We start from the raw sequence: 121896 nt of genomic DNA on the forward strand, positions 1-121896 counted from the left end.
AAAACGAGTTTACATACCACATTGACGGATATTTGTTTTGATTTTACTTTCTCAAAAAAAACGAAACATCTTAATTTTGCTTCATTTTGTGTATTTGTACTGGAAAACAAGACTGAAAAAATACTGATGAAAATATTTTGTTTTTGTTTTGTTTTTGTTGTTGTTGTTGTTTTGCAGTGCAGGCAACATTTAATGCCATGATGACTTTAGACTTTATAAATTTCTATTCATTTTTTTTTTTTCAACACTAAGACCGTTTAAGGCTTTAATTTGTGGAACTAAGTATTTAGTATTTTGCATATATGCTGAATGGGGTAAACAATTCAAGAGTAAACAACAAATCTCAAATTTACAATCTAATTTAAACTTGAAAATAAAGTTTTAGGACTTCGAGGAGAAAAAAGGGGGAAAAAAATATTCTCTACTATTTGAAAAAAAAGATGAACGAAAGAATGATATGAAAGTATCAGAAGAATTGTATTAAATTAGAAAAATGACAGCATTTTCACTGGTGGTCTCAGATATTTGAACCGTCTGTATCTTGTAAGCCAGATTTGTCAGATGTAACCAAGGCATCACATACAAGGGAGTTTATCATGAACAGCACACAAGCATGACATGACCAGTGGAAGTGATTTAAAGTGAGCGGTCAGCACCCTGAAGAGGTGTGTGAAAAGTCAAGACACTTCCTGCTGCGTCCTTTACAAACAGGAAGTTTAAATCCTGGGAGCAGACAGTGTCTGAGACACATACCGAGGTACTTGCGTTTGGAGAAATATTTTTACAGGATTAACCCAGGCCACGGGTTTTAGGGTCCATGAAAGTTGAAGAAAACATCTCGAAGGCTAGAGGTGAACTGCCATGTGTTGATGCTGCAAAAGTATTTTTTGTTGTGTAGTTTCTCAGTTATATAATGATCCACCGAGACAAATTTCTTCTCGTTCTTTCTTTTCCTTTTTTTCCCCGTCGAGGCTCCATAACTCAAATACCTCCATCAAACCTTACATGTTTTTCGGTGGATGTAATTTCAGCCACTTAAGGGTCATTAAAAAGAGATCATATTAAATATCTGCGGTTAAGAGGCGTACTGAGGGAGGATAGAGACAGAAATAATGAGGAGATTTGTTTGTCAGTCAAATTCTGACGAGCTCAATCCCTCTAGCTGTCTGAGGGTGAACGGAGGGTCTTTTTCTTGTGCAAATCTACCGATGAAATGTTGACAAAACAGACAATTTTGTGTAATTTTCTTGGTGGCACTCTTTCAGCGAGCCGGTCACTCAGAACCCCCTCATTTGGCGTAGCACCATGCCGTGACCTTTGACATGTATCTGGTCCCGGACTTCTTCTTCTTCTTTTGCGATCCGGTGAAGGGACGTAACAGTTGTGCCTTTCAGGTCAGGTGGACACGGCCTTGGAGTTTAAGGCTGAAGGGCTATAAAGGATCTCTTTGTGTGTCTTTCCCCTGCAGAGCATGAGCAGAGGGATAAGAAATGTGGTTAATGGCTCAGGAGTGGGCTAATCATCGGTTGCCATTACTGCTCCAATATCAGCAGGGATGACAGACTTATCAATGACAAAGGGCCCAGGTGAAGACCCAGACCGGCCCCTTCAGTTTTGATCTCTGGTCCGCAAAGCAGGAGCTTTCATTCGAGCTAAGCACCAGTCAGTATACTTCTCTCGCTCTTACTCTTTCTGTCTCCTTCTTTCCCTCTTTTCTCTCCACTTGTGCCAGGAATCACTCATCCGCTCTCCCCCCGTTCAGGCCCCCACGTTGTGTTCTCTCAAGACTCAGCCATTATATCCACAATTTGGCTTAATTTCTTAGGCAACTGCAATGTGATAATGCACCTCTGTGGAGAGGATATAAAATCTCATGATTGTTCTTTTCATTTAACCTTTTTTGTTCCTTGTACATTGTGTAGAGCACAAAAAAAAAGAAAAACAAAAGCAAAAATGATTGCTCTGGCTTTTACTTCATCAATGAAAAGATTGTTCTTTTAAAAATAATGATAGAGAAGATTACGTTTGTTTTATTTGAAAACTTGCCTTTAAACAGTACATAGTGTTAAGAATACACAATAAAATATAAAATATAAATTTGTAAAATATAAACAAAAATAGTTATATACTGGGTAAAATTTAAATGCTGTATTTTTTTACAATATATTTTGGACATTAATATATTTAGACTGAAAATATTTGAGGAACTAAAGCTACGTGTTAGTAATTAGTTATTTTTGTACATTTTCAAATGCATTTAACATAAATCTGAAAATATATATTTTTCTAAATCTTACAATAAGGTGTGTGTGTGTGTGTGTGTGTGTGTGTGTGTGTATATATATATATATATATATATATATATATATATATACACACACACACACACACACCATTATTTAGAAAACAAATGTTTAGCTTTCTATAGTGTACACACACACACACACACACACACACACATATATATAGAGTGTCAGATATGTGTGTGTGTGTATATATATATATCAGGTGCTGGTGGAATTTCACAGCTCTCTTTTGAATATTAATTAATAGTGGGTATTATCCTAATTCAGCTCTGCACAAGTTGTTTGGGGTTGCTCTGTTAACTTTTAAGATGTTTTTACAAATTTGGGTGTGAATAATTTCAATTTCTTCTTTTTCCCATTTAGCGAAATCTTGGGTTTTTAGAGGTCCCCATATCTCACTGCCATATAGTGCAATTGGTTCGATTATTGCTTTTAGGATTTTTAGCCAGGTTTGAATTGGAATTTCATACTGAATTGTATTTTTGATCACGTAGAAGACTCTCAGTGCCTTTGCTTTCAGTGCATTCACAGCCAGATTAAAGTTTCTTGTTGAGCTGATTTTTAGTCCCAGATAGGTGTATTCATGGGTGTGTTGGAGGACCTGGTTTCCTGCTCTGAATGTGTATTTATTTTCCTTACACCTGGGTCTCTTTTGAAAAATCATTATTTTTGTTTTTGTTAGATTCATTTTAAGAGCCCATGTTTGACTAAATGTCTCTATGACGTTTTTGTTTTTGTTAGATTCATTTTAAGAGCCCATGTTTGACTAAATGTCTCTATGACGTCGAGGAGCTGTTGTAGTCCCTCTTTTGTTTTTGACAGAATGACTAGATCATCTGCATTATCTATCTATATATATATATATATATATATGTATGTATAAAATGTAAAAATCTGGTATTAAGGTATTCAATAGGAAAAAGAATACTTTGTGAAGTCGACTGAATACAAACTGTGACAGTCTAATGGTTATGTTTATCTACTATCGTCGCCTTTTGCAAATGTTATTAAACGCAAAAGCCAAATAACTCTGATCACCTACTGGGTGCCAAATGAGAGTGCTTTATTTCTTAAATTCAATCACCACAGTGTTTCTGTGTGGGAAACCTCACATCAATATGCTTCAGGCATATATTGCATGATTATCATCTGTCATTAGAGCTCGCTATATTTGGGTGCAGAAGTGGTGATTAGGTGTAAAATTATCAAGAGAACAGACAATGAACTACAGATGGGAGTTTGAGCAGGCCGATCATTACACACATATGTATAACTGCCTATGAGAATATAATTTGCTTCTATGGACTAAGTGTGATATGAAATTAATGTTTCAGGATTACATCATGTCAGTTTTAAACTTTTATTGTGCTTCTCATAGCCTTTATAAAATACTAGCTAACTCTGAATAATTCGTCTTTTGCTCATATTAATAAAAGTACTGTGGCTTGCAAGTGACTGAGGATGTTGGTTTGTGGGATTGCAAGCAGCTTTATGAACACACTGAAATGTGTCCAGGGAGGAAGTTTGAAACCAAGAAAATTGAGTTTTCCAGCTAAATAAACAGTTCTTTTTAGCACAAAAACACTCTGAGAAAATGATTTGAGAAACAGATATGTTTTGCTTTTTCAAATAACAAAATTGCATTCAGCAACCCTACGCACAAAGGATGTGAAAACATTTTTAAAAGCAGTAAATGTGTGAATTACACTGACAAAACACGTGAGATATGAACACGCTCAACAATCTGCTCGCCATATAGTATGTTTCAATCCCCAGCTTTGCCAAATAGTAACCTTAGAGGAATAAGTCCCGCACACACACACATGCACATGCACACCTGGACAACCCGAGCCTTTCACCGGCAGTCGTGGTGAGGAGCAGGTACTGACAGACTCAAACACCTGCTATTGGAAAGTATGTTCTCCCTCAGTGATCCTGGGTTTTACAGGACTGGGAGGCTATTGTTCTGTCCCGGTGCTGACAGCCAAGGTATTTCTGGACTCCTGGAGCACATACAAAAAAACAATGGCCAATTCATGTAAGTTAGTAGCCTATAGGAAAAATAGCTTTACTATTTCAACTCACTTTCCTGCTTTGAACATAGCGCGTTACTAAAATGTTGATAGTATAAGACAAACCAGCGTCTTAATTTGTATTAGAAAATGTCTGAATTCCTTCAGTATAATATCTTTATCTGAGGGTCAAGCTTGGCTTTTGAAGAAATCTAAAGATCAGTTAACACCCTGCAGTGACATTCACCTGTGACACAGCACTGGCGGGCCAAGAATGCAGTGCACCTGTAAACCTGAGGTACTCTGATCTCGATCGGAAGCTATCAACGGCAGACCATCAATCATCACGGGACTTTTTGATCTACCATTGGCAAGGTTATGTATAAAATCGTATTTTTGTGTGTTTTGAAGGAGCAAAGTATAGATTTTTGATGTATAAATCACATTAGTAATGACAAACATCTCTTGGTTGATTTATTGATTGATACAATCAATAGTTTCATCAGTGAAAATAAATACAGTTGTATACTCATTCAAAATGTCTTATGTTCACCAAGGCTGCTTTCATTTGATCAAAAATACTGTAAAATGACAAAACGGAAATATTATTATTATTTAAAATAATTCTTTTCGGTTTTATTATATTTTAAAATGTAATTTATTCCTGTGATGGCAAAGCTGAATTTGCAGCATCACCACTCCAGTCTTCAGTGTCACATGATCCTTCAGAAATCATTCTAATATGCTGATTTGCTGCTCAAGAAATATCTCTTATTATTCACAATGTTGAAAAAAAGTTGCAATGGAATAAAAGGAAATTTACTAGCAATTTTCACTGAGAAATTTGTAGTAAATTTCACAAACAGTTACAACATGAAACATGTAACACTGAATTAAACAAGTTTTTTTTTAGTAAAAACAAATGAAATGGTATTTTTTTTTGTTTTTTTTACAACTTTATTATTATTATTATATTATAATTAATATTTTTGTGTAAACTGTGATATATTTACAATAGATAGTTCAAAAGAACACCTTTTATGTGAAGTAGAAATCTTTTGTAACATTAGAAATGTCTTTACTGTCACTTTTGATTAATACAATGTATCCTTACTGAGTAAAATTACTTTCATTCAAAGCCTCCAAACTTTTAAACAATAGTGTTTTTCGAATCAAATAATATCGACTAGGCATTTTAATCACATACTTAATTTGGTGTTTTTGATCCCTGACATGCAGACTTGGGAAAGTCTATAAAATAATCATCCAGCTAGGCCTGTCTTAAGCAGGAGGGGAATTTGCAAAGTCACCTGGACTACATATCGCCGCAAGGCACTTCTGAGCTCCAGGGCCACCCCGATCAGGTCCCCAGCTCTGATCCCCTACGCCGACCCTGCTCAAAATCATCCCCATTAGTTTACTGCAGAGGAATTCTCGGTCAAGTGAATTGTGCGGTGACTAACAAAGCCCTATTTCAAGGAAGATTACAACTTCAACAGGAAACCTTTTGATGAGCGAGACTGTTTGAAAATGTTATCAGTATCACCATCACCCCTTGGGGTCAACAAAACCATTTATAATCACCCCATACCTGTGGCTATGTATTTTCTGTGTTTGTGTGTATGTGAGTGTGTGTGTGGTTCTTTAATGGGGGAGGGGGTTGCATGGGAGAAAAAAATGGGCGAATTATCTTACTGTCAGAGAATAGAAGAGAGACTTGTTTAACATGGGCCACGCTCAAGAGCACGTGCGATGACAAAGCGATTTTGCTCCTTACACCCACCTGCACTCAGATTAGGTCAGATATTAGTTTCTGAGGCCAAGCTGTCCCTCAAATACGATGATGAAAATAGCTCATTGTGGATAACATTCTTTCTCGGCTGAAGTGGAAAAAAGTGCAAAAAAAATCTAAACATAATACCTCATTATGCTGCAGTGGGAGGAACAATGGTGCTGTTTTAGAGACTTTAATTACTGAATGTTTTTAGTTAACTATATTATATTTTTATTGAAATTACCACCAGTCATTTTTAGACATCTGAGGGCCAAAATGATTTACGTCGGCCTGTCTATTTAGTGCAAAAACTACAATATTTTGAAGCACCAGAAAAAGACAAATAAGGCATGTGATTGGTTGCAGTATATGAAATGGTATATGTAAATTTTTTATCAGGTAATAATGTTTGGATTATAGAATGCACCAAATGTGCTCAAAGGCATCCTGTATTTGTAGTTTAAATATTTACTTCCCGCAAATAAACACATAAATGAACACATCTGTGGAATTTCAAACAGATCTCTTTGCATACAATGGTTCATTTCCAAATATATCCTTCTAAATGTAGCCCTTGAGACTATGTAAATGAATGATGTAAATGAATCAAAGCATGACATGACTATGAAATGATAAAGTTTAGTAAATGGATACAGATAAAAGTTTGTTTTTATTCTTATAGAATGGTCATATGTAATGTTAATGTTAGTAAATTATTGTAAAAGAGTACCAGATTAACTCTTAAAAATAAAGGTTCTTTAGTGGTCCTTTCCAGAACCTTCACACAGAAAAAAAGGGGTTTAAAATTGTACCTTTTGGGGTATGTACACTTAAAAGGACATATTTTAACTTTTTTACCTCATAGGTACATATTAGTACCTTAGAGTAGTAATACGTACCCATAAGTTACTAATATGTACCTATTAGAGGTAAAAAAAAAAAAAAGGTACAAATATGTCCTTTTAAGGGTACTGCTCCAGCGACAAGCTGTTGTACCCCAAAAGGTACCATTTTAAACCCCTTTTTTTCAGCAAAGAATCATTATGCTGTGCAGAGCTTTTGAGTTGGCTCTATGACTGAAAAAGGTAACGTCACATATTCTTCATAGGCTATCATTGTATTGGTTTTCTGGCTTCAGTACAGAGCACATGAGAATAAAAACTTACCAAAAGTTTTTCTAACTTTGCTTCCAGCTGTCTTGTAGACTGACATAAATTTAGATGTTACAGTGCTGCAGAACAGCATATTCCAATATAGCAAATAATCTAGCCTATGTAATACATTATTTCTGTTATTTATAGAGATGATTATATAACATAATATATATAGAGTAGCCTTTATAATTTCGGTTGTTGTTTACTGAACAAAGCGAACAGACGTCTTCTCTTTTAGGCTACTTGTTAAATTAGTCTATGGCGCCCTCTGCTGTTGGATATAGTAAAACAGCTCGAAACTGGCCAGCTGAAGGATGCACTTGGGTTATTACGATCTCGTTCCGAGTTTGATGATAACACTTTGTTTAAATACGAGTTTAGATTTTTTTAAATTCAAAAAGCAGATGAAGCAGGTCAATTTTTCTCCCACATGCTATATGTGTTTTATCTAAAATACAGTATTGAATTAATATGTTATATTGTTTGAATTTTTTCTCTAAAAGGCACCAAAAATTAAAAAAATAAAATAAATAAATTGTTAGCTCCTGTTAAAGTATTCTGAAATCAATACATCTATTTCTCTTCTAATCTTTAATGCAGTTGTATTAATTTAATTATACTTTTGTTGTTTTGTTTTGTTTTATTGTTGTTCTTTTATAAGTTCATAATTATTGTATTTATAAAATAAAAAATGAACAATATTTATATTATAATAAATAATTATAATTAACACAATACTGTTTGTATTGTTATGGTTATGTATATGTTTGTTATCATGATTTTTTTTTATTTTATAATATAATTATTATATATATATATATATATATATATATATATATAAAATACAAATAATAATAACTATTATAAATATTATTTATAATTATTTTATTAGTAAATAGAAATTATGGACGGTCCTTTAATGATTTATAAACCGGCCTCAAAATCCGGTTTAGTAGGTATTCACGGAAGTGAATTCTGGATACCCTTCACTGAAATGATTGCAACAAAGCTAACATCCTTAAACATACACTGCTTGACCCTTGTACCGAAAAGTGGAAGGGAAGGGGGTAATTCCTTACCACTGATCTGTATAGCATCTACCGAGCGATTTCGCTGACAGCGCGTCCCCTGGAGACAGCACGCGTCCACTTCCGGTTGGGCAGAGAGCTGGAAAAATAGCAACGGCTGAGGAGCACAGCTGGGGAATGAGGAGGCCAGGCTGGAGCTAAAGCAAGTCACTGTGCAGAGGAATGGGCGACGTTTGATCGGAGAAGGTGAGGTGTGGTATTTTTAATTGCGCTTTATGTTCGCTCAGACGTCGTGTTTGTTGTTTTTGGCGCGGTTATACCGGACGCTTCTAAGTACATGTCGCTAACCGGCTAACTTGTTAGCATTCCGTGACAGCTTTGGTGCGAGCTAGCCTGGCAGCAAAGGTAATGAGGGGGAGTTCTCATGTAGCGCTGGGCAGAGTACTTCTCCGAGCGAAACTGTCATGATCTGACCATTTTACACCGTTCTTCAGCTCTTCAACGTAGCTTACGTGTTTATTATCAACTCCGATGCAGTCAGTGTTAGCTGCCAACCTCCACATTCCCCTAAATCACAAGCAAGTGGGCCACTTCCCACCCTCCTATTTGTGTTTAGACAAGTAACGTACAACTTTTGATTACAACCGGATACGTGAGGCAAAAGTATCTTACATTAACTTAGTAACTTACCTTAAGGTATTTAAATATCGGAAGTTTAAGTCATTGGCTCTGTCATAAATCCAATGAGCTGCCTACCTAGATAGCTTTTCTGTACATTATGAAGTCGTTTGATGGTGCCTGTTATGCCTAAAGGGTTTATGCACTAGGTTTTAAGACTCAATCAGAGTTAATTGAGCTGTTACTGATTTATTTGACAGGGTGGTAATGATTTGTTTAAAGTTAAAGTGAAACTAGATTGAATTAGCTTAGTAACTTGATCGTTACGATTAATGTATTCAATTTATAACGTGTTTAAGAGAATGACTTTGTCACAGGCAGCCCAGTTTTAGTTCACCCAAAAATGAAAATGAAAGTGTTAGTGTTCCTAACTTTCTGCCTGTCATTTTTGGGTGAATTGTCCCTTTAACTTCCATAATATGTGTGACTGTCCACAAATCTTGCAGTGTCTATACCACAAAACTTTTATTGGCAATTTAGCATGCAGGGAAAGTAAAATGTGAGTGTTGTGCAAGAATGAGAAAATAATTTTTAATCACTTTCAAAAGTTGTTCATGTACCATACTGATTTCTTTTGCTGTGAATGTGTTTTGTTTTTTACATTTTTTAGAATTGAATTGTTTGACAATGTTTTGCCTGTTTGTATTGTATGTGATTATATTGTCTCTATTATAATCCTTGAAATGAAATCATGCTTCACACAATAGAAATGTAACTGAGGTTTAAAGTCTAAAGTGTTAAAGACAGGGCAGATAGGGTTATAAACGCAAATGATAGTTCACGTGTAAAACAATTATCTGTAAGTTATTAAATGGTTCTTTTCTTTAGCTTTCCATGTTTGCTCTAGTTTCCGAAGTACTGGTTTAAGTGTGATACATTGCTTGCGTTTTTCTTAATTTGTTAGTCATTTTGGATAAGAGTGGCTGCTTATTGGCTAACTGTAATTGACAAGTGCAGGTTAGTAGATTAAATGTGTCACAGCAGTTCAAAAGAATAATAGAGTGCAACAATCAGGTTCTGAAAGTAAAAATCTCATTCATTCTTTACATAAGGCAATTGATTTTGAACAATAACCTTTAAAGACAGACCTGCTTCGCGCTACAAGGTTGTTGCAGCCATCAGCCCACGTTATTTCAACTAGCTTAGTAAATCGCACCCGCACCCACTCCAATGAAGCACAGCATATTATGTAGTCAGTCTGCTTATGTTCTCAAATTACTAAAATATTTGTATGCGTAATATGCCAGTTTTTTGCAATAAAATTAAAAGCATATGGTTTCTATATTATTAACATCTATAACTCAATAGTTCTGTACGTTTCCATCAATTCAATTGTGCCATTTGCAATGCTTCGTGGGATTGCAATTCTTTCCGATAAATACACCGTTATGACCTTTTGACTTTTACTGATTTTTCAGATACTTTTTTTGCTTCAAATTCTAGTTTGTAATGCTGTGATTCACCTCATTGCTAATTGGCTTGGTTCATTGCTTACAACTTTTTAAAAACCTATGGGAAAAATGTATGATAAATATACTATTTGAACCAACAGCGCAGTATGGGTGGGCACAGTTGCCTTCTATAAGAGGGATATCTGTGTGAAACTTAAGAACATTCTGTTTTTTTTTCTTTTTTAAACTTAGTTTCTATAGAAACCTCTGGTATATGTTCAAGGTGATTGTGTACCTGAAATATGTCTTCTTGAGCAATAGCCTGAAATTGAAAGTAAAGATATATTTGTATTTGCTCATCAGGAAGTTAAAAGTGTCTTCACTGTGGATTTCCCCACTTCCTTGTATTTTTAAAAGGCGTATTTCGCTCACTAATCCTATAGGTGCGTTTATGGCATCTCTGGAGGCATAAAGGCCCCTCCTAACCACTCGGAATGTTTCCCAAGCAGGCTTGTCTGAACAGACGGAGCCAAACCAATTAAGCAGTGTGCATGAGGCATTATTGCTCTGCACTCGGTAAACCTTTCATTTTTCTGGCTGTGGCTGCTTCTCTTCAGTATAAGCTGTTTAAAGGGTTTTGGTTTGCAAGTCCTTCTGTTATGGCAGATTTATAGCATGTAGGGAAAAAAAGACTCTTACACAAGACATCACCTCCGCTGCGTCAGCTTTTGTTAGCTGCTTCTGAATCGAATGACTTCTGCTGTGAGTATAATACTTGAATGTTTTGGGAATGTTGAAGAGCAGTTTGTCCCTAAAGCTTGCGGTTCAGTGGGCTTTGGCAGTGTGTTCCTTGTCTCTTGGCCAGCTTCAATGGGGATCGACTTGGAAAAGAAGAAAGGATGCCTTTGACCTGCGCACCCGAAGCAAAACAGAATGACTTGGTGGTATTTTTATCCACTCTGATTATGCCTGTTAGATATGCAAAGCCTGGCTGATTTCCCTTGCCAGTTCCTTTATAGCGATTCTTAATTATCCTTTCGAATTTGTGCAGCAGTTTCCCTTTGATGTAGCTTTTCTTTTCTTGCCATCAGAATGGCTGGACTCGTAGATGGCAATGGGAGGAGGCACAAAACAGGCCTGGACTATGTTCCTAATTCACATTGGCCTTTTTATGATCTTTCTCCTGTCACGATCGGGAGCAATATGTTAGTGTTTTAACTGAAGATTCCTTTGGTGTAACCTCATGCCTGGGACCAAGGATGTTACCCAGAGCTGCTGACCCATTTTTTGGTAGCCGTTCGAGCTAGCTACTGCTGTGTTTTTGAGTTATAGCCGATATTATCATGATAGATATGCTCTATCTTTGTTTTCTTGAGTCACAAAAAATGCATTTACTAAATAAACAGACAACTTTTATTTAGACCCCATCTTGCCAGTGATAAATTAACGCTTTAATTACACAGACAGCGGCAGTTTAGGCTGTTTTCACTTTAAGACCTCATGTGCGTATATTAGAATATATGGACACAATGTTTTTGAGAATACTTGCTGCTACTTCTAACAAAGTGTTGCTGAGATAAACCACACTGCTCGGCGTACTCGGTGTTCTCATGGTAGTTCTTGAAAACAGTTCCGCACAAAGTTTGCAAAGCACTCCTCGCCATTTTTCCGCCCTCTCACGGCCTTTTGGGTTCCTCCTGCCAGACTTTGCATGTTAAGCATTTTTGGCAGTACTGGACTAGGTTTTATTTTGCAGAATAGGCTAAAAGCTGCTTATCTTGAAGCAGGCCTTCTGCAGTGTTCATATGACAGTTTTCAGTCTTAACGGCTTGTTCAGTGAACCGGTAAAAGAAGTTTTCCCGGTTAGCCTTGACTTTTTTATTTTTCCTGTTGTTTAGAGATTCTGGGCAGTGTGTTTGTATGTGTGGTTTTTATTGTGCCTGTGATTGACTGGATCTGATTGCTAATATTTGGGATCCAAAAGGGACTATAATACAAATTTTACCGTAATGAATTTAGTGAAGGATAATTTAGATTATCCTAAGAAAAATTAATTAGGCTGAGATGGTGTTTATCTAATTTCATCTGGCCTGGCATGTAATACAAATGCATGTAAAATTGCAGTTTTAGAAGAAACAAACATGCTGATCCACGAGTTAAGAGATTCAATAAGTAACTTATGATTAGACATGAAGATGTGTCATGCAGTGAACCAAGGCAACTCAATCACTTCAACTGGAACAGCTCTGTTGATGCCAAAAAATTAGCCTTTGACATGCACATTGACTGTTGCCAAATCTCTTATATCACTGTTGACGCTGTTGCATTATCTCATTGAGAAATTGCTAACCTTTATCAGAATCTTTTCACCAATCCACCGTATAAATATGCTCCTTGGTCTGTTACTTATGCAACCCATAGAATGAAGAAGTAGTTTCATGATTTTATTATTTTTAATGATCAAGAGTTAAAATCCCCCTCAACTCTCCCCTCGGGACACAAGTCTGTGTGCGAAACCTGTGATTGCATCTCGCTGGAGTGCTGCCAGGATACTTGCCCCGTTGGGTCCACCAGATCAACTGCGTATACATTCTCTGGCAACCTGTATAACTTGAGTTTAGCTTGGTTCGCATAGCAGTGGTGCAACGCCTTTCTGACATGACACATGTGAACATGGACATGTGAACATAAAGGACATAACAGGAATTACACGTTTCACACAACTTTCCACGTTTGTTTTTTTTTTCACACCAATTCTGTTTTCGATTTCATTCATAATCTATTTCTTTTAGATGTGCAAGAATACTAGTGGGTTGCTTTGCCAGACAACTAGTTGACAAATCTGTCTGAATTCTTCATTTAACTGGTGCAATTCTACTGATTTCAGGCTCCCCTGACCGTTTCTTATGTAAGACATGATATTGACAATAGGAGTGGAATGTATATATTGTATAACATGTAGGTACAATACCATTTAAAAGCTGTATGATTTTTTTTTTATAAAGAAATTAATAGTTTATTCAGCAAGAATGCATTAAAGTGACCTTGAAGACATTGTGTGTTGTTAGTATAGGCTTGTATATCAAAGAATTGCTGTTCAAGTAAACCTGAAAAAGTCAAATATAAAATATTATGCAGCACAGCAGGTTTCAACCTTGACAATAATAAGAAATGTTTCTGGAGCACCTTGTATTAATACTTGATTATCATGATATATTTATGCTTGACTGACTGAGAGTGTACTTTCATATATTTAAAAAGATGTGCCATTTTAGATAGATAGATACAGCTCTAGTAGTACATACAGCTGTATAACCAGATACACAGTCAGGTATCGGATCAGTACACGGTATCGGCCGATACCCTGAGCCTAGGTATCGGGAAGGGAAAAAGGGTATCGGAACATCTCTACTTTTTATGTACATATGTGTATACAAGAAAAATGAAGTTGAAATTGTTTCTCTTTCTCTGGAGTGTTTCTATGATTCCTGCCCTCTTTTTGTTTCTCTTGACCATGGCAAAGAGACAACATATGGGTAGTGAGACGGGTGTCCCTGCAAGCTCTGCCAATTGGAGAAAGTGTTTACACTCCCAAATTGCTGACTGAGACTCACGCTGAATCACTAGAGAGTGAGAAGAGAAGGCTTCAGAGTAGGCATAGGATGACCTAGAGAGGAGATTGTAAAGAGGAAGATAAGAAGAACAGCCTTTCCTTCACGGGATTTTTTTAAATGCAGCTTTTATTATGTGCTGTGCTGTTCAACATATTACTTGCAATTTAAGTGGCTGCAATAGTACTTTTATGCTCTTAATGATGGATCACTCTTTCTCCCACATCGTTTTTGGTCATGTGCCAATTTGATATAATGATGTCTCTGAACAACACACCCATGAGAATCTAAGATCTTATTGGTTCTATGACGATTTTGTTCTAGATGTCACTTTTGCTTGAGAGCACAATGAATTATGAAACAGGATTTTTTTTTTAGGTGTGTTTGAAGACCAGTCATGGCTATAGGCTGTTTTTGTCGTTTAAAGAGGTGATGTCTGTTGAGTTTTTAAAGTGCTTTGGCTTCAGTGTACGCAGCACACAAAGGATTGGGTTAAAGTGTGCATTAGATGCTTCACTAAAACTTGCACTTTAGAGCCAAAGTGAACTGGCCATATGTTCACAGTGTCTTATTACAGAATGTTCTGGTAATTCAAAACATTTATCCCACTGAGATCCAAACAAACCCATGCCAACAGATACACTTCCATTCAATAGTTTGGAGTCAGTCGTTACGGGCAGTAAAGATATGTATAATGTAACACAAGATTCATATTAGAGCAATAGATTGTTGTTTTGAAATGTCTGTTTATCAAAGAATTTCCCTCAAAAAAATAAGCAGCACAACATTGATTATAAGAAATATTATCTGAACACCAAAATGTCATATTAGAATAATTGAAGGGTCATATCACACTGTAAACTGGAGTAATGGCTGCTGAAAATTCAGCTTTGCCATCACAGGAAGAAATTCAGTTTCAAAACGCATTCAAATAGAAATCAGTTTTATAAAAAGTGTTTTACAACACTACCTGATTTGACTTTTATAAATGCAGTGTTTCTAAGCATAAGAGACTTCTTTCAAAAAAAAAAAAAAAAAGGTAACAATTTAAGGTGTCCTTGTTACACGTTACATGTACTTACTATATAATAATAAATTAATAATAACCCTTAGCAAAAACCCTAATCTTAACCCTAACCATATATTAAGTACATGTAGTTAATTAATATTACTCAGTACTTGTATAATTATACTTATACAAGTAAACCAAAACATTTGAATGGTTCATGTATGTAAATGAATGTAATTTGCAAAATGAATGTTCCTTGATTTGAAGAATAATGCACTAGTTAACGAATACCTTCAGTGAGTAAATGGAACTTTTTTTTTTTTTTTTTTTTTCATGTGGATGTTACATTTGTGTAGAACAGCAGCATGTTTACTCTCATGTGTAAAAGGACTGGGGAAGTGTGGTCAGACAGTAAGCAGGCTGACGCCAATGTACCAAAACATATTTTGTTTGTTGATAGGGTTAAAGTGTAGATTCGTACTATACTGTGAAATTGAAACTCTGATTATTACTAGAGTTTCATGCACCAGTTTTTTTTCCCCTCTCTAATGCTGGGCTCAGACTTCAGGAGTTTTAAAATCCTAACCAATTATGAAATCTGGTTGCAGCACACACATAAGGAAAATCTTCACAAATTTTCTTCCCTCAAATCTTAAACATGCACACACTGCAAAATTTTGAAAATCATGGCACATCACAAACTACAAAATGTTAATAGGATTAGAGGAAGCGCCGCATGTGATTTCATGTAGCAGATTGTCATTGACGTTTCAACAGCTAATGTTTGCATATGTTAGCCAGTGTGGCTTTCTGCACTCACCCGGTACAGTCAAAACTGAGGCGATTTCACCCCAGTGCTTCTCTTTGTCCTTGCGATTGTTCTTAATCATAGCCGTGATCATCCCGATTTAAAATCCTAAATATCAAACATGTTTGATATGATCGGGGTGGCCCCGATTTGTGAGCAGATCAGGAGGTGCAAGAATCGATCTGCAAACACCTCACATTACCATATAATGGACCGAACACTGGAACCGACTGATGTCCTCGACAAGATTTTCTCTCTGATTCTTGGGAGGGGAAAATCGGGAAAAATAGGCCTAAAACTCCTGTAGTGTGAGCCCAGTTTAAGAGTGTATAATTCTGTAGATTTCAACAAATGTGGGGGAAAAAAACAGCAATTTCCACCTGTGCTTACATACTTTACCTTTCATTTAGAGTACCTTTAATACCTCACACATTTTTATTTTTTTTCAGGTTCTCTACAAACCAGGAGAGACGTCAGTGAGTCATGGAGGACTGTGGTAGCCTCATAGAGTTCGATGTACCGGAGTTCAGCAATACTGTCCTGAACCAGCTCAATGAGCTCCGTCTCCAGGGCAAGCTGTGTGACATTATTGTGCACATTCAGGGCCAGCCATTCCGAGCCCACAAGGCCGTCTTGGCCGCCAGTTCGCCATACTTCCGCGACCATTCAGCACTAGGCACGATGAGTGGCCTCTCCATCTCTGTAATCAAGAGCCCTGAGGTGTTTGAGCAGCTGCTAGCCTTCTGCTACACTGGCCGAATGTCATTGCGCCTACGTGATGTCATCAGCTTCCTCACGGCTGCCAGCTTCCTCCAAATGCAAGCTGTGATTGACAAATGCACACAGATTCTTGAGGGTATTCATTCTAAGATCAGCGTCCCTGTGCCTGCTGGGATCGATCCAGATAACGATTGCACCACCTCAAGGGCTGGACACAACGGTGTGAAAGACGGAGGTATCTTTATAAACCCCACTCAGATTTCGCCGCCCTACTATTCTCGTCAGAATCATTGCGTGGAGGGGCGAAGCTCAGGTAAGGGGGTGGCAGAAGAGGGTCAGTCAGACCGAGGGAGTAGCGACGGTATATCCGAGCAGGAGGTGTCCATGGAGGTCGAGTCCGAACAAGTAGACCTCATCGGCAAGGATGGACAGGTAACCGATGTCCATATCAAGCTGGAGAAAACGGACCGGCCCAGCTACTCCGATAGCTCGTCAGCCGGTGATGATGGCTACCACACAGAGCTGGTGGATGGTGAACAGGTGTTGGCTGTCAGTGTGGGATCATACGGGCCTGTCCTTTCCTCTGCCGGATACACTTACTCTGCTCTACCTTCCTCCTGTTTCGTCAGCCTGAGTTCCTCTAGCCCATCTCGCTCCTTGCTCAGCAGCGTCCGGGGTGGCCGTGCCCGACCGAAATGTCCCGTGCCTCTTCCAGCCGATCTGCTAACTCAGCTCAAGCCTGGTGCTGACGAAGGAGATCCACCTGCGACGGCAACTACCTTCGAGAACGACGTAAGGGAGCGGAGTTTCCGCGGACAGTGGTACCCCTACAACGAACGCCTCATCTGCATATACTGCGGCAAGTCCTTCAACCAAAAGGGCAGCCTGGACCGTCACATGCGTCTGCACATGGGCATCACGCCCTTCGTCTGCAAGTTCTGCGGCAAGAAGTACACCCGCAAAGACCAGCTGGAGTACCACATCCGCGGTCACACGGACAACAAACCCTTCCACTGCCAGATCTGTGGCAAATGCTTTCCCTTCCAAGGCACACTCAACCAGCATTTGCGCAAGAAGCACATGATCTCTAGCACAGAAGTTAACAATCACACTGACTTGCTGGAAGAGGCACCAGATGGCCAGAGAGCGGAGCAAGAGGATGCCTCCGAGGGCGAAGCAGCCTGTGGAGCAGCTTATTCTGATGATTTGTCAACGAAAACCCCCAGCGAAGAAAGTGGCAAGTGTAGTCCAGAAGAAACCCCTGCATCCAAACCCCTGCGTGGATACTAAGAATAAAGTTTTCCGTTTATTTGCTTATTTGTCCTCCTTATCTAATAAGGAAGCATAAAGGGTTACTCTTTTCGCGATGATGCCCAGCTGTTTTTAAAGAACGACAAGAAATAACCTGCCTTGTGCATTTTCTACTCGTCCATTTTTTTGGAAGTTCTACACAGGACAAAGATCGAGAGAAAGTTTTTAAGGAGTTTTTCAAAGGGAAGGAGTCCTATAATCGGGGAATGAAATAATCGGGGAGGAGGTCTCTGTAATCAAGGCCTCCTAAGAGTTTTATCACATTTTTTATATATCTATATATATATATATTTCCATGTTTTTCAACATATTTACAGAGTAATATAGGCATGTTGCAATAATGAATAATGTGAAAGCTCAGATGAGATGCTTGTCATATCACGCTTTTACCTGACCTGTTTTTGCACATGTGGCCTGTAGTAGGTCACTCACTCAAGAGGAATGGTTTATCTGCCAGTGCAAGGCTCTTTTTGTGACACATCCATTCAATACCTCATTATACAACCTCAACATATACTCATAATGGACAGTATTTGTAGCTTGTCGTCAACTCCAGCCAGGTTTTACCTCATAGCAAAGAACCTGAACGGAGGGAAAAAGCTTCTCTCAGTAAAGTCACATTTGTTTTGTTTTCATAGGGTTTGAATGAATGCTTCTGTGAAACCCCTGAACAAAACATCTCCACTCTATCAAGGCTTGATACTTCAGTGAAATATTCATTAGTGATTGTATGAATTCTGGATTAATCTTCAGTTTTCTTTAGCAACCATGTTGTGTGTATCTGTGAGAATATTGCTAGTACAAGGTGTACCTGTGGTGTATTTTCAGGATCCAGGATCTTCCTTTTTCTTTTTTTTTTTCACCAATTAGTGCTAGAGTAGCAGCAGTCAACAATATTAATCAGTTAAGGAATGTTTCGTGCCAAGTTTCTTTTTCTTTCTTTCTTTCTTTCTTTCTCTTTCTTTCTTTCTTTCTTTCTTTCTTTCTTTCTTTCTTTCTTTCTTTCTTTCTTTCTTTCTTTCTTTCTTTCTTTCTTTCCTAAAAATCTAGGTTTTAATTCAGAAAAGCAGTGTTTTTATGATTCAAGTTTTTCCAAACACCAGTGGGGAGGGTGTGCCTTTAAAATGAAAGTTTAAATTATGTATTAATATATTTGTAGATGCGTTTCTAAAACTGGTGCGGGAGTCATGCAAGTTATGAAAATTGTCTTAGGGCCATCCCGCCATAGGAAGAAGGGGGAAAAACCTCTTGGTGAAATATTTATAGCATTAATGTACACACTCGATCAGTGTTTAAAATTTCAAACAGCTCTTCTTGTGTTCAGCTGGCTCGAAAGAAATTTAGTTTTTTCAATACTTGATGTGGAACAGACAGCTGTGAGAAGAAGCTCTCTTTGGCTTCTCACACTTGTGCATCTCTCGATGTACAGACCAAAACGTATGGTTTCTCAATGCAGAAATGTATAATTGAAGAAGATTGACTTACTGCCAGTGTGCTTTTGTTAATGTTAAATTTTATGGAGGTGTATTGTTTAGGCTGGAGGTACAGTGTAGGGTTTCATACTACAATAGAGCAGTAATAAGATAAACCTGCAGTGTCAGTACCACTGTTGTGGACACTTTTATACATTTAGTATTGTGAAAGGAGAGCCCTGGATCCCTATTATCTCCACAATATCTCTTCCCATCCATTTGCATTATGTAACTGGTGCAAAACGTCATACCTCACTTTTTTTTTTTTTTTTTGTCTTTTCTTGACCTGTGATTGAATAAGGTTCCTTATTGTCTCACATGCCAATTGTAGATACATTTTGTTATTTCTTATCACCACACTGTCTTATTTGATTCATTCTAACGAATAATATAAGCGGCTACATAAGATGCAAAACAAGTATTCATATTTTATAGTCCTCACTACAGTCGAGCATCTGCCTCCCTGCCTGTCTGCAGTATAGTTGATTTATAGTTCTTGATGCTCAGACAGATTAAAACATGCCTCGCTTTTACAAGATTCAAGTGCTTTCAAGTTTGTCTGACATACCGTTTGTATATTTACTTTACCACACCCTCCATAAGTTAACTTTAATAACCATTAGCCAAGGATAGTTAGTGTAGCGTTCCCTTTTGTTTAGAAACTGTGGTATTATCCTTCCAAGACAACTCCTTAAATCTGTGAAGCGCATCCAGTATCACGCCTTGGACAAAACTTGTTTCTGAAAGTACAATAAGTTAAAATACACAGTGACTTACATTATGGTGCTGTTTTCGTTTTAAGTTTGTGTACTTTTCTTTTGTGGTGTTCACTCGTATAACTTTTTTTTTTTTTTTTTTTTAAATCTGCATTTATTCACTGTTTCAGTTAAAGTATTTTGAGATTTCAAATTGAACTTCAGGACTTCTGCCCTTTCTCTCTCTTTCTTTAACTTCAGTTTAACTCAAAGTGTAAGTTTTAGAATGCTGAACTATATTTGTGCCATTAAAATCTCTTCATGTGCTTGTTTTACTGGCAGATGAGTGAGAATGAACCTTATACTTTTATTTTTTACCGGCTCTTGAGCTTTGAATGAGTTCGTGGCCGTTTTAAACAATAAGCCAATGTGATAACTACAGTTATCAAGAGCCAGAACTCTGAATGCAGAACACCTTGTACTACTGACAGCATGTTTGGTGTCGTTCTGTGACATGAGATGCCATGTATGCCATTTGAAACATTGTAAGCCTGACTGCTTTGTTTTCCCTGAACATGTTTAGATTTGCTCTGTTCCTTTCTCGTAATGTTCCCGTTCATCTTAGATAATGTGAACGTGACTTTGGCCACTAACCAAAGAGCAAACCAAAAATTGTAAAGGGTTTATGTAGTATGTTGCACAGCGGACGAAAGAGAGACCAAAAGCAAACCCTGGAACAAATGAATCTGTTTTAGAGGTGTCAGTAGATCTTCACCGTCTCATTTCCCAGCCTCATGATGGCTCTAACACCTGTTGGGATTTTATAGCATAGGCTGTCATTTATTTCACACATTGGTGTTAGGTTTTGTTGAGATAATGTTTTACGATGAATGAAGCTGTAAGCTTTAGTATTTGATGAACAGATTTTGGATGTTGTTCTGTGGTCTTTAATGATTGATGGTACAAACAGATTTTTTTGTCAAGGAAGTTGAACCGGTGCCTTGATGTGAAACATAGTCTTCACTACTGTTTGAGGTCAGTCAAGATTTAATTTATTTAAATTTTTTTGAAAGAAATTTATATTTTTATTCATAAATAATGCATTCAATTAATCAAAAGTGATACTAAAGACATTTATAATGTTATAAAAGATTTGTATTTCAAATAAATGTTCTATTCATCAAAGAAAAATATGGTTTCCATAAAAATACTGAGCAGCAAATCAGCGTATTAGAATGATTTCTGGAGTAATGGCTGCTGAAAATTCAGCTTTGCCATCACAGAAATAAATTACATTTTAAAATATTTATTTGAAATTATAATAATATTTCACAATATTACTGTTTTGCTGTGAGACTTTTTAAAACATTTAAAAATCTTACTGACCCCAAACTTTTGAATTGAAGTGTATGTGAATCACTTACACCGCAGGTTTGTTTTTTGTTTGTTTAGTTTTTTTGTGTTGCCATGCAAGATTATGGGAATTAGATGAGGGGTTCCTTCAAAGAAGGCAGAAATGTTTGTTATTTTTGGATGTATCAATGTATCAGCCTGGTCATTTGTAAAAAAAAAATATATTGAACTAATGGTAATATGCAAAAGCAATATGCCTGTTAGATCATAACTGAGACATGCAGTAAGGGTATCATTCTGTATCATTCTTTTTGTTTCTATGGGGAAACATCCTATTTGTAGGTGATTGATATGCATTGAAGCGACAGATTTTCACGTCAGAATCAGTATGCAGATTCAACAGAAAGTAAATATACTGAAATAATGGGACAATCAAACAGCTTCATGATGCGGAAGCTTCCTCTTAAAAATAAGTTAAAAAAAGTTAGTTGATTTATGCTTGGCTATAATCTCATCAGAATGATGACGCTTTCAGGTTAGCAGATCGCTGTATTATGTATATTGTTTGGTCTGGGGGGAAATATGCATGCCGGCCCACTTATTGTTCAAGTAGAATTGCATGGTGCCCTCCACGTTGTAATACGAAACTACAGATTACTTTTTGTTTTTGTCTTAAAACTTGAAAGTGATTTTCATTTATAGCTATCTCTCTTATGTGATATTTCACCTGGCATGCACTTAATGATTTTTTTTTTAATATATATATAAATAATGTATTCCATAAGGGATTAATTGACCATGTAATGCTCCCAACGTATGGGACTCATAAAGCCTCAAATATTTTATCGCTTGGGATGTGTTTCCCCCTTTAATGGTGCTTTACGACTGGTCAGGTTTCTTTTTGGGTTTTATAATGTATAAGCAAAAAGATGTTTTCGGTGATATGGGGTTAACATACACTTGTAAATGATTTAATGAACTGTACTAATAGAGTCATACTCCACCAACTGACCTAGATACTCATGGTCCATATTCACTCGCTTTGTTCACATAAAACCAGTTCAGTTTGTGCCATGCACAATAATCAAAAAAGAAGTGTTTACAGGGAAGGCTGTTGGACTACTTTTTGATTGTGCAGCTCGTCCTTTTTAACTGTTGAAAACTGTTGACTTACTTCAGGTAGTTTATGAACACTGAGCTAAACCTAGAGATACTGAAGAAAATAAAATCTTGAAGTCTTCCATTGGTTCTCCACTTCCAACATGTCTCCACTGTGTAATATGCAAAAGCAATAACCTTTTTAAGAGCCTTTTTTGTCTTTCTTTCTTTGGAGTCTGTCTGCCTCTCAGATTACAGGATTGTGTCTCAAAATGAATGCATTCAGGATGTCAGGGAGCTGAGGTCATTTATGGCAAGGAGAGGATTTTTTTCTCATGTTTTAAGATATACTTTTATGTGAAAACTTGGGACAGGTTGAGCAAATATGCTCCTATAGAGTGGCTTCTTGTTTTTGTGGTCACCACAGTCCATATTCTGTTTGTACTTCATCGACCTGCCACCTCGGTGTCACTGGTGAAAAGTTGCATCTTTTTTTTTTAATCTGTGTCAAATAAGAAAGGGATCTTTGAGAGATGTAACCTGCCACTATGGCTTGTGCTAAAGATCTTCTTTCTTCATGCTTCGAGATTGCAGATATAACAGGCCAATCAGAATTATTAAAAGAATAGTTTCATTATTAAAATTAAAATATGCTGAAAATGTACTAAGGCAATCCAAGATGTTACATATTTGAAGAAATTTTGAATTTTATCACTTGCTCAGCAATGAATGGAGTGAATGGGTGCCGTCAGAATAAGAGTTCGAACAGCTGATAAAAACATCACAGTTCACAAGTAATCCACATGATGCACAATGTTAATCGACTCCAATCGATTAACATCTTATGATGTGAAAAGCTGTGTGTTTGTAAGAAACAGCTGTTTTCATTTTAAATTGTTGCTTCTGGTCAAAATACCAGTCCATAATTCATAAGTCCATCATCTGTTGTCTTCTCACATCAAAATCCACTGACATTTGTTTATAACTTTTTTAGACTGTTTTGGTTTATAAAGGTTTTTTTTTTTTTTTTTTATCAGTACATATTTCTCTCCTGATTCAGACAAGACAACTTTTTCGCTGGAGAAAACAATGCTATGGATAGATGACTTGTATTTTAGTTGGAAGCTACGGTTTGAAGTTAAAAATATGCAGATTTTCACTTCAGAAGACATTGATTGATGGACTGGATTATTGTGTTTGTTTTTGGACTATCATTCTGACGGCACCCATTCATTGCAGAGGATCTACTTGGCGAGCAAATGGAGTAATGCTACATTTCTATAAATGTGTTCTGATAAAGTTAACTCCTCTACCTCTTGGATGGCCTGAGGTTGAGGACATTTTCATGAAAGTTTCATTTCTGGATGACTATTCCTTTAATGCAAGCTCTGTCAGACTCTTGTTCTCTCATGTATTCGGGACATTGCAAAAAGTAAAAAGTAGAACTCAGGGTTTACTAGTATTCAGAAAATGCCATTTTGGATGCGCAAGGATCTTTGTGCGTCCAAAACTAAGCTTGCACTTTTACTTCAGGTGGGGAAACAATTCCTCAGTCATTGGTTCCCAAAACAGTCTGCCTCATAGGTGTGGTAAGACGCACCTAAATATTTCCGTTCATGCTCTTCCCGAATGCATGGGAGTTTCACCACTGAGGAAAGCAGATCTTTAGGTCTTACCGTATAAGTAGCACTCTGTCCAACCTTCTGTCATTCACATATGTACAACCTCACAACCCAACTGTGAACCTCAGAACTCTACTGTTTTATACAACTATGAAGTACATGAAGCTAGCTGACGCCGATGCTGTAACAATTAACTCGCCATTTATGAATTTAATTTTATAGCATGAAATATAATATTATATTTATTCAAATTATATATTTTACTCATAATCATTCTGTGATGCTTTTTATTTTCGTTCTTAAAGCTTGTATATTGCTTTTTTATGATACAAAGAAATGTCAATAGATAAATGCATTTGTTTGTACAATAAAGATGCTGATTTGGCAAAATGTCTGGATACGTTTGCTTTACTCATTCACTCATTGAAATGTATATTTGTTTGTACATTAATGCGGATTTCCACTAGATGGAGCACATGTACAGCTAATGAATTACTGTCAATTAAAATAGCTGTATTGCAGCTACGGTTTACATTGTATAAGCCCTTGAGCAGGACCTATGTATATTCATTTGGAATACGCATCCTTATTTATATTTTTTAATTAATTTTTGGTTCAAAGTTTTCGTATTTTTTAATTATTGAAATAAAATGTATTTTGCTAATGAATAATGATAAAAACTACATTATAAATGACCCATCTAAATATATCAGTCAAAAAATGTATCATGATGCAACTGAAATTGGATCTAGATTTGGATGATGATTTGTCAGATGGACTACCAGCTGGTGGGACCAACGCTGACCTGGTGGACTTTGATCAAGCTGGTTAGAGCTGGAAAACCATTTTGGACCAGTAACCTATATAACCTATAAACTGATTTGACATGACTTTTCAAGCAGAGCCATAGACCTAAATCAAAGTCTGAACATGTGTCACTTTTTTATACAGAAGATGAAAAATCATCTATAATGATTTGCTTTACTTGAAAATAAATCAACTGTTCAAGTGAAAAGCAGTGCATTCTTGATCACATATAAAAATTAAACAAAATTTAAATATATTTACATTTAGGAGGGTTGTAGCATCACAAAACAAAGGATCATTATAGATTACGAAAATTATAACCATGAAAAAATAGGTTGCTTAAATAAATGACTGGATGAAATAAATTAGGCCTATATATATATATATATGTATATATATGTGTGTGTGTGTGTGTGTGTATAGCCAGTAAAATAAATTAACAAAAAACTAGGCCCTGCATAGACATATTTTAAAAATATATACATTTAATAAGAAAACAGAAAATGAATATATTAATTAAAATAATAAAAATATAATAATATCTGTGAACACTGAATTATACGCTTTTATCTGTACTAATACATAAACACAATACATGTCACTCTCTTCTAACAGGCCTAGCCCTAGACACAATAAATAATAATAGCAAAAATTGTTACAACTAAATATTTTTTTAAATAATAAAAAAAAATACCTCAGTTAATTCAAAAAACGAAAAATGAGCACTACATTTCTTCAAAAGGAACATCAAAATCAAACAAACCTGTTTCCCTGCACCCCTTTCCAAACACATTTCCAATGCTGCGTACACAAAACATGGAGACATATGCGCGCGACAGTATTGGCCTAATTAATGATTGGTCATTCAATTATGAGGGCGGAATCTGGCGTCCGCCCAGACGCCACGCGATTGGTCAAGTCATCTGTCCATTAAACGGAATGGGTACAACACTTCCTGATGTCGATGCCCAGCTGTTGGCAAATGACCCGCATCTCCAGCATCCGATAACATCGTCTCTACCCACAGCACTTTCTCATCATATCTGCCCAAAATACGCTGCTTGCGAAAACGACGTCTATGCGCGGAGCGGAATAACCGAAATAGGCGTAGATTGCCCAGTGGATAAGAGTGAATCCTTTCAAATTGGATTTTTAGTGTCCTTAAGGTCGTGCTGCAGTACAGCGACATAAGCTTAGCGTTGACTGGCGCGTGCATCTCAACGGCGAGGGACGAGTACAGTGGCATATTTTCATTGACAGGTGAGTTGAACTGTATCTGTACAGAGCATCAAGCGCAAATGAAAACAGCATGAGCAGGGATGGAGTTGCATCACAGGGGGTCGTCTGCCTCTACCCAGATGGGTACCACACTGTCAGTGTGATGCATGGCGCCATTCCATCTAAAACAGCGTGCATATGCAGGATGCTCTTTGTCAGATGTTATGATACAATTTTGCTGTAAAGATACTGTTCTATTTAATGTATTATGCAAACTGCAGGATGGAATAATAGATTTTTATGTGGTGGCTCATCAGTATTCAGAAATATGCTCTGATTGTTATACTTGCACTGTTGTATTATTAAAACAGCCATTACAAATATGAGAGAGAGGTTACATCTTTTTCAAAAGAGTGAGAATCTCAGCAATACCATAACTGACAGGGAGATGACAGACAGCTTAAAGCAATACCCCCGATGCTGTTCTGCATTGTGCTTCTGTTCATATCTATATGCTTATTTGTAGTTTAGAGAGCTTTTTTGTTTGGGGATTTCGGAAGGAACCAGCCTTCTGTGTTTGTTGTTATGGCCCGGAGAGACTACCTTGACTTTGGAAAGCACCTGTGTTTATGTGTTACATTACTTGTGGAAAGTGCTGGGAGTCCAAGGTACATATACGTCTATACGTTTATGTAAGTGTGTTACATTTAGGATAATGGGTAATTTGTCATGAGTGATTAGCATCAATATAGGCTCTTATTCTTAATATTAAATTTACATCCACAAAGTTGCATTTAAAACTGAAATTGATTTGCTAACTGGTTATTTGTTATTATATGGCAATGTTTGATGGAAGCTGCAGGGAAGGGCAATATATATATATATATATATATATATATATATATATATATTTCTGGGGTCTCAAAGTCCTGGATACATTACAGTAATATTAATACTTTTATATTTACTCTTTGCCAGCACCACAGATTAAATAATGTTCCCACACCTATAACAGTTTAACACATTTTTTTTTAGTTCATTTACTGATCCCAAAGCATACTGTGGCACATATGACTGTACCATGTATATTTTTAAAACAAAGACAAAGAGTCTTTTTATTAATCTTTTTTGAAGGTTAATAAAAGACGTGTCATTACACATTCCACAGCAGTGGTTCTCAACATCGTTGACCTGAGGGGCCCCCATTGTCCAACACAATATTTGAAGTTCCCCTATATATTTCCTCTGATATTTCTGCTGTAATTATGACAAAGTTGCTTGTTTTCAACCTTTTTTTTTAGATTTCTGAGAAGGTTTTTTTTTTCTCCGTAATTAAGTGAGATTATTTTAATTTAATGACAACAACAATAATAGTCATCCAGTGAAGAAACATCAAAATGTCAGTTTTTGTATCTTGTCTGTAAAACATGTTTTTAGTTTGCCCAAATTTTAATTTCATGAAACAACATTTGTTTTGTCAGGGCGGACTTTGAAGGATCTATTTTGTAAGATGGACACTTTTACAGTTTTTATCACAACACAAGTATATTTAAAGAATATTTTATAAAGTTGCTTATACAAAATTGCCCCCCCCCCCCAATAATGTTTTTTTTTTCTTCAATATTTGTATTTATTATAATTATATTTATTGTGTTATATTGTTGAATGTTGAATTTGTATCTGCCATGTAACAGCATGTAAAGCTGATTTGGACATAAATTTAAATACTGTACAACAACAACTGCGCCCCCCCTTGAAAATGTGCAATAGTGGGCACTGGCCTCATGGTTAGGAGCCTCTACAATACAGAAATGATTCTGTTTGTCAGTAGAACAAAGTAAACATCCAATTATTTATTCCAAGTTATACAAATAGTTGTAAATATAATTTATTAAATGATATTGATGTTCAAAGATACAGTTTGTCCTGTAGGTTTTTATGCACTTATGCTATAGCTAGTTTTATTATTAACATGTATAACTTAATTACATTTAATAGTACTACAAATCTGAAGTCAAATTTACTACTACAGAGCTTGCGGACCTGTTTTTTCTTTGCCTTTAATTTCTTTGGCATCTCTTATTGTAGTTAGTTCCCTCTCCTTTACTTATTGTTTACTTATTTAATAACATTGACAATGTTATCTTCTGATCATATGGTGGTGTGACTGTGTTGTGTAATTTACCAGTGAAGTTCATTTACTTTTAGTATATTTAACATAGTAGATGTCTTATCCTCCACATTATGTTTGTCAGTTGCTGTGCAGTGCTGCTGTATTCAGTGTTTAGTGTCGATGGCAAACTTTCAAGTGTGTGCCGGTCAGGGTGGAGAATCTGCTACATTATATTGTGTTGTTTTGTTGTGTGTTACGCCTCCGTGAAATCTGCTGTCTGCTGCAAGTGCTGATGACAAAATCTGTTATTGTTTCAGGAGCAACCTGTATTTTCTGTTTGTTTGAGACCTTAGAGTTCCTGGAGCCCGAATGGTAAAGTAGAGTATTAGCAATGACAAGGTCATGGGTTCAGTTCTCAGGGAACAACAGATATTGATAAAACATATAACCTGAATGCACTGTAAGTCACTTTAGATAAAAGCAGCTGTCATATGAAATAAATGTTGTACTGTTGAGATCTATATAGAAAAAGAGAGATGTACAATGCGGTGGGTTCTCTGTAGTCAAGGATAAGAAACATTGCCAATGTTGAACATGTCGGACATCCAATGTGGCAGATTGTTGCCTGCAGACTGCTAAGCCTCGTGTGTATAATATACAAAATATGAACACATTACTGCTCTCAGTTGCCATAGTAACTGTAGCTGTCTCAGCAGTGAGTGCTTCAGCTAAATGTGTATCTTAGATGAAATGGGGCAAAATCATACCTGTGAGTCTTTAGGGAACAAAATTGTTAGAAAAAAACATTGCAGATAATAAAACTACAATTGTTATTTCAGCTGTTTTGGGTAGTTTTAGTTTGGATGTCTTTTTCGTGACCTAATACGGAATAATGTGGTTGATTTAAAGTTTTTTGTGATTGATAAAGTTGATAACTTTTTATAGTGAGGTTATATATTAACTTTAGCTACTGCAATAAAAATGAATACTTCTGCATCATTTTTAATCCTGGTTAATATTAATTTCTGCATACTAATAAAATTTTAACATTAAAAAGTTATATAATAAAAGTGTATTTATAAACTACAGTAACATGTTGTATTATATTATATTATATGAACCTTTTCACATACTGTGATAAGTTTCCACATTTATTACTATTGAAAGTCTAGCATTTAAAAAAAAAAAAATATATATATATATATATATATATATATATATATATATATATATTATTGCTGTCTGGGTGTTTCTAACAACGTCTGAGGGAGTGACGTCACGTTTGACATCTTTCTTGCTTCTAACCACTGTAATCAGTCTCTCCATTTTTTTTTTGTCCTCCTTTTGATAGAAATGCTATCATGATTTTCTTTTTTTTTCTTTTTTTTTTTTTTTGGAACAAATGGAAACAAATATATTTTTTGTTGTAGCCAGAAGTTTACCCAAATGTTCTAAAGGGGGTCCATTGTATTATATCATATTATATTATATTATAATATATGACAATTAGATTAATTGGTACTCAAAAATGTTTTTATACCTAATTATTGTAAAGGGTTAACCATAAAGTTGTATACAAGTTATTATATGTCAGTTTGAGAAAAAAAAATTAAAAGAGAGATTTTTATTTTTGGCACTTAATTACAAAGTAAAAACAACACAGGGATTGTTGTGCTAGGCTTTGACAATCGTTTATAATTGTTCATTTGAGCTTGCCTTTGGTTTTAGGCCTAGTTCTTCACACAGCCGATCCATCTTTTCCAGCTCACTGCTTATGCTCAGCACATCAGCATTCATCATCAAAAATGCAGAAGCAGTTTTAGTGGGAACGCTGTAGTTTCTCTCCACCTCCAGTGAGAAGCCACCAGGCAGAGAGTACTTCACTGTGCTGGTCCTGGTCCAGCTGTCATACATCTGGATCCGGGCCAAGTTCAAGAAGTTCTTCATAGTCATACTCTTCATTTCAGTGTGGGTCAGAGGGAGCTGGAGACACTTTGAGAGATGCAGCATGATGGAGCATGGGTCACTCAGTTCTGTGTATATCAGAGATGTATCTAAGGATGTTCTCTGAACTTGGCTTTTGGACATGACCTTCTCAGGACACTCATTGCTAGATGTTTCTCCAAAGGCAGCACCTGTTTCCCATTTTTCTTCATGCGATGAGTTGAGTATTTTGCTTTTCTTTTCTTCAGAATGTCCAGCTTCCAGCTTTTTGGTGTTGTATGATTGAGCGTGATTAAGCTCTTGTTCTTCTGCCAGGATCAGTCCCCATTGGCCGTTATGCTGATTCAACCAGGTCTGCGTAGAAGCCAGTTGGAAGCTGTCAGTATCGTAGTAGTACTCTACGTCTAAGGTTTCCCCCACACAGCGGGCGCCCATATCCTTGAGGCGATGCTCTGTCTGCTCTCCCAGCTCATACTCCATCTTTACTGGAACCCGCATGCTGCCTTCAAACACTTTAGTGCTTTTATCCGCTCTCGTTGTATTTAGAAACATCTGTTTGATTTCAGAATTTGTGTTTTAGTTTTAAATATTCACTAGTACCAATCAGAATCTGACATTTTTAATTGCATTAAGGAATAATTAGAGAGAAATAAATAGAGCACATGAATTACATTTACTGTCTAAATTAATTTAAAACAGTCTAGCATTTGACCAACAACTCAGAAAAAGAGACGCCACCATTATTCTTTGCTCTAGTTATTTTAGTCTTATACTTATGTGACATTGAGGGGTAAAAAATTATATATTTGCACATTGCCCTGGGCAACTGACTGATGCTGAGAATGGGCTTTTTGGAAGCTTAAAGCTAATCTAATATAATAGGAATTGTACAATTTCAACTCAAGTTCAAGTAAGGTTTGTTTCATGATAATGACTGGCTGATTTACTGTACATTATGCCTTACCTGAAGCAAAATTTAAGCACATGTTCAAAACAAATCTAGTGTTAAATTCAGTGTTTATTGTATCAAGCGAGTTACCTTACCTGTAGGGCATTGTACCACCAATCAACAATCCAAAATGTTTTGCAGGTTACAGTTTGGCTGAAGTTTTCTTTTTTAGTTACTGTATGTTGTAGTTACAGTTTGTGTCTATGGTTACTATGGTACGATGCATTGGAACTTAACAGCACTTTTGAACTTTCTATTCATCTTACTGAAAAAAAATATATCACTGATCATTGTTTCTAATAGATTTTAATACAACACAATTGTTTTCAGCATTGATAATAAGAAATGTTTCATGAGAACCAAATCAGCATATTAGAATGATTTCTGAAGGATCATGTGACACCAAAGACTGGAGTAATGGCAGATTTGCTATCATAGCAATAAATTACATTTTAAAATGTTAATATATAAAACAGATACTCTAAATTGTAATAACATTTCACAATATTGCAAATAAATGCAGCCTTGGTGAGCTTCAAATGTTTCTTCCAGAAACTTGCAATTTGACCAACCGCAAACAGCTAGTACTTTTCTAAAGTAGTGGCATTAGGCATTCAAAAGCAAGCCATATAGGCAAATACAGCCAAATAAACAAATGCAGTCCTGCCTGTGGACAGCAAACATAAGTGCTAGCAGTATTGACTGAATTCTTCATACTCGATTACGCTAGTTAAATGCTGCTGCTCTCAGGTAAACAGTGAGTTTATCCATGCCTCTGGCTGGGATATTTAACTTTGAAACAGTATAGAATAACATTTCATCCATTTTAACAATTGTGTAATAAATCATGACCTCACAATTCTATTTGTCTATACACAGTTCATAATTTTTTCTATAGCTAATATACAGTGGGGCAAATAAGTATTTTATACACTGCCGATTTTTCAAGTTTTCCCACTTACAAAGAATGGAGAGATCTCTTATTTTCATCGTAGGTACACCTCAACTGTGAGAGACAGAATATAAATTTTAAAAAAAATCCAGAAAATCACATTGTATGATTTTTTAATAATTAACTTCCATTTTATTGCATGAAATAAGTATTTGATCACCTACCAACCAGCAAGAATTCTGTCTCTCACAGACCTGTTAGCTTGTCTTTAAGAAGCCCTCCTATCCTCCACTCATTACCTGTATTCATTGCACATGTTTGAACTTGTTACCTGTATAAAAGACACCTGTTCACACACTCAATCTATCAGACTCCAACCTCTCCACTATGGACAAGACCAAAGAGTTGTCTAAGGACACTAGGGACAAAACTGTAGACCTGCACAAGGCTGGGATGTGCTACAGGACAATAGGCAAACATCTTGGTGAGAAGGCAACAACTGTTGGCGCAATTATTAGAAAATGGAAGAAATTCAAGATGACTGTCAATCTCCCTCGGACTGGGGCTCCATGCAAGATCTCACCTCGTGGAGTATCAATGATCCTGAGAACGGTGAGGGATCAGCCTAGAACTACACGGGAGGACCTGCTCGATGACCTGAAGAGAGCTGGGACCACAGTCTCAACGGTTACCATTAGTTACACACTACACCGTCATGGATTAAAATCCTGCAGTGCGCGCAAGGTCCCCCTGCTCAAGCCAGCACATGTCCAGGCCCATCAAAGTTTGCCAAAAACCATCTGGATGATCCAGAGGAGGCATGGGAGAAGGTCATGTGGTCACATGAGACCAAAATAAAACTTTTTGGTATAAACTCCACTTGCCGTGTTTGGAGGAAGAAGGATGAGTACAATCCCAAGAACACCATCCCAACCATGAAGCATGGGGGTGGAAACATCATGCTTTGGGGGTGCATTTCTGCAAATGGGACAGGACGACTCCACTGTATTGAGGGGAGGATGGATGGGGCCATGTATCGCGAGATTTTGGGCAACAACCTCCTTCCCTCAGTAAGAGCATTGAAGATGGGTTGTGGCTGGATCTTCCAGCATTACAATGACCCCAAACACACAGCAAGGGCAACTAAGGAGTGGCTCCGTAAGAAGCGTTTCATGGTCCTGGAGTGGCCTAGCCAGTCTCCAGACCTGAACCCAATAGAAAATCTGTGGAGGGAGCTTAAACTCTGTGTTGCCCAGCGACAGCCCCAAAACCTGAAAGATCTGGAGAAGACCTGTATGGAGGAGTGGGCCAAAATCCCTGCTGCAGTGTGTGCAAACCTGGTCAAGAACTACAGGAAACGTCTGACCTCTGTAATTGTAAACAAAGGTTTCTGTACCAAATATTAAGTTCTATTTTTCTATTGTATCAAATACTTATTTCATGCAATAAAATTAAAATTATTTAAAAATCATACAATGTGATTTTCTGGATTTTATTTTTATATTCTGTCTCTCACAGTTGAGGTGTACCTACGATGAAAATTACAGATCTCTCCATTCTTTGTAAGTGGGAAAACTTGAAAAATCGGCAGTGTATAAAATACTTATTTGCCCCACTGTATATCTCATTGTGAAAATGGGGAAACCAACCTTGATGATCTGCCATTGATAAAGTTTGTGGTAGAGTCTCCTGCACAGCTACACCCTGATGAATGGTTTGTGTTTTAATCATAAAATCGCAGTTTATTGAGATCATAATGATCATAATGTCTATCTTCCTGTTATCTATCTTTCTCTTTCAGTATTACTAAAGAACCGCCACTTGGGATGGCCTTCAGCAACCCTACCATGCAGATATTAGCCATGTGAAAGATCTGGAAAAATGGGTATGCAAAAATCTGTAGTGTATTAACATATTGTTACTAGTTAGTTGTTGTACAAATAAATGTTTGCTAATGGGGCCATATAATGAAATACCATTTTGAAATTTGATGAACTATGTGAAGTTTTAAAATTCTAATTTATTTAGGTGGACATGACAAAGAAAAAACTTTATGACTGTTTTTCATGCGGGAACATTGACTAACATTATAAGCAGACCTTGGGGAAAATAAAATTAGAAAAATGTATGACATGACCACTTAGAAAAAAAATGCATTAGATAATGTAATATTACAGCTCATGTTTTTATTCGTGTTTGAGCTTCATTACATCCATATACAATATCAAACAGCACTAAATGGAAACTGCACTGCATAACATTAACTTTTTGCCATATTGTCTGTTTCTCATACACTTTTTTTTTATTTTTTTTTAGATACTATTATAGTTTTTATTAATATTTTAATTAGTTTTTATTTTTATATTTTCATTTGAAAGTTTTAGCAATTTTGTGTGTTTTGCCATTTTATTATTCTTTTTTTTTTAAATGCCTATGTAGTTTTTATTTTTTGTTTTAGTTTTATTTATTTTAGTACAGCAAGTAAAACATTAAATGCTGCTTTGGAAAGTAGCTGAAATACAATGTTTAAATTTGGTTTTATTTCAGTTAAAATTTATTTTATTTAAGCATGTTTTTATTTATTTTTTTATTTTTTTACACCGATAATAACCCTGGGGTGATGAGCCATACTTGGGAAATTGCAAAAAACCTAAGCTACATCTGCTAGTCTCCCATTGATTTAAACAGGCTATGATGTTAGCTTCTCCTGTTAATTTCAGAATACTGCTGGTCCTGTGCTTTTTTTTTTTTTTTTTGAGAAATAGTAATACATTTGAGTGCTTTATTTTAAAGGCATATTTGTTTAACATTGTAAACAATGTTTGAAAATGTTAGATGGCCATTTACTATCAAACTGAAAATCTGGATCCTAAAGAACCAGTGCTTTTGAAAGTAATAATCTGCAGTTATTCACTCTGTTACTCATGCACTTCAATTCTGGATTGAATTAGGCCAAACAGATTGAAATATTAAATTGAACAGTACATAGTAGAGATGCTCTGCAGGGTCTTTTCATGATATGGCTGTGATATGGATATGGCTCATTTGAACAAGAAATGGCTGGCTGGAAGAATGTAGGGCAAAAGCAGGAGTCATGTTGAGGGGAGAGATGCTGCATTTATAGTGAAGACCTCCCTCTCCTGGCAATATCATGCATTGCTCCTCAGAATGAGTAGATCCCAAGTACAGCAGCACAGTGTGTTAAACAATAATGATGATAAAAATACAATTTTATTTTTTAAGTCATAATTTCTATTTAATAGGCTTTTCTTTTTTTTGAATTTGCCAAAAACACCAATTTGGGCATAAAATAAGGTGTAATGTGTGTGCTTGTGTGTTCCAGGGATGGCTGAGAGGTCGTGTGTGGTGGTGAGCAGCTGAGGTCGGCTGTGATCTGGGTCTTCTCTTCTGACTGAGAGCATGTACAGGAGGAATGGACTCCCTGCCAGCGTCAGCATCACCTCCCGCCACACACAGGTACTAAAACGCATCCTATTTGTTCCCTAAAGAGTTCAACTCTGACCGTTATACCTGGCGACCAATTTTATACATAGCAGTGTATAAATATCTATAATATTTATCTAATATTTATATTTATCTTTTTTTTTTTTCGTTTTATTTATTTATTTTCTTTCCAGAATTGAGATGGGTAAATAAGGATAATCAGCTGAAGCAACAGCCCTGAACATTAAACTGTGCATAATGGATTATAAATGAGAGATTTATTGCAGCTGATTATTGTAGCCCCAGTGGTGCGTGTGATTGCTCAGAAGCTGATTGGTGTCGCTTTTGAGTCTGAACTGAATGTTGTGTACAGCATCCAAGTCAGATCACATGATATTGGCTTGCTGAGGGGAATCAGATCAGATCAGAGAAATAGCAGCTTGTTGGCCCATCAGTGCTGATCAGTTCAAACACACACTGGCAGGATGCTGCTCCAGTGGCACAGTGTTATGTCATTGACATACCGTGTGAACTTGAACTCACAGATAGTTCAGAAGATGTGATGCATTGTGTTTTGCAGTTAGAGGTTCAAAAATTCTTAACTAAGTTCATGAAGTCTATTTTTTTATTATTATTACTGTGTTGCCAGGTTCTAATTATTTATGGGATGAAAAGTTTTTTCAGCATTGATTGTTTAAATTTATAAAGCAAACTAAGGCCTATATTTTGTAAGAGGGGTTGGTCTGCACTGGGAAAGAAGACATACTAAAAGATCTTTCAACACTGTTTTCACATTGATGGTGTCCAAATGAAACTGCCAGTTAGGAGTTTAATTGCAGCAGCAATGCATATTTCCTCAGTTGTCTTAGTGGCGATTTAGTTTATTTGGAAATAATATGTGAGTTTATGGTTGGCTCAGTCTTATAGGCTCTGTATTTAACAATGATGACCTTCAGTTGATGCATTTTAAGTCAACACATTACTGTTGTGAAACCTCAGCAATAAAACACATGGAAGCATAGAAAAAGGCCAAAGAAATTGGGATATTGGCGCTCATGAATATTTATTTTATATATATGTAATATTTATATATAGGTGTAATATTCATTTCTTTAAAAACAAATAGTGATAATCTTATCTTACTGACTTCAAATTTTTGAACGGTAGTGTTCACATTGAATGGTAATAATCTGAAATGAGGGCATGAACGAATCTTCCAGCAATTAAGGGTGCACACAAAGCAGATAAGACCCTGAGAATATAAGAATGAGATTCTGCATCGGTACGGATATTACACGGGATGGAATGGGGGAACTTCAAAGGGGATCTGTCAGGATAATTTGCTGAGAAGAACCAGTTCTTTTCATAGTGACTGTATCTTTCCTTCTCTGGCCTTTATATGGCCTTTTTTTGTCTGGCTTTAATTACAATATGTGCTGGATTGGCATATTGCCTGTTAATAAAGTGATTTGGTTGCATTCTGATCCGTTTTTACCATCTGTGCTGAATAATCAAATGGAATGAAGTAATTCAAATGGACAATGGTAATTAAACTGATTAAATGTCCACAGGAAGAGTGCAACATGCCATGGGTCTTTGTCCATATGGATTTTATAGGTGTTTGAAATATCAACCCTGATATTTTGTTGAGTTTTTCTATCTCTTCCTCCTGTGTCTGCAGGACAGCAGTAGTTCAGAGTCCCTGGATGGACGGAGTTTGGACTCTGCCAAGAGCTTTGACGCGGTGGTGTTTGACATGCTCAAAGTGACACCCGAGGAGTTTGCTGTAAGTGTATAAATGCTCCAGAGACAAAATGTGACACTGCATTTATTTATTTTTTAAATTATGAGTGTGTTGATGCAAGTACAAATTTATGCAGTTGTGTAAATGAACACTAGTTGTGATGAAAGCCTTATAAGTTTTAGTTCGATTGACACATACAACAAATATTAAAGTATATATTAAATATTAAAATATTAAATATTAAAGATAAACATTTATAATATTAAATGTTTATCAGTTTATAGAAGCATAAACTTCAGTCTTTTTCTCACACAAAACTTGTACCTCTTCTGAATTCTCCTCTGAATTTTTAATTAAAAATCTAATTTAAAATCCATATACGAGATGGTTTGAGGTTTGTAACATTAGTTGATTATAGGACATTAATAATTTAACTTTATTAACGCCTCATCTGTATTGGAACACGTAAGTCATTTTTAGTGCCACTTGGCGCATGGTAACTGCAATGATTTAAATCTCTCTCTCTCTCTCTCTCTCTCTCTCTCTCTCTATATATATATATATATATATATATATATATATATATATATATATATATATATATATATATATATATATATATATATATATATATATATATATATATATATATATATATATATATATATATATATATATATATATATATATAAATTATAATACTTTCCACGTAAAGTGCCTCATTTAAATACGTTAATGTAATAGTTTGCCCAAAAATTGTCATTATTTACTTGTCCTCATATACTGAATTGAAAGCAAATGGTGGACACAGATGATAATGGTCTCCATCCAGTTTCATAAAACAGAAAAGAGCAGCTGGAACATTCTGCTAAACATCTCATTTTGTGTTCTATGCATGAAAGAACATCATACAGGTTTGGGATGACATGAGGTTGTCAAATGATGATTTTTGAGTGAACTGCCTTTTTGTTAAGCTTGAAATACTCCATTTAACACTGTAGCTTTTATTTTGCAGAGTCAGATCACTTTGATGGACGCTCCTGTATTCAAAGCGATACAGCCTGAGGTGAGACAGATATCCATGGCAACTATATACACATCCTCTGTTTTTATCAAGCCACACAGAAACCCACAGCTGTGGACTGATCTCATGTGCTCTCTGGTGCTACAGATTAGTGTGACGTGGCACTATAGCAGTGCATTAATGACACACACACACACAGACCACGGTACCCACAGCATCTAGCTCCACATTCTTCCATTACTTTAACCAAGCCTCTCCTCTGCTCTGAGTTACAGAGCCCTCAGTACTTTCCTTAATTAACATTTTATGTGAAGACGACAATGGAAAGGCACTCATAACAGATATGATAGATTTGGACAAGGATCAGTGAGAATTGCTGAGTTTTTCCACTGATAATGAAATCGGGTCTGCCAAGGCATTTTGCAGTTTATTGTAGGTTTTGTGTAGACCGTTTTCAGTGTGATAAATTTTCATTGACGTTTGCATTTGGCCATGTTAGCTGTTATCCAGATCTTGCACAAGTGTTTAGTTTTGATGTTATCTTGCCGTGAGATAAGGCAGGTTCAGGAACCTCTAAAGCAAAGAGAGAGGTACTATCAATATAATATGACGCTAATAATTAATATAAAAAATTTTAATCCATCCAGTTGAACTGATTTCATCACATGGTCAAAGACACATTAATCAAATGAAAAGAATACATAACATGAAAAATAGGTCAGTTTTGACTCCCATTTTAGGGTTAATATGAGTGTGGTGAGAGAAACATTTCAGTGTCCCCATTTTATCATGATGAAATATTAGCCAGGCTTCTTCCAGGTCTCTCCAGACATTCTACCCAGTGATGGCGTAATGCTTGAGCAGAGAATTGTTTGGCAGTCTGTTTGGCAATTACTCCTAACCAAGCTACTTTTCTTAACGCTTCACGTCTGGAATCGTTTGATTCCATTCATGGTGACCTTGGTGTGAATCGCTGGCTTTTTTCAAAGAGATGAGCAAATCAGTCTTTACTTTTTCAGGATTGTTTGAACTTTATCCAGAGGATATGTGAGCATAAATCAAGTGAGTGCCATTATGATGATGGCCATTGACCTACATCTTTGCGGTCCTTCGTTAACATGACTTCACCTCTGTGAGCTGTGTGCACTAATGAGTCTGTGTGGATTTGAGGTCACTTTCTCTTGGAATCACTTCTCACTGGTAGCCACAGACATTCTAGATAGGATTTGTTTAAAAAGGCCCTGGGCTTATTGCTATTTATTGATTTTCCGCGTGGCAGCATTAATAGTTTTTTAATACAGTAGTAATACAATTTGGATTTCCAAGTTTTAGCACTTGAATAAAGGAGAAAATGGGTCCTGAAAATTCATTATTTTATATATTTAATTATACACTACCATTTAAAAGTTTATAGAGAGTAAGACATTTTTTTGGAATAAATTATTCAACAGGGATGCATTAAATTTATTGAAAGGAGCAGTAAAGGAAATGTTACAGAAAATGTCATTTTAAGTAAATGTTGTTCTTTTGAACTTTCTATCCATAAAAGAATTTGTATCACAGTTTCTACAAAAATATTAAGCAGGACAATTGTTTTCAACACCAAATCAGCATATTAGAATGATTTCTGACACTAAAGACTGAAGTAAAAACTTGCTGAAAATTCAGATTTGCCATCACAGGAATAAATTACAGTTTAAAGAAAAGTTATTTTTAATTAAAATAATATTAATATAAGAAAAACAGTTTTAACTGTATTTTTAATCATATAAATGAAGCCTTGGTGAGCAAAAGATCAATATTTTTATAATAATGTCGATAGCTGGGTTTAAAGGTTGAGTTTGACAGATGCTGGTCAGTGGTAATAATATACTCGGAATATTCCAGTCTTCTTGGATGTCACAATAAAAAATAATAATAATTATGAGGGGAAATTATGCATTAACATGATTGAGTATGTAATACTGTTATTGCTCTTCTCCCGAAGCATCTAAATAAAAGGATATTCCCTTCGAACTGCAAAAAAGCAATGCAGTTAGGCCCTTGTGTAGGTGTTTGACATTCTAAAACATTAGTCCATGTGTGGATTGGGTGTAGGAAACAGCAGAGAAGTATTTTACTTCTTCCTCCCCTGGAGTCTCTTTAGTCACAGGCGAAAATAGTTTTTCTCTATAACTGACAGTGCTGTCATGTTTATCTGCTTGTACTCAAGGTGTTGCCAATGTTTTTATTGCTAAAAATGTCAGTTTTTGACTCTTTAATTGGTGTTGAGGGAAATTATCTGATTTGTGGAGCATGAACTTGTTTTATATCAAGATAAGTCTTCCATCCTTATTCCTTTAGACATGTTTGCATCTCAGCAGCTCTGCACACATAAATTGTTGAGCTGATTGATTTGATAAAAAGTAGCAAAACATCTACCATGGTATTCCTTCTCTGTAGAAGACTCGAGTGTGAAACACATGGAATTAATTTGCTGACAGCAGAAGTTCCCACTGGAAAAGGGCTAATTTTAAAAATGCTGAGTTTGACCACCTCAGCCACTAATTCAGAATTCGTTCATTGCACTCAGTCTTTCCAACCCTGACATATTTGACCACGAAAGTGGGCTTGTTTTTGTTGAGCCCTTTGCCTGTAAGTTTCACTGGCTTGTGGAAACACTAGTATAAATACATTTTTGCGTTTGACCACATGCACATACATTCATTCATCAATATTTCAGCTGCATGCTTCAGGGATTTTTGCGGATTCTAAAAGGAGATGTTCGTGGAGTTGACACGGGCAACTGGATTAATAGATTTCAGATGTACATTGGTTCTATAACAACCGCTAAATTGTTAATGCTGTGTGAGTAATGGGAGCAGACAGTGTCTCTTTGCATAAAGTGGTGTTTTGTACAGTTGTTTTTGGCTACAGACATTTCGCAGAAATTATATAGAGTCAGAATAAATAATAAAGTGTTAAAGTTTGTTGGCTTTTGTCTTTTGAGATAAAGAAGACTATAAAACTAGGCTTTCCTGTAGCTCAAATAGTAGAGCATGGCGCTAGCAACGCCAAGGTCATGGGTTTGATTCCCAGGGAAAGCAAAAGCTGATAAAATGTAAAAACTGTAACTTGAATTCAATGTAAGTCGCTTTGGATAAAAGCGTCTGCTAAATGCATAAATGTAAATGTAAAACGTACTGTAACTTTCGGAAGTCAAAACCAAAAATAATAGTGATATAAAACTAAGATGAAGCATATTGCTTAAACATTGTGCTGTTCTTGGCTGTGCATGCTGCTCTGGATGTATCCTTCTAAATTATGAAGTTTGATTTTAGAAAGGGCCCTGATCATTTCAGTCATATTTGATGAGTTAAGTAAAGAAAGGATGGGTTAAAAAGTATACTGCATGAGTGATGTTGTTAAAACATCTGCCTACATCTTTGCTGAATATAACTATTTTCTTTTAAAAAATAAAACCTTACTGGTTTTATAACACTATAGTGTATAACCAAACAAGTTCTCTTACTGTACATTATAGCTATGCTGTGTCCCTGATGACATGTGTGGCTTAAAGTGATGACTTGGCAAACAGACCTAAAATATTTTGCTAAGGTATGACTGAGCTGCTTATTCACATGGAAACTCCACTCCACTCAGTCCATGTGGAAACTGAAATTACTTTGAATGTTTCCATCTGCTTTTAGTCTGCACGATACTATAAAAGTGTTAGTATTCATAGCTCTGTGAACTTGAGGATGCTTAGAACCATATAAAGTCCCCATGCAAAGCTGTTCTGTCGATGAGATGAAAGCAACAGATATGTTGTTTGTTCTGTGCATACTTTTCTCCAATACAAGGATGATATATTTACACTACTATAGGTCAATAACAAATGCAGTATAGTAAAATTCAAGTGTTGTGGGTCTTTTATTTGACTTTCTATGCTCTTAGTTGGACAGTGTAGCTGTGGTCCGTTTATTGAATGAAGGCATGTGTAATAAAGAGCCATTCAATATGATTTCATTAATATCAGAGAACACTACTATTCAAAAGTTAAAGAAATTAGTACTATTATTTAGCAAATGCATTAATTGATCAAAAGTGACAGTAAAATATGAATGCTGTTTATATATATATTCATTATATACAAAAATATTTAGCAGCACTACTGTTTTCAATGTTAATAATAATAATAAGAAATGTTTCCTACACAGCAGATCAGCATATAATTAATAGGTTTCTGAAGGATCATGTGACACTGAAGACTGGAGTAATGATGCTGAAAATTCACAAGAATAAATCCCATTTTAACATACAGTAGTCAAAATTTGACGTGCATCAAAAGTTGTCCTAAAACCAAAATGTGTTGTCTTAGGACAACTTTGATTCTTTTTTTTTTTTTGATCCACTTAAAATGTTGATTACTGTATATTCAAATATATTTGTCATTTTAAATTCACAATATAACGGTTTTACTGTACTCTGTAAAAAATAAGTGTAATTTTAACTGTCAAATTTTGTAAAAACGCTACTGAAAGAAACTGTTAATATGTTAACAGTGAGTTCCTGTACTATATACAGGGAAAAACTGTAAAAGATTTAACCACACATTTCATGTAATTTTACAGTAAAATGCTGTTAATTGTACAGTTTTTAGAAGTAACATTAACAAATCAATGTTAATTTACAGTCAAAACTGTAAACTGATATTCCCAGAATTCCCTGCGTGACACTCCACATTTGAAAGTATTTTATTTTAAATAATAATGTTTTTTAATAGTCTTTTGTTATCAGTTATGTACATTTGGGCTTTGTTACATCATCTGTTGTTTAATGAGTTAAGTATCGTGTGTTACCATGATGGTGTTTTGTGTTTGCATGAATGACTCTGTGCACCTTCTATATATTAGTATATACTTCTGCTTGTGGCGAAGCTACTTGAGATAAGCTTTGATTCTTCATGTGGCTTTCTCTTTTACCAGCGGCATTATTATACAAATTTTAATAGCAGTGTGTGTTGTTGAGTTCAGTGGTTTACATTCAAATTTCCCTGTTTGTAAATTACAGTTTTATACTGTAAATTTTACAGTTTTGTTCTGTAAATGTGTTTACAGTTTTTCTGTATTTTCTACAAAATTATTCTGGCAACCACAGCTGCCAAAATTATTTTGTAAAAACTACGGAATTTTTTTTTACAGTGTATTTTTGGTCAAATAAATGCAGTCTTTGTGAAACTTTTTGCAAAAACACACAAAACCCCAAACTTTTGAAAGGTAGTGTAGATAAAATGCAAAAATTAGACTTAAGTATTCCACTTAAAAGTTGAATTGACTATTTGGTTGTTTAGGAGCTGGCGAGCTGTGGATGGAACAAGAAGGAGAAGCATAGCCTTTCACCCAACGTTGTGGCCTTCACACGGAGATTTAACCAGGTAAGCAATATTGTGCTGGTCAGTGTAGACAACAGGTACACTTTTTAAGATCATTTATTAATGTTTTATGCTGCTCCAGTGTTTATTGTTTGCTAAACTTAAAACTTGTCTTAAATTGACAGCTTGTGCCATGAGCTAAAGACCATCTTGCTACATGTGTAATTCTGGTATAAAGAATTTTTTATATTTTATTATTATTTATTTTTTATAATATAGATGATTAATATTGGTTATTTTACTTGTAGTTTCCTGATGCATTGGTAATTTCAGTTAGATCTCAGTTTTGTTTCCTTATATACTATAGCAGTTTAATAGACAGTTTCATAACTGGTATAGAGTGTCTTTTTTTTTTTTTTCAGGCTTTGAGACCTAGGTCCATTAGCGCCACCAGAAATAACTCGTATAATAGAGGTCAATGGATGTTATCATACTGAAAGAGGAACATTGACACTGTGTTTTAGTCTCATATACACAAGCAAATGCACTGCTAGTTTGACACATGGTCAGCTAGAAACCTCACTATATAGCTGATAAAGTAGATTTTATGTCAACTATTTTAGCCTGCCATTTAGGCTCTGTGTTTAACAGAAGTCCATTAGGTGTCCACTTATACAAGCTCAAATGGATGATGCATCTTGTTTCAAATCACATGAAATTTACAGTTTTTGGAGCACAAACAGGCGTCTCATATAGACACATCCATCATGCTGGTCCATTTAGATATTTTATACAACAGCTGCATTAACTCCTTTAGATAAATGAATACACTGCACTGAACACATCCAACAAAAATGGCTTTTTCTCCCTTTTTTCCAGACTAATGCCTGCCACTCTTCTTTTTCTACTTCAGTTTTTCAGTTTTTTTCTACTTCAGGGTCAATGAAGTAGTACTTACACATACAGAACTGATGTTTTACAACAGTGGATTATAAACTTTCAGACAAAGCACCACTTATGACAAATGAAAACATCCAAGTACCACCTAGTCAGAATAATGTTCCTTGAGTCCCTGCATCCTCTTTCTGCACACCAAACACACGTCCTTGCACACATTATAATGACCTGACCAATTCTTCAATTCACACAATTTTACTGTAAATGCACAACACTTTCTTTATCCCCATTTCTGAAAAAATATATTTAAATATCTGCTTACGAAGGTCAGTATGCAGTAGGAATGAATATGATTTTTTTTATTTAAATGGCATTTAATTTTGGCAGAGTTTAAATGTCTTTTGCATGTTGATTTAAGTGTTCATTTGAGGTCCGCAATTACACTTGCCATTTCGGGCTTTTTAAATGTCATCGTCAACAACCAGTTTCTTACATTTCCAGAGTGAAAAATAGAAAGATTCAGTTTTGCTGCTTAGGTTCATTTGACTGATGTTCTGGCACTTGTTTAAGACTGTAAATAAGAGAAAATGCTCTTCTGAAAAGTTTTTTTTTTTTTTTTTTTTTTTCATCGATTATTTCCAGTATTTTTACTGTGTAAAAATTTATTAAAGTCTTATAATGTGCAGCACTCACCAGTTCTCTAAATGAGTCAAAAGGTTGTTTTTTGTCATCACCGCAATATATATAACACACAGCCTTAAATTATATGCGTCCATATAGTTTTAAATTTTTTGAATCCTAACTTTAAATCTAAACTCTTATTCTGCAGAGAGAACCATGATAACAGTGCATTGTGGGACTCAATTCACTTACTATACTTTCTTCTCTTAGGTCAGTTTCTGGGCAGTGAGGGAGATTTTGACGGCTCAAACATTGAAAATCCGAGCAGAAATATTGGGCCACTTCATCAAAATTGCCAAGGTGAGACATTCTTTGGTTTTCACTGTTCCTTCAGCCAGTGCAGCTTGGTTCCTTGGTTAGTTATTTTTTCTTTGTCTGTGTTGCCATGGCAGCAGAAATATAAGTGACCCTATAACTTCAAGTTCAATCATTTATTATTATTTGTATTCACATCTGAATTGCATTTGGTATCCTAGTAATTGTCCTTGGCACTGGTGTTACCATAACTGATGGTGTTTTCAAGCAAGACAGGTTTTCATGGGCACTTTTAAGAATTTTCCTTTAACAATGGGCAATTTTAATGACGTTATACAAGTCTTGATGGATTAAAGCCTTCTGTTTTTAGTCAGTGAGAATGGGTAGAGACATTGCACAGAAATGGTGAGTGTTTATGGCATGCAATGAGGATGAGAGCATCATACAAATGGCTTCATCTGACTGTGATCCATGTCAGACTCTGTTTAAACAGCCTGCAATATATCAGTTTTTAAGCTTTAATTTTATACATTTAAAAATTTATATTATTATTTTTAAAATGATACTTCAAAATTTTTCCAAACAATCATGCAGTTATTTAGATGCTTTTCTTGTCGTTCGTGCCAGCAGTCACACACATACACACAGACACAGAGGCACAGGCTGCTGTGAATTCAATCAGTCTACATGCTCTCCTGAAACTCAGTGTACCATGACACAGGAAAACCCACTGAATGACTCCTTATGGTTGAACACTCACCCTGCACTACCTGCCAACCCTGAAAGAGCTGTGTACCCTGCTACCGGCAGACATGCCCCAGTAAGCCTGAGTGGGCTACGCTAACGGTTATGCTGATGGATAAAACAGATCAGCCAATGACTAAAAAACCAAAGCAGCATTGCTTTTTTTCTCATACTTTCCATAAAGGTGGTTGACACGTAATAGTTCACAGAGGTCAGCCTAGTGGAAAAGAAAAGAATGACAACAGCATGACATGACCAGACCAGAAAACACAGTGGAACAAACAAGTAAAGGCCTACATTGGTGTCTTACTTACATGAGGAGTGCAACTAATTTATGTTTAAGTTTTTTGTCTTCTGTGTGTCTTTTATAGAAACTCCTGGAGCTGAATAACCTGCACTCTCTGGTGTCGGTGGTCTCTGCTCTTCAAAGCGCACCCATCTTCAGATTGAGCAAGACCTGGGCGGTAAGCAAGACTGTGGATTTATTATTGTATTTTTATTTTATTTTGCTCATGATCTATTTATGACTTTTATAACATTTTTATTTTTGACATTCTATATAGTCAACAGCTCGGACTATTCATTTTTTTTATTTAATATATTTGTCCATATTTATTCCTATTAAAATAACATAAGATATAAGTATTAAATAGCAATACATTAAGTAAAAAAAATAAGTTTTTAAGATCATTATAAATATGGTTTGCATGGGTATTTACTGTTTGGTTATGACATCATCCCTAATTATGACAGTAAATTCAGAATTTTGAATTTGTAATATAGTATCAGAGGCTCTACAGCAGAAGAATTTTCCGTTTGATTTTATTTAGGAAGATATGTGGAAAAAACTTCTCATTTAATATTCTGTTCCCTTACAGGGGGGTTATTGTGCATAACCACCAAATGCTAGCTGTTCTGTTCCTTTATAATTTAGCTGACAATGCAGTGTTTGTATTTATTTCTCCAGAGAGCCCCAGTGCTCTTGGACTTCCATTGATCTTATTTGCAGAGATGTAGATGAGAAGACCGTCTGAATGCATGGGGACAGTGAAAGAATGAGCCCATTGGATCCCGTTCTGAACATTTTAAGTGGCTTGGAAAATTTGGAAAGAGCTGTTTCTGAGACCTTGTTTAACGTTGCCAAAGCTTTAAATCCATTTATAAGTATTTGCATCACCCCAGTTTGAGGTCCAAAACCTCTTGGCCTCTTTTCTGGAGGAAAAGTAGGACTAATCTCTATATGCTGTACAGACAACACTTACAACCAGCTCTCAGTGAGCACATCTGAATAAGCAGGGTATATCAGGATACTTCTTAAAAGTGATATGCATCTTATCGACATTTACAATATAAAGAATATTTTATGATCATTGATTAATATCTCATCCTTTTTCTAAGTATTTTTCTGTGTAGTCAAATCTTATGGCAGATATGCCATTCCTTTCATATTCTGCCTAAAATTCCATAAAGTTCCATACTTAAAAGTGATGACTACCTTACCATTTATGTGAATGTTACTTTGAGAAGCATGGTATTAAAAATGGGTGTAAACAGATAAAGGTCCCAAAAAGCTGAATCCAGGAGTTAAGGTAGTAAATGACTTTTAAAAAGTAAAATCAGGCAGTATTCACAGTACTTATTTTGTTGAGAGATGTCGGTGGTAGTGAGTTTAGGCTCACTGGGGGCCTTAATGATTTGGGATGCAAGCGGCTTCCAGAGTTGATGTTCCACATTGAGCCACAGCACTTCTGCAAATTGAGAAAAGATGGAAAAATAGGGAGCATGTTGTTTATAAGTAATTGCGGCAGGACCATTTGTCTGATACCACAAGCCCAACTCTTTTGCCATACATTTAGCTTTGCCACAAGGGAATTTTGACAATGACATTATTAAATGGAATATTATGTATCATTAAATTATGTACTTAGTTAAATTTACATTTAACAAAATTTGTTAATGTAATTAATTGATTCTGTGGATATCACAACACCCAATTTAGACCTACAAATAATATGCCAATTTTTATGCATGTATTTTATACATTTTATACTGTTTAATCAGAGCATCCCAAAATGCTTCAGGTCTCACTAGAAAGATTGAAATGTCACATGGCCAGACACTGTGTGCCTGTATCAGTTACGGGGATGATTTTTGATTCATCACAGGCCGGTTTTAAGAGGTTGCTTTTCCATACGTCCTAGAACCCTGAAGCTTGAATTGGAGAAAATGTGCACATTGTGGTCCGGTTTTAATTATAGATTGGAGCGTTACATTTGTTGTCCTGTTTATAATGAAAGGGCACTTGCGTGTATTTGCCCGTGCGTGACAGTTTTGCCTGACTATAATGACTGTTTTCAGTCTTTCTGTGCAAATGGTGTCTGTTTCACTGCTCATGGTACAGACATGATTGAGTAATTCTTTGTCATTTGTTCCAGCCAATTTCTGAACCGCTTGAATTTGAGGCCTTGTTTCCACTTATTTGAAGATTAACTGCTGATTTCCCAGTGGGCATGCAATGAATTAGGAGGAATATGGTGCTCACCGGTACACATTTTGGAACAGATTATAGAGATATAGATTTGATATGCCTTTATCATTATATTCAGCAATTCTAGGTTTATTGATCTGTTCTGCTTTATACATGGATGCAGTGGGGTCCGTAAATTTGAGATCACATTAAAAATGACTTTTTAAACCTACAGTAATCAAAGGATTAAATATTAATCATTAATACTTTAATTAGTACTTTGTCATAATCATTAATGGCCTTATGGTTAGAGAGTCGGACTCGTAATCCAAAGGTTGCGGGTTCGAGTCTCAGGCCGGCAGGGATTGTAGGTGGGGGGAGTGAATGTCCAGCGCTCTCTCCACCCTCAATACCACGACTGAGGTGCCCTTGAGCAAGGCACCGAACCCCCAACTGCTCCCCGGGCGCCGCAGCATAAATCGCTGCCCACTGCTCCGGGTGTATGTTCACGGTGTGTGTGTGTTCACTGCTGTGTGTGTGCACGTTGGATGGGTTAAATGCAGAGCACGAATTCCGAGTATGGGTCACCATACTTGAGTGTACGTCACTTCACTTCACTTAAATGTAAATATACAATTCTGTAATTTAGTGTCGTTGATGTGATTGTCAAATGTTCTTGCTTCTTTTGAAACTCAAGATGCACTTCTCATTTCAAATCAATCTTAAGAAAACATGATCATCAAGTCTGACAAACTTTTGGAGTTTGTGGAACAGAATTTTTTACTTACATTTTTTTTCTGATAATACAATGCATATTTAATTTTTATTGTATATTCATTTTATACAGTTTTATTCATGCTTCTAGTTAATAGTTTTAACTTTTTAGAATATATTAGTAGTCAAAACAATTATAATAGCATAGACACACACATACAATAACGTGTAAAATTTAAGCCAAAAATTTCATGATTGTCACGACTTCAAAGGGTAAGCGGAGCGAGGAGACGTAGGAGAATGTTCAAAAACTAACATTTAATAAAATTAAAAAGAGATACAAACAGACTTGGGGATATGACAGTAGCACATGACGTAAGACACCAAATGCTGGACACGGTCAGTGGGTTTGAATTTGTAGCGGCTGGCAGTTCTGGGCTGAGGACCAATGAGGAGCTTTTGAGAATTCGGGGATACCTTGGGTTCGGCCGGTGGTCGGCGCTATTGGTGAGGTATGTGGGGGTTCCTGGCGTGGGGTGAGCTGGGGAGACACGGCGTGTTCCAGAGGGGGCTGGATGAGGAGACTTGAGATTCTTCTTTGTTTGAATGGTTCCGTTTTCGAAATGGAAAAAATAAAGGATGAGATTAACCAACTTGATCAAGGGGGAGATAAAATAAAAATAAAAATCTCATGTGGGGAGATCGCAGCGGATAGTCTCGTCATCCAGCCCCAACTGAAAGCAGGCACCAAGAGCAGTCGTGCCAGCTCACCCAGTTGGAAAGCTCGAGGAATTTCTCTGCATATCTCTCCAATGTCCAGCCACTCTGCCATAGAGCACACAGCCTGTCCTCAGCCTCTGACATCTTTACAGGTCCGGTGATCTGTCACGACTTCAAAGAGAGCGCGGAGATGTAGGAGAATGCTGACATTTAATAAAAAAAACAAAAGACATACAAACAAACTTGGGGCTATGACAATAGCACATGACATAAGACACCAGATGCTGGACACAGGAAAACACAGGGCTTAAATACTAGAACTAAACGAGGTAATTAATCAAACACAGGAGGAACTAATGGAACTAAACGGGACCAGGAACAGGAAAACCAAATATGGGCAGAAGGACACACGAGGGAAAACTAGGTCACAGGGAGCAAAACAAACACAGAGACAAGGGCGTGGGTGTGACAATGAGAAATATGGCTTGCATATATATATATATATATATATATATATATATATATATATATATTTAGTATTTTATCACACCTGGTAATCAATTCTGAACTTTTATTTTATTTTTATTTTTTTTGTTTGTTTGTTTTTTTTTATATAGTATCAGAGTATAGCCTTTACACCACAAATTATTGTATTGTATTGTATTTAGTAAGATTTGGAATCCATTTTTTTTTTTTTTTTTTTTTTTTTTTTTTTTTTTCACTTTCTTTTGGTATTTCTGATTTCTAATTCATGATGTTCTTTCTATCAAAGAAGTAATGCATTATAAAATCATGTTCAATTTGAATCCCCACTCTATACACATTGTGGGAGTATAAAGTCAAGACTAGAAGGAAAAGGCTTTAGAAGGAAAAATGGAGAAAGGAAGTATTAAAAGAGCTGTATCAAAAGAGTGCATGTTCACAAAAAGAATTAAAGCTGTAAAGCTTTTGGCGAAGTGAGAGACTGGATTGGTCAACAGTCAGACGGATGGTCTCTTGATTCCAGTGTGTATCTCAGCATTTTCTTTGTGTCCCAAAACTGACAGGGCTCCTGTGTCTCAGGGCCCAAAATTAATGCTTACCAACTGTCAAATGCAAGAAAAAAAATGGCTTTGGCAAATGAATAAAACCAGTTGGCTAGTCATTTTATAAGGAATTGCAACAAAGTACATAGTGCTCCTTTTCTGTTGCATGGTTCATTCTCCATGCTCCCGTCCTGAGTTACACACAAAAGACAAATTACAAATCCAGCTCTTAACATTGCACCTATGGTTAAGTAGCTCATCCCCATCAAATTCAGTCTAAGTGGAAAGTTGCTCTGTGGCACTCCATTACAGCTGCTGATGTATGGAGGCTTTCACTGCTATCTGGAACGGCTACAGAGCACAGTGCTGACCTCCATGTACTGTGCTGTAATCAAAGTCAGCCATGTTATTGCAAAATAAAATAAAGATATTAGTGGCTGAAGGAATCCCCTCACTTTCATCGCCCTCAGAGGGATCGTTTAGCACTGTGTATGTGTCTATGGGAATGAGTAATGCCACTGTGGCAGACGCTCAAGCCCTGCACTCAAGGAAGGAGGCCGGCTGCTGCTGTGGTTGTGGTGCCGGGTGATGGAGGCTTGATAAAGGAGATCAGAAAAGGCTTTTGTTTTGGCATTTGGTTCCTCTAAATCAGGCAGAAAACGACTAGTCTTGTTGCCGACGCGCATGGAAATCACATTCACTGAAACATGTTGGTTGAGTTACAATTTACCCTGTTCATCATTTGTAATTTCTTTTGTAATTAGTTTTTCCTTAAAATATCATAAGCAGTCTCCCTTTGCTCATAGTACTTCAAATCTTTGTCATAATATTATCATTTCCACACCAGGCTCCCTGATTGATGGTGTCGCGATCTAACTTTCCTGCCATGGATTATCTCAGCACAGTTAAAATCAACTGCAGGTTTTACCACTTCCTTTGTTGAATAAAAGGAGGAAAAATCACTTTTCTGTTTCTCTGTTGCAAGTCCAAATGAGAAAAATCCAAGTTGTGGTTCATTTAAATTCTTCAGGTTCATTTTAGGCCAACATGTAAATGATGAATGAGACTTAGCTTCCTGTCAAGTCAGCTTTCCACTCCCCAACTATTGTCTGAGTATAAATGTATCCAAAAATCAGGCTCATTGGAGTAACTTGGCTGGTAAATGACTATTAAAATCTAATTATTACAGTCTTTCAGTTTCTTGCAGATGCATGACAGTTGAATGTGGCATTCAGTTTCTTTCACTTCATTCAGTTTCCAAATACAAACTCCCTTACATGGATATGATAGAAAAATGAATCTTTTTGTTTTTCTTTTGTTATTTAAAGGGAATAGATATGTTACTGTTTTTGTTTTTACATTTGAATGTACCACCTTTTTTGTATCGTCACAATTTAGATATTTCACACCTGAGAATGATAAATAAGCTGATCCCACAGTTATGTATTTTTATTTTTAGTTTTTATGTTGTTGTTTTGTTTTTTAAAGGAAATATTTCATTCAAAATATTATAAATTACTTGATTCATAAATTAGTTCACCCTGTTTTTGTTGTTTTGGTTTTTGCTTTGCTATTTGTTTTTTGCTTTGCCTTGCTTTGTAAAGGAATAGTTCACTCAAAAAACCTATGCAAGACACACAGGGCATTTTACACACAGAGTTAAACAAGATTTGAACATTAATAAGGGAAAAACGGTACTGTGTGATTTCATCTCTGGAGACTGGTACAGGTCATCTGCCAACAGTGTGGTTTCAAGGACTGTTGCTTGCATTGTTGGACAAAATCTCACCAAACCTACAAAAGAGTGAAATACAATATGTGTATCTGTCTAACACAAGAAGAGCATGTTGAAATACTTTGTGGAAATTCACTTCAGCATTTGATGTGATAAAGCCATGTGTGATGGAATTCTTCAGTTAATGAGCTTTTTGTTAATCCTATAACAGTGGTTTTGCACATAGTCATCCCCACAGATTCAATAGCACATGTGCTGTAAAGAAGCATTGGGTGAAATTATGCCACTCATAAAGGCATTCTAGACACCGAGCCTGTTTATTGTGATCATGCGCTATCTATAAATGAGAAATATACCCAGGGCCTGCAGTTTGGGTGCTGAGTTCTGGGAACTTATCCTTTAATACAGTTTCATTAGTCTCTCAGTGGGTTGTGTCTTGTTTTTCATATTTAACATATTTGCAGACAGCTTTATTTAGATCAGAAGTCTTAGTGGGACTCCCCTCTGACAAAATTCACAAAACGGCGCCTCCACAAGTCCCCCACTCTAAAGTTAGTGGCCAACTGGGAGTAACTCTGTTTATTTTACAGATGCAGTATATTACTGAATTCGTTGTACTGAGTATACAGTATAATGAATTAACAGAGGCAGAGCTGAGATGAGAAATGTTCTATTATTATTCTATTATAAAAAGTTCACCCAGTTAAAACAAGAATATTATTATATAGTTTAAAATGTATGTTATTTAAAGACATAACTAGAACCGTTTTCCTAATGTAGTTGTTTTTAAATAGAGTTTTTATAAACTAATTTCATTTTTTATTTTTTATATATTTTTCATCATATTTGAATGAATTAACAGAGGTAACTGAGATGAAAAATATTTGGTGACGGTAATGCTAATATTTTTTTTTTTTTTTTTTTTCAATAAAATTTAAATGTTTTTGTTTTAATTGAATTTAAAATAGTCATTTTGTGTTTGAGTCTGCTTGTATTCTATTGTAAATGTTAATTTGATATTTTAAATGTATATATTTTTTACTTGTTCCTATCCTATATATTTTTTTTACATGTTCCTAAGTATGCACTTTGAATACCTTTTGATTGAGACATCCATTAGCTGTTCCTAACTTTTCTGAATGAATGAACTGTTCATTCCTTATGTGCTTTCTGTTCTGAACAGTTTATCAGTCGAAAGGACAAGGCCACCTTTGAGAAACTTGACTTCCTGACGTCAAAAGAAGAGAATTACAACCGCATGAGAGAGTACATCAGGTCCCTCAAAATGGCCCCCTGCATCCCCTACCTAGGTAAGTGTTATTTAAAGATCACATTTGTACCTGGGTTAATGGCGTTTTTGTAGAATCCATTCCCTCATATCATATAACATCCAGCCAGAAATATCTTGAGAGATTTACTGGCTTTGTAAATAGTTTTTAATGCAAGTTTGTTATTAATAAGGCTGTAATTAAAACTGAAAATGCTTCTTTAAACGGAATAATAATTTGGGTCAGAGAAAGGAATGGGTCATGGCCCACTGGACTTAGCCAGGCTTGTGATATTGACTCATTCAATTACTTCAGTATAATGGCTTTTGCTTTTTTATTTTATTATTTATTTTTTGACAAAGTTCATTTAAAGTTGGCTGTGAACACCTCGTTATGTTTTTTTTGGCCTTGTCTCAATTGCACTTTCTATGGTGACCAGCAGAGGGTGTTTCAGTATGCCACTCTGGTTCAATAATGATTGAGAATGCGCCATATCCTCTTTTAGGTGTCAACACAGGGGGGAAAAATTACATTCATCAAATAATTTCAGGGGGTTTTAGGATTTCTGCTTAAGCTCAAATATTCGGTCACCACGCAATGCATAAACCGAAAAGCTCTTAAACTTTCTCTCTAGCCACTTCAGTGGCTTTAAACAGAATGTAGAGATGGAAAATACAATGAAATCATATTGTAGCACTTATTTCCAAATTGGTAGCCCCTTTTTCTCTCTCATGAATAGAAATCTGTCAGAGACTCTCATTGGATGTTGCGGAAGCCCAGTAAGCGATTAGTTACACACACATCAGCTTCCTCTAAAGGCACTGACAGCACTTGAAATGGATGCCTCCCTCAGGATTGTCGCTCTCGTGGGGAACAGGATCCAGATCCTTCACTCAGTTACGCTCTTCCATCTCAGTCCTCAGCAGCAAGGTCCGTATTACTAATCCAGCTGTTAACCGAGAGCCATACTTGATCAGAAAGGGATCTGGAGGCTTTACCTTTAGGAGGCTTTTTGTATGTTTTGGCTGTCTTGTTTTTAACGAGATCCACTTTTTAAGATGTGGAAGTTTGATTTTAAACAGCATAACAGACTGTTCAGTATGTCATTGCCACATGCTTGAGTTCCAAACTCATGGTCACAGAGTTTTCCAGGTGCTCTTGTGTCATTGTGGTATGTGAAGAACTAAAAGGCCAGTCAGGAATAACTTCAGACGGCTGTAACTCAAATTGTCTATCTTCGTCTGTAACTTGTGGGCTGATTCTTTTATAGAGGTTTGAAATGCACAAACAGACGTTCACTGTCATTTCTAAGAAGGTAAACATGCAAATAGAGCTGACGCATGCCGTCTCGCTTCTCTTAGCCGTACACATCTTTCTCATTAACCGAATTTCCTTTACATAATCCACACTGAGAGTCTGCTTCCACTTGGGCAGTGTGTCAGTAAACTGCATCCCACTCAACAGAGGGCTTTCTCAAACGTCACTCAGCAGAAACCGCTGTACCTGGTGCCGGGAGCTTGTGGTTTAGTTGCAGTGTAACATATTCCCATTTCTGAGCAGCAGGCAGTTGAAACCGCAGGGACGGAAAGACTGTCTGACGTGGCTGAGGTTGTGCAGGCTGTCACTTCAAATCTGTCAGTTTCCACTGTGCTTCTCCAGTGGCCCTTTCCATTTCCCATTGGGACATAGGAAAAAGGAAATGAAATGGTTTGGGGTTTAGTCAAACACTCTTTTGATCCTTTTTGATGTATTTAGTAGAAGTTATTTATTATTGATTTTACTAAAAAAAAAAAAAGATTGATACAATTAGTTTGCACTAAAATAACTCCTGAAAAGACGTATCCTGTTTTACACTTGGAATAGAAGTTTATGGGAAAATTGCACACCGTCACATAATAATAATCACATAATTATTGTTTGAAAAATGTATCATGATACTGTTTCGAGAGTATTAAAGCCATAACTTACCAGCTTCACTAACAACAGAAATGTCAAGTCAAACCAAGTCAAGTCACCTGTATTTATATAGCGCTTTTAACAATACAGATCAAAGCAGCTTTACAGTATCAAATAGGAAAATAGTGTCAAATGTGGAGTTTATAAACTATCAGTCTTAAAGGGATAGTTCATCCAACAATGAAAATTCTGTCATTAATCACTCACCCTCATGTCTTGCCAAAGCCATAAGACCTTCATTCATCTTCGGAACACAAATTAAGATCTTTCAATGAAATCTGAGAGCTTTCTGGCCCTGCATAGACAGCTAAACAGCTACCATATTCAAGGCCCAGAAAAGTAGTAAGGACAACATTAAAATAGTCCATGTGACATCAGTGGTTCAATCGTAATTTTATGAAGTTAGGAAAATAATTTTTGTGCTCAAAGAAAACACAAAATAACTTTATTAAAAAATTTATTTTCATCAAAAATATCTTAATTTTTGTTCCGAAGATGAATGAAGATCTTACAGATTTGGAACGACATGAGGGTGAGTAATTAGTGACAGACTTTTCATTATTGGGTGAATTATCCCTTTAATGAAGTTTGAGAACTACTTAAGGTAAAAAATAAAAAAAACATTCCCTTAACCAATCTGCTTTCCAAATATCTGTACAGCTTTTTATTTTAAAGCTGTGTTCAAATTTACCATTGTACTACGAGTAAGCCAGTCATTTCAATTATTTGAAAATGACTGGTTTTAAAGTGACAATGAACCTTTTTGCCTGCAAATTTTTTTTGCAAATGTGATCTTAAATCATTAAAATAAATGTAATAATGTCACACAGATCTAATGACCTGGAGATAAAATAACTAATAAAAGCAAAGTAATTTTTTTTTTTTTTTGTTAATTTAAATCAAAATGTTTTGATTCCTCAGGTCCAATCGCCTAGATGTAGATTTCCAACCATAGATGGGACAAATTAAAGAGCAAATTAGTTGTATGTAGTATTTTCAAATGAATTGCTTTTCACTTTTTACTTTGGCTCATAAACTTGTCAGGTCAATATGCAGCAGAACAACTACAGCTGTAGTAGACCGATGTTCAATCCATTCACAGACAAAGCCAGTAGCTCTACATCCTTTATTGCAACAGTTTGACAGTACTTGGGGAAATCAGTTACACTTACAGTATATTACAAATGACACATTATTTTCAACAATATTACGTTTATATGTACATAAACATGTTGGATCTTCTTTTGACACCAACAGCTAATTTACACAGTAAATACAGTTTAGATGGAGCAATTGATGACGGTTTTAAGATGTGCTTTTTATGTTTAATTATGCATTAACTACAGCATTATATGACTTTTAAACATGATATTCCTGAAATAAATTATGAGTCATTCATCTCATCAGGAAATATATATTCTCATGGCTTTGAGTAAACTAGAAAAGCATAAGCTCTTTATCACTGGATTGGATGTCCTGTGTCTTAGTTGTAACAATGAATGAGTACTGATCAGAGTTATTTTCTATTATTGTATGGCCTATTTAACAAAATAATTCTTAACAACAGACGACAGATTCACAATTGCACTGTATATTTAAAAATGAACAGGATTCATTTGGTTTGATTGAACTAGAGTGAAAAAGAACGCCATGTTCGTGACTTCCTAGTGACAGTTATTGTAAGGGAAACTGGCCAATTCATCACACTTCATTTTCTGTGGTGTAAATAGCTTTCTTTTGTAGTCCCTGACAATTTGGTGTTCCTTCTCAATCATATCAACCAAGACACTGTTTATCCTTTTGACACATATCTTATTTAACTATGTTACATAGGAAGCCAAACCACTATCCAAATGAACGGCGACCGTTGGAGAGCAGTTAACAGTTCATCCCCTGTGTTTGGTGTACTGCTCAGTGGAAGGTGTTGGGGTTGGGTCGTATCATCATCACAACCCTCTTGAGAGAGTAGGCACCTCCTCTGAATTCAGCCCAATAGACGCCGTCCTGATAGCGGCTGCGGTAGTGACCTCCTCTGTACCACACGCCATTCAGATTTGAGTGGGCACAGGCATTATACCACCAGCCTCCCTTTTGATAGTGGGCACAGTTGCCTGAAGAAAATAAAAAATCATGTTTTTTGGTAAGATGTTTATGGGTCAATAAATAAATTATAAACTCTTAATAGCTAAATTTTACTGATACCTGTGTATACATCATGATCTCTGTCCAGAGTGGTGAACTGCTTCCCGTTGTGCCAAGTTAGGGAGTCACCTGCATTGCCATGGTAGCGGCCCACCCTGAGCCTATAGTAGTCGCTCTCCGGTTCAAGACGGAAACTTGCGTATTCTGCAAATGTCTTGCGTCCAGACCAGTCCTCTAAGGTGACCAGCAGCTTGTAGTTCCCCTGGCTGGTTATCCAGTATATGTTCTCCAGACCCAGCCAATACTCTCCATCGATGTTTCCAAAGCCTTGCTGTAATAAAACAGAGGAGCGCCTGCCATTGAGTATTTGATGGACCAAGTAAAATATTTCTTTTAGTGTGCAATACTTAGTCTATGTTATTTTGTCATGTCCTTGAGGCTGAAAAATTACATTTGCTGTAGGGTTTGTTCTCTCTCTCTTGTTTTTTTCCTTTCTTGTTTTATGGTGGGTCTTTCATTAGCCATCAGCACATTCTTTGCATCGATAGGCTTCTTTTTGAGCCTGTGAAGCACTTGTAATTCCAGCTTTACTTGTGTTTAATACTGTATCTGCAGGGATTTGAAGACTTGTTTGTTTTGTACTAGGCAAGGGTTCAAATTATTATTATTTTTTTTTTTTTTAATTCTCTGAATTTACAGTAATTCTGTTATAAGAACACATTATTAATTAGTCTATATATTACATACTGTATGTCATACAGTATATAAATATATTTAATGTTCAGAGTATAATTGAGTACGTTTTTATTTGCATTGAGGCATTTCAGCACAGTGTGGTAGTTTCTGATTGGCATATGTTCCTCATGAAACCTCTTTAAGTATGTGGCTCTGTATGTTAAATGCCATACGGTTTAGTTTATGTGAAGAGTTATAGACGTAAAAGGTAAAACGTAAGCAAGTTACCACAGATTAATAAATTTACTTATTTGTTGAATTTACCACCAATGGTAAAGGAAGGCATATATCACCTCGCTTTGTTAAATTGTACTGCTCATTTCCCCTATTTTTACATTTGTCGACCAAAACGTCATAAATGTAGTAATTTATCATGCAGAATTGGCTCACCTTATATGTCTCCCAGTTTCTGAAGAAGTTGACTGAGCCATCCATTCTTCTCTGGATGACAGTCCAGCCACCAGGATCCTGTGTTTGATCGCACCACACCTGCATCAGCTTGTTGGTGTTCTCGGGCTTCACCAGGTGCATGCCGCTGTTAGTGTGACCATCCTCCAGAGCCTCCAGACAATCCTTCCAGGGACCTTGACAAAAAAATACAAAATAATTGAGAATTTACCCCACTCAGTCACCCCTGGCTTATTTCAACAAGATGTATCCCCTTATACTACGTTCTCCAAGAAGCTGTATCTTTTTATATAGAAAGCCTCCTGCCTGTTGCTGGCAGATCTCATAATTGGAATATGACACTGTGATGGACAGAAATACTCTTTGACTTGGAAGAGAAATTCAGGTGCAAAGCTGAAGCAATTGTATAATCAAAGGAAGTCATACTCAAGATCCCCCTGTACGCCTTTCTCAGTTGCATCTACTCCCGCTAAGTCTCTTGTTCTTCCATGGCACAGCTGGAAAAGCTCTTAATGTAAGAAGAGGATTGACCTTGGCTGCCACTCTGGCCTGGGAAGTTGCCTCTGCTGTTCCAGCCAAATATAACGCTGGCACGGATGCCAAAGAAAAGCCCATTTGATAAATAATGCAGTAGCAAGTAGATTAGCAAGCACTTCTAAAGTTCCCTGGGCATAGAGCAGTGTTTTTATAGGGATGTGTCAAAAATGGCTCCAATTTTCATAGTTTTCCAATGAGAACCAGAAGAACATCCATAATTTAGCCGTCTTCAAAATCATTCCCTGATCTTCTTTTTTTAAACCGTAAACAGAGGTTGATACATACCCTGAGGAAAAAAACATCTTAAATCAGACTAAGCTGGTCGTCATCTAACCTGGGCCCTAAACCAGCTTGGGAGGAAGATCAGCAAAGGAGAAATGTCCATGCTAGTTTAGGCTGGTTTATGCTGGTTTGGTGTTGGTCTACCAAATGGAGCAGCACAAATATGCTATTCACTAGCAAAACCTTACTGGTGAAGCTGATTATAAACATTAAATTGGCTTCATATGGTAATCTTCTCAGTAGGGAAAGCAGTCAAACTTAAAGAAAACCTTAGACTTAAACTCTTGAAGCAGATGATCTCACATATTCCATTATTGTTTGTGTATTTTAATTGTGCTTTCCTTACTGCCAGATCTGGCAGACAGCCTTTTAGTTATCCGACATCTCAGCCCCAAAGCACTTCTGAGGCCTTGTGGTTTACTTACAGTAGTCTGGAATATTTTAGTGTTTACTCTCATCTTGTAGCTTATAAAAAGTAGGCCTCATGCCTGACGGCTGGCCCGCACTCACAGCCACTCCAACCCCTTCATGATTCTGGATGCTACGTTTGCAAATGAGCTGGCTGTGTCTTTTACCAAAACGTAGGCAAGACTTTGCTCCAGTCAGTTTCACTTGTAGCAGTACTTATAGTTCACACTCTTATAATTTAGATATTTTTGGCTGCGTTTATGGTAACAGACCCCAGACCACTGGTGACATAGCCTCCAATGCACAGTCCACTGAGCCGGGTTGTGTCTGTGTCTCTGAAATCTCTCTGGCTGGCTGATTTTCACTGCATGCCATAATAGGAGCCATCACACTACCTGACAAATTTAAGATAACAACACAGACGGGGCTCATTAGCCCCTTACCGTGAATAAAACTGAATCCATTCCAACATTCCCAATCCCAGGAGGAGCATATTAAACAGCTTTTTTATTGGGTCAGTAGATTTTCTTTTCGGAATCTCAAGAAACAAGCATCACATAGGCTTAACACATTTAGACATTGTTATTATAGTATATTGTATCGTGTTTATTTAATTATTGTTTTTAGTAGTAGTATTAATAACAATAAGTAAATAAAATGAGTGTGTAATATATAAATATTCAATAATGTTCATATAACATTAACATTATATAATATACAATTCAACTTTCACTTTCATTACATTCAGTACCAGTCAAAAATGTAAGATTTTTAATGTTTTTTTAAAGAATTATTTTCTGCTCACCAAGTCTGCATTTTTTTGTATCCAAAATACAGCAAAAGCAGTAATATTGTGGAATATTTAACTGTTTAAAATAACTGCTTTCTATTTGAATATATTTTAAAATGTAATTTATTCCTGTGATCAAAGCTAGATTTTTAGCGTCATTACTCCAGTCTTCAATGTCACATAATCCTTCAGAAATCATTCTAATATGTTGATTTGCTGTTCAAGAAACATTTTTATTAATATCAATATTTAATACAGTTGAGTAGAGTTATTTCAGGATTATTTGATGAATAGAAAAATTTTAGAGTAAGAGGAAATTCTAGAAATTAATACTTTTATTTAGCAAGGATGCTTTAAATTGATCAAAATTGATGATAAAGAGATTTTTAATGTTACAAAATATTTCTGTTTCAAATAAATGCTTTTCTTCTGAAATTTGTATTAATCAAAGAAACCTGAAAAAAAATTACTTGGCTGTTTTCATAATAATAATAATAATAATAAAAATGTTTTTTGAGCAGCAAATCAGAATATTAGAATGATTGATTTATGAAAGAGCATGTGACTGGAGTAATGATGCTACAAAATTCTGATTTGAAATCACAGGGAAAAAAATACATTTTAAAATGTATTCAAATAGAAAGCAGTTATTTTAAATAACAAAAATATTTTTAAAAATGTACTGTTTTTGCTGTACTTTGTATTAAATAAATGCAGGCTTGGTGAACAGAAGAGACTTTATAAACAAACATTAAAAATCTTACAGTCAAACGTATTTGAACATTAGTGCATATAAAATACCTTAACATTTGGTATTTATTATTGATTTTTAGAAAAATTGTACAGTTTCTGTCAGACCTTTGTGACCACTCTGTTTCTATAATGCACATTTAGTTTTTATTCTGTATTAGAGGCTGTATCAGTGTGTTTTGCTAAATTCCGAGCACATTTTGATTCTGTACATAAAAAGCACCTCACTCCACATTCTTTGCCTCATTATCTTGGAGCCACCAATGTCTTGCTCTCCCTTGGAGAAGTCTGCTTGTCAGCAAATTACAAACTCCTTTTAAGCTCCCTTCTGTTTAATTGGTCATAGAACATTTTACACCATGGAAACTTGCCACTTAATGCAAAATTAGTGCCAAAAGAAGTATTTGAAAAAAGAAAGATATTAAGACAGGAACAGAACAGAATAGCTGAAAGCAGGTTCAAAGGGACATTATTTGAATCATTTGTTTCTAATTAGAACAGTGATATTAATGAGTAGATCAGTCCTGTGACAGTTGCTATTTTACAGTGATAATATTTTGGTTTACTTGTTCAGGGGGCTTTATGGAGAGACGTTTAGACAAAGGCATCTGTTATGTCTGGCAGACAAATGGCCAAATTTTGGATTAGGTGTGTATGAGAGATGGAATGAGAGACATTCTGAACAAAAACAGTCTAACGGCTGACAGTGGAAAGAAAATCGGCTTTTCACTACAAAGAGTCTAGCTAACATTCACAGAGATGAATGAGGTGTTGAACTGGAGATGAACACGAATCCATCAAGTGAAGTGAACTTTAGAGGAGATATGGTAGGAAGAAGGGAGGAAGAGGAAACTGAGGCCTTACAGATTTTCAGTGATGTGGGTCATGTTAAAACAACTTGGCAAATCCATCAGCAGACCATTTCTCAGGAAGACCCAGACCTGATAGAGCTCAGTGTTTGTGTGGGATGTCTGGGTCGCGCATGTCTGGTAACGCTGGAATAAATGACTTCATTTCGACAGAGTGCTGCTTCCCTCCCAGCCCTGCTCTTTCTCTAGTCATCTTATTTCCTTTTTCATCACTACAGCTTTATTATCACAGCCGATTCTGTTTTTGTCAGATCAAGCCTTGTATGTGTGCCAACAGCAAAAAACAAGCACAAAAAAATTGGATCTTTACACATCTACTTAGGACCACTTTCATATACTGCATGGTTCTAAAATCTTAAGGTGCAGTCAAATTAGTGCATTTTCAGCTACATTTTGTGGGTAAAACAGTCAATTGCTGCATGTTTACATGAACAACTTGAATCTGTTGTGAAATGGGAATCTTCCAACCTCACACAAATTTTTTTAATCTCATGGATTTATATAATTTTGCCAATGAAAATTTGCAGAACAGTGGCACATGTGACCGTATCTTTACAATGTCTTTTTATGTTTTGTTTTTTATATATGTTTTTAATATACATGTATTAAAGAAATTATTATTCAAGATAAAATAAGGATGAACTACCATACACATTTATAGTTTAAATGCAGCCTATGATGGCTTGTAATTATGCCATTGCCCAACTCAGCATAGACTTTTTCTGACAGTCTTCTTTCCTTCACTTTTGTTTTTTTGTTTTTTTTGTTGACCTCCGTCCAGAATATTTCTCTACTTCCTTCCAGAGCTCTTTTTCGTACTGTAGTCCCATTGTGAAAGCTTGACTCTAATTGAGGAGAGTTTATGTACCCTTTCGCTATTAATGCAGGCAGACCTAGCCAGGAAATTGCTCATGTCACCAGATGGAGTGGAAATAGACACTGAAAGATGCCTTTTTAATTTTTGCCGTATATGTGTGTGTGTGTGTGTGTGTGTGTGTGTGTGTGTGTGTGTGTGTGTGTGTGTGTGTGTGTGTGTGTGTGTGTGTGTGTGTGTGTGTGTGTGTGTGTGTGTGTGTGTGTGTGTGTGTGTGTGTGTGTGTGTATATTTGCAAATATGATTAAAAGATGAATATGCGACAAAACTACAGAATGTCACATTTTATTATTAGCCGTTTCAACACATACATGTTTTACCAAATAAAAAGAACAGCACTTTTAGAGTTCATCCCATTCATTGATGTGAGCATAAGTATTGGGACAGTTGAACATAAGGCAGATATTAAAGATTAAAAGCTATTATTTAGTTGCAGATCCCTTGCGCACAATCACAGCAGTGAGTCTGTGACCCATAGACATCACCAGACTCTTGGTCTCATCCTTTGAAATACTTTTCCCAGCCTTTAATGCAGCCAATTCCAATTGTTGCTTGTTTTGGGGAGTTTCTGCCTTTACTCTCCTCTCCAGCTGGTGAAATTCATGTTCAATCGGATTTAAATCTGGAGATTGACTTGGGCAATCTAAGACTTTCCATTTCTTTGCCCTTATAAATTCCTTGACTGAACTGGCAGGGTGTTTTGGGTCATTGTCCTGATGCAATATGAAGCACTTCCCAATGAATCTGGTGGTATTTTCTTGAATATTGGTAGGTAAGATGGTTTTGTACCCTTCCAAATTCATTCTGCTACTGTCATCGTACATTAAGTCATCAGTAAAGTTGAGAGGGCCTGTTCCAGAGGCAGCCATGCATGCCCATGCCATGACATCATCTTCATCATGCTTTACAGATGAGGCTGTATGCTTGGGATCATTGCAGTTCCCTTTTTTTCTCCACATTTTTGCTTTCCCATCACTTAGATAAAGGTTCATCTTTGTCTCATCGGTCCATAAACACAGTTCCAAAACTCTTCCGGCTCACCTTTGTGCTTTTTTGCAAACTCTAATCTTGCCTTTCTATTTTTGGTGCTGGTCAGAGGTTTGCATCTTGCTGTGTAGCATCTGTAATTCTGTGTCAAAGTCTCCTGAGGACAGTAGATTGTCAGAGCATCACCCCAGCTTTCTGGAAGTTGTTGGTGATTTTACGGACACGTCTTTTAGGGTTCATTTTCACAGCTTTTATGATTTGTCTGTCATTAACTACTGTTGTTTTCTCAGGCGATCAGGTATTTGTTGGTTGCTGGTGGTTTCCAAACTCTTGATTTCTCCATGCCCTTTGTTTTTGCTATAGCTCTAACTGACTTCCTCCTTTTCTTTTAGCATCCAAATTGTTTGTTTTTCTCTCAAAGTAAGCTCCCTCATCTTCATCCTGGTTTGTGTTTCCTCATCGAATGCAAGATTCAGAATGCAGAAGTAATGGATATAACTGAAACGACACATTCCCTGCTTTTAATATCTGAAGAAGTAATGCAACAGCACACAGCTGATCACTTAGAAAGACCTGTGAGGCAACTGTTCCAATACTTATGCTCACATCAGATAGGGGGTGACATTCTGTAGTTTTGTCTCGTATTCATCTTTTAATCATATTTGTAAATGTCTTGACACCACAGGCAACAGAGCAATTTAGTTTTTTACTGTTCCAATACTTTTGGAGGTGTGTGTGTGTGTGTGTGTGTGTGTGTGTGTGTGTGTGTGTGTGTGTTAGGGCTGAACGATATGGACAAAATTTCATATCCCGATTTTCATGCCAGATATCTCGATTACGATATGACTACGGGTTCGGTGAAAACCAAGCATTTCTCACAAAAATAAAAACATCATAATACAAAAAAATTTGGAAAGTGTAGTTTTATTTTTAAGAAGTCACTGGTGGACGTCGACTCGTACGGCGTAAAGGCCCTTTCACACAGGACGCGGCATGCGCTGCGCTGCGCTATGAAACCCATTCATTTCAATGGCTTGCGCTGCGCGAGGGCGGTTAGTTGCTGCGCCGACCAAAGCGCACGCGCAGCGGAGCGCACCAGCGGCGAGCTTGCGCGCGCGCCGCGGTCAAAGTTCAAAATAGTTCAACTTTTGCCGCTGCGCTCCGTGACGTTTCCCCGCGCGGCCAATAGAAACGGGGCATCCAAACAAGCACCGAACTCAAAATGGATGAACAGCTGATTCTCTGTGTGGCTGAATTTCCAGAGCTATACCATACAAGTTTGCGGTCGAATAGGGACCTCAGCGGTGCATTCAAGGGCACTCGTAAAACTGATGTTCGTTGTGTGACTGCCAGAGTTGTATGCAGGGCGGGGCGAGCGCGGAGAGGGGAAATCTATATCGTCTATATCGTTGCTTTTTTCGATAGTAATATCTTGAAAGTTCATATCTCGATATAGATACGATAACGATATATCGTTCAGCCCTAGTGTGTGTGTTTGTTTCATTGTGGATATGCAAAAAAAATCTATCATGATATTCTTATAATATAATGCATTATGATAAGCACATTAAAGAAAAGTGATTAAAAACTGCTGAGAAAAAATGAAAGTTCCTTTGGATTGTGATAAAGAACAGTCATGTTCATTGCAATGAAGCATAAGTATTTTTTTTTTATTTTTGGAAAATAAAGCTTTTCTGCATTATTTATCCCCCAAAAAATTAGGCTTTTCATTTACTTCTCATTTTATATCATTAAAAGCATGTAAAATGAAATATAACATTCAGTCTGAAATTGATTAATTGTATTAAATCTATCATAAGTTTTTTGTTGTCCATGTTTAACAATGCCACCCATGAGCATGACTCAATATTGTTTATGATATTCATCATCTGGCCAGATTAACAAACTAGATGTTGGCATTTCAAAGCGGTCACAACAACAGATGCTTTATTATCACGTCTCTGTGTGGGAGTTGCTATGCAGAGAGAATTTGGGATGAATGAACTTTGATAGGCAGTGCTTAATGATGGATTGTGAGAGAAAATTGGATAAGAGTCATCAAATGGACATATCACGCTTTGAATTATTTCCTGTCAATAACTATTGATGTTGCTTCTGACATTTCTATACAAATTTTTCTATTTCAAAAAGTTAAGTCTTTTTAGACCTCATTATAAATGTCTTTACTGTCATTTTCGATCAATTTAATGTGTCTTTGCTGAATGAAAGTATTATTTCATTTTACTGAAAATCTTTTGAAGGGTACACTTGGTGCATGTTGGCTTTGTTTTCTGTAGGAAAGTTTTGTAAAACCTATACTCCATTTCCTCAAAATGCCAGTATTTTATTCTCATTTCAGTTTTTCCCTTCAAACACTACATGCAACACTGGAGGAATGAAGCTGAGACTCACCTGAGGGTTTGTTTGTGGTGGATGGGCTGTGAGTTCCTCCTGGCATGGTGGGAAGAGGGGCAGGAGGCACTTTGAGGTTCTGATCGCTCTGGATCTCGTTGGTGAGCTGGTTGTTACGGCTAAAGGTTGGCGGCTGGTAGGGTTTATTGAGTGGTGGTGAGGGTCTGGGTTGAGGTTGTGGTTGAGGCTGAGGTTGGACCGGTACCCTGGGGACCACAACCGGCGGTCTCCTCTGACACTGCGCATCAAGAAGGGCAATGAGCGCTGACTGGTTATTGGCCAGTGAGGCAAGGTGCTGATACTTATGCTCCAGATCTTTATAGCGGTTTGTAAGCTGCAGCATCTCAGAGGTCTGGTTGAGGATCTTGTTCTCCAGTTGAGAGAGCTCCAGCGCATTGTCCCTCTTGCGGATGATCTCATGCAGCAGCTGCATGTATAACTGTGTCACTCGGGAATTCATATTACGGGACTCCTTGCGCAAAAGCTTCACCTCATTGACGATGCCGCCATCGACTTCTACAAGCTGCTGCAGAGTCTCAATTTGTCTCTTCTGCTTGTGCAGCTCAGAATTGAGGAGTTCCAGCTCCTGCTTATTGACACGGTTCTCCAGCACAGTCTCCGGTTCCTTGGAGTTCACACAGATGGCTCCCGTAACCTTCTGCTGGGGTACGATGAAGGTGTAGGAGCACTTGTCCTGCGGAGGAGGCTCAGGGGCCCGTCGTGTGCGAGAGGTCGACAGGAATTCAACCTCTGGACCTTCATCACTGCTGTCAAACTGCTGAGTACTGCCTTCCGTTTCAGGAAACCGTCCACTCACCAAGAGCAACACCAGCCATACGAGTGCAGGAACATCCATGACCACACACACCTGTGAATTACATGAGCGGAGGAAAAAAAAAGTTTTTATTTATTCACACATATATTTTTCAGAAAGTTAAGGAGTTTGGCATGATCTTTAGACAAAGGTTAACAAAATTGCTTCACTGCTGCTTAATATCTTCATATAAAATCAGTTGACCTATGTCAAGATTAGTTTAGGTTGTAAAATACCATGTGGAGTGACTCTCCAAAATTGCCATATTTATGATTTTATTAATTTGTGATATTTGTGTGGACAGCAAACAATTTCCCAATGCATTTTTCAAAGCGTTTGCCACTTCAACCAACAGAAAGCTGCTTGGTTTTAAATTGACTTCTGTGTGAGTTGTGCTCCAAATATCACTATACTATTGACAAGAGAAAATTGATTTTTTTTTTTGCCAGAGAAACTGAAATTTGACCGCACCTTAAAAAGCTTACCCATTTCTTTTAAACTATATTTAAAAATGTTTTTGTGGACATTCTTATGTTTCATTGAAATTCAGGTCAAGCATATATCATTCACATCACAACAATCAAAGTTGCCTTTGTGCATACAATTCTCTAAATAATTTTGGAACAGTCAGAACTTTAATCCTCAAAATATTTACTTTGATACCACCCTAAGGCTTTAAGGATATATTTTTCCATCTTTGAGGCCTATGGGAGGCATAAGGCTAATTTTCCCCTCTATCTGTCTGAACAGGCCTAGCTTAACCAAACTAACACAACCCCAACTGATCTAGACAGGAGATCTGGCACCTCACTCAACATCTGTCATGCCAGAGAACTCATTACAACAGGAGTCAGTGAGCTGCCCCTGTTTCTAACCCAGCCATGGAAGCTCTTGATCTCTGGGGACAGATTAGGTTTCACGGGGAGAAATGGTCTGGCAAGCCACAGTGTTCCTCCAGAACTGATGGAGAAGCAAACAGGAGTGTGGTTGACCCTCACAGCGAGGGAATTATGAGGCTATGTAGTCCAATATTCTCTAAGTTCTTGGCTTCATTGAGCTTCTAGACTTGAATCTCGCTCAAACACTTTCACAGCATCCTCTCCCTCATATGTAGTCTTGGCAAAATTGATTTATTCTAGTGATTGTTCATCATAAATGTTGCTCTCTCAGATGTTACGTTAGATTGTCAGATTCATTATTATAAATCAATTTATTAATAAAATTAATATAAATTAATTTAAACTGTGTATATATATATGTATTTATTTATTTATTTATTTATTTATTTTTTTAAAGATTGTACATATTTAGAAACCGTAATAATATTAATATTTTGAAATGCTATTTTTTTTTTTTTTTTTATTATGAAATTTTTATTTGTTTTTGTTTTTTTCAGTAATTTTGTTGCACTTTTGTCATCTTTACAATGTTTTAACAATTTTTTTTATTTTAATTACCAAAAACATTTTTTAATAGTTTTAGTAAAACACACTGTTGCCATAATCAGGCCAGTTTTGACCACCCACACCTCATACAAAAAACATATATCCCGTTGAACAATGGAGCTGCCCCAGTTGCAGGGTGACAGAGTGTTTAATTCTGCTGAATGGATTGTTTGGTCATCATGGGTGTCCTGGCAGGACTCTGCTTTGGTAAGCTGCCATATGAAGGAGTTCTCAGTGACGGCACTTGGTTATCTGAACCTTGCCACAGGCTTGAACATCACGGAGGGAGAATGGAAAATCTGATGTAGCGCTAGTTCATACAAGCACTGGGATTTTACTCTGATTATAAGCATGTATTACATAAAATGCATAGTGAAAGGCTTGCATAAACCATGCCCAAAAAACTTACAAGACCCAGTAAATTAATATTGAATTAGAGCTGATTCATGCGAGTTTTTGAGTTCATTTACACTGCTTTTTAATTGACTTCTGTGTTACCATGCTGCAGGGACATATTTGACTGTTGCTTCATGTCTTGCTTTTTTTAAGTGCCAAACTAAAGTTGAACAAAATACGTCTTGAGACCCTGGGCTCATTTCCCATTCTGCTGTGTCTTGCATTAAAATGTAAATGGATTGGACCTACTGTATTTGACCATTGTGCCGAACTTTTAAAACGGCATGTCAAACTTGTTACTTTTCACTGTGCTATGCCTCACTTTTTTAATTTGGTATGCATGGCACTTTAAAATGTAAAATGTGCAGGGTGTGTTCTTATTGTATGAGGGATAACATATATGTGATGGTTGCAAAGATAGAGGAAATCTGACACCTGCATCCAATGGATGTCTGTCTCCAGGAAGGTATGACGTGATTTATTAGCCTGATTTATTTATTCACAATGAAAATACCAGTTACATAAAGACCTGTAATGACACAACACATGGCCTTTTATATTCATGACATGAAGCCACTTTGTGTTATTTACCCCAAGTTTCAAACAGAGTGAGCATATTATTGGAAAAGCAGCCCGGGGGTGTCTGGAAGAGGGGACGCAGTGAGAAGTGGAAGGATGCCTGTGCAAGCTTTGGAGAACACTTCTTCCTAGAAAGTATAACTAGAGTGCTTCATCGTCGGGTACTTTAATTGAAAGCTGCTGTTGGACTAAGTTATAGAGCGGCACTGTGCAACACCTTTCTTACCCACTAGTAGGTTTTCTGACCTCCACGTACATGTACATTCACAGATAGCCTAGTCATGCGTAATGAACCTTTGTTGCAGGAATGTTTTAGTGGATGTTTACTTCAAACACACATCTTTGACAAATGCATGCAGGTTATACAGCATTATTCATACGATTATTACTGTATCACACGAGTTAAATATTAGCATGGCATTTCTATACATAGCAGTTCTATTGATAAGACAAGAATATCAAATAGCCAACATTTTAGACCGTTCCTTTTAACCATTGCATCTCTGAGCAACGCACAATAGAGGTGTTTTGTTACTGAATGAATCCTGTTGAATTTTTTTAACAAATCAATTGAGAGAGAAAAATTCTGTGACTTGCTCATAAAGTCTATTACTATGTTCATGAATGAATCAGTGTTTTTCAATTAATTGATTGAGTGAATTATTCAGGGGTTTACTTGTGCACTTAATGATTTTGAACAAAATTGAATTGAATAAGTTAATTACTCCCTTAAGTTATTTTGTTCTTGAATAAAATAGTATTTTTTAATTAAGTGATTGATTCAGTGACTCACTTATAAAGACTGTCACTTGTTTTGTTCACGAATTAGCATCTTACATTTTATAGATTTCTTTTTCTCCAAAAACATGCCTGTTATCATCATGGCTCCGAAAAAATACAAAGCTGACAGCAGAATTTTTGGGGAATTATCTGGAGAAATGGGGATTGCAGCGCTCATTAGTTGAGTTTTATAACATATTCTGGGAGGATAGCCAGAGGGGAGTTGGTTCAGTGTTAACATCAGGAAGATTTTAGAAATATTAGCTCTAATGGATGGATTTTTACTAGATGAAACATTTTACCACTATAGTATTAACATCTCTGCTTGTCAAGTTGTCTCTCTGTTGAGGAGGATTGATGCGAACGAAATTCAGGTTGTTTATTATATTTTGGTTGTTTATGCACAGTAACCACAATAACAGACCTTTGCCGATGAAGTCAGCAAATGCACAGGAAACCTGCAATCTGTCCGTCCACATCATGACTTCACCCGCTTGCATTGCAATTCTTGTTGTCTCTTTCTATTTATCCCCTTCTTTCTCTTAGCTTTGACAGGACCCTTCATTTTCTTACTGTTTAAATACATGAGAGATGATCTAAGAGCTGTTTACACAGTATCTGTCTTATTTGTGCAGCCAAACTATTTTCGTATTTCCGTCCACTGATATTAAGTTACATAATCTTCACAGAAAAAAAACATGTGAGAGACAAACCTCCTGCTGTTCTCTGTCCCATGGAAAACTTGTCATTCTCATGTCCCCATTCTACTATCTGGACATGTTTGATTAAGAACGGCTTTTGTCTCTCTAATCTTACTGACAGATTAAGTGCCAGAAATTTTAAAAGCTGTTGACTGACAAGAAATATCTATAGACGCCTATTGAAAAATCCATTTAAGCCAGTAGCTATGTTTTGAAACACTGTAGCTGGTTTCTAGGTAGACTAAAGTCATTATCAGATAGCCTCCAAGCAGTTTATTAATGTTTCACAAACAATCCTGACCACTTAAAACTGCTGTGACCAACTAGTAGCTGGTCCAAAATGATTTATTTACAATGGCCAGCTAGAAACCAGTTTCCATGTTCCAAAACACAGCTACAGTATCATCTTAAACTGGATTTTCCAGGAAAGGCAGCTACTCGGATCAGATTGGATTTGTTTTTTTGTTTATTTAAATGATCTGGAATACTCTATTCTGATTGGTCAATCACTGTGTTCATTGTCAGATATTTCCTAATACTCATCATTGTCCATAGCAATGCTGTATATAATCTAGAATACACAATTCTGATTGGTCAGTTGCTGCATACAGTGTCAGATATTTCCTAATATGTTTCTCGTATCACAGTATGGACTTGCTCTCTCTTGTTTGTTGTGTTTGTAGCATAATGTTTGTTATCAGTTGTAGTACAATTTAAAATATATTTAAAAAGAGACCAGTTGTTTTAAATTTTTACTTTATTTTAAGGTCCAAATCTCACTATTAACAAACCATTAACTATGACTTTTGCCTCAATAAACTCCTAATTTGCTGCTTATAAATATTTAGTTAGGTAGATGTTAAATTTAGGTATAGGGTCGGATTAGCAATGCAGAATGTGTGCTTCATAATAATTACTAATAAACAGCCAATCTGTTAAGGCATGCTAATAGTTAATAGTGAGAATTGTTGCCTGTACTAAAGTGTTACCGTAATAATATTTCATAATATTTGTTTTCTCTGTATTTTTGATCAGATAAATGCAGCCTTTGAGGGGCATATAAGACTATTTTTAAAAGTCTTACCGATTTCAAGCTTTTGAACTGTAGTGCATCAATCTAGTGTGAAAAACATAGTTTTTCTTTCTTTTTCCTGGAAGGAAAAAATAATGATGGTTTCCACTAAAGAGTGTATTTCATGTGAAGCTGAGGAGAACCCCCTTGTGCCGCTGTAACAGACCAGTAATGATAGGTTGGATTTGTGACTTGTTGGATATAGTGACAGAGTATCGGGCAGCCGGGGCATTACAGCAGGCAGCATCTCGTGTGAGCTAATGCTGCGGGCGGCATGTGGTTTCACTGTGGTGTGTGAGCATGTGCCTCTGTGTGTGTCTGCATTCATGTGTTTGTGTGTGTCTAGGAAGGGGAATATCTGTGGTTTCTCTGAGTGGAACATAAGTTGTGTTTGAGAACATGTGATTCAATGGAGACCCTAAGTCTAAGAGCTAGCACTCCCCAACCAGCATAAAGAGACAATGGAAATGCTTTCGTCTGTGGTGAAATGTCTGTGTGAGTGGCAGGACAAGAGAAAGCACATCTGCCTAATCCACAGAGCTGTCAATACCCCTTCGGTGGGAACAAAATCCTCCAGAGCCTGTCCTTCTGACACGCACCTCTAGAAGTGTCCCGACAGGCCAAAATGAAGTTTAGCTCGTCCAGTGTTCCATTACTTGCAAGCTACAGCATGACTGAACTGCTTTTGAACTATTCCACATATTCCTCATAAAAGATAAAGAAACACCTTTTAAAAGGGAAAGAACAATAACTGATGGAAACAAGCTCTGCCTTGTTGTGCACCATTAACAATATACCTTGGAATGCCATTTAAGTTGAACTGAAAATGAGGTAGCAAACAGGATGTAGAATTGTACTTTATAATTTAATGTAATGTAATTTTATTTTCAAATGCATTTCATATTTTGTTATTCAGAATTACCTATTAAACATGTCATCATATTCTCAATGTATCGTGTTTCCAGGTATTGGTGCATGATATTGAAAATCATTTTTTGAAACCACTTTGTTTCCAAACAAGCCCTATTTGCTTATGTAATTCAGTTCATTGTATTATGCAAACACTTTTTTTTCTTTTCTTTTTTTTCTTTTTTTATGAAAAAAAGGTTATTTTGACAATATTGAACTTAGACTGAATGTAATCTGTGCTGATTTGGTGCTCCAAGAAACATTTCTGATTATTATTAATGTTGAACAGTTGTGTCTCATAATATTTTTTATGGAAACATCAGCTGTCATTACTCCTATTAGGTCTGACTGTGGCACAATCACAGTGTTTGAGTCATTGATTAGGGGCTGCGGGAGCACAGCTGCTTGACGTCTTCTTTCAGTCTTTTCCTCTCGCTCCATCATTCCCTTGTTCTCTCGCCTGCCCTTCTCATTTCAACCTTAGCGTGGCATTCCTTGAATTCCGCCCCTCCTCATTAGGGTGAGCCAAGCTGCCATACACTCACACACACACACACAGAGGCTGGTGAAGGCCGATGAAGTCCTCACCTCACACTTGTGCCTGTGTGCCCCTACAAATTATCTCTGACTGCAGAGTTATATGTAGGTTAGCGGAGCACACAGAGTAATGAGACTAAACAGGCCTTTCACATGTTTAACAATGGACCTGCTTGTGCATCATTAGTGTAATGATGTTCCACATTGTCACGTTCTGTTTTAAAGGAATAGTTCACCCAAAAATGATGCTATTGTGTACTTAGCAGAATGTTCAAGTCGCCCTTTTCCATAAAAGTATTTAGTGACTTAAACTTTCAAGCTAGCATAAAATGGCCTAAAAGTTATCTTCCAAGTTATTTGAAGTTTTCTGAAGGCATTGTGTGAGGAGCAGACCTAAATTTGAGTGGTAATTTAATAGAATTACCACTCAAATTTTATTTAATTTAATTTTTTTAAGTTTGAACAGTATAGTACATTAATAATGTACTGGGAGCATCTAACATAAGCATTTTATATACGGAAAACTTTAGGCATGTGTAAATATTTGCAAATCCTTTAAGATTAATGAAATATTGAATTCCTGCAATTAATAAATTGATTTTATTGTATTTGTTACATGCGATTTAATGAAGAAATAATGCGTAATAATACAAATAACAGTAATTTGAACATTTCTAAAATTGTGCGTATGTTAATACTTCTACATTTTAGGTGCCATCAATACATCCACATTGTACCATTCAGCATATCTAAACATACTTAAATATATTTGTAAACATTTTGTACGAATACCCGCAAATAGTAATGAGATCAGCCTGCTAGACAGACCCTGCACCCACCCAGATGGACCCTCAGTATGAGAAAGATAGATTTGTTTAGGTAAGACTCTATGACAGCTTTCATTAATATATTATAATTTAAAAATATAAGTAGTTAATAATCAGAGAATACAAGCAAATTATCCTCTGTGCGAACCCCTAGACCCCTAGTTGAAAACCCTGGGTCTAGACCATTGTATAAACAATCCTGAGTGCTTTGTATACAGTTGCAATTATGAGCTTTGTGTATTTTGTTGCCATGGCATGGCGTCAATAAGGAAAGTACTAAAGACTAGTCAGATTTTGAAAACATCTTTACCCTTAAGCTCTCTCTTATTCAAACGGAACCGGGGCTGAACAAAGCCCAATTCAGAAGTCTGCCTCCGTTCCGATTACTACAAATGGAAAAAAGCTTCCTGGGGAATGAAACAAAGAGTTATATCAACAGTCAACTCTCTAGCATCCTGTCCCAGCAAATGATTTTGCTCCGGGATTGGGATCTGTAGCTTACTTTACCTCCCTCCATCCTTGTCTTGCATCCCTCTTCTTTTCCTTTCTCAAATTCTAAAACAAAAAATTCTATCATAAAACTGAAAAAACTCCTTTCATGCTGTTTTAAACCACTTTTTTATTTCCTTTTCCATCATTCACACCTCAGCATATTCGTAAACCCGTCTAGACTCTCTTGCAGCACATGGGGAACGACTCTTTTGGTCTGAATGCCCACAGACGTCATTATAGACGCGGCTGCTTTGTTGTCTCCGATTGTGTCCGGGACCCTCAGTGATAACAACCGTTGTGTGCTTATTACCAATTAACTGCCCGTGGCTGCTAAAACACCCCGTCTCCAAATCTTTCACTTCCATTGTCCTCAACAAGCCCAGCAGGGATTATCCCTCCACTTCAACCATCAGAAAGAAATGTCACCCGAGGCAACAGATGTTATCCACACAAGCATGACAGCAGCGGAGTGGGAGGTTGAAGCTTAAAAATGATTACCCAAGCACACAGAACAACCCCCGATCTCAGCATGTTACAAAAAGGCGACTCGACTGAGCGCAAACAGGTGATTAAAAGTTCATTCCAAGATTAGCACATGCATTGTGGTGAGCCGGATGCAATTACACGTTTAGAGAGCGAGCAGAGTCTCAAGGCTCACCTTAGCCTTACCCCAGATGATTCCAGTCTACTGCACAGCACCCTCTTGAAATTCGTCAATGTCCAGGAGAAACCGTATGAAGTGCCACTGTGGAAATAGTCATCACAACTTGCAGAAATTGCTGTGTGGGGTTTGCCTCTCTCTGTCTATCGTAATCCCCCACTGTCTCTCTTTGTTAGATGTCCTCGGTGTCAGTGGAAAGGTCTTCAGTCTTAAAGCCCTCAATTAAACACCTCTGTTCGCTGTGGCGACGCAAAGCCTGAGAATCCTCACTCAAGGACTCTGACAAGAACCACTTCAAGCCTTCTTCTCTGGGAGATAGGAGTGAAATGGTACATACATATTAAACAAACTGAAAAGTCCTTCAAATTCAATCAAAGCGTGACTTTCAAGATAGCAAGTCCTTGGGAGTCTTTTAAAATGTTCACGGTCAAGTATTTCAAGGAGATGTTAAAGAGGGCTTTGAAGACCTCAGAAGATCAGCAGATATGTATGTTAAGTGTGCTGTAGGCTCCTCAGGGTTTTGAAGGCAATGAAAGTCCACCAGCATGTTCTTCTCAGCCCTCTGAGGAGTTTGTGTGTTCCCTGTCACTCTTACTGGACTAAGTCCATCACCTCTGTTGCACTAACTTTTCCTGCTCCTCTCTCTCTCTCTCGCTCTCTTCCTCTCTTCTTTACAACAGGGGTTAGTCCACCCCCTCTCCACTCTCTCCTCCCCTTGCCACAAAGAGATCTTAAAGCATGAGCTTCTAATACCCCACCCATATTCACAACCCCTGCTATTCAGTTCTCCCTTTCAGTGTCTATTTCCGGCCAGTCGGCTGCCAGCTGCAACTGTTCAGTGATGTCACAGCAATCAGGTCCTAATTGGGCATGGATATAGGGTTAGGAACCAGGCTAGAATGAGGGGTAGAACGATCGAAATGAGAGGAAAAGAGAAAGGGAGCATGGTAATTGTCTTTTTTTGGCTTTTAAATGAGATAATGGACGTCTTTCTTTTTGTTTTACGTTGGAGTTGGTTTATAAAAAGTAATAATAACAGTGATTGACGTGCATCTCTGTTATTGCTGGAATTAAATCACAAAGCTACTTTTTATGTGCAGGAGTTTGGTGATGCAGTTATTTATACTGACAACAGCTTATTTCGTTGCACTACCACTGTTTCCATAGTTGTTGTGGAGTAGGTCTGGATTTGTTTTGTTTTATTGGGAACATCCTGTTTCGTTTTCAGGGACCAGTGGCTTGTGGTTTTGAATATGTGAACATATTTCGACTTCGTTTACTGTGGTTTGACCTGGTAGACCTGTTACCTGAAATAGATTTTTAAAACCTTCAAAATTTATATTTTAATTTAATTAAAAGTAAGAACATGATTTATCGCCGTTCTAAACCCAAGATTATTAATTTAGCATTTCCCTGCATTTATAAGCATTTCTCCACACTGGTCTGTGGACTATAATGAAAGCTCTGACATGCTGTGGTGTCCTGTTAATTAGTTTTTTTTAATTTCCCAAAACAGGAAATCAGTTGGGGGTATTTACAAGCTGCCCGATGTGGGATGTTTCTCTATGGAACGTGCACACTCTGTACGACTCACAAGGTGTTCTCAGAGCAGATGTTGAACAGGAACTGTGATTCTTATAAGGTCAAAGCTCACCTGGTTTTACTTCATCAGTAAGAATAGCTGAGATCTTTGGGGAGTTGTAATCCACACTGACTGACTGTGTATCCCATTATCATCTGTCTCTGATCAATCAAGATCCATTAACTTTAGACTGTGAACAGACTTTCATCCTCTTATCTGCATGGTTTCAGCAGGGGAAGTAGAAAAAGTCTTAGCAATGAAACTTGAAAAAGATCTTGAAATTCTGAACTAAAAGACAAATGTCCTTCAACAATCTACCACTCATTATTTCATTCATTTTTTACAATAAAAAGCAGTTATGTAAATTATCCTACTGTAAGCATATGCTGAAAGCATAGTCCAGATATCTGGTATGTAGTGTAGCTAAGACATTAACAAATGATGTATGTGGAAATAATGTATTTTCTGTGGCTTAACTGAATTTTAACTAGTTAATACTTCATTTTAAGCATATGAAAAAGAAAGACATTGGAAAATGCTGACAAAAGAGTAAAGTCATCCATAAATTATTCCTTGGATTTTATCAGTACTCTCTGAAGCAGTTCTCTGCTAGGTACAGAGTCTTGCTTTGCTTGGCAGAAATGTTCCTCTGGAACACAGCTCAGAGTATCAAACATTATGCCTGATATCCCAAAAGTATTGGGGGGGCTCTTACTTTTTCCTGATGGGATTTGCCACGAAGAAGCAGTAAAGTTCTGATTGAAGGGAGAATAGAAACATTGTATTCATATTTATATATATCGTATCTAAACATATTCTGTCTGTCTGTCTATCTATTGTTCTGTCATTCTATCGTTCTATCAGTCTGTCTATCGTTTTGTCCTTCTTTCATTCTTTCTATCTGTCTATCTATCTATCTATCTATCTATCTATCTATCTATCTATCTATCTATCTATCTATCTATCTATCTCTATCTGTCTGTTTATCTATCGTTTTGTCTATCTGTCTGTCTGTCTATCAATCGTTTGCTCACTTGTATCATTTGTTCTGTCAGTCGTTTGTTTGTTCATTCAGTCAGTCTCTATCTATCATTCATTCTTTCAGTTTATCTCTTAGTACACCAAATGCGATATCTGAGATAATGTATGTAACGAGCAGCTGCTAAACATTTCAGATAGATGTTCAGAAATCCACAGTTACTATGTCAGCATTTATTTATATCAGAGACACATGAAGTGGTGTAAGACCACTATAAAGACTTTATAAGGTAACCTCTTGAAAGTGATCTTTGATCAGAAGTGTTATTAGATGTGAACATCAGTTTTCCACATGCTAGTTATGGGGAAAACTGTGCCATGTGTTTGGGGTTTTTGTGTTCGTTTTGTCTTATTCACAATGCCAGTCAGCACTGTGGTTTGTATCGAGCTTTCTAATCTCTGTCCTAGACTCAGTTAACTGTGTCAGATTCTTTGCCGAGGACCGTGTTTTTGGAATTCATCTAAAACCAGTGTGTAACTGTGGGTTGCTTCTCCTTTCATTGCTAATCCAAAACACGTGCAGCAATTCAAGGAAATCTTATTTCTATGTGACCTAATCAATGCTTTTCAAAAGCAAAATTTTAGAGGAAAATCAAGTGAGAAATTCTCACTAGATTTCTGCTGAAGAACACATATGAATATCTCCCAGATTGCATCTCAGACTAGCATCTGTTGCTGAACGCAGTGGTTCCAGTGGAGAAATAATGATGTGGCAGACAGGTGAAAGCAATATATGGGGTTGTAATCGGTCATTTCATTTCAAATAATACAATTCAATTAAAAACAGAAAATGCAAAATAAAAACTAATTCAAAACATGAATAAAACCTATAATATTATCTCATTACTAAAATAGTGTTGATCCACAAATGGTTAATTTATCAAAACACTTGCACACTCACTTTAAATGTGGCAAAACAAAAATTAAAAGCTTTTCTTGAGTGTTTTATTGTCTTTCGTAATTTTAGCTAATCTAAATAATTACATAAACATAACTTTCAAATGAAAAGAAAGCGTCTTGCAAAATATTTATGAGAAGCAAAGCAGGAAATAAATGGAATAAAAAGCATGCTTGTTGCTTGTTAGGAAAAGTTTGGTAAATGGGCTTATTCCTAACAACCTTGTGATTAAAAAGATAAATAATGCATAAAATAATATGTTGAAGAAGTGTATATGAAAATAGCTTGGGTTGCCAGACATGCTCAGAACTTTTTACATCACTTAAGTGGGTGAGGTGCTCTAACTGCAAATCGAACCAAAGTGGAAAAGCACCAAAATAATTGATGAGAAAAAAGCGAGACAGACCAAAATAGCTCAGTGCTGTAAGTCATCGCTGTGGAGAGGACCGTGACTGTCACTATAAATCAAAAATATTTGACATGAATGTGCAACATGAAAGTTCTTTCTCTGCTTGCAAGCGTAAGCATCTCATAAATGCAAATAAACATGGGTTTCAATCTGTCTGACATAGGTCAATTCATTGCATCCCCACCGAAACTAGCACTTTCTTTCATGTACCTCTTTTCATCTCTGTACTTTTCATCTGTCTTTTGTTTTGTGCAATTTTGTCCATTAAATGTTTTTGGTAACAAGGCGCTGTTGTATACGCCTGGGCTTTGAGCCAGAGTCTTTTCTCTGTTGTGACTGGGAAGCACAGAGAGTGTTAAGTTAAGATAATCAGAGGGTAGAAAAGCAGTTCAAAGGAAGCAGGAATGGTAGTAGTTTATCTTGAGGATTTGGTGCTGATATGGCCTCCTGTTATACCTGATGCAGTGGACCTTGTTCAGCATGCAAAAACACAAGGAGTGTGATGTCATCTATCTGCTAATGCCAGGTTTTGTATTTCTTCAGAAGTCAGAAGCCTGTGTGTGATGATCCGTGTTATCCAGCATGATATGAGTGGTCCAAAGAGCATTTTGTGTGCTTCAGTGGAAGTAAGGAAATCTGACCTTTTACGCAAAGTTCACATGGTCACTGATTTGCTAACAATTGATCAGAGATGTAACAAAGCACTTTGAAATTAATTTCTTTTTTTATTTTATATTGGCATTTTCAGTAACACTTTAATATAGGCACCAATTCTCACTATTAACTAGTTGCTTATTAGCATGCCTATTATTAACATATTGGCTGTTTATTAGTGCTTATAAAGCACATATTCTGCATGACCATATTCTACATCCCTAATCCTACTCAATACCTAAACTTAACTACGCTACTAACTATTAATAAGCAGCGAATTAGGAGTTTATTGAGGCAAAAGTCATAATTAATGGTTTGTTAATGGCGAGAATTTTTTATTTATATTTTAAATAAAAAATGTCAAAATCCTGAAATTGTGATCACAAACTTTTGGACCGTTAACATCTTAAAGGCATTTTTATTTGGTATTAGCATTCACATCTGGTGTTTTTTTTTTGTTGTTTTTTTCTTAGTCCTACCCCATGCCTAAGGCCTTATTTACACTAGTGCGTTTTTGTTTTAAAACAGCGTTTTAAAATGAAAACAATACTCGTCTACACCGCCGCTTTCACTGCATTTCAGATACGATCTCCGTCTACACTATACTCAACTGAACACGCATGTCACATGACCATTCATGCAGGTACAGCCATAGATCTGTATAGGTAGATACCCTATTATTTAGATGGTGGACGTGTCTTGGAGTGGTCAAATAGGGAATCTACCTATACACATCTATGGGTACAACAATGAGCATGATGTTATTGTTAACACGGTCATCAAGGATACGCAGAGAGAATGTGGGTTTTCAAAAGTCTCAGTTTTTCTCCGTTTACACTGAAATGCAACCCCGGTTCTATTTACTATTTACTATTTACAAAGTTCTATTTACTTGTTAGCACACAATGCAAAATCTTGAGGTGAACAATTAATCTGTGTAAATTAATCCACTGAAAAAAAATGGTTTGTCTTGGTAATGTTTAATCAAAACCAGAACATTTGCTTTAAAATAAAGTGTGACAGAATCGTTATACAATTTTTTATAAATTGATCAAGTGATGGTAAAGACTTTTCAAATAAATGCTGTTCTTTTGAACTTTCTGTACATCAAATGATCCTGGAAAAGAAGATATACAATGTTTCTTGAACAGCATATCAGCATATTAGAATTATTTCTGAAGGATCATGTGACACTTTGCCATCACAGGAATCAATTCAAATATATTATTCAAATTCAAATATATTAATATAGAAAAGAGTTATTTTAAATTGTAATATTTCTAAATATTTCTGTTTTTACTGTATTTTTAATTAAATAAATGCAGCATTGGTGAGCATTTGAATTTTTTTCAAACACATTAAAAAGTTTAAACCGACCCCAAACCTTTTTTGATTATGTAATTATTTTGACTGTTAAAGGTTGTCAGTAAGAGTTCAAAAGTTTATGGAAAAACAAGTCAGATGTGAAATATACAACAACATTTAAATCCTGAATTGACCTCAGATTAGAAAAGGATCTTTGATCTGCTGTGATCATGCATGAAGCCAATGTGCTCAAGTTTTCCAGACATGGAAAAAGTGAGCATATGAGGTCATAGTTCCTCAGGGCAACAGTTCGTTTTGTCAAAAAGCTTTGTGTTTTTTTTTGGGGTGGTTGCAAATGCTTGTAGGGCAGCAATTATTAATTCATTGTTTGACACAGATCTTTTCTTGGTTTGTGTGTGTCTGTGAAGATGGAAAAGGCTTGCAGGGTGAAAGTCTAATTATAGCGGAGGTGTACCAAATCAAGAAAATGATCTGCGACATCATCCCAGCTGCAAGGATCAAGAATCATGGGGGATGTGTATGTAGGAGTAACTTTCATGTATTTAGGCTGTAAAAAAGTGCATTCATTCCATTTGAAGTCTTGTCAAGTGGAGGCTGATAGGAACTGTGCATTTCTTCAGGGTGAACTTTTTCCATAAAAGCATTGACTTTTAATTTGCGCCATTCTGCAGACATTATACGAATGAAAGAGGCGAGGAACATACAAAACCACGTCAGGCTCTTAAGCAGGGCCACCGCACGGATTCTGCTGGGTAAGCATTAGTCAGAACAAGGCTGAAGTGTTCTCCTGTCTCCATCGATGATGGATGTGCTTGCGTTGACCTCAGGTGACCCTTTCACCCCAAGGCCTCAGATTACTCATCTTTTCCACTCTGAAATAACTGACATCACCACCATGAAAAAAAGGGTTGTTGTCAGCAACAGCAAGAAGTTGACCATGAAATTTACCTTTTTGTAAAATTGTGGAAAAGATGATCGTATTGGCCCTTCGTGTTGATTAGCCTAACATGGAGACATTCTATAATCAATAAAGAGTTTCTTTTTTAATGAATGTTTATTGGTTTAAAACAGTAAATAGCATTTTGAATACAAAAGAAAAAAAGAAAATTTGTATTTAATTTAATTAATAATTTAATAATAACAATAAATCAATTAACAATTTCAATAATTCTTGAATTATTTCATATTGTAATAAATGCGAAGTTGGACTGTCAAAGTAAATGTATTTATTTATTTTTTATTTATTTTTTTTGCACACATTATTCCATTTGATAATGTAATTTATTCTGGTCTTTGTGATTTTAAAAAAAAATGCTTAGAGCTATGTCATACACATAAAAAACATGATACAGGGAATTTTATTTTTACTTATATATGTATTTATTTTTTAAATCAGTCCATAACAAACAAGTCATTTTTATTATGCAATTTCATTTAAAAAACAAAAAATCATTTTCCAACCAATTTCATTTTTTATTTTTTATTTTAAACCCTTCCATTTCCAAGGTTTATGGAAGCACCTTAAGAAATAAGGAATCTGTTGGGGGTTTTTTTCAAGGGAGATGAGTAAACTGCTGATGAAGAAATTTGTGTCAAAATGCTGAAGCTAATAATTACATAAAGTGCTATTATTAAGTTTTCTTTTCTTAAACAGGAATGCATTAATGGCACAAAAGTGAGATTATGTACAGTTAAATAGATTGATGTGATTGACAGCCCTAATTATAAGTGGTGGGAAATTGCACAAATTTGCCACTCAGTGCATACTTCGTTCTCTTATTTGCCGTAAGTTTCCATTTACGTGTAACCGACCATGCAGTGAAAATGAGATTTTAGTAGTTTATTTTGGATCGATTTTGACTGGTATTTCTGTAGATGCAGCTAAATGTCTCCATGGCTGCTTCTTTTATTAGTCCTGGCTTCATTCTGAGCTGACTCAGAGCTGTCTGCCTCACCTGTGAGTAATATTTGAACACAGACCTTCCTTGACACTGACACGTTCACGCATGTAACAGTAGCCCTACCCCAAGTCATTTTCCATAGTCTCATAGGGGGCCGGAGCACATTTGCTTGAAAAATGAGATCAGGCTATTGATTCCACACCTGGCCGTCTGACATTGAGTGTATAGAAAAGCGGGCTGGTTTGTGTGCTTGCTAGTGTGCCATGATAATGGTATATGTGTTTGTGTTAGGGAAACAGCTGCAGTCATTGAGTGGCACTTTCTTTTTTGGACTAGTAGGATGACTGACTTTTTTTTTTTTTTTTTTTTAGGTTGTCCATAAAGGTCATAAATTAGTGTTGACTCCAATGGTAATTGGAGAAAAATTGCTGATCTTAAATTATTCTACAATCTCTAAAAATGCATCTGAAGTGTCAAGCTTAAATGGTTTTGCATGTTCCAGTTCCCCATACAAAGTCTCTCTTTCACCATCATTAATTTCCTTCCCAAAGTATGCTGGAGTTTTCCTTATTTCCTAAGTTTTATTTTCCTGCTGTGCCTAACATGTTTTTTTTTTCCTCGAGACACATGTGGCTGGTGCGATTTACAGTTATTTTAGAGGGCTACCCCACAGACTCCACTCCACAAAAATTGCTTAGGCACTTGGTGAAAAAAAATGTGATATGAATTTTAATCTATCTTACATCCACTTTCCACAGTTTGATAGTCCTTTACAGCTGTAAAATTGCCTACCTCATAATGTCTTTGTGATTGCCTCGGGGAGTCCGAAAGTTGTCCAAGTGAACATTGTGAAATTGTCATCACGTCTCAAGCTTCCTTAAGTCTCATAAATTTGCAGTTGAGAGGAATGGCAGACTCTCGATTTCATTCAGAAGTCCAAAAAGTCCCTCAAAATCAGAACTTTCCACATTTCAATTCGTCAGACATTTGACATCCATTTGAGGGCCCATCAGTTATATTTACATTAAGGATCATGTGCTGGAATGTGCGTTAAATGCTGATTATCTCTATTTTATTTGCGGTTTTTCCACACCCATGCCGGTTTTGTGGAATATAGAGATGCATCTTCACTTTGCAGCTGTCACTTTTATACATAAATGGCATGCTCTTGTCTCATCAGCTTTAAAACTTTAACATCCATGGTCTTTTATGTATACTTCATGTAAAAATCATGACTTACAGTTTTCATATGGATTTTTTACAAGACAGTCCTCTATACATTACAAGGAAGGAATCTATGGAAGGAGAGTATAGTGAAGCTTTTAACAGATGCCTTACATTAAAGTCCCCAGTGACACACGCTGAGCCCATTGAGCTCAAAAATAAGAGGGCATAACCACTCCTGAGATAATGCAGGATAAACAGAGAGGGAGTCCAAGGCGAAGGCAGATGTTTCCAGTAATTATCCACTAACTAAGGATATTTCCTCAGGCATTCTCTCAAAGACATCATTTTACAACAAACTAGCTGAACGTATGGAAATATTCCATCTGCTAGGAATTGTCACTCAGGACTGTTGCTCAACATAAACATTGTGCTTGTGGTTAAAAATCATCTCGTTTCACTGTTGAGGAAGATCGAAGGTGCGAGATAAACCTCATTCATTTCAAGCCGTTGATACACTACCAGAGCACTTTAGATAGTTTCCCTTTCCTGTAAAAATAACTTTCAGCACAACAACCAGATCAGATTTATTTTATAGGAGTAGTGGAAGCATCAGCTATGAAAGTATATCTGAAGAGACCTTTTGTGGAAAATTTTGAAATTGAAACCATGCGCTTTGAATGTGCTTGATCCGTTAACAAAAATGTGCTGCAAACCTGACAAAACCAGAGAATGTGAAATTTAGAGCTGTTTAAGTGGTTCTGGATTTTGCCTGCTTAAGAGCACATCTGATTTATAGTATTTTCTGAATATTAATTTTAATAGTGCATTAATAGTGAATAATTTGGTGGACTTTGATATGAGAGGACAACAAGGTTATTATGGATTATGGACTTTTCATGGCGACGGCTCAAAGGTAAAATGCCTTAATGATGGATTTGTATACTACAAGCACACATCTTTTTACTTCACAAGACAGCAATTGATGTACTGGAGTTGTGTGGATTACTTGTGAATTATTGTGATGTTTATATCAGCTGTTTAGACTCTCATTCTGACGGCACCCATTCACTGAAGAGGATCCATTGGTGAGCAAGTGATTTAATGCTACATTTCTCCAAATCAGTTTCTCCAAATCAAAACAAATTTTCTACATTTTGAATGGCCTTTTTCAAAAATGTACTCTGTGGAACACACGCACACACACAAAATATAAATATATATATATATACAGTATATATTTGTACAAATGTCTGCAAGTGTGGTTTTGGACCCTACTGCCTTTCATTCCCATTGCAAGCAATCTTTTGTGATCCACAGAAAAGAGCTCATACAGGTTTGGAAAATATATGAACATTTATGCTACATGGTCCTTAAATTTGAAATGTCTATAAAAGTTGTGTGTGACATGGCTGATCTTGATGTCCGAAGTAAATCACGACTTGCGTTGATGTCTAACTACATGAGCTTTTCTCCTTAAGTCACAGCTGAGAACAAGGTGTGCTCTGTTAATGCCTGTTTGGGTTCAGGTCTGCTAGTTTTAATGCTCACTGCTGCCTGGAACAGAGCAAAGATGATGTGGCAGCACTGCAGGCAACGTTATGCTTAACGTCATGCTTAAGATATTGCCTTGTTTGCTTGTGTTAACTGAGGGGGGAGGTGAGCTTTAGTCAGTGACCCTCTATAGGCTAGAGTGTGGATGTCAACTATCAGCACCTCTGGATATTTAGAAGAGTTCAGGGAAAAGTGCTGATTGTTTTAGACCTTGAATATTTGATAATCTTTATTTCCTATTGAAACGGTGGGGGGTTTAGTTGGGACATTTTGATTTCATGAGATCTTTAAGCATCTTTTTTTGTTGTTCAGATTAGATCATCTAATTGTCTAAAATCCATGCCAGTCATCAGGGAAGCTCTTTTCGGTTAAACAGAGTTCCATTCTGTCATGCTCACGCTCAGAACAGAAGATCTTGTGAAATATGAGCAACATGTGTGCAATGAGAACTAGCATGGTACATGTCATTTTCCTGCTGAGTGGATGACTTATTTCTGTGAGTCTTTCTAGACATTTTTTTTTTCCATTTGACAGCATGATGACAGCAAACAAGTATCACAGCAGAGGGGTGCAAGTGTCTTGTCCCAACACAGACTAACCACACCACATTATGGGACCACGTCAGTTACATAAATTATTTTTGTGGAATACATTTTAATTTAAAAAACTGATTGCAGAAGTTTGGTGGCTTGTCTTTTAGTTCAGCTTTAGGCATCAGATGTTTAGTTTTCAGTAGTTGTGTGTAAGCACGGTACTAGGGCTGCAACTAACGATTATTTTGATAATCGATTAGTTGGCCGATTATTCTTTCGATTAATCGATTAATCGGATTAAAAAAATATTGACCAAAAAAAACACTATTCCACATTCTGCCCAATGTCCTTCAAACAAACGTGACAACTGAATGCTATGAAAACATACAGTGCTTAATTTATTAGACCACTTATCATAATAAAGAGAAAACATATTTTAGAAATTTGTCAAAAATTTGTTTAAATTTAAAAATGTTATTGTCATTTATTGGACATAATAATAAAAAATGTCCTCATAACAGCTTGCATTCTTGCTGGTATTGTTTATGTACTTTTTGACTGCAATTGGGTATCGCGAAAAAAAATACTCAAATAAAAAATACAAAAAAAAATAAGTGCTCTGGTTTTCTTTCATAGATAACAGCAATAATGATATTATAGCATTAAAAATAGCCTACTACTGTTATATAGAGCTTACACATATTGGAGTACTAACCAGCACAGAAAGCCGAAAAATTATTTTGGTTATCACCAATACTGTTACTTTAGAGCAGCAGTGGCACAAACCTTACATAAACACATTGTTAAACTTACATAAATTTGTTAAGCATTGTAAAAATTGAATATAGTTTAAACCTCTATTAAAAATTAAAATAATAAAGATAATAATAAAGACGAATAAAAACACAAACTCAGTGTTAACCAACAGGTAAGAGTAATGTTCTGCAGGAACTACTTTGATCACAGTCACCTCGTCATTTCTTTATCCTGTAAAAGGCCGTTATGGAGCGTCTCATGTTTATATTCAGACAGACAATTACACGCTGTTATCCCTTTAAAGTTCCTACTCTCATAAAATATTTTAATTTCTTTTAAACCTTAAATTAACTTTCAACAACAGATAATTCAGCACAATGGATATGTTTGCGCTGAAAAGCCTATTAATTGTCTCCCTCTCTACTGTGTTCTGTCCGTCTGACGCGCGTGCGCGCGCCCGCCGCGCCGGCGCTCATTCGGTATTTTAAACTTAACACAGACTGTCAGGACGGACCTTTATGCAAAAATGGAAATGCTCGCGTGAATTTGTGGCATTTATAGATAAGGATATGACCGTAAACTGAACGTTTTTGCGCTGAGGACGCACACGCGATCTGTCAAAGCGCCTGACAGGGCAAGCCATTACTCTTATGCATTAACTTAAAGCTTAAAATAAAGAATTATCATGCTTTGGGCAGCTTGGATCACGTGCTTCTCCGGCAGAATCTCATTCTGTTTCCTCCACTATTTTTAGATGCATTTTGTCCATAGAAATGCATTATTCAGTGCCGTAATTTGACTAACCAGCTGAAGTTGGACGTACACTGTGGGCAGACCCGATTAATCGATAATGAGAATCGTTGTCGATGATTTTCATAATCGATAATAATCGATTTTATCGATTAGTTGTTGCAGCCCTACACGGTACAGTGCAAAATAGGGTTTTTCAATTGTCCTCTGTTGTCCTTTTGTTCTTCAATGATGCAGCTTGAATATGTCAGCTTTGCCTGTTTTTCTGATTTCCAGCCAGGCCAAAGATCAGTGTGAGATAATTTCCTGTTTGCAGGAGAAGTCCATGGGAAAGCGATACAGATTCACAAACCTCTGGAAAAAACACAGAAATCCAAATCCAAAAACACATCCCATACAAAACCACAAAAATCAGTAATTATAAATTGGCTTTCTCATAGCTTCTTTTGGAGCTGTTGTTTAAAGGGTGAATAAATAAAAAAAAATTTTTTTCATTTTTGAGTCAACTACACTACCGTTCAAAAGTTTGGGGGTTGTATAAGGTTTTTTTTTTTTATTTTTTTATTTTTTTTTTTTTCCTCTAAAAGAAATCTCACCAAGGCTGCATTAAAAGACAGTAGAAATTGTGAAATTGCAACAATTTAAAATAACTGTTTTCTATCTTAATATATTTTAAAATTTAATTCATTGCTGTGATGACAAAGCTACATTTTCAGGAGCCATTACTCCAATCTTCAGTCACATGATCCTTCAGAAACCATTCTTATATGCCTATTTGCTGCTCACAAAACATTTTCTATTATTATCAATGTTGAAAACAGTTTTGCTTATTATTTGCTTCTTTTTGTGGAAATGTAAAAATAAAAAAATTGCAAAAAAAATCTTACTGACCCCAAACTTTGGTAGTGTATAGCTTTAATTGTTGGCAGTTGTGGCCTAATGGATAGAGAGTTGGACTTGTAACCTGAAGGTCGTGGGTTTGAGACTCAGGTCCGGCAGGGATTGTAGGTGGGGGAGTGAATAACCAACACTCACTCTACCCTTAATACCACGACTGAGGTGAGACCCTTGAGCAAGCCACCGAACCCCCAACTGCTCCCCGGGCGCCGCAGCATTGGCTGCCCACTGCTCCAGGTGTATGTTCACTACTGTGTGTATGCTTGGATGGGTTAAATGCAGAGCACAAATTCTGAGTATGGGTCACTGTACTTGGCCACACACCACTTTCCTTTCCTTTCCTTAATGAACACAGTGATAACACTTTGTGATAATTACATCATCATCTTTAAAGTCTTAATTTTATTTCTCGTACTTTGTCATATTTTAGATACAGTAAACCTTTTCACCATATTTAATGTACAAACCTTATGTTAAACCACTATTACCTTTCTAAAGCCATAATTATGTTCCTTGATATGAATTAATTTACCATAAAATAGCACATTCATTAACTGGAAAAAAAAAGGTTCATGTTTTGTAGAATGACCAACGTTTACTCAACAAGTAGAAAGTAGCTTATGAACTCATCATCTTTATATCAAGGGCATTGAAGACCTCTGTCTTAGGAGGCTTTGGGCCTCAACTTATTATTGAGCTATAGCCTGTGTTCAGATACGCACCATTAGCTCCTCTGTACTGATGTTTGGGTGACATTGTGCTGACGAGAGCAGGGTGAAGCGGTGGGGGTGTGGTGATAGGAGCGAGGTGCTCAGTATTCCAATCACTTGAAAGAGAGCCCTTGTTTGTTTTGGACCGTCGTAGGCTCGCACACACAGAAAGAAACTGTTCTCCATCTTTAGGGCTCTTGGCTGAATATTCAACCTTGGGGCAAAATACTCCATTCACCTTCTGTTCTCTCTCTATCTCTTCTGTTTCTACGCCCCCTTTTTAGATGATTCCCATCCTTCTAAAGAGCGGGATAATTTGGGCATTTATAGATGGATGAGCCCTTTTGTTGAGGTTACTTTTTTCAAGAGCAGCTACTTGAGTCTCCTGGAGCGCAGTCTTTGTTTTCTTTGAATTAATTTGTTTTGGCTTTTTATTTTTGAAATGAGCTTAGAGAAAATTAAACCCACTGATCTTGCATTATAGAGGCATGAATAGCCAAAACATAGTCGCGTTGTGTGCGTGAATGCAGGGAAATAATGTAAAAGTTCTAAAACATTTGTGAATATTATTAAGACTTTTATTATTAAGAGTTACTGTTTCAACTTATTTCAAAATGCCTCTCTGTAATTGTTTCATTTAAGCATATTAATCATTTTGATATCCATTGCAAAAACAGCACTTAAAATGATAAATGCGAAGGGCTCCTGTTTTGAATGAGAAAACCAGAGAGGTGTTTTCAACCACAGAGGCAAATGGAAAAGGAAGCAGTTTGTGACCCTGTGACCTCTAACTCTTAATTTTATTTCCATGTTAAACTTTTGGGGTTTTATGCCTTTGGGTGACTTTCCAAAAGTTCCTTATTTTTCTGAAAGTGTAGTCTCTCTAGGTGTAAACTGCTCCCTTTGTCACCAGCCTTGTACGTTTTATGAGAGTTATGAATCAGTGCTTGTCATTAATTCTTCCATCGGGGGATAAAAATGTGGAATTATTTTACAGAAGAGAGAAATCCAGAGGTATTTCCACTCACTGGCAGAGTATGAGCTGTGTGACATTGTAAAACTTTTACATATTTAGTTATAAATTATTAAACCAATCATGGTCTGTGCAATATCTATGTATTTGTTTGACAGAATAAAAATATAAAAGCTCATTAGTTTAGAGCTATTGCAGATTCAACAGCTTTAAAGTGTCATTTTTTTTTCATTTAAAAAAAATGAATTTAAAGTCAGTCTACACCAACCACATTTTTATTTCTTTCAGATTTTAGACTTACTATGTGTTTTCATACTGTGGTTCTTTTTTAGTTTAATTAAAAAATGATATTCTGAATAAACTAATGTATGTGTTTTATTGTCATTCTTGATGTTGAATGTTTTTGCTTGTCTATTTGATTTATGTTCAATTCTTTTAAGGTACATTGTAACATTTTTCTCCCTCTTCCTCGGCCCAGAAATGTGTGTTTGACATATTCTAGCTGCCTATTTTCTTTTACTGTGGGTCTCAGAGTTACTTTCTTATGGACTCGTACAGATATGTTTTCAATTTCAAGCGTTTAAACACATACATAATCACAAGTTCTAACTCTTTTTAGAATATATTTAAATGCAGTCATTCGTTTATAAGTTTTTAATTAAAAAAATATTTTTATTAATACATTTTTTACAAGTATATTATTAATTTAATACTTACCCAGTCCGTGTGCAGTTGTGTAGAATTTACATTTGCTTTTCTGTTAGTTTATGCCTTTATAAATCCATATTTCTTCATTCGTTTTTAACATAAGATTAGATCCATGGAATTTATACCTGAATCTGATCATATGTGTTTTATAAATGAAGTCCCCGGTTTTGTTTTTTTGGGGTTTTTTTTTGCTTGCTGATTTTGGAAGCAAGATAACTTCCACGTCCCTTAAGACAACTCTCCGTTCTCTCTTTCCACCCCTTCCAATTATTGATACTAGATCAACAATAGCTTAGTATTACAACCCTGAGCCCTATGGAAAAATCCAGGAGTTGGAAACCTCAGAGAGCCGGTGGTGTGGTGAGACGAGGTTCCAAGCAAAGCACATACTGTACCCCGTGTCTCAGTGTGAGGGACTCAACATTTGTTATTATTTCCCATGTTCAACAAGTACGGTAATATCTTGCAGATTAAAATAAGGGCCTCAATCAACCGCAGCTTGCTTCTGCTGCCAGTTTTGGGGGGTCACCAATTAATGGGGCTTTTCCATTTTCCACTGTACATGACATTTATTTTAATTACTTGATTTTAGTGCTTATTCAAACACAATATGTTGTTGTCAAAATGAGCAAACATTGGGACAGTTCTGTGGGACATGTTTAAGAGATCTTAAAGGGATAGTTTACCTGAAAATGAAAATTCAGTCATCATATCGTTCCTAACCTGTATGACTTTCTTTTATGCTGCGTAGCATACTGAGAAAAGTATACTAAGAAAAAAATATTTCAAGCATTTTTGGCCACACAGTGAAAGTCTATGGGGTCCCAAACAAACAGTGTTGTTTCTCAAAATAGGGCTCATTTTTGCTATGATATATGTATGTACAGTAATATAAGTATTGTACACCAAAGATTTAACTAAACCACCTTTTTCTAGCACTTTCTCCCTTCCAACACTATACATTGTATACTTAACTGCTGGGGAATAACCATATAGGCTGAAAGTTTTATAGTTTACACTATATTTAGCTACGTAATTTCTTAATTGGATAATTACAGTTACATTCATCAGAGAAGCTGTACCCTTATCAGGATATCTCACGGCTGTAAGTACCTCATTCATCTTGTCATGTTTGATATATATCAGAGAGACGTGTTTTGTCGGTTTTATTTAATACAAAAGGATGAAAGTTCACCTCAGGCTTATGATGCTGATGAGTAAAGCAAAAGCTCTTGACGTTAATCAGAAGAGGGTTAGGTTTTCTCTTCAGCAGCTTTGACACCCACCGCCGTGCTACACGTAAGGTCTGTAATGAGCCACCTCAGAGACAAGGATCTGAGAGCGCTTGGAAGAACGAAGAGATGGAAAATACACCCCAGCCCTCCACTGTGGTCCCTGCAGAAACTCATGAGCTCATCGCTTGGCTAGACATCTGCAATCTCTTTGAACAGTAGCCTGACCACATCCTCAGGGCTCCACCGTTCTTTCGCTCCCTGTAGATCTGTGCCGCTATCGCTTTACCTCGCTGCTTTTATTGAGGGAATGAAGTATCACTGCCTTGACAGCGGCTGAGGAGTGTTGCACAGTTATTGATGAGATTTTCTGATTGCTTACAAACAGGTTTCCTGATGACTCCGCCCACCCTTGCCATTGGCCAGACTTCCAGATGGCCAAACCCCCAAATGCACACCATTGGTTGAGCCACTGTTGCCATGTCAGCATGGTTGGTATTCTTAAACAAACAAAGCAATGTTTTGATAGCACCACAGTGTTTACACTTTTCTGGAGAATCAAATGAATGGCTTTCTTAAAGTTGTCTCTTTTTGCAATTTTATACCGGTATTTATATTATCGCATCATTATGGATCCTCCTAAGTAACCCGACATCTGCACTGGTTTTAGACAATATGGTGTTTTTAGTTCACAGTTTTTTTTGTTTTTGTTTTTTTTGTGCATTACAGAGTTTTGTAAGACAAAAAATTTAACATTTGCTGTCTGGGGTAGGTAAGATTTTTAAATGCTTTTAAAAGAAGTCTCTTACACTCATCAAGGCTGCATTTATGTGATCAAAAATACAGTAAAAACAGAAATATTGTGTAATTGATAGTTATTTACAATAGTAATAATAATACATTGTTTATATATATATGCAATTTCAAATTCAGTGTCACATGATCCTTCAGAAATCATTCTATGTTAATTTGATGCTCAGGAAACATTAATTATTATTATTATCATTGTAGAAATTGTAGAATACTGTCTACACTGATAAAATGGTTCTAATATAATTGCGGAAACTAGTTTCGGTCTCCTTTGATAAATAGAAAGTTAAAAAGAACAGCATTTATTTAAAACAGATTTTTGAATGTCCTGCAGATATGACATTAGATCACAGATGGGTTGAAGGAGATATTTTAAAATCTAGCATTTTTTAACATTGTTTTTTAGCATTGTTGGAACAAAATGTTGGTAATTCTAAATCCAACCAAATATGAGGTTGGATTATATTGGACTCAATATTTAAAGGGATAGTTCACCCAAAAATGAAAATTTTTGTCATCGTTTGGTCACCCTCATGTTGTTCCAAACCCGTATGAGTTTCTTATGTTGAACATAAAAGAAGATATTTTGAAGAATGCTGGTAATCAAACTCTTGATGGTCCCTGTTGACTTAGTATTTCTTTCCCTACTATGGAAGTCAGTGGGGACCAACAACTGTTTGGTTCTTCAAAATTCGTCAAAATATATTTTGTGTTCAACATAAGAAACATACAGGTTTGGAACGACATGAGGGTGAGTAAATGATGACAAAACTATTCCTTTAAGGCTGTCACCATGTGTTTAAAAAGGCAGATTAAATGTGATTTAGCTGTATTTCATCCTAGTGAACCAAAATGACAGTGTTTAAACTCTGAAATTCATCCTAAGTGAACCCAGAGGAATTGTGCGACAACAGTCTCATGTCGTGAATTGCTGTCTCCGCCACATCAAAGGGCCGAACAGCTACAGTTGCGTAAGACTGTCACTTATAACTTCCATGAAGTGTTTTTGCCATCTGTGCATGTGCAAGTTACATGTACTAATTTGCTCAGCGCATATTTGTTCGTACACTTAGTATTTTTCCAGTGTCTCCGACTGTTTCACCGAACAAAAGGCTCTTTTATCTCATTATGTAATATATAAAGCTTTCCAGCCTGCGTGGAAATTTCAATAAACTCTGTATTGAAATCTCCAGACATGCCAGCATAATGAGTTAGTTTGTTGGTAAGAGGCATTGTAAGCTTGGTCTGCACTAGGTAGCAGTATTCTGCTTTGGAAGATTGTGTTTCAGGCACTAATAGACAGTATAATTGTCTGCGGTTGTCATCACTGTCTGTATACATTTTACACTTGGGTGAACAGATTGTTAAGAAGATACTAGAGTATTTTCCTGGCTCTAAAGTTGCCTGCAAGAGCCAACCCTATTATTTCTCTTTGCGTATTCACCTTGTGCAATAGTAATACGTGTTTATTTAAAATATGCTTTTTGCTGCTCCCAGTTGTACACTCTGTTCTGGATTGGTAATAGCACCATACTTGGCTGTGTAGCTCATGAAAAGTGTTTTGGGATTTATTGGCCGTGAATCCAGATGCTCTAAATAAAACAGAAAAGTTAACCTCACATCATCAAATGCATTAATCAATCTTGTATTTCGTACTCGTCCCTCGGTAATCTGTTTAATGTTGTTGAGTTCCGGATGGCAGGTGTTAACACTTCCTTTCTCAGTCATCCCAGTTGTTCCTGCTCTCTGGAAAGCCCCTGATGGGAAAACCATATCCCTTGAGAAAGCCGCCACATAGCACCCTGAATCCCCACTATCACATGTGAACTCACACCTCTGGAATGTTTCTCTACCACTGGCCAGGCCGCAGTCTCAACACCCTTCAAGCTGTTTGCTTGAAGACATGCACGCTTTGCTTTTTTTTTTTTTTTTTTTTTTCATAGCCTGCTATAAATGCTTACAGCTATGTAATTAAAGGCCCTAAACCCCTGTGGCTACAAAGTGTCACACAAAATACATTTTTCCACAATTATGCACATTTAGATGTCCTTTCCATCACTGTGCAGACATGAGAATCTAGGAATAACATTACTATGCTTATCATTAGATTTTTCAGAAAGGTGCATGAATGTTTTTGCTGCCTGATTCAACTATATTGGAGATATTGGACTTTATATTGACACCTACTGGTGCGGATGCAGCATCACGTGCAAGCAAAAGTTTGGACCCTTTTCATAGTCTGGTGATGTGTTAACATTGTAAATCTAGCAAAGTTTCTGTTGGTTATTGGTTATTATTGATTACATTGTACTGTAAGGTTAATTTTGTTAACATTAGTTAATGCGTTTGTTATCATGTACTATTACGTTTTACAGAATGTGTTAATATAGGTTAATGTATACATATACTATTATTTTCTAAGTTAATGTTTTAATGGGGAAAAAAAATATTGAGTGAGCCTGTAATGAAGCAGTCTTTAGTGAATAGTGTTGCTCTAGGAAAGGGTTAATAGACCTTGTTACATAATGCAAATGCTGGTGACACCATGTCCGAGATAAGAGGAGCATAGCTGTCTGTTTTAACTTGGCTGACTGTCATAAGCCACGAACATGATGCCTTAACACTGTCCCAGAATCTGTACTTTATCTGCACTAATCAAGCTTTTTGCTTTCGCAACAAAAAAATAGTTATCATATTGTGTCACTGAGTTAACACAAGTCAAGTCTGCTTATTGTCATGTTCTTTATTCAAGTTTTCCAAACAGTCTGGTTCTCCTCAGGGTTTTGCAATGGGGCTTGTTAACCTGGTGAATAACTTGGCCGTTAAAGCATCAAAGAAACAGCTGGCATTTGTGGTATTTTACCTGCCTTCTAGTGGCTTTTGGCCTCTAAAACTCCAATATCTAGAAAAAAGATATGTTGATGGCACAAGAACATAAACCACATTTGTTAGCCCTATCCAACCAAACATTTTTGCCGTGTAGCATTGCCAGTCATTACCAACAAATCAACCCTCAGCTGCTTTATAGGCACACAACTTTGTTTATTTGTGTATTCAGTCCAGTCATTTTGCCAGTGTACGTTATGCACCAATTACTAGTGTGGTTATGAGCATGAAACCAGTCTTGGTCAATCATATCCAGCTGCTCTGAAATGCAGTGACTGCCATATAATTATGAAATGATGTGATGTATTTTGTTATGTAAAATTGATTTACTATTAATTATATGCTATTATAGTATTTCTTAATATTTTGAATTAGCCTTGAATTAAATTTTGCACTTTTTTATATTTAATTTTTAGTTTAAGTTTGTCATAAAGTTTGTGTGCTGTTGAGTGCTTTTTCAAAGTGCATATTATTTTTATCCACACTCTGTATGGCTCATGTAATATGAATAGCACTGCATTCATTCCTATATTGATTATAAATGCATTTATTTTTATCATGGAGTTATTTATTTGTGAATTCCCCTTTTAAAATATATGGTCTAAGTTCGTGACTGGGCATCCAGCCTGATCAGTGTCCTAAATGCTTTCGATATTTATAGACCAAAATTTGTGGCGGTCTCATCTGAGGATTCGCTGTGGTTAACTCGCATGTGATCATATTTACTTATTATTAGTAATACGTCACAGGTGAAGCATATCAATCATTGATCATCTGAGACATGTCAGCATTTATTTTAATCACCAAGATTTTTGTTGAGGTATTTTCAGTGAAACATTTCCTCAGCCATTGTGATTTACATCATACTCCTCTGTGAAAGTCACACTGTGTCCTTAAATTCTTGGCTTGGGAGATACATGTGAGTATTATATTTCAAGGAGCATAAACCCTGAAGTCTGTAAATGTCTTTGGCTGTAATGGTCCCTGGTTTTAGGAGCCTTAGCGCTGTGCCAGACGGGAAGAACACACTCCAGCAACACTCCCTGTTCTATTCATGGACGTCAGTATCGGACGGCTGCTCCTGAATTCCACAGGTGTTCAATTATCACCCACTCACTTTCAGGTCCTCCTGATAGGGATCGTTAGGGAATGAAGAGAGATTGGTAACTCTTGACAGATTGCTTGGGCTTTCTTGTCTCTTTCGGGAATCACAAAATACCCCTATTTTCAACCGTATTTGATAACCTGAGAGGTTGACAGCAATAACATTAGTGATTGACCGCAAAGAATAACCAGCACATTCATGCAACACATAGTGTATGCATTAATCATTCTCTCTAAATTTGGTTGTGAGTCCTGAAAAGTTACTTCAGATATAGAATGAGAATGTCAGTCTCTTTTATTGCTGAAAAGTGTATAAACAGAACATTTTTAGCACTCCATATTTGACTGATATCTGTAGTCTGCTGCTATATGAACATTTTTCTTAGACCTTTCTGTCTTTCTATTTCATAAACTGGCAGCAACTAAAGCTCTTATTTCCAGGAAATCTTACTCACTCTTATTCATTGTGTCCCTTAAAGTCGTAAAATAGGTCCAGAAGCCTAGAATAGACCTGGCTGAAGAAAAATATATAATTATTTGTAATTAGAATATATTTCATGCCAAATAAAACCATCTTGATTTTTTTTCCCCCGTGTTTTGTCAAGCCAGCATTCCCTTTTTCCTCTAAGTCAAGTAATTTTGCTAAATATAAAATCCTAATGACATTGAATGGCGTGCTAAGTATACACTAAAAATAATGACAATTGAAAATTACTTCTCTGTCAAAAATATTTAACATCTGTTTACAATATCTGCTTAATTTTGAGCACAGTTTTTAAGAAAAAGCTTTATTTCACATATTTCACATTCATATGATTTCTTAGAGATTAATTAGATAATTCTTTCTCTACTTTCTTTGCATATGTAAAATCATAATTGTAGTTGACCAATAGATGGCTGCTAAAGTGACAGTCATGCTCTTTCATTACCAGTTTGGTTTTGCTGTTGTAACTGAATCCAGTGAAAGGTCTCCAGAGGTCAATGAGCTACTTCACTATTCACAGGCAGTATGTCAGTCTCAGTTGTACAGCTGACCACACACACAGACACACTCTACACTATTTCTGTGACTTTAATGACAGTTTCAGTGTCTGGTAAAACTCCAGATCCTATATTAGTGCAGCAGATTTTTTATTTATTTATTTTTCTGTCAGGTTTATGTGTTTTCATTTTATGGGGGCATTTTATTTTTGAATGGTAGTTTTGTATTCCAGTAGTACAATTCCATTTACCCTGTATTTGTTCAACTGAAATAAAGTGCTAATCATGCTAATGACAAACTCATAAAAATGTCATTCAGTCATCAGAAAGAGGTGGTAATGCACATCAGATCTGAATAACAAGGGCTGTCAACCACAAAGCTATCCATTCTTGACCACTTGAGCGGAACATTGACCATGTTGTACAAGTGTATGATTACAATGCGAACAAGTGTGGCATCTGGTTTAACAATGGAGCGGCAGAGCAGTTGTAGCTATTGAAGGGTTTTAGTTGCACAGATTCACTTTTCAGCCAGTCAGTTTTCTGATGTAACATATTCCACTTGCTTCACTCACAGAGAGCGTCCATCCTCACCTTCCTGTAATTTAGTAAAGTCTTTAGGCATGGCGTGAGAAAGAAGATACATACCCTTGCCTGTGTAAATCACATCTTAGCTCTTCAGCTATTGACTAATTGCATTCATTAACAGACTCGTAACCTCTACCTGCTGATTAGCAAGCTGCTCTGTGAATCCTGTAAAGATAACAGAACTCTAACAAGTAAGCACGAGCATTCAGGCAATAGCTCCAGGCCACCGGTTTCAGGCCAGACACTGCATGCTGTTTCGTTGTGTCCCTGTCGCCTGACAATGACCAGTGTGCATGAGAAGCCTGGAGAGAGTTCTCTCTGAACTATCTGTGTAAATGTAGTAAAAGTGGGGTGGGGGGCCACTAAAGTGGAAAGTGGAAAGCCTTGAAGTTGAACACTGATAGAGTTCAGGGCCCAGATATGTAAAACAGTATGCCTCAAAGTACTGTAGGACATCTGTTTGAAAGTGATAAATGAGTTTGTGGAGAGCAGTATGTGGATTTTGTTCATTTTTCACTTTTGATGTTTTTTGTAAAGCCATCTTTAAAGGATAGTTTGCCTGAAAAAAATAATTTACTCCTGTTGTTTCCAACTCGTACGACTTTCTGTCTTCAATGGAACATGAATGGTGATATTTTGAAGAATAAATTATATGTGGTACAATTCAAACATTTGGGGTTGGTAAGATTTTTCTGATGATTGACAAGATTCTTATGCTTAAAATACAGTTAAACATATTATTACAATTTTAAATAACCGTAATCACGTGATGGCAACGCTGGATTTTCTAGATCCAGAACAACTGTGGCAGCGTCTCCCAGATGCTTCAAGAGACCTACCTGCAAAGCTCCCTGGAAAACTGCGCTAGTGCACCAAGGCCAAAAGCTGCTTTAAATGCAAAGGATGTCACACCAAATTTTGAGTTAATTTTGTCCCTGGACCACAAAACCAGTCATAAGGGTCAATTTTTGGAAATTGAGATTTATACATCATCTGAATGCTGAGTAAATAAGCTTTCCACTGATATATGGTTTGTTAGGATTGGGCAATATTTGGCTGAGATAAAACAATTTGACAATCCGGAATCAGACGGTGCAAACAAAATCTAAATATTGAGAAAATCGCCTTTAAAGTTGTCCAAATTAAGTTCTTAGCAATGCATATTACTAATCAAAAATTAAGTTTTGATATATTTACAGTAGGGAATTTACAAAATATCTTCATGGAACATGATCTTTACTTAAAGGGGACCTATTATGCCCCTTTTTACAAGATGTAAAATAAATCTCTGATGTCCCCAGAGCGTATACGTGAAGTTTTAGCTCAATATACCCCACAGATAAATTTTTACAGCTTGTTAAAATTGCCATATATGAGCCAAAACATGCTGTTTTGAGTGTTGCTTTAAATGTGAGTGAGCTGTTGCTCCCAGAGAAGAGGGCAGAGCTTCAAGAAGTCCAGCTCTGCATTAGCAGTGCTAGCCTTTGCAAATAAACATTTCAATATTAATACAAGCCTGTTATCTTTACAGAAAAAAAGTCAGTCATCTGATGATACTGTGCATAATAACTTCACGTTTATGAATTACACAAATGGAGCACAGTGGGATAAACATAACAACATAACTGGTCTTATGCTATCACAAACTTTATAAGTTCCACATCTGATTATGAGCTCGACTACTTCAAGCGATCGACTCGCATTGCTTTCATACGCAACTTTTAACTACCACATTCCTATTCACGATCATTCTGATAGCACTTAAAGGCAGCATCAGCGAAAACACACAAGAGACAATGATAGCTTTAGCATCATTAGCCTTACAGAGTGCCAAGAAGCTCTTTCAGAAAGGCAATTTGGAAAACAAATGCGTGATACTTACTTTGCAGCTGATGTTCACGCATGAAGCGTTGGTATTAATTCCTAAACATATAGGGGACATTACTGTTTTCTGGGATATTTCCTTTGAAAATGAAATTTATCCAGTGTCCTCGGCTCAGATGAGGGGAGATTATGGCGACTCCTATGTTCATTAGTACATCCCAAAACACAACGCTTGTAAAGCCTCTTTGGCGCTGACATTGTAAATAACTCCAGTAATGGCGGACCACATCTTCTCACTCAGGGCTGTGTTTATGCTAATAGGACAGAGAGCATCACAAATGGGTGGGACTTTTTCCCCTCAGTGACGTGCACAGAGGGAGAATCTGAAACAGCTCATTTGGAGAGACTGTTTATGACTTATTGGTTTTATAAAAAAATGAGTTGGTGGATTTTTAACATTATAGGCTGGTTGTTTTCACACACTGCGGCCACACAACTGTGTTCAAACACCTTATAAAAGGGATTTTTGCATAATAGGTCCCCTTTAATGTCCTAATGATTTTTGGCATAAAAGAAAAATCTATAATTTTGACCCATACAATGTATTTTTATTTCAATATATTTCTATAAATATACCCCAGCGACTTAAGACTGATTTTGTGGTCCAGGGTCACAATTTAGTTAATAGAACTTAATTGATAAAGAAAATCTATTCATGACATTATTTTTGACAGCATCCTCATTTTACAGCATTTTTACACAAGTGCCTAAAACTTGTAACAGTACTGTAGCTTTGCACGTAGGTTTCTTGAAGCATCTTGGAGACGTTGGCACAGTTCTTCTGGATTTAGTCTGTCTCAGTTGGTTCTGTTTCTTCATGTCACTCCAGACAGACTGGATGATGATGAGATCAGATCTATGTGTGGAGCACTGGTTGCTGTCAGACTCCTTGTGCAAACAAAAATCTCACTGGATGATTACAATTAATGGCAAAATGAATGTTTGGAAATGTAAACCGCTATTTCCTATTAACACACTACAGCAAAAGATAACAAATAAGTTTTTATTTGGTGAAAATACTAGTGTTCTAATAAATTTTGGCCACCACAATAACACACATTCGCTATCAACTAAGCATTTTACCTCAAAGTCATAATTTGCTGCTTATTGATAGTATGTAAGGTAGTTGCTGTAGTGATTATATTTAAGATTAAGGGGTCTAGAATATGGTTATGCAGAGTAATGCATTAATATGTGCTTTATAAGTACTAATAAACAGCCAATATGCTAGTAATATGCATGTTAATAAGCAACTAGTGAATAGTGTCCCCTAATCTAAAGTGTTACCTAACTGGTAAAACAGCACCATTAAAGTGTCATAAAATTCCATATGTCTCATGCACAATATTTGTGAACAATTTTCAGGTTTTTTGATCTTCAACTCACTGATTAAGCCTACAGATTACTTATGAAATGATCTCCCTATCTACCTGTGTCTGTAAACCCTTTTTCTTCTCTGTTTACATTAGGAATTTACCTGTTTGATATGACCTACATTGACTCCGCCTACCCTGCTTCTGACAGCATCATTGAGACTGAGCAAAGAACCAATCAGATGAACAATCTACTGCGCATCATCTCCGATCTACAGGTGTCCTGTAACTACGGTAAGTTGCTTTCAGAAACCATAGTAATTTTCATTTGGTTATGTACGTGTACATGTACATTTTCATATTAATATTCAGATTTCATTAAAGGAAAAAAGGAAATCTAAATGATAAACCTGCACACAGTGCATTGATATGAGAATTTAAATAGCCTTTTCACATTTCTTCACCCCACAGATCATTTAGTCATGTTACCACACGTGCAGAAGTATTTGATGTCAGTGCGCTACATCGAGGAGCTCCAAAAGTTTGTGGAGGATGACAATTACACGTAAGTTACCCAAACATTGTAATGCTCGGTAGCCTTTATTTAGCTGAACTGATTGTTTTGGGTGATTTTAGCTTTGCGTTCTGCCCTGCAATTTATTGCATTTCATAAAGTCTATGCCAGCTTTCACTTTAAACTACCCACATCTGTAAGACCCCCGTAAATCGAGACCCTCCCTGGTTTTAACACTTCATTTTGCACAGCTGACTATACTATTTATTAAAACATGTGCTGTCTGTGGACTTTATGTCTTCTTGGTTTGGCTGCATGGCCCACAGGCCAACCAAACACCTAATTTACCAGCCACAGCTGCACCAGCTTGGCATGACTTTATACTACAGTATAATCCCTATTTCCTTTACCTCAGGCTTCGTAAACATGTGAAGCCCATAATGTATTTTCCTAGTACAGTCTTACATAATATGGTTTTCTGAAAAATTGTGCTATACACATGTGGTGAGGTATGACAAAAGAATTTTATGAATGCAATTTCGAAAACAGAATTTTAAAAGTATAATTTTTGAAATGCTTCAATGTTACATGCTGCACATGTTATGTATTATGCATACATGTGGCTTTCTGCCTCTACAAAGACAAGCATAGCATTGATGTTTTCATCATTATTAAATGCATTTCCCTGTTTCCTCTGGAGCTTTCTTCACTCCTACTGTGTGGTCCTGTCTGTCTGTTTCACAGAAAGTGCAGGTGGTTTTATTGCGGTCCAATTTCTTGCCGTCTAGACGCTTATAAATGCAACATCAGGAATCGCAAAACTCTGGATCCCCATATTTCCACTGTTGAAGTTGAAGTGTTGAAGACATTCATAATATATTTTATACACATTTTATAATTTTTTATTTATTTATAATTGTTTACTTATTACAATTCAATAAAAATGCATAAAAATCATTTAAACTACAGTAATTTAAACGGCTATTTTGGCACCAAGTGTTGGTTTGTAATTACTGATAAATTTATGTTTTCCCTAAATTAGGTTTATGTATGCATATTGTACAATAACTTACACAATATGCATATCGAATGGGTAAGCTTCCCATGTGTCACAAGCTATAATCCATTTCTTTATGCTTTTTATATCAAATTATTATATTATCAACGTATTATTTTAATAGTTGGATGCATTTAAGAAGGTCATGACCTCTGAAATGTAACCGACCAGAATCACCATTTAAGGGGTAATGCAGATATCTTGTTTTTTCAATGTCGCGTGAAAGAAAGAAATGTACCACATTTGTGACAAGTGCAATATTTTATTCTAATCTGATTTATGCAGACAGATTAATGACTGGAACTCAGTAGAGACTGTGATATATATCACGAACTTGAGTTGTTTCATTTTAGGAAAGCTGGATTATTTTGCCTTGGTATAATTTTCCTCACTGAATCATTTCTGTATCCCCATTTTGACTGGCGACAGTAATGAGTTAAAGCTGTTGCTCTGGTAAAGCTTTCAAACACGTCTCCATATGAGAAAATAAAGAAAGGCACCTTTTTGGCACAGTGACATAATTCACACATCTTTTCCATGCGGTGTTAAAAAATTACTCGCCTGGCTTACTTCAGTGTCAGGTGAAACTTCTCAAGTGAAACTCGGCCGTGCAGAGGTAAACGTTTACATAGAGTCTGTACCAAAACGAAAACCATTTCATGAAGATGTATAGTGCGTATCAAGGAGAAGCTATTCGGTCATGGTGTAAATAAAGATGTTTGTAATTAATTATTTTTCTTATCTGGTTCCTGAACTTCAGTTGTTTTAATATAGTGTGTCTAGTTAAGAAATCACTAAAATAAAGTATTGAACAAAAGACAACCCAACAGAGTTACTATTTATGAAAGTGTATTTATTGTACCATATTATTAAGTGCTCGTGTTTAGACATTCAGACAGTGACTGGGCTCCATGTGAAATTGTCTCAGGCACTTTCTGACAACACCAAAGGATACATGGCTGCCAGAGGAGGTTGGGTTTGGTGGAATGGATGGGGCTGCAGTATAATGGTTGTGTTTGGGGGAATGACATCATTGTCTGGCAGTCTGTGGGGTTGGAAAACCTCAGCGATCCAGGGTCACAGTCTTAAAATCCTTAGCCCATGCTTACAGCATGTCCTGCCATCTGGCACCGCTGTTACAGAGAGCCCTGTGGAGCTGGGAATAGAGAGGTCTTTTTCAGAAAACCGTATCATTTGTGCCTAATTTTTTTTCATCAGTTTACGCGTTAATTTAATTAATTATGAAAACATTTGATTAAAATATTTTAAGGCAATTAACGCACTGGCCCCGCCCACAGACCTGTAAGTCATCTTAAATTTCATACAGCTGGCTATTGACAGTTGACAAACTCCATAAATGCAGTTATGGCCTAAAATTCAAGATATTGTGGCAAAAATGCCCCATATGAATTTTTGTCTCATATTTATATCATATGATAAGCAATATCACACGAGCAGCAAGAGTAATATCACATGTTTGCTGTTTATGTCCGAATACCACGAGTGCAAATGTGATTTTATACAACAGTTCAGTAGTTCAAGTAAATATTGTGTTATATTTTAAACACAAATTTGTAATGTCTACACTTGATACTTTAATGGATACTTTAACACAATAATGGCTTTAAATTGTCTTTTGTGGGTAATTTCACAGCCAAATGTATTTTGAGATTAATTGGATTACTCGACACATCATGTAATTAATTGGATTAAAAATTTGAATCGACTGACAGCCCTTTTTTTAAATAATTTTTCAAAAACACTTCTGAACGGTGGGTCTGAGAGGTAAAAATATGATGCTTACCAGGGCCTTATCCACCAGTAAATACTTGACATGTTATGACTGAAAGTATATTAATGTACTTTCTGTTGGTCAAAGAATCCTAAAAATGTATCAAGAAATATTAAGAAGCACAACTGTTTTCAACATTGATTATTATTAGAAATATTTCAAATGTATTTTATAATAATAGTATTTTTTACAGTATTTTAGAATCAGTTTTGGAAAGGTTGAAAATTCAGCTTTGCCATCACAGGGATAAATTACATTTAAAAATAAACTACAATAGAAAAGAGGTATTTTATGTTGTAATGTTATTTCACAATATTGCTGTTTTCCTGTATTTCTGACACACACACACACCATGCATGTAAGATTTGTCAAGCATGGGGAAAACAAATACAACAATTAAACACCTCATGAATTTTTGCCTTGATTAATTTGCTCAAGTATGTGTTACTTTGTTCATTTGTCTTTGTCTATGACAAAAAGTGTAAGATGTCACAAATTGAAATATGTTGCAATCAAAATTTGCTTTGCTTGAGAAAACTTCTCAAACTATTAAAAAATATATAGGCCTACAGTTCCATTATTTTTTAATTTGATTCATAGTACATTTGGTGAACTCATTCTCTAAAATGTCTTGGGTATACGAAGCATTCGCAGCTATATGAACTACACATCCTAATATTTGTGCGCACACACACACACATTACTCAGTTTTAAAATGTTTTGGGGAATATTATGGGGTGAAGCTAGAAAATCACAGCCTAACTAGCAAATGCTAACCTTAACTAGTCAATGTAGTCATTGATATGTTTATTATTGAAATGTTGTTGTTATATGCATGTGTTAATTTTATTTAATTTCTTTATTTTCTTAAATATGTGGGTAGATAGTATTTATAGAGTTGTAACTTTTTAGTTTTAGTTACTTTTTCTTATTTGTAAGTCGCTTTGGACAAAAGCGTCTGCTAAATGACAAAAGTAAAGTAAAGTAAAAGTAAGTAGTTATTGTTTTTGTGCTTTGTTCCAAAAACTATACTCTTCCTTAAAAAAAAAATCAGTATTATCTTTTCCCATAATATTGTCCTTTTCAAGCACAATTGTTCAACTCTATGTATAAACTAAATACCGATGAATACTGTGTGAGAGAAACTTAAGTTTAAACCATGTTGTCAAAAATCGTGATGTCTTGATATTATATTTTATTGACTGTTACCCCGTCACAACTCTTTTGTACAGACTATCATTGAAGATTGAGCCTGGGAACAGCTCACCTCGTCTGGTATCCTCCAAAGAAGACCTTGGAGGTAAAGTCTTTATCCCTTCATCCTTTCAGTTGACTTTTCTCAAAAACTCCTGATGGAGGATCATCAGTAATTCAGCTAAAGTTCCTCAGTTGTACCTGACTGGTGAGGTGCTGCATGGACGACATTATGTCTGGAAGTCGTTGATGATAAAAGAGAGATTCTGCAGATGTGAAAGTTGGAGGGGCAATGAAAGAGTGAGACCCATGTAACCTAACATTTTCAGGGTGATGTAGATCAGCCCCTCAGACACTTGTTTAAACAGAGCGACTTTTATTCAGTTATTCCATGATCTTATTCTTCTCAGTCTAGCAGATAAAAACCACCTGCTGTCAGTAGAGTGGCTCTGGAGGATCCGTCTTTCTGGATCATTGTGGTCTTTGGTAATTTTCAGAAAGAACTTTGTAGGTTAAAGTTAACTGTTGACTTAAAATGCATAAGTTTAAGCCTTTCTCTCACAAACATTGAAGTTTGTAGCCATGCTTCTTTTAAAGTATACATAAACATCCAAAATATAAAAACACAATTTGTGTGTAAAAATTCATGTGGAGTGAGTAAAATATATCTGTGCCTGGAAAATACACATTTTTACTACTTTATAAAAAAAAAAAAGTTATTTTATTACTGTAACTTGGTTAATTTGTGCAGTAAATTTCAAATAAATAATAAATGTCCTAGCTAACATTAACAGGAATGGCACATTTTAACATCCATTATGCAAGAGTAGTTTTTAGTTTTATGCACTAATGACAGAAATTTGAGTTAAGGATGAGCGCCGGAGCAGTATAGCGTAGAAATAGGTTTTATAGTGTGTTTGGTCCTTGTACCTCAAGACAAGCATCTGAGGTTAATGGAGAGTTTGAATGAGATCATGGTGTATGTCAGTTCCTCTCATAAGAGCCTGAGCAATTAGGATGTTTCCTATTTCTGACTATCAGATGGTGGAGTGGGAAATTGAACTGCATTGAGCATTTTATGGTTGTAACAGCTGTGGCAGAAGTGGACAAACTCAAGGAGACATCTAGGTGGAAATTGGTAATGGAAAGAATCTTTTTTTTTTTTTTTACTTCTGCAGTTTTTATGTGTAAGTTGTGCAATGACATCATTGGTCTTTCTTATAGACTCATAAAGCATTGTGAAAATGAAAGTATATTTTTTGGTAACACTTTAGTATAGGGACCAATTCTCACTGTTAACTAGTTGCTTATTAGCATGCCTATTATTTACATATTGGCTGTTTATTAGTACTTATAAAGCACATATTCTGCATGACCATATTCTACATTCCCAATCCTATAATAAAGTGTGACCATTTACAAAAAAAAAAAATCAGGAATGTTTCGGTTAATTCATTGGGATTGTTTTGCATAAAATCCTCCTTCACTTGACTTTTTTGTTACAGTGACAGTGTCTCTAAATCTAAGCATGCAATTGAAGATATTCTTTGGGAGATTCTTTAGGATATTTTATTCTAATATTTGCAATATTTTATTTTTTTATTATTTCAACATTATATATTTGTGTGTACTAAACCCATGTGAAACAGGATACAGTAGCATCAGATGATTATTTATTAATTTGTGCATTTATCACATTTATGCATTTTTGATCATATACCTTAGCTAATTTTAATAAGGCAAAATGTAGAGTCAGCTGATCATAAAATAGCCCCTGATAGAGTAATCAGGACCCCAGTAAAATCAATGCATCACATACTATAAATGCTTATATTTGAAAAATGTATTTGAGATATCACCCACTTAATTACATTTGATCTGATTATGCAGATCGCTTAATTTCATTTCACATTCATTTGAATACTAATGACAAATTGATAAAATATTAAAATTGGATTAAAATAGAATATTTTGAGGTTGCCAGAGTAAACATATCCATCATATAAATTTAATTATGATTTTCTGTAAACATCTTTTGGTATATTTCATAAGATATTTGGGTCCCACTTTATATTAGGTGGCCTTAACTACTGTGTACTTACATTGAAATTAATCATTTGATACAATGCACTTATTGTGTACATACATGTTTTTACATTGTACTTATATTTTTAAAAATACCTATTTGTAATTACATCTGTAATTAATTTCTGTAGTTAAATTTATAATTACACTGTTGACCCATCCCTCACACCTTAACCCACCCTTAAACCTACACATACCACCAAACCTGTCCTTAACCTTACCCGTATCCCACCTCAATAGCAGCAAAAGTGTTTTAAAATACAATATGACCACAATAAGTACATTGTACTTATTTTCTGATGTAAGTACATAGTAGTTAAGGCCACCTAATATAAAGTGTGACCGATATTTGTGCGGGTATTATTTTCTATTGACACTCTTGTAAAGTCTCTGTTGGGCACTAAATTAGATGTTTCCTTGGCCCAGGTATCTAGTGTTTTAAAGGCCTCTAATGTTGCAATATTTACAAGCATCTCTTAGAGCTAGTCACTTCCGATTGTTAGTTGGGAACAAAGTCTGTTTTCATTTAGGTAAGGGCTCTTCTAACCCATTATGAGACTTATTAACGTACTATAAAAGACAGTGGGGAATGTCATAATTAACATACTCCTAATAATAATCCAAAGCCATTTCCAGCATTGCCACACATCCCCTTTGGTTTGATTTTACAGTGGAAAAGGCCTATAAACATGACTGCAGGGAACATTTTCGCTGGCTGTCCACTTATTTTTTTGCTACGTCAGAGTGGTATTCTTGTTTACCAGGCCGGTAATAGTGTGGCTGGGTTGAGAATCTGAGACATCCTCTTTGACACAATGCCTAACTTTCTACGGTACACAAACTCACATACTTATTGTCATAGATCTCATTGATTACTGAAACAGTTATATGTAGACTGAAGCTGCATTCACAAACCCCAGTCCTGTGCTGTTGAAAACTAACAAGCATAAAATGTTTACTAGCACTTATTAAAGCTGCATGTGGATAATTAGCAAAACTCTGGCTCTCAGAAGGCTAACATTTGAAAACAGTCCCATAGTTCCACAGTAGTTATTTGGAGGTGTAAGTGTAATCAGAAGTATAAATGTGTGTTTGTTGTGTGCGTGCGTGTGTGTGTGTGTGTGTACAGGACCCTCAGAAGAGTCTGTCTCAGTGCGGTATAACAGACGACCAACCTGTCCTGATACTTCAGTGGTTGCCCACCTTCCAACACCACCTCCTGCCCGGCACAGGAAGAGCCACAGTCTGGGGAATAAGTAGGTATCACACACTACATGAGAAAAGCTCACCAGTCACAACACACATAACAACTATGAAAAAAGTCTGTTTTGGCCTACTTTTAAAAAGAGTGCTTATTACAGAATTAGTATACATATAATATGGATGGACACTGAATTGTCTATTAATAGCAATGCAATGACAATGTATGTATTATAGTTTACATTTATATTAAATGCAATTAGCTGAACTGTATTGTACTTTATTAACCCGCTTAAGTAGGACCGAAGTACATCTTGTATATTTTCATAATTATTTCACTTATCTTTGAAACATGGTTAAAGGTTCACCCAAGAATGAAAATTCTGTCATCATTTACTCATTCTCAGGTTATTTCAAACCTGTATGAATTTCTTGCTTCTGCTGAACACAAAAGAAAATATTCTGAAGAATGTAACAGCTGCTGGTACCCATTGACTCCCATAGTATTTTTGTCCATACTGTAGAAGTCAATCGGGACCAGCAACTGTTTGGAGACCAACATTATTTAAAATATCTTCTTTTATGATCTACATAAACTCATACAGGTTTGGAACAACTTGAGAGTGAATAAATTGTAAGTCATTTAAATATATTTGTAATTACACAGTTGTAATAATGATGTTGCAATTTAGTGCTTTTAAAATATATTAACTTCAAATGTAATATCAAACATGTGCTTTAGTATGCTAGTCAACACATTAAATAAGTATATGTTAAAGAATGACAAAAGCATAATGATTTATCTTTTAATTTTATATTATTACAAAGTACATTTTGTGTGAAGTGAAAGTGTACTCTCTTTAGGTATTCTTAAGAGGCCTTTTATTTCATTAATATTACATTATCTGCAAGTAGAAAAATACTTTCAACATCTGAAGTACACTACAAGTACATATTCAATACAACCAAGTGCACTTCTTTTTCACAAGGGAGCACAGTGCCTCATGCGACTGACTGTCTTTGTGTTTCAATTCTGTCATCTCTTCTCAGTATGATGTGCCAGTTTGGTGTGGCGGAGAGTAAAAGTGCGACATTCCCTGCAAAAGAAAAGGCTCGACACCTACTGGACGACAGCTTCTTAGAGTCTCACAGTCCCGTCAGAAACCACACACACGATTCAGTATTTACCAATGGCATCTCACTTGGTACTACAGTTTATTCCTGTTGTACACACACTCATATCTCAGTCTTTGTCCCACTAGCACAAGATGAATGTGTTAGGATATCTGTGTCCTAATTTAAAGGTGTTCTCTCTTACCACCATAAAATATGACTGCTGTGTTGGAACTGTGTTTGTATTTATGATTTTTCACCACTAGATGGCAGTAGTGTTCAAGCTTTTGGTATTTGATTTGTTTCTAAATAGACTCTACATCTTCACCATGGAATATTTCTGCCACCACCTTTCATTAATTTATTTTAAGATAAAAAAAAAAAGATTTTGTTTTGTCCTGACCTTCATATTTTTTCGGTCTGTCTGCAGGCAGTAGAGAGAGCTCTTTTAGTGATGAATTATCAAGTACAGTTGAGAGGTAAGGCAAATTATGCATCATGATTATAAATTATAATAGAAAATGAATTGCATTTATTATATTTCTGTTTTGTTTTTCTGCTTTTAGGTCTGTGTATATATGCACATTCTGAAATCACAACACATTAACAACATTTGCAGTACTAGCTATGTTCAGAATCTCAGCTGTTAGCATGTTTCTTATTTTTGTGTGAGGCTTTTGTTTTCTTAATACAAATGAAAAACACGTTCCTCTTCCTGACTACTTTCAGAGGACGTATGTACGCGACACTTGGTCCAAACTGGCGAGTCCCAATCTGTAACTCTCCCAGAAGTAGAAGTTATATTTATAGGTAGGAATACAGCTGTTACCCGTGTCCCTAAAAACTTAAGTTAATGCTGTCTTTTTTAAACAATTATTTCGTTCTTCTTATCTTTTGATCCTTCTTGATTTACTGTACATATCCTTATCACATACTTGACCTGTTCTGCTGCAGGACATATTTATCTCAGTGTTTTATATGACTTGAGGGGGAAAAATTATTTCCTTGCTTCCCCAGCACCCCAGGGGCAGTTTCCAGCTATGAATGCAGTTCTCTGAGCAGTATAACCATTGAAGGGCCCCTGCGAAGAAAGACACTGATGAAGGAGGGTAAAAAACCCACTGTAAGTGTGCAGTCAAATTTACCTGTAAAATTTCAAATGTTAAACATGACAAGTATTTTTACCCTGTAGCCCACTTATGATCAATAGATTAACTTGGATGAATTTATTATTTTTATCTAGATATGTTTGTTTGAGGCTTTTACCTACTACTCTTTAATGTGAATTGTAGAGATTTTGACCTTATTAAACATGCTAGTTTGATGAGTAGCTTATCAAAACAAGTTTAAGTTTGCATAGTTAAGTGACAACTTAATTATGACTTGCCTCTCATGCGCAGAGGTGAAAGGCCTTGCCCAAATGACTATTATAGTTACATAAAATGTTTTCCAACCATGATTGACTTTACTAAACGTATGAAGAAAATCTTGAAATCTTTAAAATCTTGGTATGGAATCAAAAGCAATTACAGTGTTTGGCAACATCTCTGACTCACTCTGCCTCGTTTCTTTTTTGTTTTTGTTTTTGAGCTGTAAACCTATCTTTAGTGCATGGCAAGTATCTCACAGAATACCATCCTACAAATAGGCGTATACAGCACAGTGTTGCACACTGGTACATCTTCATTTACAGAATATCCTTAGGGTAGAATGTATCTGCCATTTGTCTGGTTTTTCTATGTGCCATCACTTATGATTTAAATATTAAGTGTGTGGTGACTTTGCCAGTCCCAAAAGTTCTGATGGAACGAGGAAATAAATGGTATTTTATGTCGACAAGCCAAGGCATGAGTACTTGCAAAGTAAACAACTTAATATTTTGATTCAGCATGGGTGCTATAAAGTGATCAAAAGTGAAACTAAAGAGTTTTATGATATAAAAAAAAAAATAATAATAATTTGAACGTTCCGTTTAAACAATTCTAAAAGGATGTGTCTCGGTTTCCACAAAAATATTAAGCAACACAACTGCTTTCAACATTGATAATAATGAATCAGCATATTATTATTAGAATGATTTCTGAAGGATCGTGTGACACTAGAGACTGGAATAATGGCTGCTTGCTATCACAGGAATAATTTCATTTTAAAATATATTCAGAAACAACAGTTACAAATATAACTGTTATTGTAAATATTACAAATGACTTTCAAGAACAATACAAATCTTACAAACTTTTTTACCTCAGGTACACTGTAAAAATGACTAATTTTAATGCTAAAATACCACCACCTATGTTTTTTTTCTTACCAGTGCATCGGTTTTGTGGCTGACATGCTGTTAAATCCATTATAAATTGCAGAATCCATGTCTTTACTGTGGAAATGTTTAAACCAAATATTTAATCAATCATGACTTTTTTTTCTATCTTTTTTTTGCACGTCCAAAACCATTTGTTACTGCTGCTGGTCTTGGCCAGGTCTTCGTTGTTGATCTAAATTTCAGTGTGACTGCCCCAGTTGATGGTTAATTAATAAAGAAATAAATATGGATATACAGTCCATAAAATAGTCAAGTCTGTTTGAGTTTTTAGAGAAGAGCACTTATACTGTCTCTTAAGCTGATTTGCACTGATTTTCTTCAAATCAGCTCTCATCCTGGAAGCGCTACTGGATTGTCCTATCAGGCTCCATTCTCATCTATTTTGGTTCTAAAGCTCTAAGAGCAAATGAGCGAAGACATGTAAGTGATGAATTATTCTCTCAATTCAATGTGAAAATGCTTCTTTTTTTTATTATTTATGAAGTGCCATCTAAGCTATTATTCAGACTTTAACTGGTCGAATAATACAAATAAAAAGTGTTGCCTATTATTATGCTAATTAAAACAATTTATTTATTCAGCTTTAAGAACTTGTCATCTAGATAATTTACGCTGTTTAGGGAAATTCCAGTACTCAATTTCAAACTTAAATGAAGTTTATTTAACTTCTTGGCCTAACCTCTTTGTAATTGTGGCTTTTTTGTCTTAAGTATAAATCCAGGCCATGTAAAAAGATCACGCTCACAGGTTGGATGGTTGTTCTGCCGGACAACCCTGAACATCCAAACATTTTCCAGCTTACTGATCCTGAAAGAGGTACTGTTATTCATCCATCTACGACTCATGAACATATAAAGTACGTGGCTTAAAATATAATTCTTCACAGATATAAACCGTTTCACGCTGTGATAGAATGGCTTCAAAACAATGTTTATGGCAATTTTTTATTCATTTGCTGCATTCGACGTACAAATGTTTGACAGAAAATGCTTTGGTGCTTTCTACGTTTCCACTAAGGTTTCAATCTAAAATAAACATTTGTTTCGCAATCAGAAAACCTTGAATTATTTGTGTGCCATTTTTTTTTAAACTGTCACCAACTGTCACTGAAATGTCATGCCACTCCTAGGTTGAAGGGGTGAAGGGCATTGTAAGCAGCAGGCAGGTGACCGATAAATCTTGCAGTGTTGGTGGTTCCAGGAACGAAAGAAAACTGTAACATTGTAAAAGATCATCTAAAATGATCCTGATGCTCATGTTTGTTTTTTTTCTGTCAGCTGTTGTTTTCAGTTTTTTTTTTAATTGAACGAGTTCTTGGCCGTTTAAATGAAGAGAAACATGTTCTGTAATATCCTGATGAAGTTCCAGGAAATAGTTTGAATCAAACATTAAGCATTATGTGTGAGAACTGGCTTTGTGTAGCAACATAGCCTTATCTTGACGTGTGAGAACTGGTTTCATGTAGACCTTGATATGTATAAAAATGATCATCTACTGAAGAATGACCAAGCCCAGATGGTTTGTTCAAACATGAAAATATTTGACATAAAACAATGAGTCATCGCTATATAATTCCCTTCCAGGAACTTGAGCTGCGTCGAAAACGCTAGGGGAACGTCTTCAGCGTGACCGCGCTCTTGGGCAAGAGCAGATCGCTTTACAGGCTGTATGTTCCTCCCTGCAAACGTTACATCACTGCTGGGGATACACACAGTCTGTGTGTGGTCTGCTTGAGAGCAGAGTCAGCTCTCAAGGGAGCTGACTGCCCGCTTTGTGAGCGTTTGTCACTGCGTATTCTTGCTCTCGGAAGGCTCTCTTTGAGGAAGACGGGCGAGCCCCTATCTTCTTCCTTTCCCATCAGATCCAGTGCCCGCTCTCTGGGTTCGGAAGCCCGCCCCACGGTTTCTTCCCCCCAGAGAGAGGGCTCGATGCTCCGCCTGTCTTCCTCGGAGGAGGTGGACGTGAAGGACGTCGATGAGCTTTGTAAAGCTGCAGTGTTTGCACAAGCATATTATGAATGACGACATTATTATATTTGATATATTATACTGATTTCTCTCCTCGACGGCTCTCCGTAAGAGATTCCCGTCAGGAGAGATCTCCTCTCACATGCAGGGATCTTTCACCCCCGCTCGGAGTTATTGAAGCTGTGGGTGTGGCCTCTGAGGAGGCACAGCTCATAGCTTCCGGTCTCTCAACCGAGGTTGCAGAGACCATCCTCCAATCCAGAGCTCCCTCTACAAGGAAACTGTACGCCCTGAAGTGGAAACTTTTCCCTTCATGGTGCGGAGACTGCCACCTCGACCCAGTTAACTGCCCGATTGGTACAGTGCTGGAGTTCCTGCAGGCCCGTTTCTCCGCAGGGGTAACCCACTCCACCCTGAAGGTGTACGTGGCGGCTTTATCGGCCTACCGCGCCCTTCTCGGTGGCCTCTCAGTGGGTAGGCACCCCCTAGTACATGTTTCCTCCAGAGGCTGAGGCCTCCGGCCAGAGAGCTTATGCTATGTGGTGGATCAGGATGCTATTCCATAGCCTCGAGTCCTCTGCTCTCACCCTTCTTGGGGATTAAGACTCACTTTTCAGAAGTTGGCCTTTGGGACGCAGGCCCAACCACTTTAGCCACTCGTGGCCATTTTCTCTCGCCCTCGCAGGCCATACTTCCAGCATCCCTGCCGGTGGTTGCTTTATTCCTAGAAGCTGACGCTGGTTCCACCGCACGTGCTTTTATGCTTCCTGGTCGTTTACGTCACCCGCCTGTGACGTCTCGCCCTTCCATTGGACAGATTACACATGTATTCAGAGCGCAGTCACGCTGAAGGCGTTCCCCTAGCGTTTTCGACGCAGCGTCTAGTTCCCTTCAGGGAACCAGGGTTACATACGTAACCTGAGACAATTTTATTCAGCAAATTACTTTTTGACTTTAGAAATGGCAGATTTACAATGTCACACAACTTAATTGGAATAAACCCATACAAGTTCCAATTGTTTTAATCTGTGGTTCAGGTAATGTTTACAAGTTCCAGACTGGATCCCGTTTCTCTGCGATTATCTGGCACAGACATTTAGCCGAGGCATGCAGGAGTACAAGACCACAGGTAAGTGTATCCTGTAACAAAAATTCTCAAATAAAATAAATGTGTGTAATTAACAGGGATATGCAGGAATGTCACATTGTTTTCCACAGATACCAGCAAACCTCATGTCCTTTGAATAGCTGCTTTTTGGGAAGTGGAATACAGATGAAGGGAATAAACCTAATGGAGAAAGACATTTGGAGAAAGGGGGCAGCATGTTGGACCTTACACACCGTAGTTGAAAATGTGGCAGCTGTATCTGTTGAAAAAGTCCAAAATTCATTCAGACATTGTAGACACAGCTGTACTGAGAGAGGATGGTCTTGTGTCTTCAGTTTAGTGGTAACACTTTACAGTAAGGTTCAATTTGTTAAAATGAGTTAAAGGGGATAGTTCACTCAAAAATGAAATTATAGCCACCCCTCAGGCCATCCAAGATGTACAGTAGATGAGTTTGTTTCTTCTTCAGAACAGATTTGGAAAAAAATAGCATCACATCACTTGCTCAGCAATGCATCCTCTTTAGTGAATGGGTGCCACCTCCCGCCAAAATACTACTGAATTTATGAATACATTACAGCCATTTTATAGCATTTATCCATCTGTTAATGTTCATAAATATACTACTGTTAATCCTATTCATATATTTTCATAATGTATTCATGTTAATTTATACTATGATGTATAACTGATGTTAACAAATTGAAACCTTACTGTTTGTTTACCTGACAAACCTAAAGGTACATGTGAAATATGTATAAAATAACATTGTCCAGTAGATGTCTTCATGTGATTAAGTGCCAAAATTACGACCTTTGTATTGTTGAATCTCCTAGAATTATGTTCAATTGATGTTAGATGTTAGAGAGTGAAAGCATTAAATCCCTGGACAATGAGCATGCATAAAACATACATGAAACATTTGACACCACTTCATAAGAGGAGCCAAAAAAGTGCACTGTATAAAGGGAAATTTGTTACATAAAGGGAATTAGTCGCACATTGACACAATAAGGGCATTTAAATGGCAAATAAGTGCCAATGTTAATGTGTTGTAGTTCAACTCAAAAGTTCTATAGTGTATTTATTATGGACAAAATATGAGTGATGTCTGATTGTATGTCTTGACATCATAAAGTGGGCAGGACCCAAAAGCTAAATGGTTATGGATGCTGATTAGGTTTCATAGAGATGCTGTTGTAAAATGTACATGAAGTTCCAAAGCAACTGTCTTTTGGTTAGAGCCATGTATAATGTATTCACTGGAGAAAAAAAAGTTTTAGTGGATGTTCAGTATTCACATCTAATACTTCAGTGTAGTATTATTTTTGTTCTTATTTCTTTATTTAAATGGAATACATCAAAGGGTCTGTAAAATTTGTAAAGTACTTTGCAAAGTCTAGTATTTTGCACAGTCACACATTTGTATAAGGTGTAGGAATGAGACTTATTCTTCCTCAGAGGTGATATTAAGGCACTAAATGTGAAGTGTAGAATGCATTGTAAATTGCAAATGGAGATTACACGGTTTGATTTTCTGCAAATTCTGCAGAACATGCATGGAAGTTTTGGACTAACAGGTTTTTTGTGTCACTCACATGCGTACACACTATCGAGGCGTGTACTACTCTAGGAAAAGCTGTGAATCTGTTATTTTAAAAAGGTGGATCAGGCTTTGAATCTTTAAAAAGGTACAATTGGCTAACCACAAAAACCACTTACAAGACTACAACATATAATAAAGATAATAGATAGAATGCTGCTCTCACAGATTTTGTGTCACATAAGCAACCATTTCAGCTGTGATTAGATAGCACATCTGCACTAATGTTATCAGCAAGTATTAACAGTAAGTACTAAGTGGTAGCTACCTCTTTTTTTGGGGGGGGGGGGGGTATGGGTGCCATACCATCTGGAAGTTCATATACTTTTCTGTATATTTCTGTCCTATGCTAATGATTGAGTTTGGATGTTCTGTTCGGTTCTCACAATGTGATGTCACTGAATCTTTATATGGTCTATAATGAGCCTAGACCTTTTACTAACTCAATACTTTTGTGTTTGGTGTTTTGTCTTTATGGAAATATATACCTAATGAGACAAATCGGTATGGTTTGACTTATTTCACACTTACACGCTATATGACATATTTCCTCTAATGTCTATTGAACTTTCTGGATGTGTCATATTTGTCTGTCATATATCTTGGTTATTTACTTCATCGTTCCTGTCAATTCTCGTCTCAGGGTAGTTTTGTCTGTAAATATTTTTATTTATTTGTCATTTATTAATGCATTCAAAGAGCATTGCCTTTTTAAAAATCAGAATTGCATTACATTCAAATATATTCTGATTTCATCTCAACACATTTTACTCTTATGCTATATTTAATCCATTCTGAAAAATCCCATTTCCCTTAAGTACGTAATAAATGCAGTTTTGAAAAAAGAAAAAATATGCATAATTCCCTACTACATACTAGGCGACAGCATGTTTAATTCTTAAAATAGGCAAAAGTATCCAGATGATCTACTGCTACCGGCAAGATCCTCAAGTGTATATCCAGTTGGACTCTTTCCTCTCCCATGATGCCACAGGAGAGCAGTTAGCAGAGAAGAGATACAACTGACACCTTAGGCAACTTGGTGATGGCAACATGGTGAATGTATTATGCCTGGATCACATTCAGCTACATTTATTCAAAAGAGGTCCCCTCAGAGAGTACACGCTTTCAGATGCAGCCTTTGTCTTGCCAAGTGAATGTATTTTGTTTGTTTTAAATGTAAGAACTTTTTTCTTCCCCAGCTTTTGGGCAGATGCATACCGCATACCTTTGGTCAGACCTTTGAGGGTGCTAAGACTGGGCAAACATCATCTTCCACAACCATCATCTTCCAATCATTCAGCAGGATTCCAGAAGATGAGTTTGTGTTTAGGGTGTATGCGGTACACAGACTGTACACAACTGACTGGGTTTTTCACTTGTCTTCTGAAAATAATTATACTAATATTAATGTATAAGTCCTTTGTTAAGATTTATGTTTTTTATATTACTATTCAAAATTAATTTATATTTCAAGGGAAAGACTATTTTTTAATAAAACGTTGTACTACAATTTTATTGAAAAACATTTAAAATATTATGAGAAACAAACTAAAAGATGTGTTACTCAATATGCTAATGTTTAAAATACCAATTTAAATGCAGTTCTTAATTATTCATAATATATTTATTAATGATAGTCAAGATGGAGGTCAAATAACAGATCGGTGACACGGATTATAAAATAAATTACATGTGTCCTAATGCTTCTGTTTGCTCTGTTTAAAGGGATAGTGCACTCAAATATTTATGTCATTAATTACCCTCATGTTGTTCCAAACCCATAAGTTCTTTGTTCACAAATGAAGATATGCGCTGCACCTTGTTTACGTTCAGAGGAAAGCACACGCATGTGTCATGATACTCTCCAAAATGGCACTAGGGTGACACGAAAGAAAAGGATTGTGGAATAAAGTCATTTTTGCTTTCTTTGCACACAAAGTATTCTCGTAGCTTCGTAAAATTACAGTTGAACCACTGATGTCCCATGGACTATTTTAACGGTGTCCTTGCGTTTCTGTGCTTTGATCATGGTAGTACCCTTGCTGTCTATGGAGATTCAGAGAACTCTTGGATTTCATCAAAAATATCTTCATTTGTGTTCCGAAGATGAGCAAAGGTCTTAAGGGTTTGGAATGACATGAGGGTGAGTAATTAATGACAGAATTTTCATTTTGAGGGTGAACTATTCCTTTAATAACTGCTCAAATAAACATACATAAAACAAAACAAAAAAACAAGTAGCATGGGTCAACCATCAGAGAGAAAGAAGGGCACCTTGTCTCTGAAAAATGTATTTATAAAATACATATAAAATAAAATACACCCCAGAACGCCAAACGCCCGCAGAACAAATGTTGTTTGTTTTGTCTAATTTTATTAGTGCCACAAGTCCTTTATTTACCCTTTGATTTTTGTTAAGCTTAAAACTTCTGGAGTGCTATATAATCCAGCCTTTTTTCTTTTAAACATTCAAATACCCCGCAGGAAAATGTTGTTTTATTTTATTTTAGTTATTCACGCTTAATACCTTTTATTTACTCTTTGATTTTGTCAATCTTAAAACTTCTAGTGTGCTATATCAGTTAAAATACACATGTGCGAGAACAAACTGAAATGAAAGCAAATGTTTTGGATTTTCAGTCGTAATTAGACGGGTAAACTTTTTTTCTACAACATCTTACGAAATGTAAATATTTTGTCTCACTCAGAGCGACCAAATGAGAAAGGGCTCAGTGCGTCTGGTTCTATGAGCAGCGAAACGTTCTTATCTGATCAAGAGACTGTTGTAAATATCTAAAGTTTCTGGGGGGCTCAACTCATTTGCGATCTAATGAGTTTTTGAGGGGATCTGGCGTCGTAAACTTTGTTAGAACGTGAGGTAAAAAGT

The 121896-nt window shown here is 36.4% G+C and overlaps 4 protein-coding genes across 5 annotated transcripts; 2 read left to right on the top strand and 2 right to left on the bottom strand.

Annotated features, from left to right (window-relative positions):
- Window positions 1–8393: 8393 nt before the first annotated feature.
- Window positions 8394–17781, top strand: zbtb34 (zinc finger and BTB domain containing 34; the record flags this gene model as incomplete). The annotated part of the gene is made up of 2 exons (XM_079382506.1): window positions 8394–8520; window positions 16221–17781. The coding sequence occupies exon 2, from the start codon at window positions 16255–16257 to the stop codon at window positions 17779–17781; it is 1527 nt and encodes a 508-aa protein (XP_079238632.1). The 5' UTR covers window positions 8394–8520; window positions 16221–16254.
- Window positions 17782–25781: 8000 nt separating this feature from the next.
- On the top strand, window positions 25782–119504 carry ralgps1 (Ral GEF with PH domain and SH3 binding motif 1). The gene is made up of 21 exons (XM_079383200.1): window positions 25782–26109; window positions 33767–33850; window positions 35309–35442; window positions 37091–37195; window positions 38169–38219; window positions 43510–43593; window positions 45319–45408; window positions 46479–46571; window positions 53952–54078; window positions 103207–103344; window positions 103522–103615; window positions 107646–107713; window positions 110822–110948; window positions 111943–112097; window positions 112436–112484; window positions 112735–112815; window positions 113023–113128; window positions 114656–114748; window positions 115039–115144; window positions 117333–117424; window positions 117514–119504. Exons 3-21 carry the CDS (start codon window positions 35386–35388, stop codon window positions 117541–117543), a joined length of 1746 nt encoding a protein of 581 aa, XP_079239326.1. The 5' UTR covers window positions 25782–26109; window positions 33767–33850; window positions 35309–35385; the 3' UTR covers window positions 117544–119504.
- LOC306848795 (uncharacterized protein) lies at window positions 29873–30622 on the bottom strand (the record flags this gene model as incomplete). Its single annotated transcript, XM_079383562.1, has 1 exon — window positions 29873–30622. One exon carries the CDS (start codon window positions 30620–30622, stop codon window positions 29873–29875), a length of 750 nt encoding a protein of 249 aa, XP_079239688.1.
- LOC306848566 (angiopoietin-related protein 2-like) lies at window positions 56884–77059 on the bottom strand. 2 transcript variants are annotated; one of them, XM_079383201.1, is made up of 5 exons: window positions 76397–77059; window positions 67187–68054; window positions 59260–59453; window positions 58195–58465; window positions 56884–58103 (listed from the first exon to the last, which is right to left on the bottom strand). In XM_079383201.1, exons 2-5 carry the CDS (start codon window positions 68040–68042, stop codon window positions 57904–57906), a joined length of 1521 nt encoding a protein of 506 aa, XP_079239327.1. In that variant the 5' UTR covers window positions 68043–68054; window positions 76397–77059; the 3' UTR covers window positions 56884–57903. The 2 variants fall into 2 exon arrangements, with proteins under 2 accessions (XP_079239327.1, XP_079239328.1); XM_079383202.1 differs by having other exon boundaries at window positions 57105–58103; window positions 76408–77058.
- Window positions 119505–121896: the final 2392 nt, after the last annotated feature.

This window comes from Barbus barbus (assembly GCF_936440315.1).
Source record: "Barbus barbus genome assembly, chromosome: 28".
NCBI classification, from domain to species: Eukaryota; Metazoa; Chordata; class Actinopteri; order Cypriniformes; family Cyprinidae; genus Barbus; species Barbus barbus.

Excerpts from the sequence above, each read along its gene's own strand:
- ralgps1 (XM_079383200.1), top strand. The coding sequence starts at position 35,386 with ATGTACAGGAGGAATGGACTCCCTGCCAGCGTCAGCATCACCTCCCGC. Across the intron at positions 37,196-38,168 it reads TGACACCCGAGGAGTTTGCT|AGTCAGATCACTTTGATGGA; the intron begins GTAAGTGTATAA and ends TTTATTTTGCAG. Across the intron at positions 112,485-112,734 it reads TTATCAAGTACAGTTGAGAG|AGGACGTATGTACGCGACAC; the intron begins GTAAGGCAAATT and ends GACTACTTTCAG.
- LOC306848566 (XM_079383201.1), bottom strand. The coding sequence starts at position 68,042 with ATGGATGTTCCTGCACTCGTATGGCTGGTGTTGCTCTTGGTGAGTGGA. Across the intron at positions 59,454-67,186 it reads CACCACAAACAAACCCTCAG|GTCCCTGGAAGGATTGTCTG; the intron begins GTGAGTCTCAGC and ends TTTTTTGTCAAG. Across the intron at positions 58,104-58,194 it reads AGATCATGATGTATACACAG|GCAACTGTGCCCACTATCAA; the intron begins GTATCAGTAAAA and ends TATTTTCTTCAG.